The following is a 144,179-nucleotide window of genomic DNA, read 5'->3' as shown; positions in this document are numbered from 1 at the left end:
TGTAATCAGCGCCTAGCCATATATATAATCTACTCAGCCCCCAGCCATATATATTATCAGCCCCCAGCCATATATATCATCAGCCCCCAGCCATATATATCATCAGCCCCCAGCCATATATTAGCAGCCCCCAGCTTTAGATCACTAAATAAATAAACGACTTACCCCTCCTGTTCCTCTCCTCCAGCGTGATCCTCTTCCTCCTGCTGTCAGCAGGGCTGTGAACTGGCGCGCACAGCGTGAGGTCATAGAGCACCCTCAAGCTGTGCGCAGCCACTGCACAGCCAATAGCCGAGGACCATGAAGCGGTGAGTAAACAGCCTTCACCGCTTCCTGGTGTACTAATGAGCGCTTCCATAATGGAAGCACTCATTAGTATTCACCCCATAAGACGCAGGGGCATTTTCCCATAAGACACAGGGGCATCTTATGAGGTGAAAAATACAGTAAACATATGAAGTTTATGCACCACAATTTTGTTTCATTTTTACAGCATGCATCTGTTTTTTAAAAGTGGCACAAAATGGACCTTTTTGGCAGATCCAGGGTTTCAGCACTTTCTTTCTCATGCTCAAATAGGGGTGTGGCTTAGTGGAGTTTGAGTGAAAGAGGTGTTGCCTAAGATGCACCATTTTGGGGCAATTCTACCATTAAAAAAATAGTCTCAAAGAAAACCAGAGCCAATGTGATAAATCTGGTACAGGTCTAGACAGCCTAACCTTACACCATATTTAGGATTAGTAAATGTTGTCCAAGATTTTGTAGATAACTTTTGTGCAATTTTTCTTTTTAATCCTACTTTGTGCTTTGTTTTGTTGTGCCTTTTTTCACCTTAAGGACCAGGCCGGTTTTTGGAAACTTGACATGTGTCACTTTATGTGGTAATAACTTCAGAATTCTTTTACTTATCCAAGTCATTCTAAGATTGCTTTTAAGGCAGATAGAGATACATCATAAAAGAGTTATTACTTTACATTTCCCATATGTCCACTTTCCTATTTGCATGATTTTGTAAATGTAATTTTATTTTTTAGGATCTTATAAGTATTAGAATTTTAGAAGCAAATTTTTAAATTTTTAAGAAAATTTCCTAAACCCACTTTTTTTTAACCCCTTAAGGACACATGACGTACCGGTACGGCATGTTTCCCGAGTCCTTAAGGACACATGACGTACCGGTACGTCATGGCTTTAAATAGCGATGCCGGCGCCGCGGGGGTTAATCGGAACGGGATGCCGGCTGAAATCATTCAGCCGGCATCCTGTAACAATGCAGGGGGGGGTCATTTGACCCCCCCGCATCGACGATCGCAGAAAACCGCAGGTCAATTCAGACCTGCGGTTTTCTGCGTTTCCGGTCCATTCGGGTGTCCTGTGACCCGATGAACCGGAAAAAGACTGCGATCGGTGGCGTAATTTTACACCACCAATCGCAGTCCGAGGATTTGCAGAGGCGGAGCTGGCCCTGGTGCTGAACGCCGCTGTCCAGGGTGCTGATTGGTGCAGGGGAGAGAGGCGCGAGATTCAAACTTCCTGCGCTCCTCTCTCCCCTCCTCTTCCTGTCCAGCACCCTGACCGTGCAGCATCGTCCAGCACCAGCTCCTGTGTCCCCCTAATCGGCATCCATCACCCTCCTGCACGCATCGCCACCCAGGTAGGTTAGGGTCAGTGAGGGAGAGGCACCTTTAGGCAGGGATAGAAGGGAAAAGTTAGAAAAAAAAAAAAAAAAAAAAACCACATTTATTCCAAACTTTTTTTTTTCAGCTACCAGACCCCAGACCCCCCCTGCCACTTGCCCCCCCCCCCCCCCCCCCCCCCCCCGCTGATCAGCAAGTTTGAACTTTTTTTTTTTTTTTTTCTAACACTTGCCCGTGAACACCCGTGCCCCCACACACACGCACATAGAATAAAGGTTTACACGCACGCACATACACACGCACACGCACACACCCATGGCCCGCCGGGTGTTCTCGGCCGAGGAGGCATATGCCCAGATTGCCTCCGACTCTGAGAGCCCCAGTGAGGATGAGGATGACCCCACGTTCCTTTTGTCATCCGCATCCTCCTCATCATCATCGGATGACGATGAGCCACCAAGGCAGCGGAGACGCCGCCAGGCGGAGCCAGGGGCCACACATGCTAGGGATCCTGTGGCCCACCCTAGTACGAGCCGCCCTGGGGTTCGTACTGGTTTCCCGGCCCACCAAATAAGTTCACCGGAGCCCCCTGCCGATGAACTTAGCTGGTGTCCCCCAGTGGACTTTGAGCCTGAGATTCCGGATTTCGCTGGCAATCCTGGAATCCAGATTCCCACAGTGGGGTTTACTGAAATAGACTTTTTTAGTTTTTTTTTCAGTAACCCACTGGTGAATCTGATGGTGGAGCAGACGAATCTGTACGCCCAACAGTTCGTCGCTCAAAACCCGGGCTCATTTTTGGCTAGACCCGGTGGCTGAACGCCGGTCAGTGCAGCCGAGATGAGGACATTTTGGGGCCTCGTGCTGCATATGGGTCTAGTGCAAAAACCGAGTGTCAGGCATTACTGGAGTGGGGACGTCCTATACCAGACCCCACTGTACAGTACGGCCATGACACGCTCCCGGTTTGAGGCCATCCGGAAATGTCTGCATTATTCCGATAATGCAGCATGTCCCCCCCGAAGTGATCCTGCCTATGACCGGCTGTACAAGATACGGCCGGTCATCGATCACTTTGGGGCCACATTTCAGCAGGCCTACGTACCTGGAAGGGAGGTCGCGGTTGATGAGTCTCTCGTTGCGTTCAAGGGGAGACTCAGTTTCCGCCAATGCATTCCCACAAAGCGGGCGAGGTATGGCGTGAAGCTATACAAAATTTGTGAGAGTACCTCAGGGTACACTTACAAATTTCGTGTGTACGAGGGGCGAGATTCCCGGATTCAACCACCAGAATGTCCCCCCACTCTGGGTGTTACCGGGAAACTCGTGTGGGACCTTATGTACCCACTGCTGGATAAGGGTTACCACTTGTACGTGGACAACTTTTATACCAGCATTCCCTTGTTCAGGTCCCTTGCCGCCAGATCCACGTTCGCTTGTGGGACCGTGCGGAAAAATCAACGCGGCCTCCCTGCCCACCCCCTCCAGGTACCTATCCCCAGGGGTGAGACCCGTGCCCTTACCAGTGGAAGCCTGTTGCTGGTCAGGTATAAGGACAAGAGGGATGTCCTTATGCTGTCCACAATCCACGGTAACAGCACCACCCCAGTCTCTGTGCGAGGTACCACGGCAACGGTCCTCAAGCCCGATTGTATCGTCGACTACAATCGGTATATGGGAGGAGTTGATCTCTCTGATCAAGTCCTCAAGCCATATAATGCCATGCGCAAAACCCGGGCATGGTACAAAAAAGTTGCGGTCTACATGGTGCAGGTTGCCATGTACAACTCTTTTGTACTATCCCGAAGCGCTGGCAGCACAGGGACATTCCTCCAATTCTATGAGGCAGTCCTCAAAGACCTGATCTTTTCGGACCGGGAAAGAGCAGGCCGGAGTATCTCGGGAACTGGAGGCGCCCGGATCGTCCCTGGCCAACACTTTCCAGGTGTGGTCCCCCATACTGGAAAGAAGGGACGAACCCAAAAAAGATGCAGAGTGTGTCACAAGAGGGGGATACGGAAGGACACCACTACTCAGTGTGACACTTGCCCCGATCATCCGGGCCTCTGCGTTATCGATTGCTTCAGGGAGTATCACACTTCCATGGAGTACAAAATTTTTATAATCTCCAACAGTCCCCTAGAGAACATAAAACACTATGTCTCTCAGACTTTGGAGACACAGAAACAATTTTTTTTCCCCAAAAAAATATTAGTTTTAGTGCAGGCATCCTCAAACTGCGGCCCTCCAGATGTTGTAAAACTATAACTCCCAGCATGCCCAGACAACCTACAGCCATCAGCAGGGCATGGTGGGAATTGTAGTTTTACAACATCTGGAGGGCCGCAGTTTTAGGATATATTGGGCATTGTCGCGTGCGTAAAAGTCGTCGCTATAAAAATAACATTTGACCAAACCCCTCGGATGAACGGTGTTAAAAATATAAAATAAAAACGGTGCCAAAACACCCATTTTTGGGCAAAATTTCCATTTGGATCCTTTTTTTCCAGTAATAAAGCAAGGGTTAACAGCCAAAAAAAACTCAATATTTATGGCCCTGATACTGTAGTTTGCAGAAACACCCCATATGTGGTCGTAAATGGCTATATAGCCGCACGGCAGGGCATAGAACGAAGGGAACTCCATATGGTTTCTGGAAGGCAGATTTTGATGGACAGTTTTTTTTTTTGACACCATGTCCCATTAGAAGCCCCCCCTGATGTAGCCTAGACTAGAAACTCCAAAAAAGTGACCCCATCTAAGAAACTACACCCCTCAAGGTATTCAAAAGTTACTTTATAAACTTTGTTAACCCTTTAGGTGTTCCACAAAACTAAATAGCAAATGTAGAAAAATTTTAGAATTTTATTTTTTTGTTACCTTGCCTCAAAAAAGTGTAATATAGAGCAACCAAAAATCATATTTACCCCTAAAATAGTACCAAAACAACAACCACCTTATCCCATAGTTTCCTAGATGGGGTCACTTTTATGGAGTTTCTACTCTAGGGGTGCATCAGGGGGCTTGAAAGGGTACATGGTGTAAATAAACCAGTCCAGCAAAATCTGCCTTCCAAAAACCGTATGGCGTTCCCCTTCTTCTATGTCCTGCCGTTTAGCCAAATAGTAGTTTACGACCACATTTGGGATGTTTCTGCAAACTACAGAATCAGGGCAACCCATTTTGAGTTTTGTTTGGCTGTTAACCCATTTTTTTCAGTAATAAAGTAAGGGTTAAAATGGAAAATTTTCCAAAAAATAGAAATTTCTAAATTGTTTCTCCATCTGCCATTAACTCTTGTGGAACACCTAAAGGGTTAACAAAGTTTGTAAACCCAGTTTTGAATACCTTGAGGGGTGTACTTTCTTAGATGGAGTCACTTTTTTGAAATTTTTATTCTAGGGGTACAACAGGGGGCTTCAAATGGGACATGGTATAAACAAAACCAGTCCTGCAAAATCTGCCTTCCAAAACCCATATGGTGTTCCCCTCCTTCTATGTCCTCCCGTTCGGCCAAACAGTAGTTTACGACCACATATGGGGTGTTTTTGCAAACTACAGAATCAGGGCAACCCATTTTGAGTTTTGTTTGGCAGTTAACCTTTGTTTTACTCCTGGAAAAAATTGATTATATTGGAAAATTTTCCAAAAAATTGAAATTTCTAAATTGTTTCTCCATCTGCCAATAACTCTTGTGGAACACCTAAAGGGTTAACAAAGTTTGTAAACCCAGTTTTGAATACCTTGAGGGGTGAACTTTCTTAGATGGAGTCACTTTTTTGAAATTTCTATTCTAGGGGTGCAACAGGGGGCTTCAAATGGGACATGGTATAAACAAAACCAGTCCTGCAAAATCTGCCTTCCAAAACCCATATGGCGTTCCCCTCTTTCTACGTGCTCCCGTTTGGCCAAACAGTAGTTTACGACCACATATGGGGTGTTTTTGCAAACTACAGAATCAGGGCAACCCATTTTGAGTTTTGTTTGGCTGTTAACCCTTACTTTATTGCTGGAAAAAATGGGTTAAAATGGAAAATTTTCCAAAAAATAGAAATTTCTAAATTGTTTCTCCATCTGCCATTAACTCTTGTGGAACACCTAAAGGGTTAACAAAGTTTGTAAACCCAGTTTTGAATACCTTGAGGGGTGTACTTTCTTAGATGGAGTCACTTTTTTGAAATTTTTATTCATGGGGTACAACAGGGGGCTTCAAATGGGACATGGTATAAACAAAACCAGTCCTGCCAAATCTGCCTTCCAAAACCCATATGGTGTTCCCCTCCTTCTATGTCCTCCCGTTCGGCCAAACAGTAGTTTACGACCACATATGGGGTGTTTTTGCAAACTACAGAATCAGGGCAACCCATTTTGAGTTTTGTTTGGCAGTTAACCCTTGTTTTACTCCTGGAAAAAATTGATTATATTGGAAAATTTTCCAAAAAATAGAAATTTCTAAATTGTTTCTCCATCTGCCAATAACTCTTGTGGAACACCTAAAGGGTTAACAAAGTTTGTAAACCCAGTTTTGAATACCTTGAGGGGTGTACTTTCTTAGATGGAGTCACTTTTTTGAAATTTCTATTCTAGGGGTGCAACAGGGGGCTTCAAATGGGACATGGTATAAACAAAACCAGTCCTGCAAAATCTGCCTTCCAAAACCCATATGGCGTTCCCCTCTTTCTACGTGCTCCCGTTTGGCCAAACAGTAGTTTACGACCACATATGGGGTGTTTCTGCAAACTACAGAATCAGGGCAACCCATTTTGAGTTTTGTTTGGCAGTTAACCCTTGTTTTTTTCCTGGAAAAAATTGATTATATTGGAAAATTTTCCAAAAAATCTAAATTCTAAAAATGTATGTCCATTTGCCATGAAGTGTTGTGGAAGACCTAAAGGGTTAACAAAGTTTGTAAAAACAGTTTTGAATACCTTGAGGGGTGTAGTTTCTAGAATGGGGTGGTTTCTATTATGTAAGCCTCACAAAGTGACTTCAAACCTGAACTGGTCCATAAAAAGTGGGATTTTTAAGATTTCTGAAAATTTTAAAATTTGCTTCTAAACTTCTAAGCCTTGTAACATCCCCAAAAAATAAAATATCATTCCCAAAATGCTACAAACATGAAGTAGACATATGGGGAATGTAAAGTCATCACAATTTTTGGGGGTATTACAGAAGTAGAGAAACTGAAACTTTGAAATTTGCAAATTTTTCAAAATTTTTGGTAAATATGGTATTTTTTTATGCAAAAAAATTAACTTTTTTGACCCAATTTTAGCAGTGTCATGAAGTACAATATGCGACGAAAAAACAATCTCAGAACGGCCTGGGTAAGTCAAAGCGTTTTAAAGTTATCAGCACTTAAAGTGACAGTGGTCAGATTTGCAAAAAATGGCCTGGTCCTTAAGGTGAAATAGGGCTGTGTCCTTAAGGGGTTAAAGGGGTTGTCCCACAAAAAATATTCTACAGTTTTTAAACCAGCACCTGGATCTGAATACTTTTGTAATTGCATATAATTAAACATTTTGTATAGCTACTGAGTTATTCTGTAAAACGTATCTTTATAGTGCCACCTAATTTCTTATTTCTTTGACCTGCTCAGTGGGATGGTCGCACATGCTCAGTTTCATCTTTAACTGGCTCCTAAGTTGTGATAGGGAGAGCACGGACACGCCCCCTTATCTGCAGTGGAAAAGACACTCCCCTTCAGCTGCCAGCTTGAAATAAATCTAGCAGAGCAATGAATGGGGAGATCTCTGGATCCATGTGCTGGTTCTAGCTTTGTTAGAAAGGTATTGTCATGTACTATAAGATGTCTGATTTTCATTTTTTACATTATTCATGGGGAACCCCTTTAAGGATCACTTAAATAAATAAATACATAAAGTCACTTTGTGGGGCTTACATAGTGGAAACCACCCATTGTAAAAACTACACCCCTTGATTTATTCAAAATTTCACATTTTTGGCAGATTTTCCATTTTAATTAGATTTTTCCTGTAACACATCAAGGGTTAACAGCGAAATAAAACTCAATATTAGGATAAGGTGACACTTTTATTGGTACTATTTTGTGGTATATATGACTTTTGATTGCTTTATATTACGCTTTTTGTGAGGCAAGGTAACCAAAAAATAGCTGTTCTGGCACAGTTTCTTATTTTTTGTTTTATACGGTATTCACTTGACAGGTTAGATCATGTGCTATTTTTGTAGAGCAGGTTGTTATGGACACGACAATACCAAATATGTCTACTTTTATTTTTCTTTTGTTTCAGTTTTACATAATAAAGCCTTTTTTAACCCCTTCCCGACATATGACGTAATAGTACGTCATGGCGGCAGGTGCGTTCCCGCATTTTGACGTACTAAGGTAAAAGGGCCTGATGCTGGCGGATTAACCCCTTCTATGCCGCAATCAGAGCTGACTGCAGCATATAAGGGATTTGCGGTGGGTGAGGGGGCCCATCGGGTCCCCGCTCTTCTGTGGCAGGGACCCGATGGGTGAGAAGACAGCGCTATGCCATTCAGAGGCTGCCAAATGCCTTGCATGGCATTGGGACCTGCCTTCTACGGGTGCCCAGGAGATCCAGCCTCCTAGGCAAACTGTTTCTGTATGACTCAGTGTCATACACTGACAGGCAATGCATTACAATACAGATGTATTGTAATGCATTGCAGAGGGATCAGACCCCCAAAAGTAAAAATTTCTGGAACAGAAATAAAGTTTAAAAAAAAGTTTAAAAAAAAAATTACGTTTGAAGTAAAAAAAGAAAAAATCACCCCTTTCCCCTGATTTTATATATATATAAAAAAGAAAACACACACATATTAGGTATCGCTGTGTCCATTACGACTGGCTCTAGAAATATGTCACATGATCCACCCCGTCCGATAAACACTGTAAAAAAATAAAATAAAAACTGTTTAAAAAAAAGCTATTTTTGTCACCTTACATCACAAAAAGTACAACACCAAGCGATCAAAAACGAGTATGCCCCCCAAAATGGTACCTATAAAACCATCACCTCATCCCACAAAAAAAGAGCCCCTAAATAAGGCCTCATGCACACGAACGTGTGCGCCCCGTGGCTGTGCTGTGGCCTGCAAATTGCGGGCCGCAATGTCCGAACACCCACCATGGGGCAGCCTCAGCGGATCATGGACCCTTTCACTTTAATGGGTCCATGATCTGGCCGTTCAGCAAAAAGATAGGACATGTTCTATCTTTTTGTGGAACCGAAGTATGGGACGAAACCGCTCGGAAGCAGTCTATAGTGTTTTTGTAGGATTCTGTTCCATGCTTCCGTTCCACACCATTCCGCATCTCTGGATTTGCGGACCCATTATAGTGGATGTATTGTGGATCCGCAAATGAGGTCCAAAATTTCACAGGGCGTCACGGGGTGCCACGGGGTCCTGCTGAATGAAGATAGAAGGTTTATTTCACTTTTATCATTTATTTTTTTTGTCCCACTATGGGACTTCAACATTAGGGTCTGATCCCTGTTTCAATGCAGCACAAAACATCTGTATTGTATTGTATTGCATTGACTATCAGTGTATTACACAGTGTAAGGCCTCATGCACACAACCGTTACGTTTTTTGCAGCCCATTGTAGAAATGCCTATTCTTGTCCACAAAACGGACAAGAATAGGACATGTTATATGTTATAGGACATGTTACATGTTATATATTTTTTGCAGGGCTACGTAACGGAGCAACGGATGCGGATAGCACACGGAGTGCTGTCTGCATGTTTTAAGGACCCATTGAAGTGAATGGGTCCACACCCGAGCTGCAAAAACTTCGGTTTGGATGCAGACCAGGACAATGGTCGTGTGCGTGAGGCCTAATACACTGATAGTTTGCCTATTAGACCCAGCCTGGGAGCTTGGCCTCATAGACCTCTATACATGCCAGGCCCCAAGGCCTTTGAATGGCTTGGGGCTAACATGGCAACCATCGGGTCCCTGACACCCCAGCACAGGGACCCGATGGATAAGGAGAGGGAGCGCAAACCTCCCATTAACCCCTCATATGCCGCGATCAGCGCTGACAGCGGCATATAAGGGGTTAATCCACTGGCATTGACATTATCACCAATGCTGGTGGTTGCAACAGGGATCCGTCTGTCAGTAATCCTGGGGCACAAGGACCACATGACGAGAATGCTCATCCTGGGGCACAAAATACCAGCCATTTTGGATGAGCATTCTCGTCCTGGGTCCTTAAGGGGTTTTTAATGAGAAATTTTATCATTTTGCCAAAGCATTCTTTGGCTTAAAATTTGTTTAGGCTTGTAAATTTTTTTAAATGCCATCACAACTTTTTTTGTCGCAACAGCCATTTTACACTGCCCTCATCATGTTAATGAAAAGGGAACATCGGCCCTCACACATTCATCATTACTTGCTACAGAAACAGATATAAACAATTATCTACCGCAGCCCGAGCTGCCGTAGATTTCTGACTCGCACATGGATAATGGAGAATGCATTTCATTTAAATTACATTACCTTCTCTGGCAAGACTGACACAGCAGACACCGGTCTATATAAATCAGGGCCTTCGTTTTTGGCATATTCAGCTCCAATGTGGTATAAAAAGTGGTGCAACATTCTGATAGTATAAAACCCTATGGTGCATTGTGTTGCATCTTCTCTTCACCAACATCACAGATTTAGGGCTCATGCACACAAACGTATTTTCTTTCCGCTTCTGTTCCGTTTTTTTTGCGGACCATATGCAGAACCATTCACTTCAATGGGGCTGTAGAAAATACAGAAGTTACTCCGTGTGCATTCCGTTTCCATTTGTCCATATGGCCGTTCTGCAAAAAAATAGTGCATGTCTTATTATTGTCCGCAAATCATGGTCCGAGGCCCCATTCAAGTCAATTGGTCAGCAAAAAATACAGAACACGTACGTATGTCATCCGTATTTCATCCGTATTTTGCAGATCCATACTGTAGAAATGCTATGCACAGCCCATATTGCTCATGTGTTTGGTGATTAATGAGTTACTGTTTCTGCATACGAGCCGCAAAAACTGATCAAATAGGGAAACCATACGGATAAGTTTTGTGCAATAACAGAACAGAAGAGGACTTAAATCAGAGGGAAAAAAAACTCAGATACGGAACAACGGATCAGTGAAAAACGGATCGCAAAACAACAAAGGTCGTGTGCATGAGCCCTTAGACACATTTAACAATCCAAATCAGAAATTTGCTGCAAAGTAAAAACGGCAATAATATTCTGATGCAAAATAAACCATAATCTTAATCTTAGTACATGTGCCCCAGTGTCCGTATGTAATGCACTATGCAATAACCTAGCGTTGTAAGAAACTCACCTAACACACTTGCACAATAAAGTATCGCTTAGATTAGACATAAGGATATATGGACACAATGATGCAGACTTTACAAGCAGCACAAACTGAATGACTTAAATGTATAACATCTTGTACAGTTAAGGCCTCTTTCACACGGACGTGAGCGCCCCGTTGCCGTATTGTGGACTGCATTTGCGGATCCGCAATATACGCGTGCTGTTCTGTGGGCATTCCCCATCACGAATGCGGACCCATTCACTTCAATGGGTCCGCAAATCCGGAGATGCGGAATGGTGCAGAACGGAATGGAACCCTTCAAAGCACTACGGAGTGCTTCCGTGGGGTTTCGTCCCGTACTTCCATTCCACAAAAGATAGAACATGTCCTATCTTTCACGGAATGGCCCGGATCGCGGACCCATTCAAGTGAATGGGTCCGCTATCCGATGTGGCTGCCCCACGGACTGTGCTCGTGCACTGCGGCCCGCATTTTGCGGGCCGCAGCACAACCATAGGGCGCACACGCCTGTGGGAAAGAGGCCTAAAAGTGTGATTGCTGAAGAGGCCACAGTACAAGGCTAATGTTAAAGGGGTTCTGCACTTTCATTTACCTGATGACCTATCCTCTGGATAGATCATCAGCTTCTGATCGGCGGAGGTCCGACACCCGGGACCCCCGCCGATCAGCTGTTTGAGAAGGCAGAGGCGCTCCAGCATGCCGCGGCCTTCTCACTGTTTACCACCGGGCCGTCGGCCCACTGACGCCACGACTAGTATCAACTAGCGTGGGCGGGGCTAAGGTCTGTTCACTTGAATGGAGCTTAGCCGCGCCCATGCTAGTTGATACTAGTCGTGACTTCAGTGGGCCGACGGCCCGGTGGTAAACAGTGAGAAGACCGGAGCGCCGATGCCTTCTCAAACAGCTGATCGGCGGGGGTCCCGGGTGTCTGATATGATCTATCCAGAGGATAGGTCATCAGGTAAATGAAAGTGCAGAACCCCTTTAAATACTGAATGGTAACTGTACAATTACTAATAAACTGCAATAAAAATTCTGTAGCACAGGTTACAAAAAATAAAGTGTATGTTTCTATTTATTAGATGTATGAGTGTTCATTTCCTTCGTTTTATGAATAAAGAAAACCTATGGAAGGCAGAAAATGTCATATATGTTGTCTACCTTAAGCATCTCTGCATTAATAATTGTTGGTCGTCTTTCAATGATGAATCAAAAATGGATACTAATGGCATTTATGTGGGTCACACCAGGGTCATAGATATAGGAGGAAAAGTTAGCAGTTGCTAATGCATGGCTTGAGTCAGTCAGAATGGGGGCTGCTCACTCTGATCATTATGTGTTAATAGGACACATAGACAGGAAGGGTTTTCATACAATAGCCACTTCTTGTTATCCTTTAGGAGAGTGAACCTTAAGGCTGGGTTCACACGGGCGTCGCGTTTTGGCTCAGGGTGCATCCCAGGTGCGTTGCGGCAAACCCACGTGAGTAGGTACCCAATTGCAGTCAGTTTTCTCTGCGATTGCGTTCCGTTGTTCAGTTTTTATTGCCCGGGTGCAATGCGTTTTGCACACGCGTGATAAAAAACTGAATGTGGTACCCAGACCCAAACTTCTTCACTGAAGTTCAGGTTTGGGTTCGGTGTTGTGTAGATGTAATTATTTTCCCTTATAACATGGTTATAAGGGAAAATAATAGCATTCTTTAATGCAGAATGCTTAGTACAAGGTCAATTGAGGGTTAAAAAATAAAAATAAAATTAACTAACCTCCTCCAATTGATCGCGTAGCTGCCAGTCTCCTGTTCTTTCTTCACGACCTGTCAAAGGACCTGTGGTGACGTCACTGAGTTCATCACCACAGTGATGGACCATGTGATGTGACATCACCACAGGTCCTTTAGCCGGCAGCTCATGATTAAAGAAGTAAGTAGAAATCGGCAACTACGCGATCAAGAGGAGAAGGTGAGTTAATTTTTGTATTTATTTATTTATCCTCAATTGACCTTCTACTAAGCATTCTGTATTATAGAATGCTATTATTTTCCCTTATAACCATGTTATAATGGAAAATAATACAGTGAATAGACTGTCACCTAGAACCCATGCGTGAAAATCGCACTGCATCCGCACTTGCTTGCGGATGCTTGCGATTTTCAAGCAGCCCCATTCACTTCTATGGGGCCTGCTTTGCGTGATAAACGCACAATATAGAGCATGCTGTGATTTTCACGCAACGCACAAGTGATGAGTGAAAATCACCGCTCATGTGCACAGCCCCATAGAAATGAATGGGCCCGGATTCAGTGAGGTGAACGCATTGCACCCGTGCGGAAATCTCGCCCGTGTGAACCCAGCCTAAGGCTAGGTCTACGCAACGACATTTGTTGCGCGACATTTTGTTGCACCAATGTCGCACGATTTTTTTTTTATAATGGCAGTCTATGGTTTCATACTGCGACATGCTGCGACTGTGACGCGACAGTCGCAGAAAAATCCATCTCGAATGGATTTTCTGCAACTGTCGCGTCGGAGTCACAGCATGTCGCATGTAGCATTGCGACACTATAGACTGCCATTATAAAAATTGTTGCGCGACATTGGTGCAACAAAATGTTGACGTGTAGACCTAGCCTAAACCTAAAAAACGAGCAATAAAAGTAAATGGGCGATAAACTTACCTAAACTTCTTATCAGTCTGCAAGATATTGGCCCCTTAGCCTTCTACTGCATTATGCACCCACAATTATATGGAGTGGGCTGTTGCAGTGAGCGGCGCCAATAAAATCTACAGTTCATTCTGCAAAAAACAAGCCGTCAAAAAGCGCTGTAAACTGGAAAATTAAAAAGTTATGGCTGTCAGAAAAAGGTGATGCAAATAGAAAAGGTTTTTTTTAGTAAAACAAAATGGAAACTATACAAGTTTGGTATTGCCATAATCGTAATGAGCTGCAGAATAAGGCCGTCATGTCATTTTTAGCGCAGAGTGAACACCTTGATGTCAAAACCCCAAAAGCCTTGGTAGAATTGTGTGTGTGTGTTTTTTATTTTTTTATTTTTCCCCACAAAGAATTTTTTTCCCATTTTCCAATACAAGCATGGTAAATTAAATGGCGCAATAGAAAATTCATCTTATCCCTCAAAAAATAAACCCTTATATGGCTATGTGAATGAAAAACTAAAATAGTTATGGCAGTTGGAATGTGGGGAGTAAAAAAATCAAAAATACAAAAATGAAAATAGGCCTGATCTTTAAGGGGTTAAGTATGCTTTTGATACAAACTTTCTAGGATATTACATTCCTGCTGATCTCTTACAGTTTCAGATGGTGGCTAGTTGAGGGGGATGGGCTTAAGATTTATTCCCTCCTATTGCAGACTGGGCAGAGGTGGGAGGCTCCTGCTGCAGCCAGTTGTCCAGAGGAGGAAAGGGAAAAGGGCTGATCTCCTGGGAAATATATAGAAAATGGTTTTATATAGCTTGCTATTTTGATTGAAAAATAGGATCAAAGCGGAGGGCATTCAATTAGGAATTGCTGGTATTTTTTGTTTTCATGTGTATTTTCTAAATTCTGTGTTCCTTCAAGAGTTTGTGTATAATAAAGGGCACACATGCAATGTTCTGTCCTGTTTGAGTCTAAGGGTCCATTCACACGTCCGTAAGTGTTTTGCGGATCCACAGATCCGCAAAACATGGACACCGGCAATGTGCGTTCTGCATTTTGCGGACCTCACATTGCCGGCACTAATAGAATATGCCTATTCTTGTCCGCAATTGCGGACAAGAATAGGGCATGTTCTATTTTTTTCGGGAACGAAATGCAGACCCAGAAGTGCGGGTCCACATTTCCAGATTCGGGCCACACATCATGCGGCCCCATAGAAATGAATGGGTCCGCAATTCCGTTCCGCAAAATGAGGAACAGAATTGCGGACGTGTGTTTGGGGCCTTAATCAAACTCATGATGCAGTTTCAGCTAAGGGAGATCAGTTAGTGTCAGAATGTTGTTATCTGTTTGAGGACAATGGAAAATCAATATGTATATTCATGTGTAATTGTTCAGAAACCTTGTAGCATAATTATAGAGCCGAAATGTTGAAGACTTCCATTTTTTTAAATTATGAAACAAACAATATTTCCATAGAAATGGATTTTTCTGCGACTGCTGTGTCGCAGTCGCAGCACATCGCGTGTCACAGTCCTACACCATAGACTACCATTATAAAAATTGTGCGACATTGGTGCGACAAAATGCTGCGCGATAAATGTTGCAGTGTAGTTGTGCCCTATCTGTCGCACGACTTATTTTCGCGCGACAAATGTCGTTGTGTAGACCTAGCCTAATAAATAATAGTGTACAGGTTTCCAACCACTCTCCCAGCTGCAGTCCCAAAGTCAGGAGTAGGTCCGTTCTCCTGTATAAATCAATATAAAAACACACAAATATGGGTCCGCGCTGACAGCTCTCAGTCTTGGGGAATATTGACATTTAATCCCTTTGCACAGGCAGTTTTTTCTTTCCTTCGTTACTGGCTTCCTTGGTCCCAGTACCGACCGACAACAGAAACCTTTAGGCCTCTTTCACACGGGCATCGCGTGTGAGGGCCAGATAGTATGCGGATGCGTTGCGGGAAATTGCACAATTTTTCCGCGCAAGTGCAAAACGTTTTAATGCGTTTTGCACGCACGTGAGAAAAATCTGCATGTTTGGTACCCATTTCAGAAAAGTTCGGGTTTGGGTTAGGTGTTGTGTAGATTTTATTATTTTCCCTTATAACATGGTTATAAGGGAAAATAGCATTCTTAATACAGAATGCTTAAAATAAGGATGGAGGGGTTAAAGAAAAAAAATAAATGATTTAACTCACCTCATCCGGTGTAGCGTTATACTACCCTACCTCGTGAGATTTCCCTGCCTCCTGACTTCCCGTCGCACGGCTAATGACGCGAGGAGGCGTTCCTGAGTTTTGACGATCTGCGCCTGCGCAACCCGACAGTTTATGGAAAATCTCAGCGGAGTTCAGCTTTACACCGGGACACTGCGCATGCGCAGGAGAGCCTCAGTAGGGAAATATTACAGCCCAGTGCGCAAGCGCGGCTAACTCCGGCCGGCGCATGCGCAGTGTCCCGATGTGAAGCTGAACTCTGCTGAGATTTTCCATAAACTGTCGGTTTGCGCATGCGCAGATCGTCAAAACTCAGGAACGCCTCCTCGCGTCATTAGCCGTGCGACGGGAAGTCAGGAGGTAGGGAAATCTCACGAAGTAGGGTTATGTAACGCTACACCGGCTTCTCTTCTGTCTTCTGCTTTGATGACCTGGAGGAAAAGGACCTTTGGTGATGTCACTGCGCTCTTCACATGGTCCATCACATGATCCATCACCATGGTAATGGATCATGAGATCGACCATGTGATGAGCGCACAATATAGAGCACAATATAGAACATGCTGCGATTTTCACTGAACGCACAAGTGATGCATGAAAATCACAGCTCATGTGCACAGCCCCATAGAAATAAATGGGTCCAGATTCAGTGCGGGTGCAATGCGTTCACCTCCCGCACTGCACCTGCGTGGAAAACTAGCCCGTGTGAAAGAGGCCTTACTCCTTCAAAAGTAAAATGGATGTAGTACAGACCCGCAAACAGATCGGTTCACCACCGTGCTTTATTGTACTTACATGGTTAAAACTTGTCATATGGCAGATGAAAATTGGTACTTTTGCCAGAACCGGGTTTCACTTGCCAGCTTCGTCTGGGACATATTTGTGTGTTTTTAATATTTCCATACAAGTACATATCCAAAACATTATTACTTTGTTTCTTTTTATCCCAAACTCATAATACTCTCCCATTGCGGTGCGTCTCTCTAGGAAAGGGGGAAGTCAAAGAGAGAGATTTAGAATTTCCAATCCCCCCATATCTTAATCCATTTTTCCTCTATAGTCCTTTGTTTATAAAGCACTTTTTCATGAAGAAAGTTAACAACTACTCAGTCATTACATCCGTGTTGCATCCGTCGTTTTGATTGACCCATAGACTATAATAGAAGTGGTGGATCCATGAACATGGACAAAATAGAGCAGGCATGCTTAACCTGCGGCCCTCCAGCTGTTGCAAAACTACAACTCCCAGCAAGCCCGAACAGCCTACAGCTATCAACCTACAGCAGGGCATTGTGGGAGTTGTTTTACAACAGCTGGAGGGCCGCAGGTTGAGCATGCCTGAAATAGATCATGAATCCATGCTAAAAACACTGATCCACGGACCGTGGTAAAAGAGTGGTGTGTGAATACACACATTAAAATGAACGGGGACATGTGCTGTCCGTGGAGAACACTGAAGTGTGAATGAGGTTTAAGGCCTCCTGCCCACATTTGACTTTTTCAGTGTTTTGTGGTATGTTTTTCACGGATCTGTTGTTACGTTTTTTGTTTCCGTTGTGTTTCCGTTTCGTTTTTCCGTATGGCATATACAGTAATTGCAGAGAAAAAATTGGGCTTGGCAAAAAATTTCAATAGATGGTTCCGCAAAAACGGAACGGATACGGAAGACATACGGAGTACATTCCGTATGTGTTCCTTTTTTTTGTGGACCCATTGACTTGAATGGAGCCACGCAACGTGATTTGGGGGCAATAATAGGACATGTTCTATCTTTCAACGGAATGGAAAAATGGAAATACGGAAACAGAATGCATAGGGAGAATGTTGAATTTTTTTTGCGGAACCATTGAAATGAATGGTTCTGTATATAGAACGCAAAAAACAGCTAGTATACGAAAAAAAACAGGTCGTGTGCAGGAGGCCAAAGGGCTCATGCACACGAGTGCATGTATTTTGTGGTCCGCAAAAAACGGATCCGTAAAAAATACAGATGAAGTCCGTGTGCATTCCGTATTTTGCTGAACGGAACAGCCGGCCCCTAATAGAACAGTACTATCCTTGTCCGTAATGCGGACAATAATAGGACATGTTCTATTTTTTGGGCGGGACGGAAATACGGACATATGGAAACGGAATGCACATGGATTAACTTTTTTTTTGTTTGCAGCCCCATTGAAATGAATTGTTCCGCATATGGTCCACACAAAAAAAAAAAACGGAACAGAAATGGAAAGAAAATGTGCATGAGCCCTAAGGCTAACCCTTCTGTCTTGAGATGGTACTCCAATTTCTATGCCACTCCTTTACTGGAGTAAGATTAAGACAATTTGGAGACTTTTAAAACCAGACCTCATCCACTTTCCCACCCAGTTTTCAAAACTGGAGTGAGGGGGTTTAAAGATGCAAAATAGTGAAAAATGTTTACATAAATAAGCTCAAAAAGATGAAAGTCCCTATTTTGCTCATTTTTGGAGTACAGCCACACAGTTAGGTTTCTTGATGCAGTTTTGGAAGACAAAATCAGGAGTGGATCATAAAGGAGGCAAAGCATACAAGACAGATGCGACTTCTGGGACCCTTGTGGATAAAAGAGACCTGTATTTTTGTTGCTGTCATTTATACAAAGCCTTCATCTTCCATGGTGCTGTCATTAATGTGACATGACAAGGTTATGCATAAATGCAACAAATATACAAAACCAGGGAGGGGGACACAGAGCGCAGAAGTCCAATGTTCAAGAACAGTACATAGGCCCTCTGCTTTATAGTAGCTCACAATAAAGCATACCATTATGTAATCTTCAGCTACGGAATACATCAGCTTAGTGTTCTTAATGCAATCTACTGTAATAGACAGTAGAACCTGCTGACAACGGGGGGGTTTGGCCAACTCTCCCCTCACAGATGATGTCTCCCAGGAGATAAGCTGCGTCAGAACTATTCTCTGATCTCCCCATAGCATACACAGACATCTTCGGATTAGCTGAACGTGTATGTGGTGTATGTGTACGGGGAGTTGGGAGAGATAGCTGTTGGCTGAACGTGTATGTGGTGTATGTGTACGGGGAGTCGGGAGAGATAGCTGTTGGCTGAACGTGTATGTGGTGTATGTGTACGGGGAGTCGGGAGAGATAGCTGTTGGCTGAACGTGCATGTGATGTATGTGTACGGGGAGTCGGGAGAGATAGCTGTTGGCTGAACGTGTATGTGGTGTATGTGTACGGGGAGTCGTGAGAGATAGCTGTTGGCTGAACGTGTATGTGGTGTATGTGTACGGGGAGTCGGGAGAGATAGCTGTTGGCTGAACGTGTATGTGGTGTATGTGTACGGGGAGTCGGGAGAGATAGCTGTAGGCTGAACGTGTATGTGGTGTATGTGTACGGGGAGTCGGGAGAGATAGCTGTTGGCTGAACGTGCATGTGATGTATGTGTACAGGGAGTCGGGAGAGATAGCTGTTGGCTGAACGTGTATGTGGTGTATGTGTACGGGGAGTCGTGAGAGATAGCTGTTGGCTGAACGTGTATGTGGTGTATGTGTACGGGGAGTCGTGAGAGATAGCTGTTGGCTGAACGTGTATGTGGTGTATGTGTACGGGGAGTCGTGAGAGATAGCTGTTGGCTGAACGTGTATGTGGTGTATGTGTACGGGGAGTCGTGAGAGATAGCTGTTGGCTGAACGTGTATGTGGTGTATGTGTACGGGGAGTCGGGAGAGATAGCTGTTGGCTGAACGTGTATGTGGTGTATGTGTACGGGGAGTCGGGAGAGATAGCTGTTGGCTGAACGTGTATGTGGTGTATGTGTACGGGGAGTTGGGAGAGATAGCTGTTGGCTGAACGTGTATGTGGTGTATGTGTACGGGGAGTCGGGAGAGATAGCTGTTGGCTGAACGTGTATGTGGTGTATGTGTACGGGGAGTCGAGAGAGATAGCTGTTGGCTGAACGTGTATGTGGTGTATGTGTACGGGGAGTCGGGAGAGATAGCTGTTGGCTGAACGTGTATGTGGTGTATGTGTACGGGGAGTCGGGAGAGATAGCTGTTGGCTGAACGTGTATGTGGTGTATCTGTACGGGGAGTCGGGAGAGATAGCTGTTGGCTGAACGTGTATGTGGTGTATGTGTACGGGGAGTCGAGAGAAATAGCTGTTGGCTGAACGTGTATGGGCAGGTGCGCAGGTCACATATATAGTATATCTATACTTATGTATGGAGGCAGACAGGCCAAACAGTTTAACATAAGTACAGAACACACAGAGGGGCACATTTATTAACATCAGCGTTTTAGACTCCGGTCTTAATAAAGGCCCTGCACTGGTGGTGGTTCTGCCGAAGCTATGAAGAGCACCAGCCTCTACATAACTTTGGCGCATCCACCGCCGCTTCTAAATGTAGGACAGCTTCCTTTTCTACGCCTAAATCAGAGCGTTCTGCCCAAACAAGCTTACAGTCTAAAATAAATGTAATGTAATCTATTAAATGGAATTTGTCACCAGCTTTCTGCGGCCCTCAGCTCCAGCGCATACCAATGAGTCCCTATATTCATGAGCTGACGGCTCGCCCGGGTCCACCTGCCTCTGATTGACAGGTGTCAATCTGAATCAGCAGCAGGTGGGCGGGGATATCCAGCAGCTCATGAATATTCAGACTCGTCATTATTTACTGGAGCTGTCCTATATAAGATTTGGGCAAAACGGCTGAGTCAATTAAAGAAAGGGACTGAAGGAGAACCTGTTAATGTTGCCCCCAGTTAGGACACCATAAAACTGCCGACAGATCCCCTTTAAGTGCTGAATGGTAGGTTTTATTAGATATGTTTTCTAAGGCTACTTTCACACTAGCGTTTTTACTGGATCCGGCAGGGTTCAGCAACAACGCCATCCATTGTATTATCTCTAACATTGCCAAGACGGATCCGTCATGAACTCCATTGAAAGTTAATGGAGGACAGATCTGTTTTCTATTGTGGCATTCCATTGACTTGCATTGGGGGTCCTGACAGATCTGTCTTGCTACGCATCCCAGTTTGGAAAGCAAAATACAACATGTTGCGGTTTGCTCTCCGGTCTGGGAACGCAACTTAACGGAACGGAATGCATTTTGGAGCACTCCGTTCTGTACATTTCAGTTTTGTCCCCATTGACAATAAATGGGGACAAAACATGTGTTTTTTTTCCAGTATTGAGCCCCTATGACGGATCTCAATACCGGAAAACTAGTGTGAAAGTACCCTTAGATATGTGTTTGAGGTTTATTTTGATACCACTGCCACGTTTTGGTTTTGATTTTAGATAAATATTTATAGTAGTGTTTCCGGCTTCTCATGTAGACGTGTAGTGGTCAGGAAAGACTAGCATTTCTAAGTAGACATACAATGAACCTAGATACTGTCTGTGATCTATTCCTCCACGTTATATCTTGTGAAGACAGGTATCGAGCAGAGCTTTGGGCCTTCCGCATATGGCATTGGTTCTCAAACAATATTGGCATTAATATTGCCCCTAAAAACATATAGGGGGAGATTTATCAAACTAGTGTAAAGTAGAACTGGCTTAGTTGCCCATAGCAACCAGCCAGATTCCACCTTTAATTTTCCAAAGGAGCTGTGAAAAATTAAAGGTAGGATCTGATTGGTTGCTATGGGCAACTAAGCCAATTCTACTTTACACCAGTTTAATAAATCTCCCCCATAGTGCCCATATGGATAGTGATTATATTGGTCAAGGAGAGTGGCAAATTGCACACATAGGACAACGATGCCCAATGCAAAATAACACAGCCGTGTATAGATCTCCCCAGCATAGAGCTAAGGTTTTAAATGGGCTATTCACGATTTACTTTTCTTTTATTTCATTCTATGCCATGGGACCTGTGAAGGGATTTATACTTTCCTACTCCCTGCCTCTCGGTTTCGGCTCTCTGGGTTCCCAGACAATCTTCACTGCTCTTCTGGTCCCCACATGCAAACGTCCTTCACGAACGTGGTCATTTGCACTGCTGCAACCAATGATCGGCTTCAGCGTTGATGTGTCATGTGCCACATTCTTATGTACATCAAGATCCACAAGAAAGTGTGGAGAAGCTCATGTTACGCTACTTGACTTCTCAAAATTACTTTTCTCATTGGCTTTTTGCTTTATTTAGCAGTTATTTTATATACATATTTTTATTTTGCAAATAGTATATTATTACAAAAGAAGTAATCCTCTGCCCATCCTGTGTACTCCTCAACTTCATGCAATCTTGTCCAATTATCAGTGGCTATATTGCACAGAGAACAGCTGAAATCGCTAGACTGGTAACCAGGTAGTAAAATATATAACCCAGCCTGATGGGAGGAGGCACCTGTGTGATCCAAATCGTATTAACCCTTAATGGATACATGTATCTATATGTCTTGTGCACATGATGCGATACCTGTCTTCACAAGGTATAAGGTGTAAGAATAGATCACAGACAGTACCTAGGTTCATTATATGTCTGCTTAGAAATGCTCGTCTTTCTGACCACTACATGAGAAGCTGGAAACACTTCTATAAATATTTATGTAAAACCAAAACGTGGCAGTGGTATCATAATAAACCATAGATTTCTAGAGAAAAATCCTCGGCGCTCAGTAAGGTTTGCACTTCGGTTCCAGCTTCTATTTTTACAAAGATGAAGTCCATGATAATTAGACATGAGTGATGTGAGTACAGCCTTGGAGATTACACTGAACGTTTCAGTCCTTTCTGTCCAGAACATAAAACGCACATGTTAATATAGTTTTTACCTGAACTAGTAAACTGATGACTGCAGTCTGATATAATAATGACCAAAAATGGTAACACATGATACGATAATCCAGTAAAACAGCCTGCGTCCAATATCTATATGCATATGAATAAACTCTTAGGAGCACATTTATTAAGACTGGCATTTTAGATGACGGTCTTAATAAAGCCAGCCCTAATCTGGCGGAGGATCCGTCTAAGTTATGAAGAGGCGCCGACTTCCTTGGTGTCTTACATTTAGACCATTTTTTACACCTAAACCAGGCGTGAGAAAATGGTGACTAAGACGAGCCTGCCTGTCCCCCTCCCCGCCACACCACGGCCACAATTTTAGAACTGGCGTGAGCGGAGAGAAGTTGCAGACTACAGTTAGTTGCACCGCCATCTGCGCTTGAAATGTGCTTAATTTAGATGTATTTCAGATTAGTAAATTAACCCCTTACTGTAAGTACTTGCGATTAATTGCACTGTACAGTATGATACGAAAGAACAAAATGTCGATTTGATGTCTATTTTTATGTAAAACTTGACATGTTGGGTTTGTGCTGCAATTCTTGCATCATTCTAGGCAGACTGTTGTTGATGGCAATGTAATCGGTTTAAATAATCTTGGTCTCTTGTATAAGGACAAAATGTGGAGTGCTTGTCAAAAGTGAATTCTACTTACAATAAATGGAGTTCAGAGCGACAAGGGTGATTTTTCTCTTGGTACTGGATAATCACAAAAGTAGTTTGCGCTTTGTGAAAAATGCACTTTAAAAATGTTTTTCTTTTGCTGTGAAAGCTGTCAAGCGTCCACCTGAAAGTTACCTTCACTGACCACCGTGTTATTCTCCGCAATTGGTGGAAATCACAGACCATTCACCACATTGTGAACCTAAGGCAAGGCAGGTGGTTTGGCCTCTGCAACCAGAAAAGAAGGCACACGCAGAAAAGTTCAAGAAAATGTATTTACTACAGGTTAATAAAGGCAAGTTAAAGGTACAAAAAACAGGGAGAAGGACAAGCCAAATACACAGTATAGCATGAACAATTGAAGGCAGATTCTGCAATAGTGTCCACTTTAACTACATCCGCTACTGCAGTACGGTCACAATATTCCCCAAACTATCCCTAAATGACCCTAACTTCACAGTTGGGTGTGCACCCCCTTTATCCCAGTGGTCCATGTGGACCGCTTACAGTCCGTAGAAGCGCGCGGTGGGGCCCAATGTTCCTTTCTATGATAGCCAAACATCCTCTCCTCACGGTTATCACGATATCCGAAGCAATAAAATGCTCCTCAGCGGCAGATAACCCAAATGGATGCAGTGGAATCCAACAGCAGATATCACTCTGACAGTCCTGCAGAATCCATCACTGTCCGGTACTCAACAGCACTGCGAGTCTCTAACTTTGGGGGCAATACACACAGCCACAATGTCAGTTTCACTGATTAGCCACTGAGCACAGTCTTTTCAGCGTGGCTCCACTAAACGTACTGTCTCTTTATACTCCGTCCGCCTTTGGACTGAAATGCATACAGCTTGGCTGCACAGCAAAGTCCTCTAATATCGCCACACACTCTCAATACAGCACAGACAAGATGGCTGCAGCTCCCTGTCTCGTCTGCAAACAGGCAGGCGGACATCATTGGGGCGTGTCCCTCCAGCATCATATTACAATGGCTGCTGTCTTAAAGGGCTTCTGTCACCCCACTAAAGTGATATTTTTTTTTTGTGCTAGTTACATTCGTTATAGTGCGATATATGAGAATATAATGTTGTTACATACTTTCATGCGGCCGTTTCTTAAGAAAACAAAGTTTTATTATATGCAAATCAGGTCTCTACCAGCAAGTAGGGCATCTACTTGCTGGTAGCCGCTGCAAAAAACCGCCCCCTCGTCGTGTTGATTGACAGGGCCAGCCGTGATCTCCTCCTCCGGCCGGCCCTGTCAGCATTTTAAAAATCGCGCGCCTCTGTTCATTCGGCGCAGGCGCTCTGAGATGCGGAGGCTCGTCTCCTCAGAACTCCCTCAGTGCGCCTGCGCCGATGACATCACCGATAGAGAAGAACTGAGGGAGTTCTGAGGAGAGACCTGATTTGCATATAATAAAACTTAGTTTTCTTAAGAAACGGCTGAATGAAAGTAAGTAACAACATTATATTCTCATATATCGCAGTATAACGAATGTAACTAGCCAAAAAAAATAAAAAAAAACTTTAGTGGGGTGACAGAAGCCCTTTAAGGGACCAGAATAACAGAAACACAGGAACACATATACATTCAACTTTAACACAGTTTAAACAGACTAATGAAACTTGGGACATCATTGGGCTGTTTCTTACAACATAAAGACCTAAAAAACTGAGAATTACTAAACCTTGCCAAAATGAATGGTTTTTGTTGACAGCCTGCACAATATGGGGGGGTTTCTAGTCTTTATTTGAGGTTTGCTACAATAGTAAGGTAGTCTATTATTGTCTGAACTACTAGAATGCACAGTTTCTAGAGGTATGTCCTCATATGCTAGTCCCAGTTCAAGTATGACAGTAGGTGCACATCTGCTGTGACTGAAATGGACAGGTAAACCAGTACAACAGATTCATGAGCACTCGCCATCTCTTGTGTCAGAATGATGTCTGTGTCATCCCTTCATTGTACACGTACGTATGGATGGGCTGACCAATATCTTGTGGTCCTGGACCTGGTTTAGCTTTCCAGTTGAGGTTATCTAGCCCTCTATTTCTTGATAGATATTCCTTAAGAAGCTAGTCTTTGGGGATGCATATTGTTGACATGAACATTTATCCCTAATGACCTCTTATAAACTGTACAAGAAATATTGGGGGAGATTTATCAAAACTGGTGTAAAGTAGAACTGGCTTAGTTGCCCATAGCAACCTTAAGATTCCACCTTTCATTTTTTACAGCTCTGGAAAATGAAAGGTGTGATCTGATTGGTTGCTATGGGCAACTAAGCCAGTTCTACTTTACACCAGTTTTGATAAATCTTCCCATCTGTGTCTCCATTGCCTTCCGTAGCTCGTAGGCAGCATGATTATCAATAGCATATGACCCATTCCAAGATTACTCTTGTGCAGCATATCATAAAAATTCTGATTTGTAACCATAAAAAATCATTTGAGCCCTTTTTCTTTCATGAACTTCTGGGTAGTAAGAATTTACTGGGAAAGGTGGCTACGGGTTGGAAAAATGGCATTGTTCTTTGCTCATAGTTTTGTCCATGCCCTGTAATAATGCAGAAAAGGTTACCCAGGTATTATGTACAAGGTGATACGCCTGTTTTAGGCATAGAAAATGTTCTAAATCTACTCCAGCGAGGCAGCTGGCGTAGATTTAGGCTGGTGGTGGATGTGCTGAAGTTATGTAGAGGCTGGCCCCACCGCCGATGGATCCACCGCCAGCGCAGGGGTTATTAAGACCAGTGTCTAAAATAAAGAAAGTCTTAATAAATGGCCCCCATAGTGTATCCCTTTTTCAACCATTTCTATCTGGTTTTAAACTGCTACATATGATAAAGAAAAAACTGCTGGTACCTGTAAAACATTATAAATACGGATATGTTATATCCTTCATATTCCCTTAGTACTCAAGGCCATGAAAGATCACAATGTTGTAATAATCTGATCCCACCAAACCATCCCCCAAGCTAAACATAGCTATGCCTTGTGTGTCTCATTATAGGATAACGTACACTGCATATAACAACATACTCACAATAAATGGAAAATACATTGTCAGATTTTTTAAAGGAGTCTGTCAGCTAATTCTACTATATGTAAGCCATGTGTGTCCTTACATCATGTTCATCCTACCTTAGTTAGCTTTATCTGTATTGTCAAACTCCAGAAAATGTACTTTATGAGGTCCAAAGTGCCCAGCAGGGCGTCACCAATGAGTTCAAGAGCCCAGGACTACCTCTTCCAAGTGCCCAAGACCACCTCTCGCAAGTGCCTAAGACATCCTCTTCATCTCTAGCATTACCCCCCTTGCAGTTTTCACGCCACCTCTCATCTTAGATGTCACTTTTTCCTTCAACTGTTCCTGCGGCTTCAGCGGAGCGGTGCATGCGCTATTCCTGCAGTCCAAAGGCAGTGTGTAGCCTCAGGCAGATTCATGCTCTACGCCTGTCCGAGTTATCATTGAGACACAGGCTGATGTCACTGGCGGAGTTGAAGGGAAATAGTAACATCTAAGAAGACAGGTGGAGTGAAAAGTGGGGGGTAATGCTAGAGATGAAGAAGTGGTCTTGGGGGTCTCGCGAGAGGTGGGCTTGGGCACTTGGAGGAGGCGGTCCTGAGCTCTTGAAACTATTGGTGATGCCCTGCTGGGCACTTTGGACCTCATTTGCATAACAAATAAAGTACTTTTTTCTGGGGATTAGAAGTACAGATAAAGTGATGTTAGATGGATGTACATTGTACTGCTTACATATAGTAGAAGTATCAAAAAAAATCCCTTTATAGGAGTTGCCCTGCCTTTTTTATTCTCAGGATAGGCCATTACTAGCTGATCGGTGGGGGGTCTGATTTTTCTTTAATGGGAGCAGCACTGTAGTTGTGAGAGATATCCACTACACTGTTGACAGTGCTGTGTTCCCACACTGGCTTCTGACAACAGAGCTACACAGAACAGCTCATTGATGGAGGTGCAGGGTGTCGGACTCCTGACGACCAGCTAGTGATGGCCTATCTTGAGGATAGCCCATCACTTACAAAAGGCTATACAGCCCCTTGAAGTGGTGTCTACAGAAAAGAGAGAGATGATTAATTCCTAGTCTGAACTGTGCATTGTCGCTGAAGAGTCCACATACAGTGATATAATGTTGAATAAAAAAAAAAGCATGACCATTTTACATAGTAACATAGTAACACAGTGTATAAGGCGGAGAAAAGTCGTCCAGAAGTCCATCCAGTTCGGCCTGTTATCCTGCAAGTTGATCCAGAGGAAGGCAAAAAAAAACTGTGAGGTAGAAGCCAATTTTCCCCACTTTAGGGCAAAAAAATTCCTTCCCGACTCCAATCAGGCAATCAGACTAACTCCCTGGATCAACGACCCCTCTCTAGTAGCTATAGCCTGTAATATTATTACACTCCAGAAATACATCCAGGCCCCTCTTGAACTCTTTTAGTGAACTCACTAGTGTTAAGTGCGAATATTCGAAAAGCGAATTTTTATCGCAAATATCGCCACTTCGAGAATTCATGAATATTTAGAATAGAGTGCTATATATTCTTAATGATGAATATTCATATATATATATTTTTTAACACAGTACACATCAGGTGATCATTCCTCCCTTCTTGTAGCTTGTGGGCCAATGAGAAGACTTTGTCACAGCTTAGCAACATCCCTAGCGACCAATAGAAAAGCTGCCTACCCCTTACTATATAAGAACCTCCCCAGCAGCCATTTTCTAAAGTTTATTGCAGTTATGAAAGAGACAGCAGTGTCATTGCTGTGCTCTGTGCTTTGTTGTATTACATTAGACAGTTAACTTATATATATAATTGAGATAGTCAGTGTAGGTTAGATTGATCTATAGTGTAGCTGATAGGTTCTGGTGTCCATACATACATGCTACAGACTTAGTGCTGTGATGTCACAAGTTGCACGTATTGCGCATCATTAATTGCCGTGCCAACCATTTGCTCCAGTCTCAGGAAACATACCATCTTGAAAAATGTAGCATAACTGACCCACACCGGTATTTCGCACGCATTACGTGAATAATACCATTGCTGATTTTCATAATCAAGAATATAATCTCAAATTCTCAAATTTGCGAATATAGGACGGATATTCTACAAAATATTAGCAAAATATCACAAATTCAAATATTGCCCCTGCCGCTCATCACTAATCCCCACCTCCTCAGGCAGAGAGTTCCATAGTCTCGCTGCTCTTACCATAAAGACTCCTCTTCTATGTTTGTGTACAAACCTCCTTTCCCCCAGATGCAGAGGATGTCCCCTCGTCACAGTCACAGTCCTGGGGATAAATAGATGATGGGATAGATCTCTGCACTGACCCCTGATATATTTATACATAGTAATCAGGGCCGTCTTTAATATTGATTGGACCCTGGGCAAAAATTTACTTGGGCCCCCTGGATCCTGCCTTCCCACACCTTAGCATGCAATCACGCCCTCCACCACAACACACACACAAAAAATCCACACATCTGGTAGAGTCCAGTGAATGACTGTAAATACTTCCAGTTCTGAAGACTCCAGCGGCTCAGGATCAGTGCTCTGGGCAGCTGGGCTCAGGCTGGAAGTGGGCACCGCTCTGCAGGAAGGAGACCGGGGCTCGGCTCACCCTAGTGTTACAGTGCACACCAGCACCCCACAGTTTGCAGTATAGCACCCTATAGTATACAGCACCACACAGTATGCAGTTTAGCACCCCACACTATACAGTACCCCACAGTATATAGTAGAGCAGTATAGCAGCCCACAGTGTACAGCACCTCACGGTATACAACACCTCACTGTATACAGCACCCCAAACTATACACGATACAGCCCCCCACACTATACAGTACAGCAGTATAGCACTCCACACTATACCGCACCCACAGTATACAGCCCCCCACACTATACAGTACAGCAGTATAGCACTCCACACTATACCACACCCACAGTATACAGCCCCCCACACTATACAGTACAGCAGTATAGCACTCCCCCCCACTATACAGGCCCCCCCACACTATACAGGCCCCCCCACACTATACAGGCCCCCCACAGTATACAGCCCACCACACAGTATACAGGCAACCCCCCCCCCCCACAGTATACAGCCCACCACACAATATACAGCCCATTACACAATATATAGCCCACCACACAATATACAGTCCCACACAATATACAGCCCACCACACAGTATACGGCACCCCACTATACAGTAGTTTACAGTATATTAACATAACAGCCCCTGTCACCTTTTTCTGATGTAATCTTTACACAAAAAAGCTCCACAGTTAACTTCTGCAACACTCCACAGGACCTGTGATGACCTCATAGCCATGTGACCTGTAATTGCTAGGTTACTGGTCACGTGGTAATGATGTCATTAAGGTCCTAGAGCAAAACTCATTAAGGTCCTAGAATTAAGATCATTAACACAGTACGATCATGATGCCTGTGTAGCCGACAGCCTGACACCCGGGGCAGTAGCTAGCAGGGCTCAAGAGGCAGCTGCCTTGGGCCCCCCTGGAGCAACTGGGCCCAGGGCAGCTGCCCCTTTTGCCCCTTGGTAAAGATGGCCCTGATAGTAATTAGATCTCCTCTCAGTCGTCTTTTATCTAAAGTGACAAACTATTTTCTACACTTTACAATTAAATCCACAGATAATAATTTGGCCAAACACATATATACAAATATCACCGAGCAAAAATATCAGCACGATGCACAAAGTATTCATAGCATAAAATCATTATTATCTAGTCAATCTGAATTAAATATACAGTACAGTTTTACCGAGCAGACAGCATGCCCAGGAGCCCCAGCTTCCTCACAGTAAGCTTATTGAGTTCAAAGAGGATCTGTCACAAAAAAATGCCTTGCAATCTGAAAGCACCATGTTACAGAGCAGGGGAAGCTGAGCAGATTGATATATAGTTTTGCGGGAAAAGATTCAGTAAAACTTGTGATTTTGACATTTACATCGGCATCGGTAGAGGAGGAGGAGTTACCAGTGACTGACAGCTATCGGTACAGGAGGAGGAGTTACCAGTGACTGACAGCTATCGGTACAGGAGGAGGGGTTACCAGTGACTGACAGCTATCGGTACAGGAGGAGGAGTTACCAGTGACTGACAGCTATCGGTACAGGAGGAGGAGTTACCAGTGACTGACAGCTATCAGTACAGGAGGAGGAGTTACCAGTGACTGACAGCTATCGGTACAGGAGGAGGGGTTACCAGTGACTGACAGCTATCGGTACAGGAGGAGGGGTTACCAGTGACTGACAGCTATTGGTACAGGAGGAGGAGTTACCAGTGACTGACAGCTATCGGTACAGGAGGAGGGGTTACCAGTGACTGACAGCTATCGGTACAGGAGGAGGAGTTACCAGTGACTGACAGCTATCGGTACAGGAGGAGGGGTTACCAGTGACTGACAGCTATCGGTACAGGAGGAGGGGTTACCAGTGACTGACAGCTATCGGTACAGGAGGAGAGGTTACCACTGACTGACAGCTATCGGTACAGGAGGAGGGGTTACCAGTGACTGACAGCTATCGGTACAGGAGGAGCAGTTACCAGTGACTGACAGCTATCGGTACAGGAGGAGGGGTTACCAGTGACTGACAGCTATCGGTACTGGAGGAGGAGTTACCAGTGACTGACAGCTATCGGTACAGGAGGAGGGGTTACCAGTGACTGACAGCTATCGGTACAGGAGGAGGGGTTACCAGTGACTGACAGCTATCGGTACAGGAGGAGGAGTTACCAGTGACTGACAGCTATCGGTACAGGAGGAGGGGTTACCAGTGACTGACAGCTATCGGTACAGGAGGAGGGGTTACCAGTGACTGACAGCTATCGGTACAGGAGGAGAGGTTACCACTGACTGACAGCTATCGGTACAGGAGGAGGAGTTACCAGTGACTGACAGCTATCGGTACAGGAGGAGCAGTTACCAGTGACTGACAGCTATCGGTACAGGAGGAGGGGTTACCAGTGACTGACAGCTATCGGTACAGGAGGAGGAGTTACCAGTGACTGACAGCTATCGGTACAGGAGGAGGGGTTACCAGTGACTGACAGCTATCGGTACAGGAGGAGGGGTTACCAGTGACTGACAGCTATCGGTACAGGAGGAGAGGTTACCACTGACTGACAGCTATCGGTACAGGAGGAGGAGTTACCAGTGACTGACAGCTATCAGTACAGGAGGAGGAGTTACCAGTGACTGACAGCTATCGGTACAGAAGGAGGGGTTACCAGTGACTGACAGCTATCGGTACAGGAGGAGGGGTTACCAGTGACTGACAGCTATCGGTACAGGAGGAGAGGTTACCACTGACTGACAGCTATCGGTACAGGAGGAGGAGTTACCAGTGACTGACAGCTATCAGTACAGGAGGAGGAGTTACCAGTGACTGACAGCTATCGGTACAGGAGGAGGGGTTACCAGTGACTGACAGCTATCGGTACAGGAGGAGGGGTTACCAGTGACTGACAGCTATCGGTACAGGAGGAGGGGTTACCAGTGACTGACAGCTATCGGTACAGGAGGAGGGGTTACCAGTGACTGACAGCTATCGGTACAGGAGGAGGGGTTACCAGTGACTGACAGCTATCGGTACAGGAGGAGGGGTTACCAGTGACTGACAGCTATTGGTACAGGAGGAGCAGTTACCAGTGACTGACAGCTATCGGTACAGGAGGAGGGGTTACCAGTGACTGACAGCTATCGGTACAGGAGGAGGAGTTACCAGTGACTGACAGCTATCGGTACAGGAGGAGGGGTTACCAGTGACTGACAGCTATCGGTACAGGAGGAGGGGTTACCAGTGACTGACAGCTATCGGTACAGGAGGAGAGGTTACCACTGACTGACAGCTATCGGTACAGGAGGAGGAGTTACCAGTGACTGACAGCTATCAGTACAGGAGGAGGAGTTACCAGTGACTGACAGCTATCGGTACAGAAGGAGGGGTTACCAGTGACTGACAGCTATCGGTACAGGAGGAGGGGTTACCAGTGACTGACAGCTATCGGTACAGGAGGAGAGGTTACCACTGACTGACAGCTATCGGTACAGGAGGAGGAGTTACCAGTGACTGACAGCTATCAGTACAGGAGGAGGAGTTACCAGTGACTGACAGCTATCGGTACAGGAGGAGGGGTTACCAGTGACTGACAGCTATCGGTACAGGAGGAGGGGTTACCAGTGACTGACAGCTATCGGTACAGGAGGAGGGGTTACCAGTGACTGACAGCTATCGGTACAGGAGGAGGGGTTACCAGTGACTGACAGCTATCGGTACAGGAGGAGGGGTTACCAGTGACTGACAGCTATCGGTACAGGAGGAGGAGTTACCAGTGACTGACAGCTATCGGTACAGGAGGAGGAGTTACCAGTAACTGACAGCTATCGGTACAGGAAGAGGAGTTACCAGTGACTAACAGCTATCGGTACAGGAGGAGGAGTTACCAGTGACTGACAGCTATGGGTACAGGAGGAGGAGTTACCAGTGACTGACAGCTATCGGTACAGGAGGAGGAGTTACCAGTGACTGACAGCTATCGGTACAGGAGGAGGGGTTACCAGTGACTGACAGCTATCGGTACAGGAGGAGGAGTTACCAGTGACTGACAGCTATCGGTACAGGAGGAGAGGTTACCAGTGACTGACAGCTATCGGTACAGGAGGAGCAGTTACCAGTGACTGACAGCTATCGGTACAGGAGGAGGGGTTACCAGTGACTGACAGCTATCGGTACAGGAGGAGGAGTTACCAGTGACTGACAGCTATCGGTACAGGAGGAGGGGTTACCAGTGACTGACAGCTATCGGTACAGGAGGAGGAGTTACCAGTGACTGACAGCTATCGGTACGGGAGGAGGAGTTACCAGTGACTGACAGCTATCGGTACAGGAGGAGGAGTTACCAGTGACTGACAGCTATGGGTACAGGAGGAGGAGTTACCAGTGACTGACAGCTATGGGTACAGGAGGAGGAGTTACCAGTGACTGACAGCTATCGGTACAGGAGGAGGGGTTACCAGTGACTGACAGCTATGGGTACAGGAGGAGGAGTTACCAGTGACTGACAGCTATCGGTACAGGAGGAGGGGTTACCAGTGACTGACAGCTATGGGTACAGGAGGAGGCGTTACCAGTGACTGACAGCTATCTCTATATGCACACTTATAAACACAGTGCCATCAATCACTGATAGCACCTCCCTCCTCTACCAATGCTGCTCACAGAGGGGAGAAGAAACAAAGATATAAATTACAGTTTTTACAGAATTTTTAATCTGCTCAGCTCCTCCAGCTCTATAACATGGTGCTGCCAGATTGCATTGCATTTTTTGGTGACGGGTCTTCTTTAAAGTCACATTGTATTCTGTAGATTATTCATTGGTTTGTAATTGCATTGTATAGATGATAGCGTTTGATGCTTAATCACTTGATGATATTAATCGGTGGATGTACCTTTAAATATGTTTCACGTTACATTATGTGTTCAGCTTGACAAAGACCCAACAAACTGGAAGGACAGAACTGTTGCTGCTCCAACCGCATGCTACTATGGCATAATAAAGAAATATCATCAGATTCAGGATGCTGTAATAACTCAATTTGAAATTTGTGTTTGCGAGTGACGATCTCCCCAGCACATTATTGCATTCCTTATGGTCTTGTGCTGTCTCAACTACTGGAACAGACTGTCTGCTACTATGGAATTCTGTACAAATGGAGAAAAGTCAAACTTTCCACCATCACAAAAGGCTTGTAGGCGGAATAAGTGGAACATGTTCAGAAGCAGGGTTCAGATATTGACAAGGTTGATTAGACCTTACAATTGACAGGTTTGCCATATACAGCCCATGTTGCCCATCGCTACCAGTGACATTCCTGACGCATATATTGAGACAAATGAAAGGGTGCGCTGACTAGCTCTTAGTGCAGTTTATAAGCATGAGGCCCTGTAAGTGGGAAATTAAAATGTTAATATTCCAACTACTGAAAATGACTGCAGCACTTTGATGACATAATCCCTGCAATGACGGACATCTGTAGCACAGCTTCTTTGTGTGATCTAGGAGTTAGGGGCTTTGGACTTTATAATTCCCTGCTGGCTTTAATTGACTCTTCTTGCTTACTTACTGCATTATTGGTCAGTTTAATAATGGTTTATTTGAATTGCATCATGTGCTTGAAATCTGCATTCTAGGACAGCATTTTCTGCTCTTTTTGGAAGTTTTACTTGTAAATGTTTCTGGGGCCTGTAATATGCTAATGTTATTTCATTGTGATTTCCTGCAGGGGTGGACAAACGTATTGAGAGCCTAGAAGTCATCCTTGCATTATAAGAATCTGAATATTGAGCACCCAACACACATATCTAGTAAGTAACCTTCAGTGGTCTTTAATACATTTTATTATTTTAGTTTTCACACAATGCTGATGTGACTCCCTAGGTTACACTTCATTGAGCAATGTATTTCCACAAGTGTTCTGCTTCACAGTCTTCAGTGTACCTCAAGAGCTTGTAGGGAGCCATAATATATAGCCATGTGTAAATCCGAAGTAGGGTTAGATGTAGGAACAATAAATGAAAACAGTAAAGAGTTAAAATTATAGTTAAATTAAAAAATATGAGCTGTATAGATAAAATTTACATTTTTGATGTTTAACAGTATTCTAATAAACCATTTGTTTAATTAAAAAAACTATTTTTATTTCCCCGTCAGAATGTTCACCTAATGTGTCCTCAGTCCAGATCTGCTTGTCCATGCTGGGCAAAATTATTCTTGCTATTGTGCAGGCCACTTAATAAGATCGATGTAGTAGCTTCTGACCAGTAGTGGACACATTAGATGGACATTTTATATGGGAATCATAAAAACACCAGGGGGTGCTATAACAAGTAAGTAACAGCAATATCTAACAACAGGGCAATTTTTTGTTAAATGATTCCTACTTCTAACAGAGAAATGCAACATTTTATCATAGTTCAACTGTTTGTAACAGAATGTAACAGTATACGATGAGGACTGCAAAGTGGGCAATGCTTAAAATAGATACAGTAGTATACTTCTCAGCTGAGAGTAGGTCTAGGTAGGTAGGGGTTTTCAGCTTGTGACTGTAAACAAGAGTGTTCGAGCCACTGATATGAACAGGTTGCAACTAGTGAGGAACTGAAACACAAAATAAATTTGAAAGCTGCAATATTTTACATTATACAGTAATTATTGGTGAGTAGCTGTAGGGGCACACTGTAGACTGAAAATCCCTCAAACCGACTAGACACCAATGTGGTGAATAACACATGGTAGAAGGGGGACTGTTACACATTTGCCAATGGTGCTTGGGAGCTACACTTTTTATATGTATAAAACAGAATTATGTAAAGTGGTTGTAAGGTTCCAGAAAATACAGCCTGTTCCCAAAAATTACAACTCTCGAGGTCAATAGAACTGTGCTATAAATAGAACTGTGTGGTCTTTCAGAGGTGTTCCAAGATTTTGTTATTGATGTCCTATCCCCTCCACGCTTGAGCGTATCACCATTCTCCAGTCTTCTGTTTAATTGTCTTTAAATATCCCATAGATGGGAACCGGAAGTGATGTCTGCTTCTCACGTTGAAATGCACCGCCATCTTCCGGTTTTCCAATTGTTCAATTGTCTATAAATATCCCACAGATGGGAATCAGTAGTGACGTTTGCTTCTCAAGTTGGAATACTCCACCATCTTCCGGCCCCTCTACGATAAATACCTCCCCCTATATTGATTACCAAAGAGCACTGGAAGTTAAGTTATGCACTCCATCCTGGATCGCTCTAGAAATCAGAATTGGTGATATGCGTTCCACGCTTGAATGCATTAGCGCTACTAAGGAGTTCTAGTACTAAATTGGCCCTCCAGGACTTGAAAAAGATAATTTTCACTGAGACGTGGTATCATTCTTCTTTTTCCACATACCCACTAGTTCCTTTATAATATATTTCTCAAGAGATTAACTCCAAACCATAAGGAGGTCACACCACTAGGAACTGAGGTCACACCACCCCACCCCCTATGTTGAAACCAGGATATTTAAAGTAAACATTGACACATGGTTTTTCATATTGCTGATCTTGTACTGCTCCTGAATAAGGGGTCTCTGCATGACTCCGAAACGCGTTGAGAACAAATAAAGACCTCATATCCTCCTTTCTGAGAGTCCTGTTCCATCTGAAGACCGAGGAGTGGTAATTTATGAAGCTAACTCGGCTCGAGGGGGTATGGTACCAGGTGTCTTGAGTTTATCCTGTTTACCTCCCCATCGAGTGAAGTGAGTAGATCCATTTCATGCTTGAATTAATTGATATGCACATCCATAAAATTTTATTTTAATACAGTACATGCAAGTATTGTTTTTATATACTCCCACACACTCTTAGCTTTAGTTTTATTATCAAAATCTTCTGTTGATACTTGATTTACTACAGACCAGTATTTATATTTAGATTTGTATTCATTACCTCTCGACCCTCCCCACCAGCACATCTGGGTCTCCTTCTTGTGCACAAAATATGCTTGGGATCCCTCCCTACCGGTTACTTTTTATATGCTAGAGTGCAGAGTTTGTGAATAACATTTTTGGATATAAGAACTCTGATAACCAACGGATATTTTATTTATCAATCTTCACACCTTATATACTTCCTGGGCGCCACCTTTGTTCCCCCATTGCGGAAATAAAGGTTTCTGACTCCTATCTTTTTCTCCTATCACTATCCCCACGATAGACAATCAAAATTTTTGACACCCTGCCGTTTCAGTCTAGCTCAGTTGCCATAGGTTGGCATTGGATATACACAGCTTGGTCCATTGTGCCATAGATGGACCTACTGCAGTGCTGCTCCATTTACTTCAATGGGAACAGTGCTACAATAACCAGCTCTGTCCGCTGCACAAAGGTTAGTGTTGTGCAGTTACGGCTTTGGGAGTCAGAACTACTCTAGATTACCTCATATTCAGGGATGCAGGGTGTTGGCCCTCCGCTTATCACTTGTAAAAGGTTGGACAGCCCCTTTAAGATTCATCTGTCATGTATGTTCTTGCCTTTACAAAATGCCTTTACAAAATCCAGATATAACACTTCTGCTGCATGACCAGCATCCAGATTTGCACTTACCTCTCCATAGACGCCTAGCATGTTGGTTAAGCACAACCTTTTTTTGCTTCAGTCTATGCTGGCTATTAGTTATTAATTTTTTCATATACTTTTGCAGAAGACCTTCAAATATTTTACATACCGCAAATGTCAAACTAACCAGTCGGTAGTTACATGGTTCCACTTTTTTACCTTTATTAAATATTGGTACAACATCAGCTGTCCTCCAGTCCTTGGTGCTGAGCATGTTGCAAGAGAGTCCAAGGAGATATGATAGAATGGTCCATCAATTACCATGCTCAGTTCCCTCAGCACCAGTGGATAAATGCCATCTGAGCTGGGGAGTTTATCAATATTTAAAGGGGTTTTCTGAGACTTTATAACTGATGAGTCATCCTCTGGATAGGACATCAGTATTTGATTGGTGGTCCAATCAGCTGTTTGAGAAGGCTACAAGGCTCCTGTGAGCGCCACAACCTTCTCGCAGCTTTGCCTATGTCAGTGATGCCACGTGTATCGGTCACATGGTCTACGTGTGGTAATACCGAGCACAGCCACTGTGCAATCATTGTTCAATGCTCAGGCTCACTACAGTCAACTTCCTGTCACAGGCAGTAGACTCAGCTGGATCACCGACAGGTACAGTAGTTAACTGAGAATTTAGGGTATGTTCATACATGGCAGATATTCAGTCACATAATTACATTCATCTCAGTGCCAGCTAATTGGATTAGATCCACAGAGGATTTTTTCTGCAGACGTATGCCCTGTGTGGACATAGTACTGTCCATTCTGTGTAGATGTCTACAGTCTACATTAAATAGACAATTCTAAGGGACTGCACAAAGACAGAACCTGCCATGAATTCTAAGACATCTGCCTAATAATTAAACTGAAGTTCAAATATATAATATAGTTCAAGGCAATGGAAAATTAAATATGTGATTAAATGAATTATACATACATAAATATTTTAGCATGATTCTGAACGTGAACTAGTAACAGATCTTTGCAGCTTCTTGTCTATTGTTAGCACGCACTGCATTATTACAACTCGAGATAATGCATAGGGATCAATGGTTGCAAGCTCAGTGATATCAGAGTCAGTGTAGTGTCTGTGTTGTTGTAAGTTACTAACAACGAATTAACAATAATCAAGTGAAGATTATGCCCCTTGGATTTTTTTCATTAAGTATAATATTGAAATATAAAATGAGAAATGAACTTAAAGGGGTTATTCAAACTACAAAACATGCCCCCAATGCCCAGGCCCCTCATATAGATTATACTTACCCCACGTCGCTCCTGATCCCTGCACGGTTTTCACTGCTTGTGGCAGCCTGCTATTGGCTACTCTCCCCGACGATCCACGCGATGGGGAGCTAGTGGTGGCTGTGCGAGGATCAGGAGAGACGCGGATGCCTGGAGCAGGGTAATTATGATCTATATGAGGGGCCCGGGCATTGGGGGCATGTTTTATAGTTTAGATAACCCCTTTCATATACACCAATCATCAATTCATTGCAGGGCCGTCTTTACCAAGGGGCAAAAGGGGCAGCTGCCCCAGGCCGAGTTGCTCCTGGGGAGCCCAAGACAGCTGCCTCTTGAGCCCTGCTAGCTACTGCCCCGGGTGTCAAGCTGTCTGTGTACTTTAACGTTGTGATCTAGGACCTTAGATGACATCATCACCATGCGACTTGTAACCTAGCAATTACTGGTCACATGACTATGAGGTCATCACAGGTCCTATCAGGAGTGTTGCAGAAGTTAACTGTGGAGCTTTTTTGTGTGAAGATTACATCAGAAAAAGGTGACAGGGGCTGTTATGTTAATATACTGTAAACTACTGTATAGTGGGGTGCTGTATATTGTGTGGGGGCCTGTATACTGTGTGGGGGCTGTATATTGTGTGGGACTGTATACTGTGTGGTGGGCTGTATACTGTGTGGGGCTGTATACTGTGGGGGGCCTGTATACTGTGGGGGCTGTATACTGTGTGGTGGGGTGTATACTGTGCGGTGGGCTGTATACTGTGTGGGGGGGGCTGTATACTGTGTGGAGGGGGCTGTATACTGTGTGGGGGGCTGTATACTGTGTGGGGGGGCTGTATGCTGTGTGGTGGGCTGTTACTGTGTGGTGGGCTGTATACTGTGTGGGGGGGCTGTATACTGTGTGAGGGGGCTGTATACTGTGTGTGGGGCTGTATACTGTGTGTGGGGGCTGTATACTGTGTGTGGGGATGTATACTGTGTGGGGCTGTATACTGTGGGGGCCTGTATACTGTGTGGGGGCCTGTATACTATGTGGGGGCCTGTATACTGTGGGGGCCTGTATAGTGTGGGGGGGCCTGTATAGTGTGGGGGGCCTGTATATTGTGGGGGGCCTGTATATTGTGGAGTGCTATACTGCTGTACTGTATACTGTGGGGGTCTGTATACTGTGGGTGCGGTAAAGTGTGGGGTGCTATACTGCTGTACTGTATAGTGTGGGGGGCTGTATCGTGTATAGTTTGGGGTGCTGTATACAGTGAGGTGTTGTATACTGTGAGGTGTTGTATACTGTGGGGTGCTGTATACTGTGGGCTGCTATACTGCTCTACTATATACTGTTGGGTACTGTATAATGTGGGGTGCTATACTGCATACTGTATGGTGCTGTATACTATAGGGTGCTATACTGCATACTGTGGGGTGCTGGGGTGCACTGTAACACTAGGGTGAGCCGAGCCCCGGTCTCCTTCCTGCAGAGCGGTGCCCACTTCCAGCCTGAGCCCAGCTGCCCAGAGCACTGATCCTGAGCCGCTGGAGTCTTCAGAACTGGAGGTATTTACAGTCATTCACTGTACTCTACCAGATGTGTGCATTTTTTGTGTGTGTGTTGTGGTGGAGGGTATGATTCCCTGCTAAGGTGGGAAGGCGGGATCCAGGGGGCCCAAGTAAATTTTTGCCCAGGGTCCAATCAATAGTAAAGACGGTCCTGATTCATTGTTATCACTAAAAATATTAGCAGGGGACATATACGTCACTTATGTCAAGTGAAATGTATGTCCCAGGTGGACATGATCTTCAGCTGATAAAAAAATGTTTGTATCATAGAGTTTTGGAAGGTCACTTGTGAGCTTTCCACAGAATATAAAGAGACGTGGAACTGTGGAAATCTCAGGACAGTGATCCCTGGGAGAACAAAGAGGCAATGGGCACATTTCAGTAACAGATGGAAAGGCTGTACCGTGCAGACTGGTACGGACATAGCAGATGCAGGGGTATGAGAAGAATGTGGATAGAATAAGAATAGAAAGCTTAACTGTGAAATATTACAGAAGCTGGCATCCTGGGCAGGGATATGGCAGAAGAAATGTATATCAATAAAATGGGAATTTTATACCAAGAAAATAATAAAATAGTCTGGATATCAGGTAGATATTCCGCCATTTTTATAGCAGAGAGGCTCGCCTTTTTGGGTATGTCATCAGAAACCCTTATCTGAGCTGAGGCCTGTTCAGTGCGTGTGTAAAATACCAATGAAGTGTAAAAGCTGAGGATGACATAGGCACCGCACTAAATCAAGAAGAAGTTGAGAAGCAGGATTATAGAGAAGAAATGAAGACTTTTATTAGACCACATGTTTCCACTCACTTCTGTAGTTCCAGGACATTAGAGAATACATAAAGACAATTTATAGTGAAGGGACAAACAAATGGCAGGATTACCTGACGCCCACTAACTGAAGGTGACGATGTCAAATAAAAATACATAAGCCTAAATACAATAAGCCTAAAAGTCCCAGTGGGACTGCATTGCTACTGGTTTCACATCTATTTAATTCTTCATTTTGGGATGACCATTGAGAACTAACGGTACCCTATCAATTGCTCTCATAAAAATGTTTGTTTCCAATCGCTGGGTGTAATGAGCAGAGTAAATAGAAGATCAGTAACAGAGGTGATCCATAACATAAAATATGGGTTCTAAATAATTCAGGACAAATTACTGATCAGTAGTATTCAGTGATTTTATCCAATATCCTTTTACTTGCATTGTTCTTTTTCATCTGGAAGCTGAAAAGTCCTCGGAACTTACCTTCAGTGTCTTGACCAGTGATCCTGGTGAAAAGGAACGTTCCCCCATCCATAAAATGCCTCATTCACATGTCAGTGTTTGGTCAGTGATTTCCATCAGTGATTTTGAGTCAAAACCAGGTGCGACTCTAAACACAGAACAGGTGCAGATCTTTCCCTCATTCCTAACGTCTGTGAAGGCTCCAATCCTGGTTTTGGCTCAAAAACACTGATGGAAATCACTGACAAAACACTGACGTGTGAATGAGGCCTTATAAACCTGTGCCTTAAGCCTCATTCACACATCAGTGTTTTGGTCAGTGATTTCTATCAGTGATTGTGAGCCAAAACCAGGTGTGGGTTTAAACACAGAACAGAGGCAGATCTTTACCTTAGGGCTCGTTCACACAAAGGTGTGCTGCCCGTTGCGGTATTGCGGACTGCATTTGTTCATGTTCAATCTTTGAACGGAACGGAAAAATGGAAATACAGAAACGGAAGGCATATAGAGTACTTTCTTTTTTTGTTTTTTTGCGGATCCATTGAAATGAATAGTTCCATATACGGTACAAGTAAAGTTCAGATCTTCTTAGTTGAGTCTTTCTTAATTTTTTGTGGTAGGAGAGAGAGAGAGAGAGAAAAATGCCCTGGTGGAGGATAGTACCATCTGCAGTGCCTATATATGGTATATTTAATAAGAACTTATAGTTGTGATGGGCGAATGAAGTGTCAAATCCTGATGTGTTTAATTTTTCATAAAAGAAGGGAGTACTAACAGCTTATTCTTCAGAGAGGCAACAACTTAGCTCAGTAGGATCTTTTTCTGAAAACAAGGGATCAGCATGACCTGCACCTGGTACATATTGTGGACCGGTGCGATAGAGGGATAGGGCGTCAGGTACAGATGTGCCACACTGAAGTGATACAGTTTCTATTGCCAGATTTATAAGGAAGCCAAATTGAAGTACTTCTGGTAAAGGCACATACTTTGCTTCATAGTCAGACGATCATTCCAGAAATGTAAGTAATTCCATTTGGCACTGGGGTAGTCAATCTATATATCCAATACATTTCTTGCTTCTTTAATTGCCATGCCAGTTAGGTATTGTTAGCATCATTCAATGCTCGGTGTGATAATGTGCCAACACTGCCCTTGTGTATAGTTAATGGTATGATAGTCGATGCATGACGTTCTTATTAATACTTATTTTTAAGAGATGATAATAAAGTTAATCAAGTAGAGCACATAATTGGACTGACAAGTAGAAGGCGGTGTTCAATTGCAAACATCTTGCTTGTAGATGCTGACTCAAAGGACCTCACTTTGTGATGTATTTGTCTTGCAGCAAAAGCACCTTGATTTATTACATTTATAGCTTCCTTTACAGAACTGGGGTTCTCTGTGGGGGCTAAGAGATTTTTAACATGGAGGTCATTGTATAGGTCACAAATGGTGTCTCCGTAATATAGGAGCCAAATAAGGATCACTTTTGACAAGGTACCAATTGTCGCACTATTTTTCGGAGAGTTGCATGAAAATTTGTATGTGTTCTTTTAAAGAGGACCTGTCACCACAAAATGCAGTGCAATCCTCAGGCAGCATGATATAGAGCAGGAGGAGCTGAGCACATTGATATATAGCTTATGGGAAAATATTCAGTAAAACTTGTAAATTTTACATTCAAATCTCTCCTTTTTCTGAGCTGTAAATGGAGTGTGTGTACACCAAGATAGCTGAAATAGCAGACGTTTAAATTAATATATTATAATATTTACGGAATCTTTTCCCACAAACTAGCAATCAATCTGCTCAGCTCCTCCTGCTCTATAACATGTGCAGTGTTCCACTACGTGGCTATTGTGTCTTAATGTCTTGTATTATGCCTGTATGCTGTATTTCATCTCATGTCATATTCTCCCATGTCACAATGTGATTCTTCATGTAAGATCCTTTAAACAGGCCTAGTTAGGGTGCACTACACTAGTTTCTCGAAAAGATGGGGCAGTGTTACAGTCTATCTATAGCTTAGCTCAGGCCCAGCAAGTTAGGCAGTTCCAGTGTGGACAAGTTCAGTCCAGTTCAGAGTAGAGTTAGTTTCTAGACAGAGAGCAGCCATGATGTAGCTGCTTGCTGGAGGGAGGCCTCCTGCCTCGCTGCTCTCTCCCTGTTGGCTCCACAGCCCAGGGTTAAAGCCACCCTGGGTTAAAGTTACAGCTCACTCTTCCGGGGTGACCATTTTTCAGCTACTAAACCAAGTATTCAAGGGGATTTTCATATTGTTTTAAAGTCAAAGGATAGCACACGGCCATATTTAAGGGCTTCCCAAGCACCTTTGCAAGTAGGTGTAGGACACAGCTTCCGTCATCCACAACTCCAGTTTAAACCCTAAGGACAGATAGGCCATCGGTCAGAAAACACTGGAAAATAGAAGTTTAAGGACTCAGCAAACCACCTTCAAGTCAGGTTAGGATAAGGAGAGAGTTTTTACCAGCCAAAGACTTTTATTACTTCAAAGCCTAGTCTGAAGCAGTAGCTTTCTTACATATATATATGATGGACTAAGAGCCTGTTTCTCCCGGGGACTTACATTTCCCTACCCCTGTATGCATGAGACTGAATTTTACACTTGGATGTACCAAAGACTGTATTATACTTGGATGTAACCGTTACCAGGAGCAACATTCAGTAAAAGTTATAAGCTGGATTGCACCATCCTTGTCTCAGTCTCCAATTCCTCAGTTAACACTACAGTAAATGGTTGTACCACCACAAAAGGTACTGGCATCTCAACTACAAGGGACCTTGCCATAGGCAGATTAATGCAGACTATCAAGGGGACCTCGAACCACCATCTGGCCTGTGTCTCTTACACCAGAGCGTGCCCCAGAGAATTCCTGTGCCGTGCTCCTCATCACTTGTGCAGGCCTGCCCAGGGACGACATAACTGTGAGTACCAGAACTGTATTGACCTGGGCCCACCTAATGCTCACACCGTGACCTCACATATAATTCCCCTGTCAGTCTGGCATACCTCACATGCTGCCTACATATTGCACATTTCATGGTGACAGGTTCCCTTTAAAGGGGTTCTCCAGGAATGATTTATAATTACCCTAACAACCTGTTCTAGAATGTGAGCAGGACTGGTTGGCTCCACTTGTAGACCTGTCTAGGAGGGTGAGAGCACTGGGTCTCACTACACACTGCACATTGGTAAGTTTTTATGTCAGACTGCTCAGTCATTATAGCATGTGCAGGACTACATCATTACCCTTCAACCTGCAACTGATGGCCACCAACCCAGCTTCTGCTTTTTTGTATCATTTGTATGATTATAGCATATTTTTCATCTTTGCAATGATTATTTTCATTCTCGTTATCATATTTATGTATCTTATGTATCACATATTATTCGGGTTTTGTAAACATAAAAAATGTTGCCAGCTGACCCCAGCCACGTCCACCTGCCAACCTTGATTGGTTTGTTCAGCACTAGGGTTGAGCGAACCCGAACTGTAAAGTTCGGGTTCGTACCGAACTTTAGGATTTTTGGACCCCGGACCCGAGCATTTTAGTAAAAGTTTGGGTTCGTGTTCGGTGTTCAGCGCTTTCTTGGCGCTTTTTGAAAGGCTGCAGGGGAGCCAATCAACAAGCGTTTAACTGTCTGACCTTAGAAGCCATCACAGCCATGCCTACTATTGGCATGGCTGTGATTGGCCAGTGCAGCATGTGACCCAGCCTCAATTTAAGCTGGAGTCACGTAGCACTGCACGTCACTCTGCTGTGCTTAGTGTAGGGACAGGATGCTGCTGATGATTTCAGGGAGAGAATAGGAGAGAATCTTTGTTCAGAACTTGAATCTAACTCAGCGATCTACATTTAGTTGTGTGGGCGCAAGGCACAATCTTTTTACCCTTCCCTGAGCCCAGTGACCGAAAAAAATTACTTTTATCCATCTGTTATTTAGGTGGGCGGTGGCCATCAGCACTGCATCTGAGCTTTTGGGACATTGAAATCCAAGCTTGAAAAACTGCACTAATAATCTGGTTTTTAAAAAATCACCCTTTTTTGGCAATATACAACATCTGGTGCATTTGCAGGATTAGTCAGTGTGCAATTTAAGCTAGAAAGACAACCATAATTTTCTGGGTTTTTCAAAACACCAATTTTTTCCCCAAAATCCACTATTTTACAGATCTGCACGTGTGAAATTCAAGTTTAATATATACAGCTTTCATATTCTGTTACAAAAAAAAACACACTTTTTTGGCAATATCCAACAGCCATAATTTTCTGGGTTTTTAAAAATACACTTTTTTGCCCAAATACCAAATTTTGCAGCCCTTGCTGCATCAGCATGTGTGAAATTCCAGGGTTATATACTGCTGTCATATTCAGTTATTAAACAAACACCTGTTTGGGAAAAAAAAGCTTATTTTGCAGCCTTTGCTGCATATGTCAGATACGCATATGCATTGTGAGATACCACCTTTACATACTGTCTTTCTATTCAGTTATTTAATATACAGCCATTTTGGGCACAAATCTTTAATTGCGGCCTAGTCCGGGTCAGGGCGTGTAAGATACACCCTTTATATACTGGGGTTATATTCTTCTATTAATAAAACACAATTTTTTGGGCAAAATACAAAATTTTTCTGCCCTTGCAGCATCAGCACGTGTGAAATTCAAGGGTTATATACTGCTGTCATATTCTGTTATTAAACAAGCACCAAGTTTGGGCAAAAAACTTAAATTGGATCTGTACGTGTGAGATACACCCTTTACATACAGTGGTTATATTCTTCTATTAATAAAACACCCTTTTTGGGCAAAAATACAAAAAATTTCTGCCCTTGCAGCATCAGCACGTGTGAAATCCAAGGGTTATATACTGCTATCATATTTAGTTATTAAACAAACACCCGTTTTGGGCAAAAAAGTTTATTTTTCAGCCTTAGCTGCATATGTCATTGTCAGATACACCCTTTACATTCTGTGGTTCTACTCAGTTATTTGAAATACAGCCATTTTTGGCAAAAACATGAATTGCGGACTAGTCTGGATCTTGGCGTGTGACATACACCCTTTAGATACTGTAGTTCTATTCAGTTATTTGCAAAACAGCAATTTTGGTCAACAAACTTTAATTGCAGCCTAATCTGCATCAGCATGTGTGAGATACACCCTTTACATACTGTGGTTCTATTCAGTTATTAAACAAACACCCATTTTGGGCAAAAAACTTTAATTGCGGACTAGTCTGCATCTGTACGTGTGAGATCCAACCTTTATATCGTTCTATTCTGCTATTAATTAAACACCTATTTAGGGCAAGATCCTAAATTTGAGGAATATGAGGAGAGCGTCAAATAAGGAACGTGGCCCCGGTCGTGGAGCTCCTGTTCCAGGGAGAGGACGTGGTCGATCTGTGCCAGCTACACGCACAAGTGAAACACCTTCCTCAGGTACGAGTAGGCGACAGAACCTGCAGCGGTATTTGGTCGGGCCTAATGCGGCTCTACGAATGGTGAGGCCTGAACAAGTACAGGTGATAGTAGATTGGGTTGCTGACAGTGCCTCCAGTTCCTTCACATTGTTCCCCACCCAGTCTCCTGCTGAAAGATCAGAGTTGGCACCTGCAGCCGATGTCCATCAGTCTTTCAGCTCACCCCCTTGCAAATCAGTCAAGCAGTCTGAGCCCCAAGTCATGCAGCAGTCTCTTCTGCTGTTTGATGACTCTGTTAGCAGGGTTTCCCAGGGACATCCACCTATCCCAGAAGTGGAGGAGATTGAGTGCACCGATGCCCAACCACTTATTTCATTCAAGATGAGTACATGGGAGGACCATAGCAGCACATCTCGGATGATGACGAAACACAGGTGCCAACTGTTGTGGCTTTCGAAAGTGTGCAGACCGACAAGGAGGGCAGGGGTGAAGACTGGGTGGAAGATGATGTGGAGGACGATGAGGTCCTTAACCCCACATGGAATCAAGGTCATGCTAGTGACCTATGTAGTTCGGAGGAAGAGGCGGTGGTCGCACAGAGCCACCAGCACAGCATAAGAGGGAGCAGGGTGAAAAGCGGAGAGGCCGTCCCCTAGACAGTACGCCTGCTACTGCCTACCGCAGCAAGGGACTGAGCACACCAAAGGCAGCTCCAAGGAGTTCCCTGGCGTGGCAGTTCTTCAGACAATGTGCTGACGACTAAATATGAGTGGTTTGCACGCTGTGCAATCAGAGCCTGAAGCGAGGCATAAACGTTCTCAACCTGAGCACAACCTGCATGACCATGCATTTAAGGTCTAAGCACGAGCTGCAGTGGAGTAGACACCTCAAAAACCAAGAAAGGTCTCTGGCTCCTCCTGATTCCTCTTCTGCTGCAGTCTCAGCCTCTAAATCCAACTCTGGAGTGATAGTGCCACCTGCCACCCCGCAAACAGAGGATCTGCCAGCAACACCCCCACCTGGGTCCCCAAGCATCTCCACAATGTCCCACGGAAGCTTTCAGCTCTCCATCTCCCAAACACTGGAGAGAAAGAGGAAGTACCCCCCTACCCACCCGCGATCCCTAGCCCTGCCAGCATTTCTAAATTACTGGCCTTTGAAATGCTGTCATTCCGTCTGGTGGAGACGGATATTTTTAAAGGCCTTATGGCGGTGGCTGTTCCACAGTACGTTGTGCCCAGCCACCACTACTTTTCCAGGCGAGCTATCCCTTCCCTGCACAACCAAGTAGGGGACAAAATCAGGTGTGCACTGCGCAACGCCATCTGTAGCAAGGTGCACCTCACTACGGATACGTGGACCAGTAAGCACGGTCAGAGACGTTATATCTCCATAACAGCACACTGGGTAAATGCAGTGGCGGCTGGTCCTGAGGATAGCAGTTTGGAGCATGTCCTACCACCACCGAGGATTGCAGGGCACTTCAGTTTGCCTCCTGTTGCTTCCTCCTCCTACTCCGCTTCCTCATCCTCTACCCGCTCCTCATCCGGTCATTGTAACACCTTTACCACAACTTCAGCACAGCCAGGGGTAAACGTCAGCAGGCAGTTTTAAAACGTATCTGTTTGGGGAACAAACCAAGCACTGCGCAGGAGCTGTGGGTGGGCCTTGAACAACAGACCGGTGAGTGGTTGGTGCCAGTGAGCCTCAAGCCCGGCCTGCTGGTGTGCGATGATAATGGGCAAAATCACGTAGAAGCTCTGGGACTAGCCGGTTTGACTCACATCCCTTGCCTAGTGCATGTGCTGAATTTGGTGGTGCAGAGATTCCTTAAAAATTACCCCGATATCAGAGCTGCTGCATAAAGTGTGGGCCGTCTGTGCGCGCTTTCAGCGTTCTCACCCTGCTGCTGCTCTCCTATCTGCGCTGCAACGTAACTTCGGCCCTCCCGCTGACCGCCTCATATGCAACGTGCCCACAAGGTGGAACTCCACCTTGAACATGCTGGCCAGACTGTGCGAGCAGCAGCAGGCGATAGTGCAGTTTCAGCTGCAGCACGCACAGGTGAGTCGCTCTGCAGAACAGTACCACTTCACCACCAATGACTGGGCCTCCATGCGAGACCTGTGTTCCTTGTTGCGCTGTATCGAGTACTCTACCAACATGGCCAGTGCCGATAACGCCGTTCTTAGCGTTACTATGCCACTTCTATGCCTCCTTGAAAAAACGCTGCTGGCGATGATGGAAGAGGATGTGGCATAGGAGGAGGAGGAGAAAGAGGGATCATTTCGTAGGGTTTCCGGCCAGTCATTCACAAATGGCTCCGAGGGTGGGTTCCTGCACCCACAAACGCCAGGTACACTATTGTCCAGCCAGGGCACAGGTCTGGAGGATGACGAGGTGGAGGATGAGGAGGAGGAGATGGAGGAGGAGGAACCATGTTCACAGCAGGGTGGCACCTAGACCAGCTCATGGCCATCACTAGTGCGTGGCTGGGGGGGATATAGAGGACACAGATGATACACCTCCCACAGAGGACAGCTTTTCGTTGCCTCTAGGCAGCCTGGCACACATGAGCGATCACATGCCTGTAGCCCATATTCTAACCACCGAGTTGCCCATATTCTAACTTGTGCTAATTACTGGGTGGCCACACTGCTGGATCCCCATTACAAGGACAACATACCGTCCTTAATTCCCTCACTGGAGCGTGATCGGAAGATACGCGACTACAAGCGCACGCTGGTAGACACGCTGCTGGTGGCATTACCATCTGACAGCTGGGGCACAGTGGAAGCACAAGACGAAGTCAGAGGAGGAGGAAGAGATCGCCAACGCAGCTGGGGCACCGCCAGCACCTCAGAAGGCAGGGTTAGCATGGCCGAAATGTGGAAAAGCTTTGTCAGCATGCCACAACAACCCGCACCACCAGCTGTTATGGGACGTCTTAGGAGGCAGCATTTCACCAACATGGTGGAGCAGTATGTGTGCACACGCTAACACGTACTGAATGACGGGTCTGCCTCCATCAACTTCTGGGTCTCCAAATTGGGCACATGGCCTGAGCTTGCCCTTTACGCCTTGGAGGTGCTGGCCTGCCCTGCAGCCAGTGTATTATCTGAACGTGTGTTTAGCACGGCAGGGGTCTTCATCCCAGACAAGCGCAGCCGCCTGTCTACAGCCAATGTGGACAAGCTCACGTTCATTAAAATGAACCAGGCATGGATCCCACAGGACTTGTCCGTACCTTGTGCAGAATAGACATGTATGCCGGCCTTAACCAGCCATTGTCATACTGCAGCACCATTGCTTATTCTTGTATTTTGGATATTTCACTCTCTTTTGGAGTGTTCCCTAATTTAATATTTTTTTTAAATTAAAACAAAAAACCTGTGTTGGCTACCTTGTCCTCCTCCACCGCCGCTTCCACCTACACCGCTACGTCCACCGCCTTCTCAAACTCCTACTCCATATGGAACTCCACCTCATAAATCTAATTTATTTTTTTATTTGTACAAAGTTTATTTTATGTCATTTCACTACTTTGTCAGTTCCATTTTTGGGTGAAATTCACCAATTTTTGGGTGTGACGTACTACTGCTATACCTAGTAGACAGGTAAAAAAAATTAAAAAAATTCTCAGTTACATTTTCGGGTGAAATTCACCAATTTTTGGGTGTGATGTATTTTTGGGTGAAATTCACCAATTTTTGGGTGTGATATACCACTGCTATACCTAGTAGACAGGTAAAAAAATTAATAATTGTCAGTTACATTTTTAGGTGAAATTCACCAATTTTTGGGTGTAATATACTCCTCCTCTACCTAGTTGACAGCTTAATAAATAATCATTGTTTTCTGTCATAGACCTCTGCTCTACCAAGTAGACAGGTTAATACATTTCTGTAATTTTTCTGTTACATTATTGGGTTGACATTTTACAGTTTTGGACGTGAATAAACCCCTGCTCTGCATAGGTGACAGGGAATAAAATTTCAGAAATTCTTCTTTAATTGATGCACGCCACCTCCTTTCATTCAATGCTGAAACTTTAACAAGTTGTACCACATTTGCGCTTCAATAATTTGTCCCAAAATTGCCCTTGACTAATTTGTCCCACAATTGCGCTTCAATAATTTGTTCCACACTTGAGCCTCAATAATTTTTCACATATTTCCGCTCAATCACCCAAAAAATGTATACATTTATTTCCCTTGGATGTGGTCTCTCTTTCTCACGCTCCCTCGCCAGTGGGGAACACTGATTCGCCGATATCCGTGATCAACATGGTAGGCTCAGAAAAGAACATCGAAAGTTGATAGAGAAGATATCCAAATGGATGGTGGATGTCACTCTGCATAGTAAATTTAAAAAAATCGTCTGTTACATTATCAGGTGACATTTTTCTAATTTTGCCAGATAGAAACCCCTGCTCTGCATAGTTAACAGGGAATACAATTTAGGCTACTTTCACACTTGCGTTTGATCGGATCCGTTCTGAACGGATTCGATCATATTAATGCAGACGGAGGCTCCGTTCAGTATGGATCCGTCTGCATTAACAACTTAGAAAAATTTCTAAGTGCGAGAGTAGCCTGAGCGGATCCGTTCAGACTTTCAATGTAAAGTCAATGGGGGACGGATCCGCTTGAAGATTGAGCCATATGGTGTCATCTTCAAGCGGATCCGTTCCCATTGACTTACATTGTAAGTCTGGACGGATCCGCACGCCTCCGCACGGCCAGACGGACACCCGAACGCTGCAAGCAGCATTCAGCTGTCCGCCTGGCCGTGCGGAGGCGAGCGGAGCGGAGGCTGAACGCCGCCAGACTGATGCAGTCTGAGCAGATCCGCATCCATTCAGACTGCATCAGGGCTGGACGGAAGCGTTCTGCTCTGCTCGTGAGCTCCTTCAAACGGAGCTCACGAGCGGACAGCAGAACGCTAGTGTGAAAGTAGCCTTAAGAAATTTTTCATTAAAGGGCTTCTGTCAGCCCACTAAACCTTTTTTTTTTTTGTTTACTAATAATCCCTATACTGCGAGCTCTGCATACATAAGTTAAATAATCATTTTGGTTCAGTAGAATTTGATAAAAAGCTATTTTTAAAATATGCAAATTACCTTGCTACCAGCAAGTAGGGCGGCTACTTGCTGGTAGCAGCCGCATCCTCCGATCCTAATGACGCCCCCTCCGCATTGTGATTGACAGGATCGGAGGATGCGGCTGCTACCAGCACTTAGCCGCCCTACTTGCTGGTAGCAAGGTAATTTGCATATTTTAAATATAGCTTTTTATCAAATTCTACTGAACCAAAATGATTATTTAACTTATGTATGCAGAGCTCGCAGTATAGGGATTATTAGTAAACAAAACAAAAAAAAAAACGGTTTAGTGGGCTGACAGAAGCCCTTTAATTGATGCGCTCCACATCCTTTCATTCAATACCTAAACTTTAAAAAGTTGTCCCACATTTATACTTTTATATTTTGTCCCACATTTCCACTCTATCATTTTTAATTTGAAACAATTAACCTCCCTTTGATGTGGTCTCTCTTTCTTACGCTCCCTCTCCGGCGTGGAACCCTGATTCGCCGATAACCGTGATCAACATGGTAGGCTCAGAAAAGAACATCGATAGTTGATAGAGAAGATATCCAAATGGATGGTGGACGTCACAGGGACGTGCGATCAGGCAGGAGTTAGCTAGAGTCAATAAAGCGGCAGCAGGGCCTCTCCTGGCTAACGTTTACAAAAATACCACAGTGATATTCCCTATAATATTTTATTAATCATTCCAATAACAGGGCATCTTAAGAGTCCTGAATTGTTATTTATCGTCACTACCTCCCCGAGTCGGGAGTGGGTAATTGCCGCGCGCCTGTCACGCCTGTCATGTTCATAGTCGTGACTCCTTGGAAGCCGCATGCAGTTGCCCGCGGTCTGGGAGTTTTGTCAACCGCAGCTGGGGGCTGTTAGTTGTTTGCCTCAAGTGCTGTTGCCACGGACAACAGGTGTTTATGGGCAGTGTAGTAGCCTGAGCGGGTTGCTAGGCATCTCACTGTTGATGCATGCGGTTGCCTTTGACTATGTGTGGGTGTATGTATACACTTTCTATGTCTGGTGTGCACGGGGTTTATGTTATGTGTGGACTGTGACACTTTCCTTCACTTGTGGTTGCCCGTGGCAACGTGTGGTGTTGTGTGCATGTGGTGGCAGTGTATCGGCCCTATGGCTAATCCCCAGGAGATGGTTGCCACCCATGCCGTTGCCCGCGGTAACAGGTGAAGTGTGTGCTTCTTTGTGCTTTTTCCCCTTTTAGTAGTTTCCATCCCTTGCCTGGTTTTGGAAGGGTTAATTCCCTTCTTTGTGTGTGAACACTGGGTGTGTCTGTGTGTGGGTGTGGCTACTTGGGGCTATTTAGCTCCTGCTGGATGCCAGTATCTGAGGGGTACTTCAGCCATGGTTAGCTGGAGTCATCCTCCTGGTTATATACCATTTGCCAGTGAGGGCCACCCTTGTAGTCATAAGTTTATGTTCCATGATGTTATTTTATGTTTATGTGTTGTTATTGCAGCTATGGTTCTGGGTTCCTGTGTGTTTATGTGTGTGTGCTGTGTCCTTTTATGTTGGGTGTGGACATCAGCAGTTGAGCACGGGATCCAGTCAGTGTGTCTCTGGCAGGTAGGGATGGAAGTCTTTCACTCTCCTGCCATGGAGGAACAGGTTGTCTACCCAGCTCCTAGCTCAGGGATCTGCAGAGGGTTAGTAGAGATCCGAGGTTCCTGAGTATGAGCCCTCCTACCATCAAGGTCGGCTCATACAGCTAGGAGTCAGGGTCAGATTAGGGATGCTCTAGGAGGTGACCTGCTCCCTAACTCTGTTGTCCTGGTCAAGCAGGTTCCACTTACGTTAACATCAGACGGATTAGAGTTACCCCCACTCTAATCTGTGACAGTATGACCACAATGGCTCCTCACGCCTACACGAACTGACTGACAGGGGTCAGCCCCTGAAACTTCTGGGTCTCCAAATTGGGCACATGGCCTGATCTTGCCCTTTACCCCTTGGAGGTGCTGGCCTGCCCTGCAGTAAGTGTATTGTCTGAAATGTAGTATTTCATCTTTTGCCTTACGGCTAACATTGCTGAACCAGCAATTCAAAATCCACAAAAAGAATTCAAAATCTTAATTTTTTTCTCTTCCTTTTCCCATTTATTTTTTCTATATAGTTGTCTAAGAAGAAAGTGTTAATAAATGGCATTGGGGCTTTATAAATGTAATTCAATCTGATAATTAGCTTAAGGTCCCCTCCATACATAAATTTGCATTGGCATTTGACCACTAAAAATGCTGGCAAAATGCATGCTTTTTTTTTGCATGTTGCATGCATTTTTTTATGGCCTTTTTTCTCTTCACACATAGGCGAATTGTATTTTTAGAAAAAAGTGCCATTAGTACAACATTGTGTTTAACAAAAAAACACCATGAATACAAAAAATACACACCAATGTAAAACATCATTAGCAAGAAAATGCACGTGTCTTGTGTTTCAAAATTCCCAAAGAATCTTAGCTAACATCTGGAGTTCCCATTTTTCCCATAAAAATGCACAAAAAGTTCTAAATCTTCCCAGTAAGTTACAGTTTTGTAATACACACAAAGAACCCAATGTAGAGAAAAATTGGGTCAAGAATGCAGTTAGCAAATACACTGAATATTTTGACGAACATTTGCATGCTCAAGAGCTATAATGTACTTCAAATTGGTACCCAAAAATGTTAAGCAACTTCAGTCCGTACCAAATGCATTTCAAATGCAGAATATCAAATTAGGATGGGGATGAGAAGAATCCTTCTGATCATACTCTGAGGTCATAAACATGGGCTCATACAGTCAGGTTCTTATTCACACCCATCATGTCTTATCTTCTACCCCACTTTAAACACTGCTTTTGGAAAGCACTATGATCATCAGCAGAAAGCTTGTGCTATTAAATTTCCTATGCACAGTAGTCAACAAATTTTGTAGTCTGTGAGCCCCTGTGGAGAATTTGTGGCAATCGTGATAATATATAAGCTCACATAAAGGCTTTTATGGGAATGTTTTTTTAGGAATGAATGGAGAAACTGACATAGGATGTTGTGTCACTTGGAGAGTCAGAGTGTTGGTCACAAGACACAGCTGAGGACCATGAGGTTGCCTATAACTCACTAATACAGTCACCAGCAAGAGGATTATCTTCACTACAATTTACATCAAATACATTCAGGCTCGGACTGGCCTACAGGGGTACACATGAATCTTGCGGCGGGTCCCTGAACAAGGTAGACCCATAGTCTCCCACCCCTGCATAAGTGGCACAAAACACAGTAGACTTACTGCACTACATACATATATTTAATGTACAGCACCTTAACCAGCCTATGTTCATATAAAAAACTTGATAGATAATTGAAGAATCTACCCAGTTTACTATTATAGACACGGTCAGATAGCTGAGATGACTTCTAGGTAAAGAGGAAAGCTAGCCAGTATCCTCTTTTCCCCAGGACCTACCTTCTCAAAATTGCTGCAGGGACCCCCATATTCAATCATCTGGTAGCATCTTGTGTGACCAGGTAATATTTGAATGTATCCATACGGTGGGCCCCCAAAAAAAAAAATTACTGGGCACCCCAGTCTGACACTGTGTACAGTTATGAAAAGAACTGAGTACACCCTCTTTGAATTTTATGGTTTTACATATCAGGACATAATAAACCAAAACATCAAGTCCCTAGAGGGTCTCAAAATTAGGTAACCACAATCTCAGATGAACAACACATGACAAATTACAGCAGCTGTGTGTGCACTCTTAGCCTAGGGCTACATGTCGACATGTGTCGTGTGACTTTTTTTCACACCAAGGTCTCTCAACAATTTTTTATAATGGTTGTCAATGGTGTTGCACTGCGACATGTGTCTGTGACACGACAGTCGCAAAAAATCCATCCAAGTTGGATTTTGGTGCTACTGTCGTGTCGGAGTCACAGCACTGTCATGCGACACATGTCACCGTTCAGCCCTAGCCTTACTGCTTTCATAGAATTTAGAATAGTAAGTAGCAGCCAAGTAGCAGCCAAGTGCTGCTCATCAAATCAGCAAGTGTGAGCAAATCGAGCTTTGAATGCAAGATCTGTTCCCCAACTTTGTTTTAATGGTTTACGGAGACCTGTCTCTGTACAGCATTAATATGTATGTGCTTCACGGAGGAAAAATTCATTAAGTCCAAAGTCACGTGAGACTTTGGTGAATAACTTCAAGTCTACAAATTTAAAAACATTTTAAAACAGGAATCCGAAGTCGCAGAATCAAAGGCCGAAGTTATTCACCAAAGTCTCACGCTACTTCAAACCTAACTAATTTTGCCTTTGCAAAGCACATACATTTAAATGCTGTACAGAGACAGGTCTCCGTACAACATTAAAACGAAGTTGGTGAATAAATAGTGTTAAGTGAACCCGAACTGTAAAGTTCGGGGCAGTACAGAACTCTGCGAGTTCAGGTACCTGGACTCGAAATTTGCCAGAAAAGTTTGGGTTCGAGTTCGGTGTTCGGGCATTTAATAAAGCTTTTGAAAAGCTGCAGGGCAGCCAATCAACAAGCTTTTAAGCTGTGGGCACTTAGAAGCCATCACAGCCATGCCTAGTAATGGTGCATCATATGACCCAACCGCTATACAAGCTGGATCACGCGTAGCACCGCCCATCAGCTATGAATAGTGCAGGGACAGGAAGCAGGCAGCTGAAGCAAAGCAGAGTGTTAGGAATCTGGCTGTTTGTTTTGTGGGTGACCTATAATGATTTTTTGTGGGTGCAATACACCAGCTTTGCACTCCTGAAACAGAAATATAATTAAAAATCTGGCTGTTAATTCTGTGGGTTGACCTATAGTGATTTTTTGTAGGTGCAATGCACCATTTATGTACCCCTGACATGAAAATATAATAGTTAATCTGTCTGTTAGTTCGATAAGTGACATATACCATCTTTGGTGTGAGATACACGTGCACTGCATATGTGACAGGGAAATTAATATAATCTTACTTTTAGTTTGGCCGGTGACATATACCCATTTTTGGTGTGAGACACACAAGCACTGCATGTGTGACAGGGAAATTAATATAGTTAATCCGTCTGTTAGTTCGGCCGGTGACATATTCCCATTTCTGGTATGAGGTACACATGCACTGCATATGTGACAGGGAAATTAATATAGTTAATCCGTCTGTTAGTTTGGTGGGCGACATAGCGATTTTTGGTGTGAGGTACACCTGCACTGCATATGTGACAGGGAAATTAATATAGTTAATCTGTCTGTTAGTTCGGTGGGTGACCTCAAAGAATGAGGAGAGCATAAAATAAGAGATGTGGCCCTGGTCGTGGTGCTGCTGTTGCTGGTGGAGCTCCTGTTGCAGGGAGAGGATGTGGTCGTTCTGAGCCAGCTACACGCCCAAATGAAACACCTTCCTCAGGTGCACGTATGCAACAGGACGTTCAGTGTCATTTTGTAGGACCAAATACCGGTGTACGAATGGTGAGGCCAGACTACCACAGCATGTCTCTGATGATGACGAAACACAGATGCCAACTGCTGCGGCTTTCTGCAGTGTGCAGACTGGCAAGGAGGGCAGGGGTGAAGAGTGGGTGGAAGATGATGTGGAGGATGATGAGGTCCTAGACTCCACATGGAATCAAGGTCATGCGAGTGACATGTGCAGTTGGGAGGAAGAGGTGGTGGTCACACAGCGCCAGCCGTACATCAAAAGAGGGAGCAGAGCGCAAAAGCAGTCACTACGCCACTGCCGCCATGCTACTCCACTACCGCCATGTCCACCGCCTCCTCAACCTCCTACTGCACTTTGACCTCCGCCTCCTAGTTCAGGACTATTATTTTTTTTATCCTATGTTATTTTAAGTAATTTCCCTACCAACTTTTGTTTGCAGGGCAACTGTCCTGCTCTTACCCCCATTTTGCTTACTTTTGCAGCCCTCTAGCCCTTACTTAAGACTATTTTACAGCCATTTTAGTGCACCAAAGTTCAGGTCCCCATTAACTTCAACGGGGTTGGGGTTCGAGTTTTGGTGAACCCGGCGAACCCAAACATCCACGGGTCCACTCATCTCTAGGAATGAATCGATGTTGCATTTTGGACCAGAAGCTCGAGTCGCTCACTCCTAGTGAGCACCTCTATACAAATTTCCTAGGTCTGGAGCAGTCAGGTGTGTGTTAACACAATGCCAAGGAGGATTGGCATCAGCATTGATTTTAGAGAAGCAGTTGTTGCTGCCCATCAATTTGGGAAGAGTTATACAGCGATTTTCTTGGTTTAAAGTGCATCATTCTACAGTGAGAAAGGTTATTCATATGTGGTAAACATTTAATAAAGTTGACAATATTCCCAGGAGTGGATGTCCTAGCAAATTTACCCAAAGGTCAGAGCCTGCAACTCTCAGAAAATTTACAAATTTAATTATCATGTTACATATTCAAGTTCATGACAGTACAATTCGAAAAAGACTGATTAAGCATGACTTGTTTGGAAGATTTGTCTGAAGAAAGCCTCTTCTTCCTACAAAGAACATGGCAGCATGGCTTAAAGGGGTTGTCCAGGTTCAGAGCTGAACCTGGACATACCCATAATTTCACCCAGGCAGCCCCACTGATGTTAGCATCGGAGCATTTCATGCTTGGATGCGCTCCCTTGCCCTGTGCTAGATCGCGCAGGGCAAGGGCTCTTTTTGTTTACAATAACACACTGCTGGGCGGAGGCTTCCGCCTAGCAGTGTATTCGGTGACGTCACCGGCTCTGATGGGCGGGCTTTAGTGCTGCCTTAGCATGCTCCAATGCTCAAGTCAGCGGGGCTGCCTGGGTGATAAGAAATGTTATTCCTTCTGAATTCATTTGTCATGAATCTTGATAAGTCAGGTATATCCAGGCTAATCTGCCTAATCATATTCTTCCCACTTGGTGGCCCAATCTCAGTGTGAAGCCTTGGAAAATAAACTGCAAGGAGAGCATAGGAGACTGCTGAACTACCGACTCTGCTACAATTTATTGCCATGTACATAACTGTGCAGTGCACCAATATTCAAGTAGTGGCGTCATGACAGAGTGGGGAGGGTGGCAGCAACAGCAGTGGCAGTAACAGTGACAGTAGTGGCCCCATAACAGAGTTGGGAGGGTGGCGGCAGTAGCTGCAGCAGTGGCAGTAAAAGTGACAATAGTGGCCCCATGACAGAGTGGGGAGGGGGCAGCAGCAGTAACAGTGACAGAGTGGCCTCATGACAGAGTGATGAGGGTGGCAGGAGCAGCTGTGGCAGTAACAGTGACAGAAGTGGTCCCATGACAGAGTGGGAAAGGTGAAAGCAGTAGCTGTGGCAGTAACAGTGACAGTAATGGCCCCATGACAGGGTGGGGAGAGGGCAGCAGCATTAACAGAGACATAGTGGCCCTGTGACAGAGTGAGGAGGGTGGAAGCAGCAGCTGTGGCAGTAACAGTGACAGTAGTGGTCCCATGACAGAGTGCAGAGGGTGGAAGCAGTAGCTGTGGCAGTAACAGTGACAGTAATGGCGCCATGAGATAGTGGGGAGGGTGGCAACAGCACCCCAACACCACCAACAGTCATGGCAGTGGAGTGTAAGCACAGAGGCTCCCCTGGTCAGACCTTCCTGAGGATGGGTGATGGTGCTTGGAGGCAGCAACCAACCAACTACACAGCATGTCTCTATAGTAGTCCATTTTTGCATCCCTTTCAGAAGGTCTAAAAAATTCCCTTGTGTCCCCTTCTGCTGAATCCTTACAATGCAGCTGTCAAAACACAAACAAAAAAAGCATGCATCCCAGCCTCCATCTTCACTGCATACTTCCACGGTCTGTCGGGGCCATCTGCATCATCTTTCTCATCACCGTCCAGCTCCTCCTGCTCCTCTCCTGTCGCTTAGGTTGTAAGAAGTTGTATATAAAATTCCTGGGCGTTTATGTCCTCCTACTCATCCGCACCCTCCTCCTCTGCCAGTTCATCCTCCTCAGGGCTCCAGTGGCCGTAAGATGTAGGTGCCTTGTCTGTCCTCTTGCCAGTCTGATTTCTCACCATCCCTTCCAGGATGTTAAGGAGTGGAATTAGATCGTTCATCTCTTAGTTCTGCCGACTGACAAATAAAGTGGCCTTCTCAAAGGGCCTGAACGGCACTTGTCACAAATGAGCTGCCACTGGCTAACATGAAAGTCACAACAGGGAGTAGACCTGTCCACCTGCGGCATTAAAAAATCGTTGACCACCTTCCTCTGCTCGTACAGGAGGTCTAACATATGGAGCGTGGAGTTCCAACAGGTGGAAACATTGCATATCAAGTGATGTTGGGGAAGAACATTTTGCCTTTGTAGCTCAAGGAGGGCATATTTTGCATGGTAAGAGTGGCTAAAGTGCATGCACAGTTTCCTGGACATTTTTAACAGCTCTTGCAGTTTAGTGGAAGACCTGAGGAACTAGGTGACAATGAGATTGAAGACATGCACCATGAAGGGTGCATGGGTCAGTTCTCCCTGACGCAGCACAGACAAAATGTTCTTCCCATTATTAGTAACCGTGGTTCCTATCTCCAGTTGTCGAGGAGATAGCCAGTGTTTGATTTCTTTATTGATGACGTCGAGCAGTTCCTCCCCAGTGTGGCTCCGTTCGCAAAGGTTGACCAGGTGCAGAACTGTATAACAACATCTAGCTTTTCATTGGTGACATGCTGGAGGACCACTGTGAACTGTGCCTAGAGGGTAGGGTAAGTCTAAGGTGGAGGATGAGGGGGCAGAAGAGGACATTGGTGCTGAAATCCCAGCATAAAAAAAGAGGTAGAATTACCATCATCTGCCCAAGTTGCTGGTGTGCATGGGCCAGAATCACATTTACCCAGTGGGCTGTGAACAACATATATTGTCCTTGACCATAGTTACTACTCTATACATCAGCGCTGGCGTGAACTCTACCAGACACCAAGAGGCCCAAGGACTGGCCCACCTTCTGCTCAATGTGTGCAGGGCTGGTACAGCTTTTTTGGAAAAGTAATGTCGGCTTCGGATGCTCCACCTTGGGTTGAACACAAGCCATCAGTTCTCTGAAATGTCAACTACATGGAAATGGAGGGACTGTAGTACAGCATCATCCTGTCGCCCCTGCCTTCTGTTGTGATACATTTATCTATATCAGCCCCTAAATACAGAAGGAATAATCACAAGCAGCATCTAAAAAAATACACTGAACATTCTGCACATGGCACACACAGATATTCTAGACAGACAGTATCAGTGAGGGACGTTTGTACCTCTGTAGCTTACTATTGTAGCTCATCTACTATGTCAATGCCCTTTCGGTCCATTAAGTTGAGAAGATAAAACCATGCAAGGTGTGCCATAGGCAGTATCACCAATATTAATAAAGCAATATAAAATTCAAATAGGTGGAGACTCAACCTTGAGCTGTTGTGCTAATTAGGTTCAACTTTAAAGAGGACAATATGGTGAATATCACATAAAGCTAGCTGCTGTGACATCCTTGAAAGGAAAGAAAATCCAATGAGAAGAAGGAAAAATGAGAATCTTGCCGCACTGCCAGTAGAATGTGAGAGAGTCTGGCTGCTGGAGTTCAAGATGAAAGCTTTTTTGAAGACAACGCGGTTCAGCAGTGAACCAGTGCCTTTATCAGGCCATAATATCTCTCCTTCTTTTCTCTGGATTTACTCCTGGTCCATTAGAAACAATATCTTTAGCAGCACTCTATGTTTAGGGGAACATACTGTACAGAGGAACAAGAAGGGTGGACATTGTGGGGAGGAGTCGTCTGACAACTGCCAGGATGGATTTTCTTAGACTGGGGATCACATGACACAGCTGCCGACAATTAAAGGCTTCAAAATATATTTATACAACTGAACTGGGATGAAACCAATTACACAGCTTCTTAGTTACAGTAGTATTACATGCATGACTAGTTCCTTAAAGGGGTTCTTCAGGTTTTTAATATTGATGACCTATCCTCAGGATAGGTCATCAATTTCAGATCGGTGGGGGTCCGACACCCGGCAACCCCGCTGATCAGCTGTTTGAAGAGGAGGCGAGCGGTGTGACAGCGCTGCCTCCTCTTCACTGTTTACCTTCTCGCCGTCGCCTCTGCAGCGGTGAGAAGGTGTTACACCCAAGCCGTCCCATTCATTTCAATCAGACAGATCGATCCTATACAAGTGAATGGGACGGTTAGGTGTAATTACACCTACTCACCGCTGCAGAGGCGACGGTGAGAAGGAAAACAGTGAAGAGTAGGCAGTGCTGGCGCACGCCTCCTCTTCATACAGCTGATCGGCGGGAACCCCTTTAATGCTGACTATGATAGAAAAGTGTCAGAACATATAGTGCACCGCAACTTGCTGCACATGGGACTGCATACTCACAGACCAGCCAGAATTTCCAATGCTGACCACTGTCCACCACTGAAAGTGCTCACAATGGGCACTTAAAGATCAGAACTGAACCCTGGAGCTATTGAAGAAGGCAGTCTGGTCTGATGAATTACATTTTCCGGATGGCTGTGTCTGTGTATTGCATACCTAGACAAAAGACAACACCAGAAGAGCACACCACAGGGCCCACACCATATTTAACTTATTGGGGGACTTATGGTGCTAGTATACCACTATGACAAACAGGAGCATGTCATTAATGAGTTTAATTCAGAAAGTTTTGTCTGGGGAGTCTGGAGCCATCCTGGCCATAAAAAAGGACTCCCTGAGAATGATTTTTTGTGGGGCGGAGCTAAGCAGAGCATGTGAGCGGCAGCACGCCGGCCGAGCTCCTCTGCACCGTTTGGATAAATCATCCTGAAACCCACTGATATCCATATTGAGCGCTAGGGGGAGGCTCCGGTTCGGCTCCTGAATACACCGCCGGCCCCTGGATCGTCTCGGAGCTCACGTCCCACCGCAATGAAACTGAAGAAAGACGGGAGAGTTGTGGAGAGGGAGGCCCAAAATGGCGCCGGCGCGGCAACTCCAGGCCGACAGTGCCGGCAGCAGAGACACAACGGGACGCTGCGGCCAGGCTTGAAAGATTCGCTAGGACCTCTGCAGTGGCGGTGAGCAAAGGGTCCCAAAAGAGGCAAGCAACTGTGAAGGGGGATGTACAAATGGACTCTGATCCTGAAATGGAGGAGTCGTCTGGGGAGTACATTGACCAGAATAACAGATTCTCTCCACTGTGCCCTGACAAGGATGCAAACACTATGGGGGCTGCAGAGTCTGATGTGGATGAACCTACTCTGAAAGATGTGATGGCGGCCATAACTAGCTGTGGCAAGTCACGGGCTACTCTTACTGAAAAGGTAGGAGCCATAAAAGAGGACGTTACCATTGTCCGCAATGATATGAGAAAATTGGCAGAACGTACCACAGCCCTGGAAGACAGAATGGGTGGAGTAGAGGATATTTTACCCCCCCTGAAAAGAGATATGAGAGAGTACGTCAGCAGGGTGGATGTCATTGCTGCCAAACAGGATGACCTGGAAAACCGGGCCCGCCGGAATAATATTAGAATAGTTGGCATACCTGAGAGAGCTGAGGGGAATCACCCGGCAGAGTTCTTCTAAACCTGGCTCAAGAATCAGTTTGGAGCAGAGGTGCTGACGCAGTTTTTTGCTATAGAGAGAGCTCATAGAGTTCCCACCAGACCGTTACCGCCGGGGGTGCCTCCGAGACCCATGCTGGTGAAATTGCTGCATTACAGAGATCGGGACATTATTTTGAGAAAAGCCAGGGAGCTGGCGGATCTTACGATTAATGGAAATAAGGTGTCCCTGTGTCCCGACTTCTCTCAAGAAGTGCAAAGACGGAGAGCGAAATTCCTAGACATAAAGAAACATCTGCGATCCCTGAAGGTTGCGTATTCCATGATGTATCTGTCACGGACGGTGTACAGGAAACAAGACAAAGCAACATGCATATATGACTCACTGGATCCAAAGCTAAGGAACCAAAAGGGAGACCCCTGCACAAGACCTAGCACTTTCCCTGGCTGCTCAGCCTATGCAAAGATCCCAAAGGTGGATGGTTGCATATCCACGTACCTCGACTATATAACCCCTGAACACCCTACAATAGTGAGGGGACACGACCACCGGCTCCCTACACCAGACACGGAGGGAGTCAGGGTCAGGGTCAAACAGAAAATAACAGATAAATGTACAGCACTTAACTTTGTAGCAGACTGGGAAACAGGATCAGCATGCACACACACTCCAGGAAGAAGTATAAGCCGCCGAGTAAAGCATTATGCGGAGGAATTTAAAGGGAAGCAATCAGTCCAACTACATGACAGCTGAGAGAAGCTAACGAGATGAGGAACTGATTACCACAACAAAGAAAACTCAAGGAGGAGGTTCTGAAAGGCCTCTGTCAGAGCTTCTCAGCTGTCTGGTTGTGACAGTACCCCTCCCTCTACGAGTAGACTCCGGACACTCAGAACCCACCTTCTCAGGATGGGACCTATGGAAAACCCTGATGAGACGAGAGGCCTTAATGTCCGTCACTGGGACCCACATCCTCTCCTCAGGACCATAACCCTCCCAATGAACAAGGTACTGAAGAGAACCGCGGACAAGACGAGAATCCACAATCCTAGAGACCTGAAATTCAAGATTCCCATCAACCATAATCGGAGGAGGAGGCAAAGGCGAGGGTACAATGAGTTGAACATAAGGTTTCAATAAGGACTTATGAAAAACATTATGGATCTTCCAAGTCTGAGGAAGATCAAGACGGTAGGCAACAGGATTGATGACAGACAGGATTTTGTAAGGCCCAATAAACCTAGGACCCAACTTCCAGGAGGGAACCTTCAATTTGATATTCTTGGTAGACAACCACACCAGATCACCAACATTCAGGTCCGGACCAAGTACACGTCTCTTATCTGCCACACGCTTATATCTCTCACTCATGCTCTTTAGATTATCCTGAATCTTTTGCCAAATAGATGACAAAGACGAGGAAAATCTGTCCTCATCAGGTAAACCAGAAGACCCCTCTCCCGAGAAAGTCCCAAACTGCGGATGAAACCCATATGCACCAAAAAATGGTGACTTATCAGAGGACTCCTGACGACAGTTTGTTAAAGCAAACTCAGCAAGGGACAAAAAAGAACACCAATCCTCTTGATTCTCCGCCACAAAACAGCGCAGATATGTCTCCAGATTCTGATTGACGCGCTCTGTCTGGCCATTCGACTGCCGGTGGAAAGCAGAAGAGAATGACAACCGAACCCCCAAGCGAGAACAGAAAGCCTTCCAGAATCTGGAAACAAACTGCGTGCCCCTATCAGAGACTATGTCTGAAGGAATACCGTGCAATTTGTCAATGTGATCAATAAATGCCAGCGTCTTAGCATTGGGCAAACCAGGAAAAGGGATGAAATGCACCATTTTGATAAAACGGTCCACCACCACCAGAATCACAGTCTTCCCCGAGGAACGAGGCAGGTCCGTTATGAAGTCCATGGACAGATGTGTCCAAGGATGGGAAGGAATGGGTAAGGGAAGGAGAGGACCTGATGGCCGTGAATGAGGGACTTTGGCACGAGCACAAGTCTCGCAGGCTGCCACAAAACCCTCAACCGACTTACGAAGCGCAGGCCACCAGAATCTCTGAGCGATGAGATCCAGTGTGGCTCTTGCCCCCGGGTGCCCAGCAAGGACCGTATCGTGGTGTTCCTTAAAAATCTTGTGTCTTAAAGCGAGAGGCACAAACAACCTCCCAGGAGGACAAAGATCAGGAGCCTCTGACTGGGCTGCCTGCACCTCTGCCTCCAATTCAGAAAAAAGAGCAGAGACCACCAAACCTTCAGCCAAAATGGGACCCGGGTCTTCAAAATTCCTGCCTTCCGGAAAACAACGTGACACATTCAACGTGACACATTCTTAACTCCAGGGCGGAACGTGACAACAAAATTAAATCTTGAAAAGAACAAAGACCATCTGGCCTGTCTCGGGTTCAGACGCTTGGCTGACTCCAAGTAGGCCAGATTTTTATGGTCAGTAAACACGGTAATAGGGTGTCTGGCTCCCTCCAGCCAATGGCGCCATTCCTCAAAAGCCAACTTGATGGCCAACAATTCCCTATCTCTCACATCGTAAATTTCTCTCTGAGGAGGAGAGTTTTTTCGAGAAAAAGGAACACGGTCGCCATTTGGCAGGAGAGGAACCCTGAGACAAGACCGCACTCACACCCACCTCAGAAGCATCAACCTCAACTATGAAGGGTAGAGAAATATCAGGTTGTACCAAGATGGGAGCGGAAGCAAAACTCTCCTTGATATTAGAAAAAGCCTTACGCGCCTCTACCGAACCAAGAAGAAAAATCTACCCACTTTCTGGTCATATCAGTGAATGGTTTAACAATAGAGGAATAATTCAAAATAAACTTCCTGTAATAATTGGCAAAGCCCAAAAAACGCATCAGCGCCTTCTGATTCTCAGGAAGCTCCCACTCAAGCACAGCGCGGACCTTCTTGTGGTCCATGCAAAAACCAGAAGCGGAGAGAAGAAACCCCAGAAATTGAATTTCTGGAACCGCAAACACACATTTTTCCAGTTTCGCATATACTTTATTCTCCCGCAGGATGAGCAAGACCTGACGTAAATGTTCCTTATGAGTTTTGAAATCAGGAGAAAAAATCAAAATGTCATCCAAATACACTAATACAAATTTTCCCATCAAATGATAAAAAATGCTGTTCACGAAATGCTGAAAAACGGCTGGGGCATTCATCAAACCAAAAGGCATAACCACATATTCAAAATGGCCCTCAGGGGTATTGAAGGCCGTCTTCCATTCGTCTCCTTCTCTGACCCTGACCAGGTTGTATGCCCCTCTTAGATCTAATTTGGAAAAGACTTTAACCCCAACAACCTGGTTAAACAGGTCCAGGATCAGAGGAAGCGGATAAGGGTCACGAATAGTGATACTGTTCAGCTCCCTGAAATCCAGACAAGGTCTTAAAGAACCATCTTTTTTCGTAACAAAGAAAAAAACAGCGGCAACAGGTGACTTCGAGGGTCGTATGTGTCCTTTTCTCAGACTCTCAGAGATATAAGCACGCATAGCGATCCTTTCAGGTTGGGAAAGATTGTATAAACGAGATTTAGGCAGCTTGGCGCCTGGGATGAGATTAATAGGGCAATCGTACTCCCTGTGCGGGGGCAAATCCTGAACTCCACTCTCAGAGAAGACATCCGAAAACTCAGAGAGAAAAGATGGTCCAGTCTTAGTAGCAACCTCAGAAACAGATGTCGTGAGGCAATTCTCTCTGCAAAAGTCACTCCAACCATTTATTTGCCTCGCTTGCCAATCAATGGTGGGATTATGTTTAGTGAGCCAGGGTAGCCCCAACACTAGAGGAGTAGGCAAACCGCTAAGGACGAAACATGACACATCCTCAACATGAGCATCACTCACAATTAAACGGATATTGTGAACTATGCCCTTTAATGATTTCTGAGAAAGTGGAGCGGAATCAATAGCAAAAACAGGAATATCCTTTCCCAAAGTGCACACCTGGAAACCATGAGTTATTGCAAATTGACTATCAATGAGATTGACCGCTGCTCCACTATGTTCTTGCTCTCTAGCGCCACCAGGAAAAAACGGGAACTACAAGCAAATGGAAAATCTTCAATTTCCGCCTCAACCCTGCCAATAGTAACAGACGGAACATTTTTAAAAGATTTTTTCCTCTTTGTTTCTTTATTACTCCCAGAGAACTGCCTGAATCTCCTAGAGGGACAAACATTTGCCAAATGATTTATACCTCCACAACAAAAACAAACCCTCCCATGCGGGCTGAATCTTCTATTGTCAGAAGCAATCAACCCCAGCTGCATGGGCTCCTGCTCAGAAGGGGCGGACAGCGACTGAGACCTCTGGGCACAGAATGGGACCGCTGCACTGTCCTGGGACTGGGTATGACAGGAAGGAGAGCTCTCTCCTCTCTCTCTAAGACGCCTGTCAATACGAACGGCCTGAGACATAGCAGAGTCCAAGGAAATAGGCCTTTCATGAAAGGCAAATGCATCTTTCAATCCCTCTGAAAGACCATGGCAAAATTGACTTCGGAGTGCAGCATCATTCCAACCAGTATCAGCTGCCCATCTCCGAAATTCTGAGCAGTATATCTCTGCGGATTTTTTACCCTGGCATAATAGACGTAGTCTAGACTCAGCCAGAGCAATACGATCCGGATCATCATATATCTGACCCAGGGCTAAAAAGAATTCATCCACTGAACGGAGGGGCTGTGCCCCCTCTGGCAGATAAAAGGCCCAGGACTGAGCGTTACCCCTGAGCAGCGATATAATGATCCCCACCCTCCGTTCCTCATCACCAGAGGAATGGGGAAGAAGGCGAAAATGGAGTTTGCAAGCCTCTCTAAAACGCACAAAATTCTCACTGCCCCCGGAAAACGTATCCGGGAGCGAGATCTTAGACTCAGAACAAACTCCATGAACGCCAGCTGAACCGGTCACTTGAAGCTGAGAAAAAGTCCTGCAGAGGTCAGCTACCTTCAATGAAAGACCCTGAAGGCGTTCAGCCAAAAGTGAAACCGGATCCATGCTTAAGACGGTTTAGGCGGCTTATAATGTCACGGACGGTGTACAGAAAACAAGACAAAGCAACATGCATATATGACTCACTGGATCCAAAGCTAAGGAACCAAAAGGGAGACCCCTGCACAAGACCTAGCACTTTCCCTGGCTGCTCAGCCTATGCAAATATCCCAAAGGTGGATGGTTGCATATCCACGTACCTCGACTATATAACCCCTGAACACCCTACAATAGTGAGGGGACACGACCACCGGCTCCCTACACCAGACACGGAGGGAGTCAGGGTCACCTGGGATCCAGCAAACAGAAAATAACAGATAAATGTACAGCACTTAACTTTGTAGCAGACTGGGAAACAGGATCAGCATGCACACACACTCCAGGAAGAAGTATAAGCCACCCAGTAAAGCATTATGGGGAGGAATTTAAAGGGAAGCAATCAGTCCAACTACATGACAGCTGAGAGAGGCTAACGAGATGAGGAACTGAATACCACAACAAAGAAAACTCAAGGAGGAAGTTCTGAAAGGCCTCTGTCAGAGCTTCTCAGCTGTCTGGTTGTGACAGTATCCTGCCAAATTGCGGATAGTGGCCCTGGGGACTACAACTTTCCATGACATTCCGGAAGAAGCGAGGAAATGGCTGGACCGACATGAGGGTCAGCTGGCGGCAGAGGGAAACTGATGGCCAGAAGAGGCAGTGATAATCGATACAGTCATTAATGAGGATATGTGGTGTGTCAGACGGTATGGGTGGCAGTATGGCTGGCGAGATTGTTATTACTAGGGGTTAAAATGTACTGAATGCAATAGCTCCTGTTTAAAAAACTGGTTATTAATGAGGGAGACATCCTGTATTGGGTTCAATACCTCCTGGTTTAAGTGGTGCAGAGGGTGCAGGTGTATGTCGTATATTTGCTAAATATAACGTGAATTGTTTTTTGTTGTTATTTCCTATAGATATCGGTTTTGCAGATACTGCCCTACATTTGGGGTAAATAGGCTAACTACTGTTGCTTAGCCTTGGCGGCGGGTGCCAATTGGATCCCACGGGCCTGATAATTCGGGTGTCTTTAGTGGTGCCCCGCTGTGGAGGCTAAAGCGCCCCCTTTTTTTTTGAGGGGGGGTTTTTGTTGTCTGTTCAGTCTAAAGACAGGGGAGGGGGGGGGGGTTCCTGCTTCTGATAGTTAGAGTCTGTGAAGTGTGACAATGATTTCTCAAAGTTCCACAGTTAGAGTCCTAGAGCATGAAAAACGGAATATGTGATGTCCTTTAATAATAGACTCCCGAGGTTACATCCGATTTACTGACCTGATGACTAAACTATTATTATGGCAGGGATAGTCAGAGGGGTGAATGAGTGTAATAAACGGAGGGCTATTCTAGATAGTGTCAAACAGCATTGCCCTGTGATATGCTGCATCCAGGAAACGCATTTACTGGAGGACCAAACAAAACTGCTCAGTCCGCATTGGGCTGGACACTGCTATCATGCTACATACTCTACATATGCGAGGGGAGTGAGTATTTTAGTACACAAATCCATAGCATTTACATGCATCTCGCATAGGATAGACAAGGAAGGTAGATATATATGCCTACATTGCATGCTGTACAATGTCTCATGTGTAATAATAGGGGTTTACATCCCTCCGCCTTACTCTCCGCAAGTGCTTAAGGCTATTCTAAGCTACTTGACAGAAGTACCGGATGTCCCGGTCAAAGTTATGGGAGACTTTAACAATATTGTTAACCCTGCACTAGATAGGATGGGAGGGGGATCACACTCTCCTGGGTGTGGCCTCTCGCCATTTGGAAAGCTTCTGCAGGAATCCCTCTTGTTGGATTTGTGGCGATTGAAAAATCCATTGTTGAAACAGTATTCGTGTGTCTCCTCTAACTATGATTCTTTATCTAGGATTGACCTCATATTGGGGAATGCTGGTATGGGGCACTTTATCCGGGATATCAAATACCTACCTCGTAAACTATCGGACCACTCTCCAGTTCTGGCGGTTGCTGACTTTCAGCCCAGCAGGATAAGAAGAAATATGGTCTGGAAGTTTAACCCACATTGGTTGTATGTATTACCAGATCTGGGAGGAATAGGGGACAAACTAAAGGAATATTTTGACATTAATCTCCCATGGGCATCTAAACTAGTGGTATGGGACGCCATGAAGGCCTATTTAAGGGGGCTACTAATAGAGGATATTAGAGTTGAGCGAACACCTGGATGTTCGGGTTCGAGAAGTTCGGCCGAACATCCCGGAAATGTTCGGGTTCGGGATCCGAACCCGATCCGAACTTCGTCCCGAACCCGAACCCCATTGAAGTCAATGGGGACCCGAACTTTTCGGCACTAAAAAGGCTGTAAAACAGCCCAGGAAAGAGCTAGAGGGCTGCAAAAGGCAGCAACATGTAGGTAAATCCCCTGCAAACAAATGTGGATAGGGAAATGAATTAAAATAAAAATTAAATAAATAAAAATTAACCAAAATCAATTGGAGAGAGGTTCCATAGCAGAGAATCTGGCTTCCCGTCACCCACCACTGGAACAGTCCATTCTCAGATATTTAGGCCCCGGCACCCAGGCAGAGGAGAGAGGTCCCGTAACAGAGAATCTGTCTTCATGTCAGCAGAGAATTAGTCTGCATGTCATAGCAGAGAATGAGGCTTCACGTCAGCCACCACTGCAACAGTCCATTGGCATATATTTAGGCCCAGCACCCAGGCAGAGGAGGGAGGTCCCGTAACAGAGAATCTGTCTTCATGTCAGCAGAGAATTAGTCTGCATGTCATAGCAGAGAATGAGGCTTCACGTCAGCCACCACTGCAACAGTCCATTGGCATATATTTAGGCCCAGCACACACACAGGCAGAGGAGAGAGGTCCCGTAACAGAGAATCTGGCTTCATGTCAGCAGAGAATCAGTCTGCATGTCATAGCAGAGAATGAGGCTTCACGTCAGCCACCACTGCAACAGTCCATTGGCATATATTTAGGCCCAGCACACACACAGGCAGAGGAGAGAGGTCCCGTAACAGAGGATCTGGCTTCATGTCAGCAGAGAATCAGTCTGCATGTCATAGCAGAGAATCAGGCTTCACGTCAGCCACCACTGCAACAGTCCATTGTCATAAATTTAGGCCCAGCACCCAGGCAGAGGAGAGAGGTCCCGTAACAGACAATCTGGCTTCATGTCAGCAGAGAATTAGTCTGCATGTCATAGCAGAGAATGAGGCTTCACGTCAGCCACCACTGCAACAGTCCATTGGCATATATTTAGGCCTAGCACACAGGCAGAGGAGAGAGGTCCCGTAACAGACAATCTGGCTTCATGTCAGCAGAGAATCAGTCTGCATGTCATAGCAGAGAATGAGGCTTCACGTCACCCACCACTGCAACAGTCCATTGGCATATATTTAGGCCTAGCACACAGGCAGAGCAGAGAGGTCCCGTAACAGACAATCTGGCTTCATGACAGCAGAGAATCAGTCTGCATGTCATAGCAGAGAATGAGGCTTCACGTCACCCACCACTGCAACAGTCCATTGGCATATATTTAGGCCTAGCACACAGGCAGAGCAGAGAGGTCCCGTAACAGACGATCTGGCTTCATGTCAGCAGAGAATCAGTCTGCATGTCATAGCAGAGAATGAGGCTTCACGTCAGCCACCACTGCAACAGTCCATTGGCATATATTTAGGCCTAGCACACAGGCAGAGGAGAGAGGTCCCGTAACAGACAATCTGGCTTCATGTCAGCAGAGAATCAGTCTGCATGTCATAGCAGAGAATGAGGCTTCACGTCAGCCACCACTGCAACAGTCCATTGGCATATATTTAGGCCCAGCACCCAGGCAGAGGAGGGAGGTCCCGTAACAGACAATCTGGCTTCATGTCAGCAGAGAATCAGTCTGCATGTCATAGCAGAGAATGAGGCTTCACGTCACCCACCACTGCAACAGTCCATTGGCATATATTTAGGCCCAGCACCCAGGCAGAGGAGGGAGGTCCCGTAACAGAGAATCTGTCTTCATGTCAGCAGAGAATTAGTCTGCATGTCATAGCAGAGAATGAGGCTTCACGTCAGCCACCACTGCAACAGTCCATTGGCATATATTTAGGCCCAGCACCCAGGCAGAGGAGGGAGGTCCCGTAACAGAGAATCTGTCTTCATGTCAGCAGAGAATTAGTCTGCATGTCATAGCAGAGAATGAGGCTTCACGTCAGCCACCACTGCAACAGTCCATTGGCATATATTTAGGCCCAGCACACACACAGGCAGAGGAGAGAGGTCCCGTAACAGACAATCTGGCTTCATGTCAGCAGAGAATTAGTCTGCATGTCATAGCAGAGAATGAGGCTTCACGTCAGCCACCACTGCAACAGTCCATTGGCATATATTTAGGCCCAGCACACACACAGGCAGAGGAGAGAGGTCCCGTAACAGAGAATCTGTCTTCATGTCAGCAGAGAATTAGTCTGCATGTCATAGCAGAGAATGAGGCTTCACGTCAGCCACCACTGCAACAGTCCATTGGCATATATTTAGGCCCAGCACACACACAGGCAGAGGAGAGAGGTCCCGTAACAGACAATCTGGCTTCATGTCAGCAGAGAATTAGTCTGCATGTCATAGCAGAGAATGAGGCTTCACGTCAGCCACCACTGCAACAGTCCATTGGCATATATTTAGGCCCAGCACACACACAGGCAGAGGAGAGAGGTCCCGTAACAGAGAATCTGTCTTCATGTCAGCAGAGAATTAGTCTGCATGTCATAGCAGAGAATCAGGCTTCACGTCACCCACCACTGCAACAGTCCATTGGCATATATTTAGGCCCAGCACCCAGGCAGAGGAGGGAGGTCCCGTAACAGAGAATCTGTCTTCATGTCAGCAGAGAATTAGTCTGCATGTCATAGCAGAGAATGAGGCTTCACGTCACCCACCACTGCAACAGTCCATTGGCATATATTTAGGCCTAGCACACAGGCAGAGGAGAGGTTCATTCAACTTTGGGTAGCCTCGCAATATAATGGTAAAATGAAAATAAAAATAGGATTGAATGAGGAAGTGCCCTGGAGTCCAATAATATATGGTTATGGGGAGGTAGTTAATGTCTAATCTGGACAAGGGACGGACAGGTCCTGTGGGATCCATGCCTGGTTCATTTTTATGAACGTCAGCTTGTCCACATTGGCTGTAGACAGGCGGCTGCGTTTGTCTGTAATGACGCCCCCTGCCGTGCTGAATACACGTTCAGACAAAACGCTGGCTGCCGGGCAGGCCAGCACCTCCAAGGCATAAAAGGCTAGCTCTGGCCACGTGGACAATTTAGAGACCCAGAAGTTGAATGGGGCCGAACCATCAGTCAGTACGTGGAGGGGTGTGCACACGTACTGTTCCACCATGTTAGTGAAATGTTGCCTCCTGCTAACACGTTGCGTATCAGGTGGTGGTGCAGTTAGCTGTGGCGTGTTGACAAAAGTTTTCCACATCTCTGCCATGCTAACCCTGCCCTCAGAGGAGCTGGCCGTGACACAGCTGCCTTGGCGACCTCTTGCTCCTCCTCTGCCTTGGCCTTGGGCTTCCACTTGTTCCCCTGTGACATTTGGGAATGCTCTCAGTAGCGCGTCTACCAACGTGCGCTTGTACTCGCGCATCTTCCTATCACGCTCCAGTGCAGGAAGTAAGGTGGGCACATTGTCTTTGTAGCGTGGATCCAGCAGGGTGGCAACCCAGTAGTCCGCACAGGTTAAAATGTGGGCAACTCTGCTGTCGTTGCGCAGGCACTGCAGCATGTAGTCGCTCATGTGTGCCAGGCTGCCCAGGGGTAAGTACAAGCTGTCCTCTGTGGGAGGCGTATCGTCATCGTCCTGCCTTTCCCCCCAGCCACGCACCAGTGATGGACCCGAGCTGCGTTGGGTGCCACCCCGCTGTGACCATGCTTCATCCTCATCCTCCTCCACCTCCTCCTCATCCTCGTCCTCCTCGTCCTCCAGTAGTGGGCCCTGGCTGGCCACATTTGTACCTGGCCTCTGCTGTTGCCAAAAACCTCCCTCTGAGTCACTTCGAAGAGACTGGCCTGAAAGTGCTAAAAATGACCCCTCTTCCTCCTCCTCCTCCTCCTCCTCCTGGGCCACCTCCTCTTCCATCATCGCCCTAAGTGTTTTCTCAAGGAGACATAGAAGTGGTATTGTAACGCTGATAACGGTGTCATCGCCACTGGCCATGTTGGTGGAGTACTCGAAACAGCGCAACAGGGCACACAGGTCTCGCATGGAGGCCCAGTCATTGGTGGTGAAGTGGTGCTGTTCTGTAGTGCGACTGACCCGTGCGTGCTGCAGCTGAAACTCCACTATGGCCTGCTGCTGCTCGCACAGTCTGTCCAGCATGTGCAAGGTGGAGTTCCACCTGGTGGGCACGTCGCATATGAGGCGGTGAGCGGGAAGGCCGAAGTTACGCTGTAGCGCAGACAGGCGAGCAGCAGCAGGATGTGAACGCCGGAAGCGCGAACAGACGGCCCGCACTTTATGCAGCAGCTCTGACATGTCGGGGTAGTTGTGAATGAACTTCTGCACCACCAAATTCAGCACATGCGCCAAGCAAGGGATGTGCGTCAAATTGGCTAGTCCCAGAGCTGCAACGAGATTTCGCCCATTATCACACACCACCAGGCCGGGCTTGAGGCTCACCGGCAGCAACCACTCGTCGGTCTGTTGTTCTATACCCCGCCACAACTCCTGTGCGGTGTGGGGCCTGTCCCCCAAACATATGAGTTTCAGAATGGCCTGCTGACGTTTACCCCGGGCTGTGCTGAAGTTGGTGGTGAAGGTGTGTGGCTGACTGGATGAGCAGGTGGAAGAAGAGGAGGAGGAAGCCGAGAAGGAGGAGGTGGCAACAGGAGGCAAAGAATGTTGCCCTGCGATCCTTGGCGGCGGAAGGACGTGCGCCAAACAGCTCTCCGCCTGGGGCCCAGCTGCCACTACATTTACCCAGTGTGCAGTTAGGGAGATATAGCGTCCCTGGCCGTGCTTACTGGTCCACGTATCTGTGGTTAGGTGGACCTTGCCACAGATGGCGTTGCGCAGTGCACACTTGATTTTATCGGATACTTGGTTGTGCAGGGAAGGCACGGCTCTCTTGGAGAAGTAGTGCCGGCTGGGAACAACATACTGTGGGACAGCAAGCGACATGAGCTGTTTGAAGCTGTCTGTGTCCACCAGCCTAAATGACAGCATTTCATAGGCCAGTAGTTTAGAAATGCTGGCATTCAGGGCCAGGGATCGAGGGTGGCTAGGTGGGAATTTACGCTTTCTATCAAATGTTTGTGAGATGGAGAGCTGAACGCTGGCGTGTGACATGGTTGAGACGCTTGGTGACGGAGGTGGTGGTGGTGGTGTTGGTGGTACATCCCCTGTTTGCTGGGCGGCAGGTGCCAACGTTCCTCCAGAGGCGGAGGAAGAGGCCGAGGCGGCAGCAGCAGAATAGGCCGAGGCGGCAGCAGCAGAAGAGGTAGCAGGGGGAGCCTGAGTGACTTCCTTGGTTTTAAGGTGTTTACTCCACTGCAGTTCATGCTTTGCATGCAGGTGCCTGGTCATGCAGGTTGTGCTCAGGTTCAGAACGTTAATGCCTCGCTTCAGGCTCTGATGGCACAGCGTGCAAACCACTCGGGTCTTGTCGTCAGCACATTGTTTGAAGAAGTGCCATGCCAGGGAACTCCTTGAAGCTGCCTTTGGGGTGCTCGGTCCCAGATGGCGGCGGTCAGTAGCAGGCGGAGTCTCTTGGCGGCGGGTGTTCTGCTTTTGCCCACTGCTCCCTCTTTTGCTACGCTGTTGGCTCGGTCTCACCACTGCCTCTTCCTCCGAACTGTGAAAGTCAGTGGCACGACCTTCATTCCATGTGGGGTCTAGGACCTCATCGTCCCCTGCATCGTCTTCCACCCAGTCTTGATCCCTGACCTCCTGTTCAGTCTGCACACTGCAGAAAGACGCAGCAGTTGGCACCTGTGTTTCGTCATCATCAGAGACATGCTGAGGTGGTATTCCCATGTCCTCATCATCAGGAAACATAAGTGGTTGTGCGTCAGTGCATTCTATGTCTTTCACCGCTGGGGAAGGGCTAGGTGGATGCCCTTGGGAAACCCTGCCAGCGGAGTCTTCAAACAGCATAAGAGACTGCTGCATAACTTGAGGCTGAGACAGTTTCCCTGGTATGCATGGGGGTGATGTGACAGACTGATGGGGTTGGTTTTCAGGCGCCATCTGTGCGCTTTCTGCAGAAGACTGGGTGGGAGATAATGTGAACGTGCTGGATCCACTGTCGGCCACCCAATTGACTAATGCCTGTACCTGCTCAGGCCTTACCATCCTTAGAACGGCATTGGGCCCCACCATATATCGCTGTAAATTCTGGCGGCTACTGGGACCTGAGGTAGTTGGTACACTAGGACGTGTGGATGTGGCAGAACAGCCACGTCCTCTCCCAGCACCAGAGGGTCCACTAACACCACCACGACCATGTCCACGTCCGCGTCCCTTACTAGATGTTTTTCTCATTGTTATGGTTCACCACAACAACAAATATATTATTTGGCCCAATGTATTGTATTCAAATTCAGCGGGATATAAATTTGAGGCCTAGTATTTAGGCGCTGGGTGACCGGTATGGATTTAGTGACAGAATTAGACTTGGAAATGCACAGAAGCGTGTGTGTGAAGTTATTCTGAATGACCCTATGTGCACCTTCAATATGATCTACCCTTTTAGGGATAGATTTCAAATAGCTCTGATATAGCAGAAACGACTAAATTATGAAATTGCTAAATTGGGAATTGTATTTCAACCCAGAACAAAAAATGTGCTTTGACGGACACTAAATAACTTTCCCAGCCACAACAGGACAGCGGTAACGAGAGATTTAGCGGGATATAAATTTGAGGCCTAGTATTTAGGCGCTGGGTGACAGGTATGGGTTTAGTGACAGAATTAGATTTGGAAATGCACAGTAGCGGGTGTGTGAAGTTATTCTGAATGACCCTATGTGCACCTTGAATATTATATACCCTTTTAGGGATAGATTTCAAATAGCTCTGATATAGCAGAAACCACTAAATTATGAAATTGCTAAATTGGGAATTGTATTTCAACCCAGAACAAGAAATGTGCTTGAACGGACACTAAATAACTCGCCCAGCTACAGCACTAGGGACAGATTTAGCGGGATATAAATTTGAGGCCTAGTATTTAGGCGCTGGGTGACAGGTATGGGTTTAGTGCCAGAATTAGACTTGGAAATACACAGTAGCGGGTGTGTGTGAAGTTATTCTGAATGACCCAATGTGCACCTTGAATATTATATACCCTTTTAGGGATAGATTTCAAATAGCTCTGATATAGCAGAAACCACTAAATTATGAAATTGCTAAATTGGGAATTGTATTTCAACCCAGAACAAGAAATGTGCTTGAACGGACACTAAATAACTCGCCCAGCTACAGCACTAAGGACAGATTTAGCGGGATATAAATTTGAGGCCTAGTATTTAGGCGCTGGGTGACAGGTATGGGTTTAGTGCCAGAATTAGACTTGGAAATACACAGTAGCGGGTGTGTGTGAAGTTATTCTGAATGACCCAATGTGCACCTTGAATATTATATACCCTTTTAGGGATAGATTTCAAATAGCTCTGATATAGCAGAAACCACTAAATTATGAAATTGCTAAATTGGGAATTGTATTTCAACCCAGAACAAGAAATGTGCTTGAACGGACACTAAATAACTCGCCCAGCTACAGCACTAAGGACAGATTTAGCGGGATATAAATTTGAGGCCTAGTATTTAGGCGCTGGGTGACAGGTATGGGTTTAGTGCCAGAATTAGACTTGGAAATACACAGTAGCGGGTGTGTGTGAAGTTATTCTGAATGACCCAATGTGCACCTTGAATATTATATACCCTTTTAGGGATAGATTTCAAATAGCTCTGATATAGCAGAAACCACTAAATTATGAAATTGCTAAATTGGGAATTGTATTTCAACCCAGAACAAGAAATGTGCTTGAACGGACACTAAATAACTCGCCCAGCTACAGCACTAAGGACAGATTTAGCGGGATATAAATTTGAGGCCTAGTATTTAGGCGCTGGGTGACAGGTATGGGTTTAGTGCCAGAATTAGACTTGGAAATACACAGTAGCGGGTGTGTGTGAAGTTATTCTGAATGACCCAATGTGCACCTTGAATATTATATACCCTTTTAGGGATAGATTTCAAATAGCTCTGATATAGCAGAAACCACTAAATTATGAAATTGCTAAATTGGGAATTGTATTTCAACCCAGAACAAGAAATGTGCTTGAACGGACACTAAATAACTCGCCCAGCTACAGCACTAAGGACAGATTTAGCGGGATATAAATTTGAGGCCTAGTATTTAGGCGCTGGGTGACAGGTATGGGTTTAGTGCCAGAATTAGACTTGGAAATACACAGTAGCGGGTGTGTGTGAAGTTATTCTGAATGACCCAATGTGCACCTTGAATATTATATACCCTTTTAGGGATAGATTTCAAATAGCTCTGATATAGCAGAAACCACTAAATTATGAAATTGCTAAATTGGGAATTGTATTTCAACCCAGAACAAGAAATGTGCTTGAACGGACACTAAATAACTCGCCCAGCTACAGCACTAGGGACAGATTTAGCGGGATATAAATTTGAGGCCTAGTATTTAGGCGCTGGGTGACAGGTATGGGTTTAGTGCCAGAATTAGACTTGGAAATACACAGTAGCGGGTGTGTGTGAAGTTATTCTGAATGACCCAATGTGCACCTTGAATATTATATACCCTTTTAGGGATAGATTTCAAATAGCTCTGATATAGCAGAAACCACTAAATTATGAAATTGCTAAATTGGGAATTGTATTTCAACCCAGAACAAGAAATGTGCTTGAACGGACACTAAATAACTCGCCCAGCTACAGCACTAAGGACAGATTTAGCGGGATATAAATTTGAGGCCTAGTATTTAGGCGCTGGGTGACAGGTATGGGTTTAGTGCCAGAATTAGACTTGGAAATACACAGTAGCGGGTGTGTGTGAAGTTATTCTGAATGACCCAATGTGCACCTTGAATATTATATACCCTTTTAGGGATAGATTTCAAATAGCTCTGATATAGCAGAAACCACTAAATTATGAAATTGCTAAATTGGGAATTGTATTTCAACCCAGAACAAGAAATGTGCTTGAACGGACACTAAATAACTCGCCCAGCTACAGCACTAAGGACAGATTTAGCGGGATATAAATTTGAGGCCTAGTATTTAGGCGCTGGGTGACAGGTATGGGTTTAGTGCCAGAATTAGACTTGGAAATACACAGTAGCGGGTGTGTGTGAAGTTATTCTGAATGACCCAATGTGCACCTTGAATATTATATACCCTTTTAGGGATAGATTTCAAATAGCTCTGATATAGCAGAAACCACTAAATTATGAAATTGCTAAATTGGGAATTGTATTTCAACCCAGAACAAGAAATGTGCTTGAACGGACACTAAATAACTCGCCCAGCTACAGCACTAAGGACAGATTTAGCGGGATATAAATTTGAGGCCTAGTATTTAGGCGCTGGGTGACAGGTATGGGTTTAGTGCCAGAATTAGACTTGGAAATACACAGTAGCGGGTGTGTGTGAAGTTATTCTGAATGACCCAATGTGCACCTTGAATATTATATACCCTTTTAGGGATAGATTTCAAATAGCTCTGATATAGCAGAAACCACTAAATTATGAAATTGCTAAATTGGGAATTGTATTTCAACCCAGAACAAGAAATGTGCTTGAACGGACACTAAATAACTCGCCCAGCTACAGCACTAGGGACAGATTTAGCTGGATATAAATTTGAGGCCTAGTATTTAGGCGCTGGGTGACAGGTATGGGTTTAGTGCCAGAATTAGACTTGGAAATACACAGTAGCGGGTGTGTGTGAAGTTATTCTGAATGACCCAATGTGCACCTTGAATATTATATACCCTTTTAGGGATAGATTTCAAATAGCTCTGATATAGCAGAAACCACTAAATTATGAAATTGCTAAATTGGGAATTGTATTTCAACCCAGAACAAGAAATGTGCTTGAACGGACACTAAATAACTCGCCCAGCTACAGCACTAAGGACAGATTTAGCGGGATATAAATTTGAGGCCTAGTATTTAGGCGCTGGGTGACCGGTATGGATTTAGTGACAGAATTAGACTGGGATATGGCCAAAAAATAAACAGACTATTGCTGGTTAAATGCACTTGGTGTGACAGCTTCACCCTGATGTAGGCTTTAGCCAAAAAACAACCACACCATTGAGGGTTAAATGCACTTGGTGACAGGCGCAGCTTGCCCCTGATTTAGTATATGGCCAAAAAATGAACAGACTATTGCTGGTTAAATGCACTTGGTGTGACAGCTTCACCCTGATGTAGGCTTTAGCCAAAAAACAACCACACCATTGAGGGTTAAATGCACTTGGTGACAGGCGCAGCTTGCCCCTGATTTTGTATATGGCCAAAAAATGAACAGACTATTGCTGGTTAAATGCACTTGGTGTGACAGCTTCACCCTGATGTAGGCTTTAGCCAAAAAACAACCACACCATTGAGGGTTAAATGCACTTGGTCGCAGCTTGTGCTGGCGCACCACAAGACACAAAATGGCCGCCGATCACCCCAGAAAAATGTGACTGACAAACGGTCTGGGCAGCCTAAAAACAGTGAGCAATTGAGGATCAGCAGCTCAATGATCCACAGCTGCAGATCGATCAGTTAATCAAGTCCTTTGGAGGAGTTAATCTGCCTAATCTCGCCCTACTGTCGCAGCCGCAACCTCTCCCTACGCTAATCAGAGCAGAGTGACGGGCGGCGCTATGTGACTCCAGCTTAAATAGAGGCTGGGTCACATGGTGCTCTGGCCAATCACAGCCATGCCAATAGTAGGCATGGCTGTGATGGCCTCTTGGGGCAAGTAGTATGACGCTTGTTGATTGGCTGCTTTGCAGCCTTTCAAAAAGCGCCAAGAAAGCGTCACAAAAGCGCGAAGAAAGCGACGAACACCGAACCCGAACCCGGACTTTTACGAAAATGTCCGGGTTCGGGTCCGTGTCACGGACACCCCAAAATTCGGTACGAACCCGAACTATACAGTTCGAGTTCGCTCATCCCTAGTGGATATCAATGCTAAGAAGACCGAAACTAAACTGACAGTACAAAGACTCACTACCGCGGTGGAGCTCTTGGAGGCAGCGCATGTCGCTGCTCCAACAGCGGACACTGAGGCGCGGTGGAAAGAGGCGCAGGAAAAGTTGAATGAAAAATTGGTGCAGAATGCAAAGAATAGGAGATTCTTTCAAAAGCAGTCCTATTATGAGGAGGGTGAAAAAGTGGGGGTACTGCTGGCCTATATATATACATCATATATAGCGGCGCTTAGACAGGGTTCACACCTGAGTGTTTTACAGCGCGTTCCTACGCGCTGTAAAACGCTCAACGGGCAAGAACCAATGATTCCCTATGGGAATGGTTCTCACCTGAGCGTTTTACGCTTTAAATCGCCCGACGCCCCAAGAATTACATGAGCTTCTTTGGGGCGTCTTGTCGCGTGTTCCCGTACATAGACTTCAGCGGGAATGCGCGACAATGGGCGTTCGCTTGTCTCTGTATGCGCGATTGCAAACGCCCGTACAATCGAACATACAGAGCTCTCCATCGCGAACGCTCAGGTCTGAACCCAGCGTTAGGGATTCCGAGGGAGTACTAAGGGATGACCCTGACATGATAGTTCATATTATGCAGTCCTTCTATTCCTCGTTGTACAAGTCTAGGATAACAGCCACAGATGAGGAAATTCGGGAATTTTTACAACAGTTGCCGCTGCGTACCCTGTCGGGAGAACACAGGGATATGTTAGATGCCCCAATAACCCTTAAGGAGTTGGAGGAGGCCTTAGGATCCATGTCTAATAATAAGGCGCCAGGGAGGGATGGTCTACCACCTGAACTGTATAAAAGGTATTCGGCCGTACTTTTGCCGCAGTTGCTGGAGGTTTGTAAGGAGGCGAAGGAAGCGGGACGCCTACCTGCCTCGATGAATGAGGCTGTAATTGTGCTTATCCCGAAACCCGGTAAAGATGACAAAGAAGCAGATTCCTTCAGACCTATCTCGCTCCTGCAGACTGACGTGAAACTGCTGGTGAAAGTGATGGCTAACAGATTAAATCAGGTTATTACGATGCTTATTCACACAGACCAGGTGGGCTTTATGCCAAATGCCTCCACTGCTGTCAATGTCAGAAGACTTTTTATGAATATTCAGGCGAGCCAGGTCCACACCTCGTGTGCGGCGGTTGCATCTCTTGATGCGGCCAAGGCATTCGACAGTGTGGAATGGCGATATTTATGGCTAGTGCTGGAGAGGATGGGCTTTGGATGTCACTACCTAGAGTGGGTACAGCTCTTGTATGCATCCCCGAAGGCTGTGTTGCGAGTTAACGGTGCTTTGTCGGATCCCTTTGAGTTGCATAGGGGGACGAGACAAGGGTGTCCCCTGTCGCCCCTTTTGTTTGCGGTGGCGGTGGAGCCTTTGGCGGAGGCTTTGAGACAGGCAGTCTCGGTGCAGGGTTTTCAGTATGGGGAGCTGACTGAAAAAGTCGCTCTCTATGCTGATGACCTACTGCTGTTCATGGAGGATTGGAGAAATTCCCTCAAAGGAGCCATGCAGGTTATTAATGACTATGGTGCACTGTCTGGTCTCCGTATTAATTGGACGAAGTCTGTAGTAATGCCATTAACTAACGGAGATGTTCCGACCCCGGAGGACACCATGGGACTGACGATAGTATCCTCCTTTAAGTATTTAGGCGTCCAAATAACCCCTGATACTAGAGATTATGAAAATCTGAACCTAACGCCTTTGCTAAATAGATTTAAAGATAAGGTGAATACGTGGATCAAGCTGCCGCTTTCCATGGTAGGGAGGAGCAACCTTATAAAAATGATTCTGATGCCCCAGTTACTGTATCTTCTCCATAATACACCTTGCTGGATCCCAATCTGTTTTTACTATAAAGTGAATGCCCTGTTTAGGGATTTAATTTGGAAGAAGGTTGGTCCCTCGTATTAAACTTAGCACCCTACGACGACCTAAAACACATGGAGGCCTGGCCCTACCGGACCCGTGGTTGTATTATTTGTCGAGTCAGTTACAGCATGTTAGAGGATGGGGAGATATGGAGAAGGTGAATACGACGAGGAAAATAGTGAGATTTCTTGTAGGGCGGCCATGTTTGATGTCTGCGTTGGAAGATGGCACCTTCCATACTAAAGGGGGTCAGTATGGTGTACTAAGCACTATCCACAAGGTGTGGTGGAAGGCCAGAGATATAACGAAAGTCTCTGGTTATACAGCGTATACCCTAATTTGGCCTAATTTTATGTACAAGGAAGTAGACAAACTTACAGAATTACGGGTGTGGAATTCGTATAACCTTAATAAAATGACTCAGTTGTACTCGGAGGGTACATTAAAAGAATACACACAGCTACAACAGGAATTTAATATCCCAAAGAAATTATTTTATTTCTACTTGCAGCTCCGACACGCCATAAAAGACGCAAGACAAGTCTGAAAATGTTGCCCCCGCATCAAAGCATAGTATTATAGATCTTACAGCGACAAGTGGTACTACTAATGGAGTTATTTCACTTCACTACAGTGTATTTATTGATATGCAAATTAAAAGCGCACCTTTACAATTGTATGCCAAGTGGAAATCAGACATATCAGACCTCACTGAGGAACAGTGGGAAAAGGTGTTAGAAGATTGCCCGTTGTTAGCTGTCAGTGAAGCGCAGAGAGTCTCCCAATTGTACTTATTGCATAGGGTCTACAGAACGCCACTGGTCCTGAAAAAAATGGGATATAGGGACAATGATCTCTGCCCAAGGTGTGACATGTCCAGTGCAGACTTAATTCATCTCATGTGGAACTGTCCAAGACTGAGGCGGTATTGGACAGAGGTCATAGAACTAATAAACACTGTTTTTGAGGTAAGCCTTGATGTTGCGTATTAAGTAGGGATGAGCGAACTCGAACTGTATAGTTCGGGTTCGTACCGAATTTTGGGGTGTCCGTGACACGGACCCGAACCCGGACATTTTCGTAAAAGTCCGGGTTCGGGTTCGGTGTTCGTCGCTTTCTTCGCGCTTTTGTGACGCTTTCTTGGCGCTTTTTGAAAGGCTGCAAAGCAGCCAATCAACAAGCGTCATACTACTTGCCCCAAGAGGCCATCACAGCCATGCCTACTATTGGCATGGCTGTGATTGGCCAGAGCACCATGTGACCCAGCCTCTATTTAAGCTGGAGTCACATAGCGCCGCCCGTCACTCTGCTCTGATTAGCGTAGGGAGAGGTTGCGGCTGCGACAGTAGGGCGAGATTAGGCAGATTAACTCCTCCAAAGGACTTGATTAACTGATCGATCTGCAGCTGTGGATCATTGAGCTGCTGATCCTCAATTGCTCACTGTTTTTAGGCTGCACAGACCGTTTGTCAGTCACATTTTTCTGGGGTGATCGGCGGCCATTTTGTGTCTTGTGGTGCGCCAGCACAAGCTGCGACCAAGTGCATTTAACCCTCAATGGTGTGGTTGTTTTTTGGCTAAAGCCTACATCAGGGTGAAGCTGTCACACCAAGTGCATTTAACCAGCAATAGTCTGTTCATTTTTTGGCCATATACAAAATCAGGGGCAAGCTGCGCCTGTCACCAAGTGCATTTAACCCTCAATGGTGTGGTTGTTTTTTGGCTAAAGCCTACATCAGGGTGAAGCTGTCACACCAAGTGCATTTAACCAGCAATAGTCTGTTCATTTTTTGGCCATATACTAAATCAGGGGCAAGCTGCGCCTGTCACCAAGTGCATTTAACCCTCAATGGTGTGGTTGTTTTTTGGCTAAAGCCTACATCAGGGTGAAGCTGTCACACCAAGTGCATTTAACCAGCAATAGTCTGTTTATTTTTTGGCCATATCCCAGTCTAATTCTGTCACTAAATCCATACCGGTCACCCAGCGCCTAAATACTAGGCCTCAAATTTATATCCAGCTAAATCTGTCCCTAGTGCTGTAGCTGGGCGAGTTATTTAGTGTCCGTTCAAGCACATTTCTTGTTCTGGGTTGAAATACAATTCCCAATTTAGCAATTTCATAATTTAGTGGTTTCTGCTATATCAGAGCTATTTGAAATCTATCCCTAAAAGGGTATATAATATTCAAGGTGCACATTGGGTCATTCAGAATAACTTCACACACACCCGCTACTGTGTATTTCCAAGTCTAATTCTGTCACTAAACCCATACCTGTCACGCAGCGCCTAAATACTAGGCCTCAAATTTATATCCAGCTAAATCTGTCCCTAGTGCTGTAGCTGGGCGAGTTATTTAGTGTCCGTTCAAGCACATTTCTTGTTCTGGGTTGAAATACAATTCCCAATTTAGCAATTTCATAATTTAGTGGTTTCTGCTATATCAGAGCTATTTGAAATCTATCCCTAAAAGGGTATATAATATTCAAGGTGCACATTGGGTCATTCAGAATAACTTCACACACACCCGCTACTGTGTATTTCCAAGTCTAATTCTGGCACTAAACCCATACCTGTCACCCAGCGCCTAAATACTAGGCCTCAAATTTATATCCCGCTAAATCTGTCCTTAGTGCTGTAGCTGGGCGAGTTATTTAGTGTCCGTTCAAGCACATTTCTTGTTCTGGGTTGAAATACAATTCCCAATTTAGCAATTTCATAATTTAGTGGTTTCTGCTATATCAGAGCTATTTGAAATCTATCCCTAAAAGGGTATATAATATTCAAGGTGCACATTGGGTCATTCAGAATAACTTCACACACACCCGCTACTGTGTATTTCCAAGTCTAATTCTGGCACTAAACCCATACCTGTCACCCAGCGCCTAAATACTAGGCCTCAAATTTATATCCCGCTAAATCTGTCCTTAGTGCTGTAGCTGGGCGAGTTATTTAGTGTCCGTTCAAGCACATTTCTTGTTCTGGGTTGAAATACAATTCCCAATTTAGCAATTTCATAATTTAGTGGTTTCTGCTATATCAGAGCTATTTGAAATCTATCCCTAAAAGGGTATATAATATTCAAGGTGCACATTGGGTCATTCAGAATAACTTCACACACACCCGCTACTGTGTATTTCCAAGTCTAATTCTGGCACTAAACCCATACCTGTCACCCAGCGCCTAAATACTAGGCCTCAAATTTATATCCCGCTAAATCTGTCCTTAGTGCTGTAGCTGGGCGAGTTATTTAGTGTCCGTTCAAGCACATTTCTTGTTCTGGGTTGAAATACAATTCCCAATTTAGCAATTTCATAATTTAGTGGTTTCTGCTATATCAGAGCTATTTGAAATCTATCCCTAAAAGGGTATATAATATTCAAGGTGCACATTGGGTCATTCAGAATAACTTCACACACACCCGCTACTGTGTATTTCCAAGTCTAATTCTGGCACTAAACCCATACCTGTCACCCAGCGCCTAAATACTAGGCCTCAAATTTATATCCCGCTAAATCTGTCCTTAGTGCTGTAGCTGGGCGAGTTATTTAGTGTCCGTTCAAGCACATTTCTTGTTCTGGGTTGAAATACAATTCCCAATTTAGCAATTTCATAATTTAGTGGTTTCTGCTATATCAGAGCTATTTGAAATCTATCCCTAAAAGGGTATATAATATTCAAGGTGCACATTGGGTCATTCAGAATAACTTCACACACACCCGCTACTGTGTATTTCCAAGTCTAATTCTGGCACTAAACCCATACCTGTCACCCAGCGCCTAAATACTAGGTCTCAAATTTATATCCCGCTAAATCTGTCCTTAGTGCTGTAGCTGGGCGAGTTATTTAGTGTCCGTTCAAGCACATTTCTTGTTCTGGGTTGAAATACAATTCCCAATTTAGCAATTTCATAATTTAGTGGTTTCTGCTATATCAGAGCTATTTGAAATCTATCCCTAAAAGGGTATATAATATTCAAGGTGCACATTGGGTCATTCAGAATAACTTCACACACACCCGCTACTGTGTATTTCCAAGTCTAATTCTGGCACTAAACCCATACCTGTCACCCAGCGCCTAAATACTAGGCCTCAAATTTATATCCCGCTAAATCTGTCCTTAGTGCTGTAGCTGGGCGAGTTATTTAGTGTCCGTTCAAGCACATTTCTTGTTCTGGGTTGAAATACAATTCCCAATTTAGCAATTTCATAATTTAGTGGTTTCTGCTATATCAGAGCTATTTGAAATCTATCCCTAAAAGGGTATATAATATTCAAGGTGCACATAGGGTCATTCAGAATAACTTCACACACACGCTTCTGTGCATTTCCAAGTCTAATTCTGTCACTAAATCCATACCGGTCACCCAGCGCCTAAATACTAGGCCTCAAATTTATATCCAGCTAAATCTGTCCCTAGTGCTGTAGCTGGGCGAGTTATTTAGTGTCCGTTCAAGCACATTTCTTGTTCTGGGTTGAAATACAATTCCCAATTTAGCAATTTCATAATTTAGTGGTTTCTGCTATATCAGAGCTATTTGAAATCTATCCCTAAAAGGGTATATAATATTCAAGGTGCACATTGGGTCATTCAGAATAACTTCACACACACCCGCTACTGTGTATTTCCAAGTCTAATTCTGGCACTAAACCCATACCTGTCACCCAGCGCCTAAATACTAGGTCTCAAATTTATATCCCGCTAAATCTGTCCTTAGTGCTGTAGCTGGGCGAGTTATTTAGTGTCCGTTCAAGCACATTTCTTGTTCTGGGTTGAAATACAATTCCCAATTTAGCAATTTCATAATTTAGTGGTTTCTGCTATATCAGAGCTATTTGAAATCTATCCCTAAAAGGGTATATAATATTCAAGGTGCACATTGGGTCATTCAGAATAACTTCACACACACCCGCTACTGTGTATTTCCAAGTCTAATTCTGGCACTAAACCCATACCTGTCACCCAGCGCCTAAATACTAGGCCTCAAATTTATATCCCGCTAAATCTGTCCTTAGTGCTGTAGCTGGGCGAGTTATTTAGTGTCCGTTCAAGCACATTTCTTGTTCTGGGTTGAAATACAATTCCCAATTTAGCAATTTCATAATTTAGTGGTTTCTGCTATATCAGAGCTATTTGAAATCTATCCCTAAAAGGGTATATAATATTCAAGGTGCACATAGGGTCATTCAGAATAACTTCACACACACGCTTCTGTGCATTTCCAAGTCTAATTCTGTCACTAAATCCATACCGGTCACCCAGCGCCTAAATACTAGGCCTCAAATTTATATCCAGCTAAATCTGTCCCTAGTGCTGTAGCTGGGCGAGTTATTTAGTGTCCGTTCAAGCACATTTCTTGTTCTGGGTTGAAATACAATTCCCAATTTAGCAATTTCATAATTTAGTGGTTTCTGCTATATCAGAGCTATTTGAAATCTATCCCTAAAAGGGTATATAATATTCAAGGTGCACATTGGGTCATTCAGAATAACTTCACACACACCCGCTACTGTGTATTTCCAAGTCTAATTCTGGCACTAAACCCATACCTGTCACCCAGCGCCTAAATACTAGGTCTCAAATTTATATCCCGCTAAATCTGTCCTTAGTGCTGTAGCTGGGCGAGTTATTTAGTGTCCGTTCAAGCACATTTCTTGTTCTGGGTTGAAATACAATTCCCAATTTAGCAATTTCATAATTTAGTGGTTTCTGCTATATCAGAGCTATTTGAAATCTATCCCTAAAAGGGTATATAATATTCAAGGTGCACATTGGGTCATTCAGAATAACTTCACACACACCCGCTACTGTGTATTTCCAAGTCTAATTCTGGCACTAAACCCATACCTGTCACCCAGCGCCTAAATACTAGGCCTCAAATTTATATCCCGCTAAATCTGTCCTTAGTGCTGTAGCTGGGCGAGTTATTTAGTGTCCGTTCAAGCACATTTCTTGTTCTGGGTTGAAATACAATTCCCAATTTAGCAATTTCATAATTTAGTGGTTTCTGCTATATCAGAGCTATTTGAAATCTATCCCTAAAAGGGTATATAATATTCAAGGTGCACATTGGGTCATTCAGAATAACTTCACACACACCCGCTACTGTGTATTTCCAAGTCTAATTCTGGCACTAAACCCATACCTGTCACCCAGCGCCTAAATACTAGGCCTCAAATTTATATCCCGCTAAATCTGTCCTTAGTGCTGTAGCTGGGCGAGTTATTTAGTGTCCGTTCAAGCACATTTCTTGTTCTGGGTTGAAATACAATTCCCAATTTAGCAATTTCATAATTTAGTGGTTTCTGCTATATCAGAGCTATTTGAAATCTATCCCTAAAAGGGTATATAATATTCAAGGTGCACATAGGGTCATTCAGAATAACTTCACACACACGCTTCTGTGCATTTCCAAGTCTAATTCTGTCACTAAATCCATACCGGTCACCCAGCGCCTAAATACTAGGCCTCAAATTTATATCCAGCTAAATCTGTCCCTAGTGCTGTAGCTGGGCGAGTTATTTAGTGTCCGTTCAAGCACATTTCTTGTTCTGGGTTGAAATACAATTCCCAATTTAGCAATTTCATAATTTAGTGGTTTCTGCTATATCAGAGCTATTTGAAATCTATCCCTAAAAGGGTATATAATATTCAAGGTGCACATAGGGTCATTCAGAATAACTTCACACACCTGCTACTGTGCATTTCCAAATCTAATTCTGTCACTAAACCCATACCTGTCACCCAGCGCCTAAATACTAGGCCTCAAATTTATATCCCGCTAAATCTCTCGTTACCGCTGTCCTGTTGTGGCTGGGAAAGTTATTTAGTGTCCGTCAAAGCACATTTTTTGTTCTGGGTTGAAATACAATTCCCAATTTAGCAATTTCATAATTTAGTCGTTTCTGCTATATCAGAGCTTTTTGAAATCTATCCCTAAAAGGGTAGATCATATTGAAGGTGCACATAGGGTCATTCAGAATAACTTCACACACACGCTTCTGTGCATTTCCAAGTCTAATTCTGTCACTAAATCCATACCGGTCACCCAGCGCCTAAATACTAGGCCTCAAATTTATATCCCGCTGAATTTGAATACAATACATTGGGCCAAATAATATATTTGTTGTTGTGGTGAACCATAACAATGAGAAAAACATCTAGTAAGGGACGCGGACGTGGACATGGTCGTGGTGGTGTTAGTGGACCCTCTGGTGCTGGGAGAGGACGTGGCCGTTCTGCCACATCCACACGTCCTAGTGTACCAACTACCTCAGGTCCCAGTAGCCGCCAGAATTTACAGCGATATATGGTGGGGCCCAATGCCGTTCTAAGGATGGTAAGGCCTGAGCAGGTACAGGCATTAGTCAATTGGGTGGCCGACAGTGGATCCAGCACGTTCACATTATCTCCCACCCAGTCTTCTGCAGAAAGCGCACAGATGGCGCCTGAAAACCAACCCCATCAGTCTGTCACATCACCCCCATGCATACCAGGGAAACTGTCTCAGCCTCAAGTTATGCAGCAGTCTCTTATGCTGTTTGAAGACTCCGCTGGCAGGGTTTCCCAAGGGCATCCACCTAGCCCTTCCCCAGCGGTGAAAGACATAGAATGCACTGACGCACAACCACTTATGTTTCCTGATGATGAGGACATGGGAATACCACCTCAGCATGTCTCTGATGATGACGAAACACAGGTGCCAACTGCTGCGTCTTTCTGCAGTGTGCAGACTGAACAGGAGGTCAGGGATCAAGACTGGGTGGAAGACGATGCAGGGGACGATGAGGTCCTAGACCCCACATGGAATGAAGGTCGTGCCACTGACTTTCACAGTTCGGAGGAAGAGGCAGTGGTGAGACCGAGCCAACAGCGTAGCAAAAGAGGGAGCAGTGGGCAAAAGCAGAACACCCGCCGCCAAGAGACTCCGCCTGCTACTGACCGCCGCCATCTGGGACCGAGCACCCCAAAGGCAGCTTCAAGGAGTTCCCTGGCATGGCACTTCTTCAAACAATGTGCTGACGACAAGACCCGAGTGGTTTGCACGCTGTGCCATCAGAGCCTGAAGCGAGGCATTAACGTTCTGAACCTGAGCACAACCTGCATGACCAGGCACCTGCATGCAAAGCATGAACTGCAGTGGAGTAAACACCTTAAAACCAAGGAAGTCACTCAGGCTCCCCCTGCTACCTCTTCTGCTGCTGCCGCCTCGGCCTATTCTGCTGCTGCCGCCTCGGCCTCTTCCTCCGCCTCTGGAGGAACGTTGGCACCTGCCGCCCAGCAAACAGGGGATGTACCACCAACACCACCACCACCACCTCCGTCACCAAGCGTCTCAACCATGTCACACGCCAGCGTTCAGCTCTCCATCTCACAAACATTTGATAGAAAGCGTAAATTCCCACCTAGCCACCCTCGATCCCTGGCCCTGAATGCCAGCATTTCTAAACTACTGGCCTATGAAATGCTGTCATTTAGGCTGGTGGACACAGACAGCTTCAAACAGCTCATGTCGCTTGCTGTCCCACAGTATGTTGTTCCCAGCCGGCACTACTTCTCCAAGAGAGCCGTGCCTTCCCTGCACAACCAAGTATCCGATAAAATCAAGTGTGCACTGCGCAACGCCATCTGTGGCAAGGTCCACCTAACCACAGATACGTGGACCAGTAAGCACGGCCAGGGACGCTATATCTCCCTAACTGCACACTGGGTAAATGTAGTGGCAGCTGGGCCCCAGGCGGAGAGCTGTTTGGCGCACGTCCTTCCGCCGCCAAGGATCGCAGGGCAACATTCTTTGCCTCCTGTTGCCACCTCCTCCTTCTCGGCTTCCTCCTCCTCTTCTTCCACCTGCTCATCCAGTCAGCCACACACCTTCACCACCAACTTCAGCACAGCCCGGGGTAAACGTCAGCAGGCCATTCTGAAACTCATATGTTTGGGGGACAGGCCCCACACCGCACAGGAGTTGTGGCGGGGTATAGAACAACAGACCGACGAGTGGTTGCTGCCGGTGAGCCTCAAGCCCGGCCTGGTGGTGTGTGATAATGGGCGAAATCTCGTTGCAGCTCTGGGACTAGCCAATTTGACGCACATCCCTTGCTTGGCGCATGTGCTGAATTTGGTGGTGCAGAAGTTCATTCACAACTACCCCGACATGTCAGAGCTGCTGCATAAAGTGCGGGCCGTCTGTTCGCGCTTCCGGCGTTCACATCCTGCTGCTGCTCGCCTGTCTGCGCTACAGCGTAACTTCGGCCTTCCCGCTCACCGCCTCATATGCGACGTGCCCACCAGGTGGAACTCCACCTTGCACATGCTGAACAGACTGTGCGAGCAGCAGCAGGCCATAGTGGAGTTTCAGCTGCAGCACGCACGGGTCAGTCGCACTACAGAACAGCACCACTTCACCACCAATGACTGGGCCTCCATGCGAGACCTGTGTGCCCTGTTGCGCTGTTTCGAGTACTCCACCAACATGGCCAGTGGCGATGACACCGTTATCAGCGTTACAATACCACTTCTATGTCTCCTTGAGAAAACACTTAGGGCGATGATGGAAGAGGAGGTGGCCCAGGAGGAGGAGGAGGAGGAGGAAGAGGGGTCATTTTTAGCACTTTCAGGCCAGTCTCTTCGAAGTGACTCAGAGGGAGGTTTTTGGCAACAGCAGAGGCCAGGTACAAATGTGGCCAGCCAGGGCCCACTACTGGAGGACGAGGAGGACGAGGATGAGGAGGAGGTGGAGGAGGATGAGGATGAAGCATGGTCACAGCGGGGTGGCACCCAACGCAGCTCGGGTCCATCACTGGTGCGTGGCTGGGGGGAAAGGCAGGACGATGACGATACGCCTCCCACAGAGGACAGCTTGTCCTTACCCCTGGGCAGCCTGGCACACATGAGCGACTACATGCTGCAGTGCCTGCGCAACGACAGCAGAGTTGCCCACATTTTAACCTGTGCGGACTACTGGGTTGCCACCCTGCTGGATCCACGCTACAAAGACAATGTGCCCACCTTACTTCCTGCACTGGAGCGTGATAGGAAGATGCGCGAGTACAAGCGCACGTTGGTAGACGCGCTACTGAGAGCATTCCCAAATGTCACAGGGGAACAAGTGGAAGCCCAAGGCCAAGGCAGAGGAGGAGCAAGAGGTCGCCAAGGCAGCTGTGTCACGGCCAGCTCCTCTGAGGGCAGGGTTAGCATGGCAGAGATGTGGAAAACTTTTGTCAACACGCCACAGCTAACTGCACCACCACCTGATACGCAACGTGTTAGCAGGAGGCAACATTTCACTAACATGGTGGAACAGTACGTGTGCACACCCCTCCACGTACTGACTGATGGTTCGGCCCCATTCAACTTCTGGGTCTCTAAATTGTCCACGTGGCCAGAGCTAGCCTTTTATGCCTTGGAGGTGCTGGCCTGCCCGGCAGCCAGCGTTTTGTCTGAACGTGTATTCAGCACGGCAGGGGGCGTCATTACAGACAAACGCAGCCGCCTGTCTACAGCCAATGTGGACAAGCTGACGTTCATAAAAATGAACCAGGCATGGATCCCACAGGACCTGTCCGTCCCTTGTCCAGATTAGACATTAACTACCTCCCCATAACCATATATTATTGGACTCCAGGGCACTTCCTCATTCAATCCTATTTTTATTTTCATTTTACCATTATATTGCGAGGCTACCCAAAGTTGAATGAACCTCTCCTCTGCCTGTGTGCTAGGCCTAAATATATGCCAATGGACTGTTGCAGTGGTGGCTGACATGAAGCCTGATTCTCTGCTATGACATGCAGACTAATTCTCTGCTGACATGAAGCCAGATTGTCTGTTACGGGACCTCTCTCCTCTGCCTGGGTGCTGGGCCTAAATTTATGACAATGGACTGTTGCAGTGGTGGCTGACGTGAAGCCTCATTCTCTGCTATGACATGCAGACTAATTCTCTGCTGACATGAAGCCAGATTGTCTGTTACGGGACCTCTCTCCTCTGCCTGTGTGTGTGCTGGGCCTAAATATATGCCAATGGACTGTTGCAGTGGTGGCTGACGTGAAGCCTCATTCTCTGCTATGACATGCAGACTGATTCTCTGCTGACATGAAGCCAGATTGTCTTTTACGGGACCTCTCTCCTCTGCCTGTGTGCTAGGCCTAAATATATGCCAATGGACTGTTGCAGTGGTGGCTGACGTGAAGCCTGATTCTCTGCTATGACATGCAGACTGATTCTCTGCTGACATGAAGCCAGATCCTCTGTTACGGGACCTCTCTCCTCTGCCTGTGTGTGTGCTGGGCCTAAATATATGCCAATGGACTGTTGCAGTGGTGGCTGACGTGAAGCCTCATTCTCTGCTATGACATGCAGACTAATTCTCTGCTGACATGAAGACAGATTCTCTGTTACGGGACCTCCCTCCTCTGCCTGGGTGCTGGGCCTAAATATATGCCAATGGACTGTTGCAGTGGTGGGTGACGTGAAGCCTCATTCTCTGCTATGACATGCAGACTAATTCTCTGCTGACATGAAGCCAGATTGTCTGTTACGGGACCTCTCTCCTCTGCCTGTGTGTGTGCTGGGCCTAAATATATGCCAATGGACTGTTGCAGTGGTGGCTGACGTGAAGCCTCATTCTCTGCTATGACATGCAGACTAATTCTCTGCTGACATGAAGACAGATTCTCTGTTACGGGACCTCTCTCCTCTGCCTGTGTGTGTGCTGGGCCTAAATATATGCCAATGGACTGTTGCAGTGGTGGCTGACGTGAAGCCTCATTCTCTGCTATGACATGCAGACTAATTCTCTGCTGACATGAAGACAGATTCTCTGTTACGGGACCTCCCTCCTCTGCCTGGGTGCTGGGCCTAAATATATGCCAATGGACTGTTGCAGTGGTGGGTGACGTGAAGCCTGATTCTCTGCTATGACATGCAGACTAATTCTCTGCTGACATGAAGACAGATTCTCTGTTACGGGACCTCTCTCCTCTGCCTGTGTGTGTGCTGGGCCTAAATATATGCCAATGGACTGTTGCAGTGGTGGCTGACGTGAAGCCTCATTCTCTGCTATGACATGCAGACTAATTCTCTGCTGACATGAAGACAGATTCTCTGTTACGGGACCTCCCTCCTCTGCCTGGGTGCTGGGCCTAAATATATGCCAATGGACTGTTGCAGTGGTGGCTGACGTGAAGCCTCATTCTCTGCTATGACATGCAGACTGATTCTCTGCTGACATGAAGCCAGATCGTCTGTTACGGGACCTCTCTGCTCTGCCTGTGTGCTAGGCCTAAATATATGCCAATGGACTGTTGCAGTGGTGGGTGACGTGAAGCCTCATTCTCTGCTATGACATGCAGACTGATTCTCTGATGTCATGAAGCCAGATTGTCTGTTACGGGACCTCTCTGCTCTGCCTGTGTGCTAGGCCTAAATATATGCCAATGGACTGTTGCAGTGGTGGGTGACGTGAAGCCTCATTCTCTGCTATGACATGCAGACTAATTCTCTGCTGACATGAAGACAGATTCTCTGTTACGGGACCTCCCTCCTCTGCCTGGGTGCTGGGCCTAAATATATGCCAATGGACTGTTGCAGTGGTGGGTGACGTGAAGCCTCATTCTCTGCTATGACATGCAGACTGATTCTCTGCTGACATGAAGCCAGATTCTCTGTTACGGGACCTCTCTCCTCTGCCTGTGTGTGTGCTGGGCCTAAATATATGCCAATGGACTGTTGCAGTGGTGGCTGACGTGAAGCCTCATTCTCTGCTATGACATGCAGACTAATTCTCTGCTGACATGAAGACAGATTCTCTGTTACGGGACCTCTCTCCTCTGCCTGTGTGTGTGCTGGGCCTAAATATATGCCAATGGACTGTTGCAGTGGTGGCTGACGTGAAGCCTCATTCTCTGCTATGACATGCAGACTAATTCTCTGCTGACATGAAGACAGATTCTCTGTTACGGGACCTCCCTCCTCTGCCTGGGTGCTGGGCCTAAATATATGCCAATGGACTGTTGCAGTGGTGGGTGACGTGAAGCCTGATTCTCTGCTATGACATGCAGACTAATTCTCTGCTGACATGAAGACAGATTCTCTGTTACGGGACCTCTCTCCTCTGCCTGTGTGTGTGCTGGGCCTAAATATATGCCAATGGACTGTTGCAGTGGTGGCTGACGTGAAGCCTCATTCTCTGCTATGACATGCAGACTAATTCTCTGCTGACATGAAGACAGATTCTCTGTTACGGGACCTCCCTCCTCTGCCTGGGTGCTGGGCCTAAATATATGCCAATGGACTGTTGCAGTGGTGGCTGACGTGAAGCCTCATTCTCTGCTATGACATGCAGACTGATTCTCTGCTGACATGAAGCCAGATCGTCTGTTACGGGACCTCTCTGCTCTGCCTGTGTGCTAGGCCTAAATATATGCCAATGGACTGTTGCAGTGGTGGGTGACGTGAAGCCTCATTCTCTGCTATGACATGCAGACTGATTCTCTGCTGTCATGAAGCCAGATTGTCTGTTACGGGACCTCTCTGCTCTGCCTGTGTGCTAGGCCTAAATATATGCCAATGGACTGTTGCAGTGGTGGGTGACGTGAAGCCTCATTCTCTGCTATGACATGCAGACTGATTCTCTGCTGTCATGAAGCCAGATTGTCTGTTACGGGACCTCTCTGCTCTGCCTGTGTGCTAGGCCTAAATATATGCCAATGGACTGTTGCAGTGGTGGGTGACGTGAAGCCTCATTCTCTGCTATGACATGCAGACTGATTCTCTGCTGACATGAAGCCAGATTGTCTGTTACGGGACCTCTCTCCTCTGCCTGTGTGCTAGGCCTAAATATATGCCAATGGACTGTTGCAGTGGTGGCTGACGTGAAGCCTCATTCTCTGCTATGACATGCAGACTAATTCTCTGCTGACATGAAGCCAGATTGTCTGTTACGGGACCTCTCTCCTCTGCCTGGGTGCTGGGCCTAAATTTATGACAATGGACTGTTGCAGTGGTGGCTGACGTGAAGCCTGATTCTCTGCTATGACATGCAGACTGATTCTCTGCTGACATGAAGCCAGATCCTCTGTTACGGGACCTCTCTCCTCTGCCTGTGTGTGTGCTGGGCCTAAATATATGCCAATGGACTGTTGCAGTGGTGGCTGACGTGAAGCCTCATTCTCTGCTATGACATGCAGACTGATTCTCTGCTGACATGAAGCCAGATTCTCTGTTACGGGACCTCTCTCCTCTGCCTGTGTGTGTGCTGGGCCTAAATATATGCCAATGGACTGTTGCAGTGGTGGCTGACGTGAAGCCTCATTCTCTGCTATGACATGCAGACTAATTCTCTGCTGACATGAAGACAGATTCTCTGTTACGGGACCTCCCTCCTCTGCCTGGGTGCTGGGCCTAAATATATGCCAATGGACTGTTGCAGTGGTGGCTGACGTGAAGCCTCATTCTCTGCTATGACATGCAGACTAATTCTCTGCTGACATGAAGACAGATTCTCTGTTACGGGACCTCTCTCCTCTGCCTGGGTGCCGGGGCCTAAATATCTGAGAATGGACTGTTCCAGTGGTGGGTGACGGGAAGCCAGATTCTCTGCTATGGAACCTCTCTCCAATTGATTTTGGTTAATTTTTATTTATTTAATTTTTAATTTAATTCATTTCCCTATCCACATTTGTTTGCAGGGGATTTACCTACATGTTGCTGCCTTTTGCAGCCCTCTAGCTCTTTCCTGGGCTGTTTTACAGCCTTTTTAGTGCCGAAAAGTTCGGGTCCCCATTGACTTCAATGGGGTTCGGGTTCGGGACGAAGTTCGGATCGGGTTCGGATCCCGAACCCGAACATTTCCGGGATGTTCGGCCGAACTTCTCGAACCCGAACATCCAGGTGTTCGCTCAACTCTAGTATTAAGGTATTTTGAGATATTGCCAGGCATGGCAAAAAAGAAGCTGGCTATTGGACTGGTCTTATATCAAGCTAGGAAAAGTTTGGGGGGGGGGGAGGGGGGAGAGGTAGGGTCACCTCTGTTCTTAATATGCTTTTGAAAATCAAATAAAAATATCTGATTTAAAAAAAGAGAATGATTTGTTGTTGGTGAAAAAACTATTCTCATCATCTGGATAATCAAATAGACAAAACTTGGGTTCTAGTGGGAAAGGAAACTCCATTACATCTCTCACGGTCGCTATCACCTTACTCTAGAAATCAGGGATTGTGGCACATGACCAGATGATGTGTCAAATATCTGCACCCTCAGCCTATGACGGATGTAGGGTTTGTAGCTGCAGTCATAAGCATAGTATGGGAGCCTAACATATATTCCCAGATCTGATCTGTATAACTCGGAAATGTCTAGTCCATTGTCCACATGAAGCAAGTGGGTGGAGCTCATGGAACCGACCTTGTAACATTACACAACACAAATATAGTAGAAGCTGCTTTACTTGAGACAAATACATCAATTGCAAGACAATTAAAGAAAAATAGTTGTTGGGTAGTCTGGAAATTGGGCCTACAGTGCCTGCCACAACTGGAAAACCTACAAAAATGTTTAAGAGGGTGCATCATACTCAATCCACAGCTGTTCACAGATCAACCATGTTCCTTCATGGAGCTCAACCATGTTCCTTCATGGAGCAGCTAAGACATCTACCTCTATTGTGTCAGGGATCCAAATCTTGCATTTGCACGAAATCTCTAAGTAAAGGGTTTCCCTATATGTACCAAATGGGTACAGAGTCTAATACAAAGAATATGACTCCAAACCTGCTGAGCAAGCCTGTGAAGGGAAGTAATTTTTTCACATATCTGAAGACTGGTATACCCAGTTGGACCATGGAGAAGGATCTTGGTCTTGCAAGCCCCAGATGGCGACTGCAAAAAGTGTTAGCTAATACTAAAAGGGTTAATTTAATGCTATTGAGTAAATGTTCAGATTTACTGTTAAAGCACTTCTTTCTGAATGCACACTGTACACCTAACAGAAACGTATAGGTAATATATAGTTTACACTGGCAGATTTGGTTAGGTAACCAGAGTGATGGACTTTGCCTGCCCACTGGTTAAGGAGTCTAGCCTGAGCAGAGCAAGGGATAGGACCTACATGTGCAAAATCCTGCATACTAGACCAAAGTTCAGAGAATCTTTATTTCTAAGTCTACATCTGTGATAGAAGTTTCTTTATACATAGTAACATAGTAACATAGTACATAAGGCCGAAAAAAGACATTTGTCCATCCAGTTCGGCCTGTTATCCCGCAAGTTGATCCAGAGGAAGACCCCTCTCTAGTGGCTATAGCCTGTAATATTATTAAGCTCCAGAAATACGTCCAGGCCCCTCTTGAATTCCTTTATTGTACTCACCATCACCACCTCCTCAGGCAGAGAGTTCCATAGTCTCACTGCTCTTACCGTAAAGAATCCTTTTCTATGTTTGTGTACAAACCTTCTTTCCTCCAGGCGCAGAGGATGTCCCCTCGTCACAGTCACAGTCCTGGGGATAAATAGCTGATGGGATAGATCTCTGTACTGACCCTTGATATATTTATACATATTAATTAGATCTTCCCTCAGTCGTCTTTTTTCTAAAGTGAATAACTCTAATTTTGATAATCTTTCAGGGTACTGTAGTTGCCCCATTCCAGTTATTACTTTAGTTGCCCTCCTCTGGACCTTCTCCAGCTCTGCTATGTCTGCCTTGTTTACAGGAGCCCAGAACTGTACACAGTACTCCATGTGTGGTCTGACTAGCGATTTGTAAAGTGGTAGGACTATGTTCTTATCACGGGAATCTATGCCCCTTCTGATGCAACCCATTATCTTGTTGGCCTTGGCAGCAGCTGCCTGACACTGGTTTTTGCAGCTTAGTTTGCTGTTTATTAAAATTCCTAGATCCTTTTCCATGTCAGTGTTACCGAGTGTTTTACCATTTAGTATGTACGGGTGACTTGCATTTTTCCTTCCCATGTGCATAACTTTACATTTATCAGTGTTAAACCCCATCTGCCACTTATCTGCCCAAGCCTCCAGTCTATCCAGATCCCTCTGTAGTAGTATACTGTCCTCATCAGTGTAAATTACTTTACACAGTTTAGTGTCATCTGCGAAAATTGATACTTTACTATGCAAGCCTTCTACAAGATCATTAATAAATATATTGAAGAGAATAGGGCCCAATACTGACCCCTGAGGTACCCCACTAGTGACAGTGACCCAATCTGAGTGTGTACCGTTAATAACCACCCTCTGTTTTCTATCACTGAGCCAGTTACTTACCCACATACAGATGTTTTCTCCCAGTCCGAGCATTCTCATTTTATATACTAACCTTTTATGTGGTACAGTGTCAAATGCTTTGGAGAAGTCCAGATATACGACATCCATTGATTCGCCGCTGTCAAGTCTAGAACTTACCTCCTCATAGAAACTGATTAAATTAGTCTGACATGACCGATCCCTCACGAAGCCATGCTGATATGGCGTTATTTGCTTATTTCTGTTGAGATGCTCTAATATAGCATCTCTCAGAAAACCTTCAAACAATTTACCCACAATAATCATAAAAACCTTGGGAGAAAGAGAGAAGACATCTTAGAATGTCCTGAACCAACAAGGCTGTGCACAATAGTGTCAGTAAGGTATTTGCTCATCTATAGCATGAGACATTACTGCTGTGGAAAGGGTATATTGCTTCCAGCATCCACATTTTGATAAGGTCTGGCATCCATATCTAAAGTCTGCACCCCTTAGTGTGGAGTGCCAATTTGGATCAAACCACCAATAGACAGAGCAAAGACTCTATAGCCATTGAAAACAAACATGGTCATTGTTGAACAGTGAGGACACCCTTAAAGTACCTCTCCCCAGAGAGAATGAGGGAGATAAATGACCCCTCATCATAATATGGGCCTCAGGGGAAGAATAAAGCACCTTAAAAAGTTAGTCCCAAATCCAAAAACCCATAGACAGGAGTACAAATATCTCCATTCAATGGTGTTAACAAGCTTATGTACAAGAACCTAAAGGATATTGATTGTGATAGATTTCCCCAGCTTGATCAATGTAGATGTCATGCTGATGCTCCCAGCCACCAGCATCCTTGTTAAGTTCTGCATGCAATGTCCTGCATGTGTATCATAGGCCCCTGGCCTGCTCTGTAAGGCAAGCCTACTTACCCTGAACCTCTTAAAGGGCTAATATGCACAGCCAAATGTGTTCCCAGCCAATGGTTGGATATCCCTTGGTATGTAAGGCAGCCTCCCCAAGGTGAGGGTGTCTAAGGTTTAGGCTCCTAGTCTCTAGTTTGCCAAGTGAAGGTGATATTAATCTGTCTGATTGCCTGTGTACTGAATTCATGCCTGACTACGAATTCGGCTCCAGTCTCCTGTCTAGACCCTGGCCTTTTTACCATTTTGCCCTATTGCCCCTGCCTCGACCTTGGACCTGTTTCACAGATATGCTTCTTGACTACTGCCTGTCTCTTTTGGTATTTTTTACTGGTGTGTCTGCCCCCAGTACATTGAACAATTTCAGTAAGAAGAAATCAGTGCACCGCCAGCCCAAAAAATGTGTATGGTTAGAACAAATTGGTCAGCATCAAACTCCCCTTCCAAAGGCCGACACTCACCCTACCTACACAGAACCCCAACTATACAGACATGGATCACAGAACAAAGCATAAAAAGGGCACACTAACTATAGTTATCAGCTATCATCAAGATATGGGTATCCAGTGACCAAGGATGCCAGTCTTGCTGCAGATTAGAGACAGAAAGTGAGACTCAAAAGGATACCTGTGCTCAGTAGTACTTCTACGTTACTCTAAAAGGTGATGTCCAGAAGAGCCTAGCAGAGAAGCCAACCATGAACAAAGCAGTACCCCAGGGAATCTTGACTGCTTAATATGTATGGGAGTTGCCTTTTGATATGCCATATGCACTGAAAAGTTAATTGAAGAAAAGGACAGCCTCTTTGTGCGCTGTTTTATATTTCTCCAAAAAGCTATGAATGACTTCTGATGTCTGGTTGTTGATGCAGAACAATTATAAAAAAAATTCAATATTGGGTTCACATATTTTTTCTCAAGTAAGTATAATCAGAAAACTAAAGCAAATAGTGGAAGAAGGCCAAATATCAGACTAAAGATTCATTTGCATGGACCAAGCATCGGGCCAGTTATCCCAGACAAACGTATGTTTCTGATAATTGCCCCATCTCATTGTGCTGCCAATTACTTGCTCATTTATCAGATGAACGCAGCTTCCATGCAGCACCAAAAGTCTTAGTTTGCTGATAGCTCTTCTTCCCATGTAAACACGGATGTTCTGTGGACAAACATTGAAACTGTATTGGGATGTTTCATTCCCTATAGCAGCAATCATTACTGTTTGCAGGTAACAAGAGGACAGTGATCAGGAATGAAGGTCCATCTGTATCAGACTATGTAGAAGGGCCCTAAAACATGCATGGTTTAAAAAAAAAAAAATAACTATGTGTGACCGTAGTTAAAGGGGTTGTCCGGGTTTAGAGCTAAACCCGGACATGTCCTTTTTTTCACCCATACAGTCCCCCATAGGCTAGCATCGGAGCATCTCATGCTCCGATGCGCTCCCATGCCCTGCGCTAAATCGCGCAGGGCACAGGCTCTTTTGTTTTCAATAACACACTGCCTGGCAGGAACTTCTGCCCGGCAGTGTGTTCGGTGACGTCACCGACTCTGAGGGGCGGGCTTTAGCTCTGCCCTAGCCGTTTTACTGGCTAGTGCAGAGCTAAATCCCGCCCATCAGTGCCGGTGACGTTACCGGGGTTCCTGTCAGCCCCATGGAGAGCCCCGGTACGTCACCGGAACTCCTAAAAATGCCTTTGGAGAGCATCGGAGCATGAACTGCTCCGATGCTCATGTCAGGGGGGCTGCCGGGGTGAAAATGGAGGGATTTAACCCAGACAACCCCTTTAAAACCAGATAGTGATGCATCCTTTTTTTAATAATGTTTTTATTTTCTGATTTCATATTTTCTTTATTCTATTTCCTGAACATGATTTTGGGGGCAGCATTTTGAAAGCATTAAGAAAATTGGGCCCTTTATGGCAGAAAACGGGCCATAGACACAATGGTCTGGAGTGGACTTCATTGACTTCTATAGAAGAGTTTTCTAGACATGCTTTGTGGCCTGTGCAGAGGTCATCGTACAAGAAATGAATAGATAAGCCTTGACAATGTCCTGTTGTTAACAGTGGATCCTATTAGCTATACACAGAGGTGATATCATTACAGGCTGGATTAGAATGACAAATAAGCAGGTAACTGCAGTAAAATGATCTGTAAAGACCAAGAAGTGGTGCCTATTATTAGGCTTAGTGGCCAGTGTGAAAACAGGAGGATTTTATGTTTTTTGTTTAATTATAGATATTGACATGGAAAATTAAAAATAATATAAAAAATTCTTTAAAAATATATTAAACATAATTGTGATTCATTCCCTTTAGAAACAATCAAGCACAATTTATTAAAAACCTTGAAAGAGCTAATACTCATTGCCAAAGAGACCAAATTTAATATGGTATGGGGTGCTAGTTAGCTGTTCACTCCATATTTCTAGCTTCGGTATGATGCTGTCATATTTTTGGGGGAAGGAGGAATTTGTGCAGTTGTAAAGAATTGTAGATAAGTCATCAGGTTAGAGTACCATTTTAAAAATTTTGTTTGTGAAATCTCAAATAATTTACCATTAGGCCTAAGTTCGATCGGGGTCATTATTATTAATCCTCGGCACCCAGCAATGCTATTTTAGATATGGTGTCTGAAGATGGTCAGCATTTGGTCAGTAATTTTCATCAGTATTTGTAAGCCAAAACCCGAAGAGGTATGAATATTTCCATTATATTTTTTTGTAGATTCCACTCGTCGCTTTGGCTAATAAATGTTAATACAAAATACTGGCAAGTTACTGACTGATGAAAGTCAAGGCAATGATTGACAGTTTGAGTGAGGACTGGTGGTATAAACTAGAGATTGGCCAATCGGTTTGGTGTTGGACTGAGAAGAAGCTTGTATATGAATTTCTCATGGACTGAGAACATGCAATCCTGCATTATGAGAAGATGGATGTTTTTTTTGAGAGCTCGTAGCATCAACTAAAGGGATGGAGTTATTGAATTGAGAGAGAGACTAGTATGCTGTTCTGGGTCTGTCTGGGTTGTGTTGTGCTGAATTAGCTATTATTCTAGTTATGAGCAATTACTGGAAGGCTATGCTGTAGTTGTGAAACACTTTTTATTAGTTTTTTTCGTCCTTTTGCAAAAAAAATAAAAAAAAAAAATTCTGAATTAGACATGTTTTTCATATGTGAATCTCTCTCTTAAATTGCCTCAAATGAACTGAGCTGAATTTTTGGGGTTTGTTAGAATCTAAATTGTTTGGGAAATCCAGTTTGTATTCACAATTGCTAGAATTGATTTGCTCATTTTAGTATGTAAAGTTATACATATCTCCTTGTGTTTTTATAGATCAACATCCCCTATTTTGTTGCCACAAAGTTTTTGGTTGTAGCCTCAAAATGTTCAATCAGTGCATTTTCATAATAAGATTTTTTTTATCCATTGCTGTGCTTGAGTCCCCACAGAATGCAACTCTGGAAAAGATTTGGGATACTATCACCCCGAAACAGCTGTCTGTAGATGAGGTTCTGGCTTATGGTCATGGGTCAAGGCCTATTTAAAGGGTTGAACATTGACTCATAGGATAACTGCCTTACATCTGCCAGCATTAGAGGCAGAGCTTGTTAAGACCTCATTTGCATCCCTTTCCATGCAAGCTAATCCACTTTCTAAAAAGAAAGGAAACCAAAGTGCTTTATACCAGGAACCCAGCTCTTTTCGGAGTAACTACCTCTTAACAGAACTGAGCAAGGCCTCCCAAGCTTGGCTCCCCGAGAAGCCTTGGTTAGAATGCAATATCTCCTCATAGAGGGCACCAAGAATACATGAGGAGTATTGTAAGCCAGTCAACACTCCTAGGCGTCATTTAGTGAGGAGTCATTTAGTAGTAAGGCCCAGGGACAGATGAGGTAATTTATTAAGACAGGTTTATTAGATGCCGGTCTTAATACCCCTTGGCCTGGTGGTGAATGTGTCAAAGGTATGTAGGGGCGATGTCCACTACAAAACTTAGGCGCATCCACCACCTGTCTAAATTTGCACCATCTCACCTAAAAAGGCATAGAAAATGATAAAAAAGAAGGACCTGATGACCCAGCCCTTCGCCGCCCAGGCCATGCCCCTTTTTAGACCTGGCATGATAAGTAAAAAGTCGCAGATTTGGCCTTAAATCCGCTTTGCGACCGAATCTGAGACCAATATGCACAAAAAAATTGTGTATATCTGATAATAAATGTCCCCCAAAATCCCTACTACTTCTGCTACAAATAGTCTGTGCAGAAATGTGACCTGACAGTCTTGCATAGCATAGTTTTTACTTGCTGTATATGCAAAGCATTCTGGGCTTTGTATTCCTGGATCATACTTGGTTCACAGTTTAGGATGGCAGGGGGATCCCCTCTACTATTCAGATCAGTAATCAAGAATCAGAACAGGTGCTGTTTTAATTTGATTGGATAATTAGTTCATGAAAGCTAATTAAAACCATCCACCAATGAGAGGAAGAAGACTATAAATAAATCAGTGTCTAATCTGCATAAGGCTCGAAATTAAAAGCTGTTTGATTAATATTTAAAATGTTCAACATGAAATTGGACAATACATTACTTTCAGAGTTAGGATTGTACCTTAACCATTTAAATCATTTACCTTCATGTAAGTACAAGTCACATGAACTTTCTCCGGAGGCATTGTAACATGCATGTAATGGCAACAGTGTAAATGTATTGGATAAGAATTAATGCTTAATGCTTTGTAACCAGCCATCTTTTCCCTATAAAATATCATACCCACTGCAAAAGTAATTTTTATGAGACCTATAACTAACAAATATTGCATAAAATCATAATATTTAAAGGGAAACTGTCATCATTTTTATACTGACCTAACTGAGGGCAGCATGAAATAGTGACAAAAATACTGATTTCAGCGCTGTGTCACTCATGAGTAGAGTTGAGCTGACACCTGGATGTTCGGGTTTGACAGGTTGGGCCGAACTTCACAAAAAAGCTCGATTTAGGGATGCAAACTTGACCCGAACTTGACCCTGAACCCAAACCCCATTGAGGTCAATGGGGACCCGAACTTTGGAGCACTAAAATAGCTCTAAAAAAGTCATGGAAAGGGCTAGAGGGCTGCAAATGGCTGCAAATGGCAGCAAAATGTGGTTAAGAGCATGGCAAGTGCTCTGCAAACAAATGTGGATAGGGAAATGACTTCAAATAACATAAAATACATAACAAAATAATAATATTAATCTAGGAGGACGAGGTCCATATGGAGTAGGAGGTTAAGGAGGCGGTGGATGTGGCGGTGTAGGTGGAAGTGGTGGTGGAGAAGGTAGCCAACACTGGTTTTTGGTTTTAATTAATTTTTTTGTTTAAATTAGGGTACACCCCAAAATATTGGGAAATATATGGAAATTTCAGCCCGCACAACCCCTAGCAGGTGCAGATTGCTATGGCGAAATAGAGATATAAATGTAAAAACACAAAATGCAATCGCACACTGCAACCAGCACTCTGCCCTGCCTTTATGCTGGATGTTGAATAAGGCATTGGTGTACATTTTGGCCAAAGCGTAATAAGCCACTCACCACGTCAAGGTCGCCTTCATGAGTGGTCCCTAACACTAGTTCCTACCTTTTATGGGCCATGACAGCCAGATAAAGTCCAGGGAGCGCAGGCACAGCATGCACGCCAAGCACACTCTGCTTTTAACCCCGTCCGGTGCCATTACAGCTTTCATCGGATCCAGGGATGCAAGTACTCACATGCATGCTGAGCCCACTTTATACTTCTCCTGGAGCCTAATGGCTACTGGTAGGTGCTGTATAAGCAGACTCAGTTTTATACTGACTTTAAAACCAGCCTCCAGGGGGCAGATTAACTGGACAGGTGTGCTTGACTGCTTGGAGATCGCCACGCCTCCAATACGTACTACAAAGAGAAAAATATGGAAATTTCAGCCCGCACAACCCCTAGCAGGTGCAGATTGCTATGGCGAAATAGAGATATAAATGTAAAAACACAAAATGCAATCGCACACTGCAACCAGCACTCTGCCCTGCCTTTATGCTGGATGTTGAATAAGGCATTGGTGTACATTTTGGCCAAAGCGTAATAAGCCACTCACCACGTCAAGGTCGCCTTCATGAGTGGTCCCTAACACTAGTTCCTACCTTTTATGGGCCATGACAGCCAGATAAAGTCCAGGGAGCGCAGGCACAGCATGCACGCCAAGCACACTCTGCTTTTAACCCCGTCCGGTGCCATTACAGCTTTCATCGGATCCAGGGATGCAAGTACTCACATGCATGCTGAGCCCACTTTATACTTCTCCTGGAGCCTAATGGCTACTGGTAGGTGCTGTATAAGCAGACTCAGTTTTATACTGACTTTAAAACCAGCCTCCAGGGGGCAGATTAACTGGACAGGTGTGCTTGACTGCTTGGAGATCGCCACGCCTCCAATACGTACTACAAAGAGAAAAATATGGAAATTTCAGCCCGCACAACCCCTAGCAGGTGCAGATTGCTATGGCGAAATAGAGATATAAATGTAAAAACACAAAATGCAATCGCACACTGCAACCAGCAATCGCCCTGCCTTTATGCTGGATGTTGGGAAATATAACCTGTGATAACCCCCTCAGACAATACACTGGCTGCTGGACAGGCCAGCACCTCCAAGGTGTAAAGGGCAAGCTCAGGCCATGTGCCCAATTTGGAGACTGAGAAGTTGAAGGGGGCAGACCCATCAGTCAGTATGTGTAGGCGTCTGCACACATACTGCTCAGGGGCGTTCATACAGGGGTCGCAGTTGCGACCGGGCCCGGCACTCCAGGGGGCCCGGCCGCCTGTGGACCCCTGGCCCCGCCCTGCAGTAGTGCTGTGCCTGCCTGTATAAACCAGGCGGCCGACCCGGGGCCCGTCTCCCAGTGTTACGTGTTATGTGCTACGTGCCAGCCCTACCCTCCTTCAGTCTCCTCCCCCTGATTCTCCTCCCCCTGATTCTCCTCCCTGTGGGTGCGGCGTGCCTCGTCATTTCCTGTTGGGCGGCCGCACGGGACATGGCGTTTCCCAAGGCTGCGCAGACGCACAACAACGCCGAGACGCAGCAGGGAGAAGGCGCCGGAAAAGCTCGCAAAGATGCCAGTGCCGGTCCGAAATGAAGATAAGATTAGATTTGTAAAGAAAAAAAAAAGAAAAAAAAAGGTCTTCATAATTGCTCACCACATTTATGGTGAGTGAGTTCAGAATAGACTCTGAGTAGGGTCTGCTGGGGGCTGGCAGGGGCTGGCTTTATAACTAGCTCTCCTATATTTCTGTAGCCTGCAACCTCTGACTGCCCAGTTGGGCTGAAACTACTACACCCAACATGTTCTGGAAGTAATAGTAAATGGATATTGGTGCAATTCTGAGCTACTAGTCTATATAATACATATGTATTATATAGACTAGTAGCTTAGAATTACACCAATATCCATTTACTATTACTGCCAGAACATGTTGGGTGTAGTAGTTTCAGCCCAACTGGGCAGTCAGAGGTTGCAGACTACAGAAATATAGCAGAGTTAGGCTACTTTCACACCTGCGTTAGGTGCGGATCCGTCTGGTATCTGCACAGACGGATCCGCACCTATAATGCAAACGCTTGTATCCGTTTAGAACGGATCCGTTTGGCTGCAAGCAGCGTTTTGGTGTCCGCCTCCAGAGCGGAATGGAGGCTGAACGGAGCAAAACTGATGCATTCTCAACGGATCCTTATCCATTCAGAATGCATTGGGGCTAAACTGATCCGTTTTGGACTGCTTGTGAGAGCCCTGAAACGGATCTCACAGGCGGACCCAGAAACGCCAGTGTGAAAGTAGCCTTTCACAGAGCAGGGGTTTAATCACGGCAAAAATGGTCAAATGTCACCCAAGAATGTAACAGACAAATTAGTGAAATATTTTCACCTGTCTACTAGGTATAGCAGGGGTATATCACAACGAAAAACTGGTGAATTTCGCCTGAATATGTAACAGAAAAATTACTGAATTTTTTTTACCTGTCTACTAGGTATAGCAGTGGTATATCACAGCCAAAAATTGGTCAATTTCACCCAAAAATGTAACAGACAAATTAGTAAAATGGCATGATATAAAATAAAATACGTACAAATCAAAAACAATAATCTTGATTTATGAGGTGGAGGTCCATATGGAGTAGGGGTTTGAGGAAGCAGTGGACGTAGCGTTGTAGGTGGAAGCGGCGGTGGAGGAGGACAAGGTAGCCAACACTGGTTTTTGGTTTTAATTTTAATTTTATTTTTTTAATTAGGGTACTCTCCAAAAGAGTGGGAAATATTCAAAACACAACAATGAGCAATTGCACTGTAGTATAAAAATGGCTGGGTAAGGCCGGTATACATGTCTATTCTGCACAAGGTAAGTCTTGTGGAATCCATGGCTGGTTCATTTTAATGAACGTGTGCTTGTCCACATTGGCTGTGGACAGGCAGCTGCGCATGTCTGTGATAGCGCCCCCTCCAACGCGCAAAGGGCAAGCTCAGGCCATGTGCCCAATTTGGAGACCCAGAAGTTGAAGGGGGCAGACCCATCATTCAGTACATGTAAGCATGTGTACACATACTGCTCCACCATGTTGCTGAAATGCTGCCTCCTGCTAGGACGTTCCATATCAGCTGGTGGTGCTGGTTGTTGTGGCATGCTGACGCTTTTCCACATTTCGGCCATGCTAACCCTGCCTTCTGAGATGCTGGTGGTGCCCCAGATGCGTTGGCGACCTCTTCCTCGTCCTCTGCCTTTTCGCCTTATGCTTCCACTGTGCCCCCGCTGTCAGGTGGGAATGCCACCAGCCTTGTGTCTACCAGCATGCACTTGTACTCGCACATCTAATGATCACGCTGAAGTGACGGAATTAAGGACGGTATGTTATCCTTGTAACGGGGATCCAGCGGCGTGGGCACCAAGTAAACAGCACAAGTTAGAATATGGGCAACTCGGCGGTCGTTGCGGAGACACTGCAGCATGTAATTGCGTGTGTGCCAGGCTGCCCAGAAGCAACGACAAGCTGTCTTCTGTGGGAGGTGTATCGTCTGTGTCCTCTGTATCCCTTCAGCCACGCACCAGTGTTGGCCATGATCTGGTTTGGGTTCCACCCTGCTGTGAACACTGTTCCTCCTCCTCCATCTTCTCATCCTCCACCATGTCATCCTTCAGAACTGTGCCCTGGCTGGACAATTGTGTACCTGGCATTTGTGGGTGCAGGAACCCACCCTCGGAGCCACTTGTGAATGACTGGCTGGAAACCCTATGAAATGATCCCTCTTTCTCCTCCTTCTCCTGTGCCACATCCTCTTCCATCATAGCCAGAAGCGTTTTTTCAAGGAGGCATAGTAGTGGGATAGTAACGCTGAGAACGGCGTTATCGGCACTGGCCATGTTGGTGGAGTACTCAAAACAGCGCAACAAGGAACACAGGTCTCACATGGAGGCCCAGTCATTGGTGGTGAAGTGGTGCTGTTCCGCAGAGCGACTCACCCGTGCGTGCTGCAGCTGAAGCTCCACTATCACCTGCTGTTGCTCGCTTCAGGCTCTGATTGCACAGCGTGCAAACCACTCGTGTCTTGTCGTCAGCACATTGTCTGAAGAACTGCCATGCCAGGGAACTCCTTGGAGCTGGCTTTGGTGTGCTTGGTCCCTTGCTGCGTTGGGCAGTAGCAGGCGTACTGTCTAAGGGACGGCAGCTCCGCTTTTGCACCCTGCTCTCTCTTCTGCTGTGTTGGTGGCTCTGTGCTACCACCACCTCTTCCTCCAAACTACACAGGTCACTCGCATGACCTTGATTCAATGTGGGGTCGAGGACCTCATTGCCCTCCACATCATCTTCCACCCAGTCTTCACCCATGCCCTCCTTGTTGGTCTGCACACTGCAGAAAGCCACAGCAGTTGGCACCTGTGTTTCGTCATCATCGGAGACGCGCTGCGGTGGTCCTCCCATGTACTCATCTTGAAACATGAGTGGTTGGGCATCAGTGCACTCAATCTCTTCCACTTCTGGGGCAGGGCTATGTGGATGGCCCTGGGAAACCCTGCTAACAGAGTCATCAAAAAGCAGAAGAGACTGCTGCATGACTTGGGGCTCAGACTGCTTGGCTGATTTGCAAGGGGGTGAGGTGAAAGACTGATGGACATCGGCTGCAGGTGCTAACTCTGATCTTTCAGCAGGAAACTGTGTGGGAGACAATGTGAAGGAACTGGAGGCACTGTCAGCAACCTAATCTACTATCGCCTTTACTTGTTCTGGCCTCACCATTCGCAGAGCCGCATTAGGCCTGACCAAATAATGCTGAAGGTTCTGTCGCCTACTCGCACCTGAGGAAGGTGTTTCACTTGTGCATGTAGCTTGCACAGATCGACCACGTCCATGCAACAGGAGCTCCCCCAGCAGCACTACAACCGGGGCCACAACCTTTATTCAACGCTCTCCTCATTCTCCGCAAATCTTGGATCTTGCCCAAAATGGGTGTTTTTTAATAACAGAATAGAATACCAGTATCTAACGCGTGTATTTCACACTGACAGATGCAGCCAAGGCCTCAAATTTAATATTTGGCCCAAAATTTGTGTTTTTAATAACAGAATAGTACACCCATATCTAGCGCATGTATTTCACACAGACAGATGAAGCCAAGGCTGCAAATTTAGTATTTGGCCCAAAATTTGTGTTTTTTTAAACCCAAAATATTATTGCAGTATTTCTAGCTTGTATGTCACACTAACAAATGCAGCATATGCCCCAGATGTAGGATATTACCAAAAATTTGTGTTTTTTTAAACCCAGAAAATGATTGCAGTATTTCAAGTTTAAATTGCACACTGACAAAAACTGCATCGGCCCCAGATGGAGGGTATTGCCTAAAAGGGGTGCTTTTTTAAACCCAGAACATTATTGCTGTATTTCAAGCTTGTATTTAACAATGACAGATGCAGCAAACGCTGCAAAATTAGGATTTTGCCCTAAATGGATGTTTTTTTTAATAACAGAATATGACAGCAGTATCTAATGCTTGTATTTCACACTGACAGATGCAGCACGGGCTGTAAAATGTAGTATTTTGCCCAAAAAGGGTGTTTTTTAAAACCCTGAAAATTATTGCTGTATTTCAAGCTTAAATTGCACACTGACTAATGCTGCATAGGCCCCAGATGGAGGGTATTGCCAAAAAGGGGTGCTTTTTCAAACCCAGAAAATTATTGCTGTATTTCAAACTTGTATTTAAAGAGGACCTTTCCTCTGGCAAAACATTGTGAACTAAGTATCATGATATGTAGTGCGGTGCCCAGGGATCTCACTGCACTTATTATTATCCCTGAGTGCCACTCCATTCTCCTGCTATGCCCTCCGGTATGTTCAGTCACTTGGTTATGATGGAGGGCATTGCTAAAAAGGGGTGCTTTTTTAAACCCAGAAAATTATTGCTGTATTTCAAGCTTGTATTTAACAATGACAGATGCAGCAAACGCCGCAAAATTAGGATTTTGCCCTAAATGTTTTTTTTTTAAATATAACAGAATATGACAGCAGTATATAATGCTTGTATTTCACACTGACAGATGCAGCACGGGCTGTAAAATGTAGTATTTTGCCCAAAAAGGGTGTTTTTTAAAACCCAGAAAATTATTGCTGTATTTCAAGCTTAAATTGCACACTGACAAATGCGCCATAGGCCCCAGATATTTCCAAAAATGGTTGTTTTTTAAAACCCAGAAAATTATTGCAGTATTTCAAGCTTCTATTTGACTGTCACAAATGCACATATGCTGTGCTGGTGCACAGAACTTGCATGAAATGGCGGCCGCCGCCGCCCACCTAGCTAACAGATAGATAAAAGTTATTTTTCTGGGTCACTGGGCTCAGGGCAGGGTAAAAAGATGTGCACTGCACCCACAAAACAAAATCTAGGTAGATCGACGAGTTAACAAGCACTTCAGATTAAAGATTCTGTCCTATTCTCTCCCTCACAGCAGCAGCATCCTATCCCTACACTAATCAGAGCAGAGTGACGTGCAGCGCTATGTGACTCCAGCTTATATAGAGGCTGGGTCACATACTGCACGGGCCAATCACAACCATGCCATTAGTAGGCATGGCTGTGATGGCTTCTAAGGGCACACAAGTTTTACTGAAAAGTTCAGGTCCGGGGTCCAAAAATCCTTAAGTTTGGTACGAGCTCAACTCTACTCATGAGCTAAAAGTAAGTGGTTGCTGAGAACCTTGATAAGAGTCAACTCTACTTGAAAATAATCATGGTTATTCTTAATCTCCTGCTCTCTCATCCATCTGCTGATGATTGGCAGTTCTCTATTAGAGAGAAAGAGAGAAAACTAGGTAGAAGACTGTCAGTCATCAGCAGGTGGGCAGGGAGAGCAGGAATTTATGAATAACCATGACTCTTCTCAGGTGGCCATGACTCTTTTCCAGGCTCAGTCTGCAATGATTGTGATGTTGGTTCTCGGCAACCACTTACTTTTAACTTTTAAAAGACAGACCGCTGAAATCAACTCACCTGTCTCTACTTTATGCTGCCGTTAGTATGAGCAGCATAAAGTTGATGACATATTCCCTTTTAATATATCTACTGTAAAATAAAAATAAAATGAAAGTCATAACACCTACAGAACATGATCTTCACCTATATCCCAAGCCAAACTGGTTTGGAACCCATTTTTTATTTTGAAGCAACGACAAGTAAATTGAATTGACAATGAATTGACAATGCCTTAAACCATATTTTTTTAAACATTTTTTTGCAAGCTGTGTGTAACACTACCCTTGTTGAAATTGTCAATACACATTGTGATAAATTTGGCTTCCTGACTCAATAGACTTACTTTTGCTAGTAGGCGTTTTCAGAATGATAAACCATTTTAGATAAGTTCCCTTATGGTATAAATCTTGCCAATCACTGGCCTAACCCCTTGTATGTAATGTAATGGTATTAATCGAATACTCGTACACTTAAAGGACAGGTCGTTCCTTCAGGTAAATGTGTTTTTCAGGCTCTAGATTCACTCTATTTAACCAATCATATCATATTGTAAAGCTGTCTCACTGACTAACTAGAGGAGTGCCCCCTCTCATGCCTTTAGCCAGTGCATGTTGAGATTTTAGTCTGTCTAGCTTGATTATGGAGAAAGCAAGAGCGTTCCAGAAAAACATCTACTTCTGTTTCATTGACTAAACCAAATACTTTGATTGTGTGGATCACAATAAATTATGGCAAGTTCTTAAACAGATCACCTAACATGTCTCCTGAGGAACTTGTATGCAGGTCAAGAAACAACTGTGAGAACTGTACATGGAACAACTGATTGGTTCAAAATCGGAAAAGGAGTACAACAAGGCTGTATATTATCACTCTATTTATTTAACTTATATGCAGAATATATCATGCGAAATGCTGGACTGGACAAAGCAAAAGCTGGAATTAGAATTGCTGGAAGAAATATCAACAGCTTCAGATATGCAGAAGATACGACTCTTATGGCAGAAAGTGAAGAAGAATTAAGGAGCCTCTTGATGAGGGTGAAAGAGGAGAGTGAAAAAGTTGGCCTAAGTCTCAACATTACAAAAACTAAGATCATGGCACCAGGATCCACCAGGAAGAAATGGAAGCAGTATTATATTTTGTTTTCTAGGACCTCAAAGATCACTGCAGATGGTGACTGCAGCCATGAAATTAAAAGACATTTGCTTCTTGGAAGGAAAGCAATGACAAACTTGGACAGTGTAATCAAAAGCAGAGATGTCACCTTGCCAACAAAAGCTCGTATGGTCAAAGCCATGGTTTTTCCTGTAGTAATGTATGGTTGTGAGAGCTGGACCATAAGGAAGGCTGAGCGTAGAAGAATCGACGCCTTCGAACTGTGGTGCTGGAGAAGACTTCTGAGAGTTCCATGGACTGCAAGAAGATCCAATCAGTTAATCCTTGAATAAATTAACCCTGATTGTTCATTGTAAGGAGCAATACTGAAGCTGAAATACTTTGGACACATAATGAGAAGGCAGGAGTCATTAGAGAAGACCCTGATGCTGGGAAAGATCAAAGGCAAAAAGAGAAGGGGACGGCAGAGAATGAGATGGCTGGACAGTATCATGGAAGCAACAAACATGAGCTTAGGCAATCTTCGAGACAGTGGAAGATAGAGGGGCCTGGCGTGCTGCGGTCCATGGGGTCTCAAATAGTCGGGCACGACTGAATTGCGACTGAACAGCTTGATAGAAAAATATATGTAGCTGCTAATCCTGTGTGGTTGTTGGTGGCTACAGGGTTGATTATAAAAAAAAAAAAAACTTCCCTTCTAAGGACAATCATTTCATTAAAGTGTGGCATTTTTATTAGGTAGAAAGAGGTATCAATAGTTTTGTGAAAGGACACTTACCCATGGCAAATTTTGACTTAAAGTTACTTTTATTCAACCAGCAAGTCATTTCTTGACGGGAAATGACATAGGTGTCTCCCAAAAGATAATAAGACGATGTACAAGAGGCATTATTGTGGAAAATAAACATTTCTCAGCTTTTATTTACATTTGAGCAAAAAGTGTCCAGTCCAAAATTATTCATACCCTTCTCAATAATCAATAGAAAAGCCTTTACTGGCTATTACAGCAATCAAATACTTCCTATAATTGCAGACCAGCTTTTTGCATGTCTCCATAGGTATTTTTGCCCATTCATCTTTAGCAATGAGCTCCAAATCTTTCAGGTTGGAGGGTCTTCTTGCCATCACCATGATCTTTTGCTCCCTCCACAGATTCTCAATTGGAGCCCAGATTCACCAGGATGGCCTTGGTGGTGATCCTTGGATTCTTTTTCACCTCTCTAACTATCCTCTTGGCCAGCACAGGTGTCACTTTTGGCTTCCGACCACATCCTCTGAGATTTTCCACAGTGCGTAACATCTTGTATTTTTTGCTCAAATGTAAATAAAAGCGGAGAAATTTTTCCATAATAATGCCTCTTGTACATCGTCTTATTATCTTTTGGGAGACATCTATGTAATTTCCCCTCAAAAAAATTACTTGCTGGTTGAAAAAAAGTAACTTTAAGTCTAAATTTGCCCGGGGTATGAATAATTATGGGCAGCACTGTTGATATTGCTATGACAAGGAAAAAAACTGACATAATCATCTGATTAATATTTGCTGTATATATTCTCATGTCTATTTTAACTGTGCTCTCCTGAACTTTCGGTTGATGTGCAATAAACCGCACATTATCCATGACTTCTTCCTCTAGAAATCTCTCAACTTTCTAGATCTCACAGAAACTTGACTTAAAAATTCTGACACTACTTACCCTAATGCTCTATCTTATGGTGGGCTACACTTTTCCCATACCACCAGACCTGGTGACAGGCATGGTGGAGCAGTAGGTATGTTGCTTTTTCCACAATAAACATTTCAGGTAATTTCCCCTGTACTCTCACATTTCTTTGTTATGAGGGCCACACCATCAGACTCCTCCAAATATTTTTTCTGTGAGTGGTTTTGTCTATTGTCTCCCAGGCTTACCGGTCATTTCCTGGATCATTGTTCTGCCTGGCTTCCTAATTTTCTATTGGGTGAATTACTCACTTCTATTATGGGTAATTTTAATCTCCTCTTCATTCTCTTACATTCTTTCTACAACATCCTCTTTCAACCTCTCACAACTTACTTCCCCTGGAACACACAAAGATGGCAATACACTTGATATAGTCTTCTTCCACCACTGCTCAGTTTGTGACTTAATCAAATTATTCTTCCTGCTTTCTGACCACATTCTTTTTCCATTCACTATTAAAAACAAAAACTATACACCATTAACTCCCAGGGACCTATTAACAACCTACAGTTATAACTGGCCCCAGTTTCTTCCATCTCTTGTATGGATCTTGCTGCCAATCATTACAACTTTCCCCCCAATACCACCCTGGATGAACACACTACACTCTGAGCTTCCATGGCAACTCTGGCACATACCTGAAACACATTATTTTCAGTGGTGCTCTAGGTTATGGGGGAAAAAAATCACATATGCCAGCAGATATTCTCCATTATAAATTTATGCCTAAAAACTACAACCCTTCCCTTCACCTTGCTAAACAAGCCTACTTCACTTGTCTTATCTTCTCACATTCAAATAACCCCAAATGACACTGATACTTTTCACTCCCTCCTTAGCCGTAAAGTGCATGTGCCCATTGCTGACCTCTTTGCTGAAGACTTGGTCACTTATTTTAAAGATACAATTAAGAACATTTAGCTCAGTTTGTTTTCTCTTATCACTTTACCTAACAGAAGAAGTCTCCAAGCTTCTATCTTTTTCTCTTCCAATGACCTGCAATATTGATCATATTCTCTCACGCCTCCTCCAGTCTCTCTTCCCAGCTGTCATTAGTCACCTAAGTAAAATATTTTTACCACTATATTTTGGTATCTTTCCATACTCTTTTAAACATTTTTTTATAACCCTAAAACAAAAATAAAACAATGCTACTAACTCCTGACCTGTCTCCAACCTTCCCTTCCCCTCTAAACAACTGGAACATTCGGTCTACTCTCGCTTTTTGTTTTGTATAATAACTCTTTCCTTAACCCCTTACAATCTGACTTTCAGACTCTATACTCTACAGCAACTGCCTTTACCAAAGTGTCTAACGCTCTCTTGACGGCGAAAAGGAATGGCAACTACTTTCTACTGATTCTCCTGGTTTTCTTCCTATCTCTCTGCTCGCTCTTTCAGTGTGTCATTTTCTGTCTCTACTTTCTCTACTCAACCTATTGATGTTGAGGTTTTTCAGGGTTCATCTTTTTTTTCTCCACACAGCCCTTATCAGACAATCAGTAGATTGGGTTTTTAGTATTCTGTTGATAACAACTATATACTTATTTCCTGATGTCACTCTGGCAGTGCTAAAAAACACCAGATTGTCTGTCCATTGTCTCTAACATCATGTATTTTCTCTATCGGAAACTGAATATTTAAAAAACTTAACTTTTTATCTTACCCCCATCTAATAGCCTACATGAACTTGATCCCTGGCCAGCATGCCTACTGTCTTGGGTCATGCTTGACTCAGATCTTTCTTTTTCTTCCACTATGCAATCACTGGCATACTCATACAGTCTTCCCCTCAAGAACATCTCCAGACATCTCCTTTTCTCATGGTGGAAATGGCCAAAACGCTTGTTCACCATCCACCACATAATACAGTTCCAGTTCAAACTTCTCACTGTCATCCACAAAGTACTCCAAGGTGCTAGATATGTGCTCTTATTTCTGTCTACCACTCTACTCATGCTCTTTATTCTGTCAATCATCTAAGATTAACATTAGAGAAGAGCGAATTTATAGAAAATTTGATTCGGCTGCTTCGCTTTCTGATGAATAACTTTGTCACGAATCACAATTTTTTTGTAAGTAGCGGCCGCAATGATAGGGGGCTGGGATACCACAGCCCCCCGTCATTGTACCCCTCAGATGCCGCGTTCATACCTGATCGCCGTGTCTGAGTGTAAAATTAACAATAAATTTTTTTAAAATCAAACTTACAGCCTCCATTTGCTTGCGACAGACTGGCCGCTGCCATCTTGCTTGAAAAACACGAGATTACGTCATCACGCCAGGCATGATTATGTAATCTTGCGCTGCACGGTATTTTGGCCGAGATCTTCAAGCAAGATAGAGGCTGGCGGCCCGTCAAGAGCAAATGGAGAAGGTAAGTTTGAATTTTTCAGTTTTTTTTTATAGTATTTCAGGTTAAATCGATTCGCTGACACGAAGCACAAGGAAAATCAGATTCAAGTCGAATCGAATTTATCCTGAAATTCAGATCGAATTCCACTTCATAGGATTCAATTCGATCATCTCTAATTAACATCCTCCATAATTCAGACCTCTCACTTCTAACTTCAAGACTTTTCACGAGCTGGGTCAGCTCTCTGGAATGCACTGCCCCTGGCAATCATTTTAATTCCTAGCTTTCTTCGTTTTAAAGATGTCTTCAAAGCACATATTTTTGGGCAGGCTTATCATGTTCCCTAAACTGACTCTTCCCCATTTACCCTCCACCCCTCATTCTTTAGAATTAAATGTCAACTTCTGACAGTAATCCCCACATTCAATGCACTAGCTAATACAGTTCCATCTGGCTTAATCTATTTACTACGTACATGGCTAAACCACTTTAGAAAATAATTTTAAATTTTGTGTCAGCTCCATTTCCTCATATATTGCAGCAATACCTTTACTCCTATTGTTTTTATTGTATATTAACGTGTAATCCTGTCATGTCTATTTTGATTTGTACATACAGTTGCAAGAAGTATGTGAAAACTTTGGAATGTTATGGATTTCTGCACAAATTGGTCATAAAATGTGATCTGATCTTCATCTATGTCACAACAATAGACAATCATAGTCTGCTTAAACTAATAACACACGAAGAATTAAATGTTACCATGTTTTTATTGAACACACCATGTAAACATTCACTGTGCACCAGACATTCCAATATTCTTGGAATGTCTGGTGTGAATCGCTTTCTTGAGGTCATGCCACAGCATCTCAAACGGGTTGGGGTAAGGACTCTGACTGGGCCACTCCAGAAGGCGTATTTTCTTCTGTTTAAGCCATTCTGTTGTTGATTTACTTCTATGATTTGGGTCGTTGTCCTGTTGCAACACCCATCTTCTTAAGGCTCTAGCCTTAAGGGGAGCTCGAGCCTTAAGATTAAGGGGAGCTCTAGCCTTAAGATTTTAGATTAGCTTAGGTAGGACCAGCGTCACGGCGAGGAGTAACTGCAGACTCCTCTAAACCTTGACCACAGTGGTGGAGAGTCGTGCTAAAGACAGATATAAATTGAAAATCAATGATTAAAAACGACTGAATAGGTGACCTCCTTACATTAAATTCCATCAAGGCGAATAAAGTGTGCCGCTAAAATATTAAGTAGAAGATAGATGGACGCATGTAATGGAGGCAGAACATACGGGTGAAGTAACCCTTATCTCTGCCCATAGAGTCCTACTACACCTGGAATTTTAAAGTTTTATTTTTTCTCCCGTTTTATATTATTCTTAACAAATAAAATAAACGCTATGTTTTAATTTGACCAGAAACGGGAGCCAACTAGTCTAGGAAACTAGCATATTAGGTATCGCCGCGTCTGTATCGACCGGCTCTATAAACATATCACATGACCTAACCCCTCAGATGATCACTGTAAAAAATATAAAAAATAAAAACTGTTCTAAATAAACAATTTTTTTGTCCCCTTACATCACAAAAAGTACAACAGCAAGCGATCAAAAAGGCATTTGCCCACCAAAATAGTACCGATCTAACCATCACATAATCCCGCAAAAAATGAGCCCCTAACTGAGACAATCGCCCAAAAAATAAAAAAATATATGGCTCAGAATATGGAGACACTAAAACATCATTTTTTTTTTTTAAAAGCTGTTATTGTGTAAAACTTATATAAATAAATAAAAGGTATACATATTAGGTATAACTGCGTCCGTATCGACCGGCTCTATAAAAATATCACATGAGCTAACCCCTCAGATGAACACCGTAAAAAATAAAAAATAAAAAAACTGTGCTAAATAAACCATTTTTTGTCGCCTTACATCACAAAAAGTTTAATAGCAAGCGATAAAAAAGTCATATGCACCCCCAAAATAGTGCCAATCAAACCGTAATCTCATCCTGCAAAAAATTGAGACCCTTCCTAAGATAGTCGCCCAAAAACTGAAAAAACTATGGCTCTCAGAATATGGAGATACTAAAACATGATTTTTTTTGGTTTCAAAAATGATATTATTGTGTAAAACTTACATAAATAAAAAAAAAGTATACATATTAGGTATCTCCGCGTCCATATAGACCGACTCTATAAAAATATCACATGACCTAACCCCTCAGATGAACACCGTAAAAAATGTAAAATAAAAACTGTGCTAAATAAACCATTTTTTGTCACATTACATCACAAAAAGTGTAATAGCAAACAATCAAAAAGTTACACACACCCCAAAATAGTGCCAATAAAAACGTCATCTCATCCCGCAAAAATCATACCCTACCCAAGGTAATCCCCCAAAAACTGAAAAAATTATGGCTTTCAGACTATGGAAACACTAAAACATGATTTTTTTTGCTTCAAAATGAAATCATTGTGTAAAGCTTATATAAATAAAAAAAAAGTATACATATTAGTTATAGCAGCGTCTATAATTACTTGGTCTATAAAAATATCACATGACCCAAGTCCTCAGGTGAATACCGTAAAAAAAATTAAATAAAAACTGTGTAAAAAATGCAATTTTTTGTCACCTTACATCACAAAAAGTATAATAGTAAGCGATCAAAAAGTCACATGCACCACAAAATAGTGCCAATAAAACCGTCATCTCATCCTGCAAAAATCATACGCTACCCAAGGTAATCGCCAAAAAACAGAAAAAATTATGGCTCTCATACTATGGAAACACTAAAACATGATATTTTTGTTTTAAAAAAATAAATCATTGTGTAAAACTTACATAAATAAAAAAAAGTATACATATTAGGTATCGCCGCATCTGTGACAACCTGGTCTATAAAAATATCACATGATCTAACCTGTCAGATGAATGTTGTAAATAACAAAAAATAAAAACGGGGCCAAAACAGCTATTTCTTGTTACCTTGCCTAACAAAAAGTGTAATATAGAGCAAACAAAAATCATATGTACCCTAAACTAGTACCAACAATACTGCCACCCTGTCCTGTAGTTTCTAAAATGGGGTCAATTTTTGGGAGTTTCAACTCTAGCGGCGCATCAGGGGGGCTTCAAATGGGACATGGTGTAAAAAAAAAACTGTACAGCAAAATCTACCTTCCAAAAACCGTATGGCATTCCTTTCCTTCTGTGCCCTGCCATGTGCCTGTACAGCAGTTTACGACCCCATATGGGGTGTTTCTGTAAACTACAGAATCAGGGCCATAAATATTGAGTTTTGTTTGGCTGTTAACCCTTGCTTTGTTACTGGGAAAAATGGATTAAAATGGAAAAATTGCCCAAAAATTTTAATTCTGAAATTTCATCTCCATTTGCCAATAACTCTTGTGGAACACCTAAAATGTTAACGATGTTTGTAAAATCTGTTTTGAATACCTTGAGGGGTGTAGTTTCTTAGATGGGGGTCACTTTTATGGAGTTTTTACTCTAGGGGTGCATCAGGGGGCTTCAAATGGGACATGGTGTAAAAAAAAACAGTCCAGCAAAACCTGCCTTCCAAAAACCGTATGGCATTCCTTTCCTTCTGCGCCCTGCCGTGTGCCTGTACAGCAGTTTACAACCACATATGGGGTGTTTATGTAAACTACAGAATCAGGGCCATAAATATTGAGTTTGGTTTGCCTGTTAACCATTGCTTTGTAACTGGAAAGAAATGATTAAAATGGAAAATCTGCCCAAAAAGTGAAATTTTGAAATTGTATCTCTATTTTCCATTAATTCTTTTGGAACACCTTTTGAATACCTTGATGGGTGTAGTTTATAGAATGGGGTCATTTTGGGTAATTTCTATTATGTAAGCCTCGCAAAGTGACTTCAGACCCATACTGGTCCCTAAAAATTGTTTTTTTTTGAAAATTTCTGAAGAATTTCAAGATTTTCTTCTAAACTTAAGCCTTGTAACATCCCCAAAATAAAATATCATTGCCAAAATGATCCAAACATGAAGTAGACATATGGGGAATGTAAAGTAACAACTATTTTTGGAGGTATTACTATGTATTATAGAAGTAGAGAAATTAAAACTTGGTAATTTGCAATTTTTTACAAATCTTTGGTAAATTTGGTATTTTTTTATAAATAAAAATGAAATGTTTTGACTTCATTTTACCACTGTCATGAAGTACAATATGTGACGAAAAAACAATGTCAGAATGGCCTGGATAAGTCAAAGCGTTTTAAAGTTATCAGAACTTAAAGTGACACTGGTCAGATTTGCAAAAAATGGCCAAGTCCTTAAGGTAAAATAGGGCTGAGTCCTTAAGGGGTTAAGTTCTCCTGCAAAATTTCATTATAAACTTTGGAATTCATTTTTCCTTCGATTATAGAAATCCGTCCAGGCCCTGATGCAGCAAAGCAGCCCCAAACCATGATGCCCCCACCACCGTACTTCACAGTTGGGATGAGGTTTGATGTTGGTGTGCTGTGCATTTTTTTTCTCCACACATAGTGTTGTGTGTTTCTTCCAAACAACTCAACTTTGCTTTTATCTGTCCACAGAATATTTTGCCAGTACTGCTGTGGAACATCCAGGTGCTCTTGTTCAAACTGTAAATGTGCAGCAGTGTTTTTTTTGGGACAGCAGTGGCTTCCTCTGTGGTATCCCCCCATGAAATCCATTCTTAGTTAGTGTTTTACGTATTGTAGATTCGCTAACATGTACAGTACAGACCAAAAGTTTGGACACACCTTCTCATTCAAAGAGTTTCCTTTATTTTCATGACTATGAAAATTGTTGATTCACACTGAAGGCATCAAAATTATGGATTAACACATGTGGAATTATATATACAACAAAAAAGTGTGAAACAACTGAAAATATGTCATATTCTAGGTTCTTCAAAGTAGCCACCTTTTGCTTTGATTACTGCTTTGCGCGCTCTTGGCATTCTCTTGATGAGTTTCAAGAGGTAGTCACCTGAAATGGTTTTCACTTCACAGGTGTGCCCTGTCAGGTTTAATAAGTAGGATTTCTTGCCTTATAAATGGGGTTGGGACCATCAGTTGCGTTGTGGAGAAGTCAGGTGGATACACAACTGATAGTCCTACTGAATAGACTGTTAGAATTTGTTTTATGGCAAAAAAAAAAAGCAGCTAAGTAAAGAAAAGCGAGTGGCCATCATAACTTTAAGGAATGAAGGTCAGTCAGTCCGAAAAATTTGGAAAACTTTGAAAGTGTCCCCAAGTGCAGTCACAAAAACCATTAAGCGCTTCAAAGAAACTGGCTCACATGCGGACCGCCCCAGGAAGGGAAGACCAAGAGTCACCTCTGCTGCGGAGGATAAGTTCAACTGAGTGACCAGCCTCAGAAATCGCAGGTTAACAGCAGCTCAGATTAGAGACCAGGTCAATGCCACACAGAGTTCTAGCAGCAGACACATCTCAAGAACAACTGTTAAGAGGAGACTGTGTGAATCAGGCCTTCATGGTAGAATATCTGCTAGGAAACCACTGCTAAGGACAGGCAACAAGCAAAAGAGACTTGTTTGGGCTAAAGAACACAAGGAATGGACATCAGACCAGTGGAAATCTGTGCTTTGGTCTGATGAGTCCAAATTTGAGATCTTTGGTTCCAACCACCGTGTCTTTGTGCGATGCAGAAAAGGTGAACGGATGGACTCTACATGCCTGGTTCCCACCGTGAAGCATGGAGGAGGAGGTGTGATGGTGTGGGGGTGCTTTGCTGGTGACATTGTTGGGGATTTATTCAAAATTGAAGGCATACTGAACCAGCATGGCTAGCACAGCATCTTGCAGCGGCATGCTATTCCATCCGGTTTGCGTTTAGTTGGACCATTATTTATTTTTCCACAGGACAATGACCCCAAACACACCTCCAGGCTGTGTAAGGGCTATTTGACCATGAAGGAGAGTGATGGGGTGCTGCGCCAGATGACCTGGCCTCCACAGTCACCGGACCTGAACCCAATAGAGATGGTTTGGGGTGAGCTGGACCGCAGAGTGAAGGCAAAAGGGCCAACAAGTGCTAAGCATCTCTGGGAACTCCTTCAAGACTGTTGGAAGACCATTTCAGGTGACTACCTCTTGAAGCTCATCAAGAGAATGCCAAGAGTGTGCAAAGCAGTAATCAAAGCAAAAGGTTTGAAGAACCTAGAATATGACATATTTTCAGTTGTTTTACACTTTTTTGTTATGTATATAATTCCACATGTGTTAATTCATAGTTTTGATGCCTTCAGTGTGAATCTGCAATTTTCATAGTCATGAAAATAAAGAAAACTCTTTGAATGAGAAGGTGTGTCCAAACTTTTGGTCTGTACTGTATGTTAGCATATACCAGAGACTTTTGTAAGTCTTTAGCTGACACTCTAGCACCTCATTGAACAGTCTGCGCTGTGCTCTTGCAGTCATCTTTACAGGATGAACACTCCTAGGGAGAGTAGCAGCAGTGCTGAACTTTCTCCATTTCTAGACAATTTGTCTTACCGTGGACTGTTGAACAGCAAGGCTTTTGGAGATACTTTTATAACCCTTTCCAGCTTTATGCAAGTCAACAATTCTTAATCGTAGGTCTTCTGAGAGCTCTTTTGTGCAAGCCATCATTCACATCAGGCAATGCTTCTTGTGAAAAGCAAACCCAGAACTGGTGTGTGTTTTTTATAGGGCAGGGCAGCTGTAACCAACACCTCCAATCTCATCTCATGTATTGGACTCCAGTTGGCTGACACCCCACTCCAATTAGCTTTTGGATATTTCATTAGTCTAGGGGTTCACATACTTTTTCCACCTGCATTGTGAATGTTTACATGGTGTGTTCAATAAAAACATGGTAACATTTAATTCTTTGTCTTTTTAGTTTTAGCAGACTCTGGTTGTCTATTGTTGTGACTTAGATGAAGATCAGATCACATTTTATGACCAATTTGTGCAGAAATCCATATCATTCTAAAGGGTTCACATACTTTTTATTGCAACTGTATGCCCTCTGAATTGTAAAGCACAACAGAATATGGTGGCACTATATAACTAAACATCATTCTTATAGATTCATAGGGTTATATTTCCACAGATGTGATATGTCATGTTTTTGCAAAAGCATTTGGTAAATTGCCTCACAAGAGCAAGGTTTTGGCCAGACAAAAACTAGTGCAAGAGCCATTTTTAGTCCAACTGAATGCCAGCAATAATGCCAGAATCAGGCCGGATCACTGCGGGGTCCCATTATAATCAATGGGGTCTAGTGGTTCTCCGGCCCTATCCAGCTAAGTCAGGAACAATGATAGTTTAAAGGCATATGTGAAAGTAGACTTAGTAGAATGCAGGCGCTGTTAACATTATGCTTGCAGTTTCTGAATGGATCAAGCAGAGAAGACCTTGCGTTGCCAATCAGCCGCTCTGCTACCTTTAGTTAGATAATATAACTGTAATGTACTGTAAATTTAGCCTGTCTTCTGCCGTGTGTGCCCTTTAGTGATGTCATTTTGTTGTTAATATCTTTATATTAGGGAATTGATATTCATGCAGCACCCTAATATAATATACAAAGTGACATAGGTTCTTCACATGATATATTCATGTATATGGACCCTAAAGACAACTTCTCTTTAATAAATCATAAACATATTTGCTTCAAAGTTGTTGGTAACATCTAAGGACAAGGTTTCTTTGATAGAGGAGTCAGTTCTCCCCATAAAACAATGCATGAGTCATACAGCTAAAAATAAGCATGCATCAGACATTCTATTGAAAATGTGAAGCTTTCATAGTTCAGACAGTTCACCTTTGTTATTTTTTTATTTTATTAAAACAGATATAAAAAATACATAGCTTATTTATCATGGATTTCAATTATTCTGCATATTATCAAAAATGTTCATTTATATTCCCCCCCCATAGCCCGCCCATAACCCCCAAAGCAACCCCTAGGTCATCGTAGGTGGAACTCCCAGCCTAGACAGCAAGTTGGGATGGGCTATGCGTTCATATATCATTAACCTATTCATCAGAGTTCCCCATTCCACAATTTCGGGGTTTCTTTTAGAGCCCCACTTGTTTACTATCAGGACTCTTGCTAATTGGAGCCCCACTAGCCATCTACGTTTATCTTGTTTAGATTTAATACTATTGGGGAGTAAGCCAAATATTGATTGTTATATGCATGGTGTCAATCTTTGTGGCATGTTGCTTCCTAATTCAGCATATATCTGTTGCCTGAAATTTTGAATATATGGACTGTTCCAGAGTAGATGGCAATAGCTTGCTGCTTCTCCATGGCACTTCAGACATCTATCATTTTTATCTTTAAACATCTTGGATAAGGATAAGGGGGTGTAGTACAGTCGATGTATGATTTTGAATTGTGTTAAACGGTATTTACTAGAAACAGAGGATTCTTTTATATTTTTATAAATTATTCCCCATTAAGTGCAATATTACCCAAATCCTTTTCCCATCTAAACACACTATTACATTTTGTCACTGTAGCCAGTTCTACCTGTATCCTGTGATATATTTGTGCAATAGTGAAGGAGGTCCCATTATTTTTGAAGCAGAACTCCAGAAAGTTCTGTTCTTGGACTGTGCAAGCAAATGCGTGTTGGATTTGGATATATCTGCACTTATCCAATAGTGAAGGTTCTATTCCTGGAAGTAGCTTATCTTTAGGGTTTAGCTTTCCTTGTGTAACTAAGTGTGATAATGTGAAAGCACCTTATAATATCCAATAAATATTGCTGCGAATTCACCTAGGTGTGTATTGTGCCAATTTGAAGTGAAGTGTAGACCGTGAGTTATTCCCAATATTCTTTTAATTATATACCACCATTTTTGTAGCATATTACTAATGGGGCACTATTTCCCCATTATATCGAGATAACCAGACTCCAATATGCTAAAGATGTCTCTTGAAGTGCCTTTATTTCCTTGGGTAAGCAGCTGGAAAGGGTAGCACCACTGGATTTGAGCTGCCATATAATATCCCTCAGCCAACCATAAGTATTGTTGCTTTATTCTTACGCATTTCCTGCCCCATATAAGATCATTTAATAATTTCTCCAATAGTTTGAAAAAAAACTCCTCAATCCATACTGGGCAGTTAGTCAAAACATAGAGCGCTATCGGGGGAAAAAACATTTTTACGAGGGCTATTCTGTCTGCCTGTGATAGCAGCAATTTCTGCCTCTGCCATGTCCTTATCCTGTCTTTAATTCTGTTAATCATTGGGAGTGTGTTAAGCTAATTAAATCTCTGTCGGTCGGAACTAATCTTAATTCCAAGATATTCTATAAAATCAGTAGTTGAGAGCACCCATACTTTAGTTACATCATCGGGTACTGGTCGGTTCAAAGGAAGGAGTACAGATTTCTCTCAATTGATCTTATACCCTGACAGGGATCCATAATCGTCTATATTTTCAATCACTAGGATAGGCCCTTCCATCCTGATTTCAGAAAAATAATATCGTCCGCATATAAACAGATCTTGTCCCCTATCCCTTTACCTCCAAATCCTTCAATGGTCTTTGCCGCCCTGAAATACAGGATAAAGGTTCCAGAAAGAGAGCAAATAACAGTTGGGACAGAGGGCATCCCTGACTAGTACCACAATCTAGGTAGATTGCCTCCGAGCTAGTTCCATTGATGTTAATTCTGGCTGTAGGGCTATGGTAGAGCATATGAGCCCACTTAATAAAATTGATCCCTAATTTCATCCTCTCCATTAACCACCAAAGGAAGGGCCACTCCACCATGTCAAAAGATTTCACCGCCTCCAGTGACAGGATGGAGCGGTCCTTCCCCTCCCCATACTGATTATTAGCAAATACTCTGCGGATATTAGATCTTGACTGTCACTTAGGGATGAAGCCTGTCTGGTCAGGATGGACCAATTTATGTATCACCTTTTTAAGCCTGTTGGCCAAAAGTTTTGCAAGAATTTTATAGTCAGGGTTTAATAATGAAATTGGGCAGTAGGAGCCAACCTCCGTACCGTCCTTGGCTTTTTTTAAGATGAGAGTGATCGAGACTGGTAGAATCTTATCCCCGAAACATCTGTTAATCTCAAATGGCAGTCCATCTCTGCCGGGAGCAGATTTCCCCTTAATATTCTTTAATGCCTCCTGTAGTTCAGTAAGAGAAATAGGATTATTTAATACAGTCCTGTCCCGTTCGGAAAGCTTGGGGCACACAATACCGTCCAAATAGGGTCCTATTCTATCCTCCGTCTCATCCAGTTCTGACTGGTACAAAGCTGAGAAATGTTTGGAGAATTCAAGTTTAATGATATCTAGATTATAGGTTATATTCCCATTTCTTAATTTAAGGCATCTGATTTTTTTTTATGCCCCTGCTGATTTGATATCATAGATGATAATAATCTACCAGGCTTCCCTGTTTCACAAAATACTTTTTGCCCAGAGAAGAAGATTGGGCTTTCTGAAATAGATAGTGTTGTAATTTTGCCCAGATTTCAGTTAGCCATTGCTGCCTATCCACTCAATTATTTTTATAAATTTCTGCCTCTGGTCTCTTTACGTTTCTCTTTACATATTTCTCTGTTTTACAAAAGGACGCTTTTTTTTTCTTAATTTTTGACTAGTATAGCAATTTTTGCCCTTGCAAAAATGCCTTAAAAGCATCCCAGACAAAGTGAATATGGGCAGAGCCAATATTCCGCTCCCAAAAGTCTAAGATTTCTCTCCCTATACTCTCCTGATCACCTATTACTTGAATCTAATGAGGATTAAGTCTAAACACTCTAGGAAAATTCCTAGGACCAGGCTTTTTGATTTAGGCCTCATGCACATGACCGTAGTGTGCATCCGTGGCCGTTGTGCCGTTTTCCGTTTTTTTTCGCGGACTCATTGACTTTCAATGGGTCCATGGAAAAATCGGAAATGCACCGTTTTGCAGCTACATCAGTGATCCGTGTATCCTGTCCGTCAAAAAAATAAGACCTGTCCTATTTTTTTGACGGACAACGGTTCACGGACCCATTCAAGTCAATGGGTCCATGAAAAAACACGGATGCACACAAGATTGGCATCCGTGTCCATGATCCGTGGCCGTAGGTTACTTTCATACAGACGGATCCGAAGATCCGTCTGCATAAAAGCTTTTTCAGATCTAAGTTTTCACTTTGTGAAAACTCATATCCGACAGTATATTCTAACACAGAGGCGTTCCCATGGTGATGGGGACGCTTCTAGTTAGAATACACTACAAACTGTGTACAAGACTGCCCCCTGCTGCCTGGCAGCACCCGATCTCTTACAGGGGGCTGTGATCCGCACAATTAATGCCTCAGGTGCCGCACCTGAAGGGGTTAATTATGCGTATCATAGCCCCCTATAAGAGATCTGGGGCTGCCAGGCAGCAGGGGGCAGACCCCCTCTCTCCCCAGTTTAAATTTCATTGGTGGCCAGTGCCGCCCCCCTTCCTCCCTCTATTGTAATAATTCGTTGGTGGCACAGTGTGCGCCCCCCCCGGCCCCCCTTCCTCCCTCTATTGTAATAATTTGTTGGCACAGTGTGCGCCCCCCCGTCCCCCCCTTTCTCCCTCTATTGTAATAATTTGTTGGTGGCACAGTGTGCGCCCCCCCCGGCCCCCCCTTCCTCCTTCTATTGTAATAATTTGTTGGTGGCACAGTGTGCGCCCCACCCGTCCCCCCCTTCCTCCCTCTATTGTAATAATTCGTTGGTGGCACAGTGTACGCCGGCCCCCCCTTCCTCCCTCTATTGTAATAATTCGTTGGTGGCACAGTGTGCACCCCCCATCGGCCCCCCCTCCCTCTATAGCATTAACAACATTGGTGACCAGTGTGCGGCCTCCCCACCCCCCCGATCATTGGTGTCAGCGGAGTTCCGATCGGAGTCCCAGTTTAATCGCTGGTTACTTAGCAATAGTACAATAGTAGAAGAAGCATCATACTTACCTGCTGGCTGCTGCAATGTCTGTGTCCGGCCGGGAGCTCCACCTACTGGTAAGTGACAGGTCTGTGCGGCGCATTGCTAAATGAACTGTCACTTACCAGTAGGAGGAGCTCCCGGCCGGACACAGACATCGCAGCAGCCAGCAGGTAAGTATGATGCTTCTACTATTGTACTATTGCTAAGTAACCATGGCAACCAGGGCTGCAGTAGCGTCCTGGTTGCCATGGTTACCGATCGGAGCCCCAGCGATTAAACTGGGACTCCGATCGGAACTCCGCTGCCACCAATGATCGGGGGGGGGGAAAGATGGGAGGCCGCACACTGGCCACCAATGCTGTTAATGCTATAGATGGAGGGGGGCCGATGGGGGGCGCACACTGTGCCACCAACAAAGGGCCGGGGGAGGCCGCACACTGGCCACCAACAAATTATTACAATAGAGGGAGGAAGGGGGGGGATGGAGGGGGGGCGCACACTGTGCCACCAACCTATTATTACAATAGAGGGAGGGAGGGGGGGCCGAACTGGCCACCAATGATATTCAAACTGGGGAGGGGAGGGGGTCTGCCCCCTGCTGCCTGGCAGCCCTGATCTCTTACAGGGGGCTATGATACGTACAATTAACCTCTTCAGGTGCGGCACCTGAGGGGTTAATTGTGCTGATCACGGCCCCCTGTAAGAGATCGGGTGCTGCCAGGCAGCAGGGGGCAGTCATGTACACAGTTTGTAGTATATTCTAACTAGAAGCGTCCCCATCACCATGGGAACGCCTCTGTGTTAGAATATACTGTCGGATACGAGTTTTCACGATCTAACTCATATCCGACAGTATATTCTAACATAGAGGCGGTCCCATGGTGATGGGGACGCTTCAAGTTAAAATATACCATGGGATTGGAGAAAACTCCGATCTGATGGTATAAAAGGGACTCCTGACTTTACATTGAAAGTCAATGGGGACGGATCCGTTTGAAATTGCACCATATTGTGTCAACGTCAAACGGATCCGTCCCCATTGACTTGCATTGTAATTCAGGACGAATCCGTTTGGCTCCGCACAGCCAGGCGGACACCAAAATGACTTTTTTTTCATGTCCATGGATCCTCCAAAAATCAAGGAAGACCCACGGACGAAAAAACGGTCACGGATCACGGACCTACGGACCCCGTTTTTGCGGACCGTAAAAAAAAAACGGTCGTGTGCATGAGGCCTAAGAGCAATACTGGTGAATGATCAGAAATCCTGTGGGCTTCATAGGTCATCGTTTTGATCATGTCTAAAAAATCTATGCTAGCTAAAGCTAGGTCTATTTGCGACATAGCCTTATATGATTTACTATAGCAGGAGTAGGCAGTTTTGTCTCCATATAAGCAACGCCAGATGTCAACCAAAGACATCTCCTGGCAAATCCTATACAGAAGGGAGGTGGTTCCAGTTATTACATTTGTTAATTTATATACTTTCTATGACACTTTCATACCTGATGCCGAATGAGCTCCTTATGTAAATTCCTTCATTTTTCAAAATTTTGAAAAATGCCAAGTTTGCACTAAAATTTGAATATATTTAATTTCTATGATTAATTTTAAAAAGTCCTGACTAAAGTGGGTGGGGTTAGGCGGGGATGGAGGCCACCGTCAGATTTAGGCCTCTTGCACACGGCCGTTGTGTGCCCGTGGCCGTATTGCGGCCCTCATATGGTGGGTCTGCAATACACAGGCACCGGCCTGTGTGCACTCCGCATCACAGAGATGCCGAACAGAAGCACGGATCGGAACCCCATGGAAGCACTACAGAGTGCTTCCGTGGTGTTTCTGTCCGTGCCTCCGCACCGCAAAAAAATAGAACTATTTTTTTGCGGTGCGGAAAGATCACGGACCTATTCCAGTTGCGTTCCCCAATGCATGGAACGGACCCACAACGGCCGTGTACAAAAGGCCTAACCCTAATTTATGTCAGCAAGTGGAGTATATTATAGAGCTATTAAATCTATAGCAGTAGAAAATCTGTGCCTGGTTATAGTAAGTGTAGATTTATTTTTATTTTTTTAACTAGTTTTCAATTATGAGTCCGCTATATTTGTTAAAATAGCATTAACAGAATAACACCACCTACTGTTGCTAAATTAAAAAAAAGTATGAACAGACCCATATTACCACTAGTGATGAGCGGAAAGGGCTATATTTCACAAATATTTGGATGAATATTTATCATATATTAGCGAATTCGAGATTATTTTCTTGATTGCAAAAAATCGCCAATGTAATATTCGCGGAATGTGCGCAAAATACAGGCGTGGGTCACTTTTGCTACAGTTTCCAAGCTGCTAGAAGTTTCCTGAGACTGGAGAAAATTGTTGGCACGGCAGAACTTTAAAAATAGCTTTATATGCAGTTAGGCCTCTTTCACACGGACGTCGCGTATGAGGGCTGGATAGGATGCACGTGCGTTGTGGGAAAATGTGTGATTTTTCCACGTGAGCGCAAAGCGTTCTAATGCGTGTTACATGCACGTGAGAAAAATCGGCATGTTTGGTACTGAGACCTGAACCCGGACTTCTTCACAGAAGTTCGGGTTTGGGATCGGTGTTGTGTAAATTTTATTATTTTCCCTTATAACATGGTTCAAAACAATACTTTTGTCAAAATGAACCAAGCCTGGATTGTGCAGGATTTTCACACTACTCCAGCTGAGGTCCATGAATAGATCTGGCTTTACTAGCAGTGGCCCATCTTGCCACTGTTACCTACCTGCCTCCTTCATGCCACCACCACCATCATGCCACTGTTACAACCTGCCAACCATAATGTTCTGTATAACTGCTACTGCTGCTGCCTCCATTATGCCACTTCTGTGGCCTGCCGACCATCATCTCCCGGAAGCCTGCTGCTGTTTTATGGATGCTGCTGCCTGCCAAAATATACATATGGCTGCTGCTGTCACCTCAGCTGCTGCTCCTTACTGCTAATCCTCTAATGCCACCTCTTTTAACATAAAGCATTTGCCTCTACTATCACTACCACTACTACTACTATTACTACCACTACCCATAGACAGGCATTCTACTGCCTTGTATGTTCCATGCTACGCTGTTTCTGCTGCCGCTACTATTGTGGCATATGCCACTAAATCCACACCATACCCTTTCAATATTCACACTAAACTGCTGTTGCTTCCAATTAAAAAGGGAGAATGTTTCTAGACTTATTCTCAATAAGCCATTTTTTGTTCTCACAATCAACACTTGTGCGTGTCATATGGGCAGGCATTCTGACCCTGTCAAGGCATATTTTGTGGACGCTTGGTTCCCCAAGTCACTTTTATATTTTGTTTTTTTATCCCATAACACTGCATGTATTTAAACATCCTCTCCCTCCAATAAGGGACAATTTTGGAAGCTTTGGAGTATTAAAAAGTATGAGCTGGTGCTGTGTGTTTTTTAGCACGCTGCATGTTACACCGTCAAATGTGCATTTATCCATAGCTATGTATGTCAGGATCATTCAGACATCATTTACTAATGCTTTAATTGCGTTCGAGAACTTGAGGATTGTGATGGGGAGAGGGAAAAAAAATCATAAAAAATAAACGAAAAGAGACAAGTTTTCCTAAAAATTCTGAGTCCTAGGAGACTAGAGGGTATTATATACAATTTTTCAGGCCAATTATAGCAACAAATCGATTTGGGACTCTGAACCGAAATGTTTTAAAAAAATTCAGCAAACCTGAACTGAACCGAATTTTGAGTGGTTCGATTATCTCTAACGCTAATCTTAATAAATATCCCCTTAAGCTTGTAATTTACTGTTAATGTACATATTCTATGTGAAGAAGGTAAAATTAATATATGATGCTGGTACTGTATGTCCCTTTCCAGTTTCTTGAAGCTTTACAATATATTTCATGCCTTTACCTACTGTTTGAATCTTTCTATTTTATGCAGTGTTTCTTTGAAGGGTGCATTTATTACTTTTCTTTTTTTCCTATGATTACCTGCAGTGTTTTGTATTTTCTGTTAATGCAATTGTACAAAAGAAGCAAAAACCCATGTAAAGAGCTGCTGTTTTCAGCTGCCAAAAAATGCTCCCCCTCCCTCCAAATAGGAAATGTAACCAGGTATAAGATAATTGAGAACAGGATGCATTGTAGAGCAATGCAAATGTCACACATCATCTACAGTAGTACTCTGCATCTGTAATGTTTAGGACCCTTCAGACTCATACCTGCAACCTCTGTACCCAGTATAGTTACATTCCTTATAGGTAGATACATGTATTTACTCTACTGCAAACATGTTGAATGATCCATAAAAACACTTGTCATCCTATAACATCCTAGCGCTTTCCCACAATCTTCATTTCATCATCTTTACAGTTCTCTCCTTTGTGCCACTCCAACTTCTCTCCTCCCTCCTTCTTCTATAATATTCGGCATGCTGTTCTTTTTTAAATAATTAGCGCTTTCGCATTTAAGGAGATGAAAATTGGAGTCTGTATACAAATTACTTTTCTGTCAGTTACTTAAAGAGAGATCACGGAGGGGGGTGAGAAGGATGGATGGGAATTAATGTTGAGTTTTTTTGTGCGTCATGGGAGGGGTTATTCCCAGTGGAAGGAAATGAGTGATTCACAGAGTGAAAAAAGGATTGCATTTCAGCAACAGATCAAGGCTGCATGAACCACAATGCTTTGCAAATGGCAAAGAGTTAAAAGTAATTACCAATAGTGGGCACTGTAAGAAGGTACCTGGAATCATCGTGGATGGAAGGTATGTGTCACCGAGGTTCCTGGCCTCGGTGAATTAAGAGCCGGTATTTCATGTGTCAGTAGCAGCTATTGCTAATTGACACTTAAAGATTTAGCATGGCTGTCATAGCTGATCCGAGACGGCTCTTACTGGGAGTAGTCAAAGTGCTTGGTGGCTGACTACTCCCCATGTTCCATACCGGGTTTTGCCAGGCATAAAAACCAGCCAGCATTGCCAGATGTGTTGACTTACCTCCCTCTGACAGTCGAGCTCAGGAGTATGTGTGCTGTGAACTGAGGGCTGTGCTGGGATTTGAGGTTTGAGCCGGGCTGGAGGACTCAGGCCCCTCTAAAGGTGAACAGGCCGCCTATGGACTTGATGAGGCTGAACTGCTAACAGGGTGTGAATTATCACCCAGGAGAAAATTTGACTTTTATTGTCTATGAACTTTCCTTGTGTGTGAACAAACACAAAGCCACCTACGTTTTGTGATACACCTTATCTGCATTTTGTGATACACCAATGTGTGAATAAACACTGCTGTTTGATTCAAGAACTGTGTACTTTGTCTCTATACTGCATCCGCTAGTCCTAACGACCAGAGTGAATCCCCACAGCACACATGCAGATGTGTCCTTCCTTACCTTTCCTTTTGGTTTTAAATATCCCAGGATGTGTAGCACAAGATGGCCAGCTTTGAAAAAGAAAAATACTTTTGCCCCACTTTGTGGACATTGTAAATAACGCATGTGTTTAAAGCTGGTAATCTAACCCTCTCATCTCAAGACATATAAAGCCAAGAGGAAAGGTAAGGAAGGACACATCTAAGATTTACAACAATAATACAACTAATAATAGTGATATGTTGGCTATGTTTTAATTATAGCTTTTTTATGCAATATCAAGCTAATTTTATTAATTTTTATTTGAAATTGAAGCAAAGATTCAGTTCTCTGTCCTGTTTACTATGTATTAAAATACTCTGGTCAAGTGTGTTGTGCTTCTCATAGCACCAATCACCTGGTTCACATGTCTACTTTCTACTGAATCACATGAGTCACATGAGTGCCCCTTCAAATCATAAAATCTTTTGCTAAAAAAAATTGTGTTTTATGACTAAAAGTTTTTGTATATAATAATTTGTTTCTCTCTCTTTTTTTTATTTATTTTTTCCAGCGTTCAAGATCACCACTGTGCATGGGACATCATTCTAACAGTGCTCCTATCTCAATGAGACATTTCATTTCTAGAGACTGCCCAAAAGAGAAGGGAAAAGGGGGACATTTTGTTTGTTAGTTAGTCTGGAATAATAGACAGAAATAATATAGAACTCATGTAAGAGAAGAGAGGGGTATTTCTATTATTGGGTTATTAAACTGCACCTATCTGTTCCATAGAACAACAGCCGGGACAGGAATGTAAAGATATATTCCCCCTTTTTTCTCTCCCCTTCCATCCTTCCCTTAAAAGTTTTCCCTTCCTTCTCTCCTTTTTCCCCATTTTACAATTTTAAAACTCCTTTTTTCTTCTTATTAGTTTAATAGCATTTTTATATATTATTGTGCTTCACATCTGGTTTTTATAAATCAAATTATATGTTCATGATATTTTTCATTTATATATGTATCATCTTTTTGCATTTTTGAATATTTTTCTTGTCTTCCTTACAATCAATATGGCTTTATTTTTTCAATAACCTTTATACTAATGTCCAAGCCCTATTTTTCACCTCTTGTATATTTTCAATTCTAATTCCTCTTCATTTACTCTCCATGTGGTCCTTTCTGTGTCTGTCTTCCCTCCTCTCCCTTCCCCTCTGTTCCCTTTCCCTCCAGTTTTATGGGGCCCCTGGTCAATGGGTCCGTTACTCTCGTCCTACATTAGCAAGTGGTAATGGAGGGTGGGGAGAAGACCTCACCTTCCGGCTTCGAACCAATGCCAGCCGTGGCCTACTCCTTTATCAAGATGATGAAGGTGACTGTGATTTCTTGGAGTTAGCTCTTGATGGAGGAAGGCCACGTTTGAGGTTCTCTATCTCTTGCTCAGAGCCTGCAGTTGTACGTTTACCTCGCGTGGTATCAGACGGGCTCTGGCATGGTATAGTAATTGGAGGTAATGGTCGGGAAGGGTGGTTGGCTGTAGATGGAGAAAGAGGAGCAGCTGAAGTGCGTTCAAAGCGTAGAGAAATGATTCTTCGCAGTGACCTTTTTGTTGGTGGTCTCCCTTCTGATCTACGTTTATCAGCTTTAACCTTGGGTGGAGCCAAATATGAGCCACCTTTTCTGGGTGAATTAGAAGGGCTAAGGTTGGGAGGAAGGCCAGCTCAGTTACTGGCTAGCCAGGGGGTAGGAGGAACAGAAGAAGAGGAAGAGAGGGGGGAAGATCGGGAGAGGGTCAATTCATGTAGAGGAGCAAACCCCTGTCTCAATGGAGGAAGATGTCGAGATGATGTGGAGGGGGATGTACGATGTGACTGTCGGGACACTGGATACCATGGAGAAAATTGCTCAGAAGGTGAGTTTTGTATGCATGTTGATTTGTTAACCCTCTTATTGGATAGTCTGTCACTCAGTCTACTTAATTAAAGGGAGCCTGTCACTTGTTTTTCACCTATATATCTAAGAGCACTGTACCACAGAAGGAAAATTATGTTATGCTAATTATATACTTAATTCTTGGAAAAATGTCATTTCTTTCATTTTTCCTTTCCAATGTTATAATTGTGATACGTTTAAAATGAAAAAAAAAACTCAATAAAAATATTTTTACAAGAAGATTGCATACACATCCCAACTATGTGCCTTTATTCCATGTCCAGAAAAAGCACTTTTATTTTGCTGGAAAACAGTTACCAAGTGCCCAGCTCTGCTGCTGCAAGTGCCCAAAGCAAACCAGACTAAAGAGGGGAGGTCTGCTTTAGTTGCTCATATCTTGGAATTGGTAGCCTGCCCTTGTTTGAAAGCTGGCATTCCAACCTTTCAAACGATACCAGAATCATAGCATTATGTCCACTATATCAGAAGATAAGGAGTCAGGAGTGAAAGCTGTTTTTACTTTCACTTTCAGCTGGGCACTTAGGAGCTGTTTTACAGGAGAATAAAAGTGCACACAGGTATGCATGGAATGCGTCTGCAATCTTCTGTGGGGCAGTGCTTTTATTTATTTTGGTGAAAATTAGGTGACAGACTCCCTTTAACTATTAAAATGCAAAATGCAAATTTCCTTTACGGAGAAAACATAATTAAAACTACATGCAGGCAAAAAATACATTTTTCAGCTTTAACTATCAATACATTCTTTCAATTAAACTTTTCACAATAACGAGATTTGCCATTAAGAAGGTGTGAAAGTTGTTTCAACTGTCATAAACTTAAGCTTGTATATAAAGGAATTAACTTACAGGTACTCTATAATATATACAGTAACTTTAAGCAATTATCATCGTTGAGGAGAGTGGCCTCAGCAGAACACAGTCCTCTTTTTATAGGCCATTTTTTGGACAGGGCATCATGACAGTCTGTTTTTATGCCTCCTACATTCAATCTTTATTATTGTCCGGCAGTGGCTTTTTTATCTCCCCATTCACGACACTTGTAAATAAGCCGAGCAGGTATGTTTATTGGGGGCAGGGCCGGACTGGGACAAAAAATAGACCCGGGCATTTTTGACTGAGCAGCCCAATCACATGACCCCCAACAGGCCCCACCCCCTTGCAGTCTAGAGACGGAGCCAAAACCGGAAGCACAATTGAGAGGCAGGGCCAGCCACCAGTAAGATAGGAAGGCTTCAGCCAACACACAAGCTTCTTTGGGGGTCCCCAGGTGACATTAGGGGTTCGGCAGAAAATGCAAGGAATCGACTGGACACAAAGCACAGCATGCAACGGTTTATGTCCCGCTGATTCTCTGCATTTTTCCCAGATTGTGGCCGGATCTCTGCCGTACCCCATTATAGTTAATGGGGCTGGCGGGCATTCTGTCAGCATCCAACAGTGCCGGATCCAGTGAATTCTCAGCTGGAACAGCCTGCCAGGATCACTAACGCAGATGTGAAAGTAGCCTAATATAGTTCCCCATACCTCTTATATCCAGTGATGTCTCCTCTGATGTAGATGTTCTCTTTCTTCATCTTCTCCATTCAGACCAGACCACCATGATAATTTCTTTCAGCCATCTCACTTCTGTGCAGAGTTTGACAGACATCTTAGTTTCCTACTTTTCTATCATCCTCCAATTAACATCCCATCATGCACCCCCAATACTGAGAAGCTGTGCTCCCCAAAACTATACTGCAAAAAGAACTGTGCTAAGCTGATGCTGTGCCAGGGTGCCCCCAAAGTAATGGTGCTCCCAAAGTCCCAACAATAGTAATTATTTATTTGCCAGAGTGCATTTAGTAGTAATAGTGCTCCTACAGTGCCCCCAACATTAATTGTGTCCCACAAGTAATAATGCTCCCATAGTCTTCCAGTTGTAAAAACGCCCACCATAATGCCCCGATAGTAATGATTCTCTTTATAATGTGTTACAGTAGAACCCCCTCCCCTTATAATGTGCACCAGTACAAAAGCCCCGTTGTGTGGCAGTAAAAAAATGGAATACCTCCTCTTAGTGCCCCCAATAGAGCCAAGTGCCCTCATGTGTTCCAATGACCCGTACTGTGTGCCACTACAAAAAACACTTAGTGCCACCAGTTGAGCTTAGGAGCCCATAGTAGAAACATAGAAACATAGAATGTGTCGGCAGATAAGAACCATTTGGCCCATCTAGTCTGTCCAATATACTGAATACTATGGATATCCCCTGGCCCTATCTTATATAAAGGATGGCCTTATGCCTATCCCATGCATGCTTAAACTCCTTCACTGTATTTACAGCTACCACTTCTGCAGGAAGGCTATTCCATGCATCCACTACTCTCTCAGTAAAGTAATACTTCCTGATATTACTTTTAAACCTTTGCCCCTCTAATTTAAAACTATGTCCTCTTGTAGCAGTTTTTCTTCTTTTAAATATTCTCTCCTCTTTTACCTTGTTGATTCCCTTTATGTATTTAAAAGTTTCTATCATATCCCCTCTGTCTTGTCTTTCCTCCAAGCTATACATGTTAAGGTCCTTTAGTCTTTCCTGGTAAGTTTTATCCTGCAATCCATGTACCAGTTTAGTAGCTCTTCTCTGAACTCTCTCCAAAGTATAAATATCCTTCTGGGGATATGGTTTTCAGTACTGCGCACAATACTCCAAATGAGGTCTCACTAGTGCTCTGTAGAGCGGCATGAGCACCTCCCTCTTTCTACTGGTAATGCCTCTCCCTATACACCCAAGCATTCTGCTAGCATTTCCTGCTGCTCTATGACATTGTCTGGCTACCTTTAAGTCTTCTGAAATAATGACCCCTAAATCCCTTTCCTCAGATACTGAGGTTAGGACTGTATTACTGATTTTATATTCTGCTCTTGGGTTTTTACGCCGCAGGTGCATTATCTTGCACTTATTAACATTAAATTTTAGTTGCCGGATATTTTACCAATTCCTCTAGTTTTCCTAAATCCTTTTCCATGTGGTGTATCCCTCCAGGAACATTAACCCTGTTACAAATCTTTGTATCACCAGCAAAAAGACACATCTTACCATCGAGGCCTACTGCAATTTCGCTGATAAAGATATTAAACAATACGGGTCCCAGAACAGATCCCTGAGGTACCCCACTGGTAACAAGACCTTGGTCTGAATATACTCCATTGACTACAACCCTCTGTTGCCTGTCCCTCAGCCACTGCCTAATCCATTCAACAATATGGGAGTCCAAGCCCAATGACTGCAATTTATTGATAAGCCTTCTATGTGGGACAGTATCAAAAGCCTTACTAAAGTCTAGATAAGCGATGTCTACTGCCCCTCCTTCATCTATTATTTTAGTCACCCAATCGAAAAAATCAATAAGATTAGTTTGACATGATCTCCCTGAAGTAAACCCATGCTGTTTTTCATCTTTCGATCCATGGGATTTTAGATGTTCCACAATCCTCTCCTTAAGTATGGTTTCCATTAATTTCCCCACTATTGATGTCAGGCTTACTGGCCTATAGTTGCCCGATTCCTCCATACTACCTTTTTTTGTGAATGGGCAGAACATTTGCTAATTTCCAAATTTCTGGGACGACTCCTGTTGCCAGTGATTGGTTAAATAAATCTGTTAATGGTTTTGCTAGTTCACCGCTGAGCTCTTTTAATAGCTTTGGGTGTATCCCATCAGGCCCCTGTGACTTATTTGTATTAATTTTTGACAGCTGACTTAGATGGGGGCCTCTATCGGGACACTTACTGACACATTATTGGGGGGCATTATGGGGGACACTAGGCCGGCACTAGTGACCTTATAATTTCTGCCAGTATAAAATACTCTTATATAGTCCCCCCAGAAGATGCCCCCATAGTGTTCCTTCCCCGTCTCCATAGTGCCCTCCATAATGTGGCACTATAAAATGCCCCTATAGACTGCCCCACATAGATACCCCCATAATGCTCCTTTCCTCCCTTCCCCATAGTGGCATCAAAATGGGTGCCAGTATTAAATGCCCCTATATAATGCCCTCATAGTGCTCTTGTCCCCCACTTCTCCATATTGCCCACCTATAATGCATGCCAGTATATAGGGCCCCCAGTAGATGCCCCCATAGTGCTCCTTCCCCTCTTCTCCATAGTGCTCCCCCATAATGTGCCAGTATATAGGGCCCCCATAGGTCTTCCCCTCTTCTCCATAGTGCCCCCGTATTGTGCCAGTATATAGGGCCCCATAGTGCTTCCCCTCTTCTCCATAGTGCCCCCGTATTGTGCCAATATATAGGGCCCCATAGTGCTTCCCCTCTTCTCCATAGTGCCCCCCCATATTGTGCCAGTATATAGGGCCCCATAGTGCTTCCCCTCTTCTGCATAGTGTCCCCCCATATTGTGCCAGTAACAGTGCCTGTAGCCTATCAGAGGAATGGGCAAGGGAGACATCTCTCCACTGCTCCATTCATCTGTATCGCTGTCCTGATGATGGCGATACAGATGAACATGGAGATGAACGCTTCCAAAATGGCAGTGGTGTTGCTAGGGCTGGTGTCACCCGATGCGGTAGAAAATGGTGTCACTCCCCCCCCCCCTCCCCCGAAGCAATAATTTTTTTAGCCATATATGGGGACTATGGTGGTGCTACTGCCATAGGGGGCATCCGTTATCTCAGCAGAACCCCCTAGCAGTCAGAGCCTGGTCTCGGGAGGGGCACTTTCAGATTATTTTTTCTGTCTGCCGCCACAAAACAATGGTGCTTATAGAACAGACTACACAGTGTAGCGGTATACTGTATATTGTGGGGCACAGTGTATGCTGTATGTGTATAACAAACATATTTCATATGAAAACTTACAATTACTTGGCTTGGCCGTTGGGGATCTCGGACACCACTTCAACACTTGGCTGAGGGCTCGGTGGAGCTGATGTTGTGTTTTATCCTAATGAGAAAGATTTCATAATAAGGATTTGGAGAAGGGGCAGAGGGATAGCAGAGCAGGGAGAGGCTGCTGCTGCTACTAGGGGGTCATACCATGGGGGAGTAATAAAGCCCACGATAATGCCCCCCCAGTAGAAATAATTCTCCTTATAATGTGACAAAAAATACCCCCTTGTAATGCCCCAGTTGAGCTAATGTCCCCATAGTGCCCCCATAATGTC

General features: G+C 44.3%; 1 protein-coding gene across 1 annotated transcript in view; it reads left to right on the top strand.

The window, feature by feature from the left end:
- Window positions 1-138,236: 138,236 nt before the first annotated feature.
- Window positions 138,237-144,179, top strand: part of NRXN2 (neurexin 2) — an 858,623-nt gene continuing 852,680 nt past the window's right edge. Inside the window, exon 1 of the mRNA XM_044270141.1 lies at window positions 138,237-138,978. Coding sequence (XP_044126076.1) covers window positions 138,237-138,978 — 742 coding nt within the window. The remainder of the gene's footprint in view (window positions 138,979-144,179) is intronic.

Source organism: Bufo gargarizans, chromosome 10 (assembly GCF_014858855.1).
Source record: "Bufo gargarizans isolate SCDJY-AF-19 chromosome 10, ASM1485885v1, whole genome shotgun sequence".
Classification (NCBI taxonomy): domain Eukaryota; kingdom Metazoa; phylum Chordata; class Amphibia; order Anura; family Bufonidae; genus Bufo; species Bufo gargarizans.
This window is presented reverse-complemented; position numbering and strand designations above follow the sequence as displayed.